The 112422-nt window shown below is 38.3% G+C and overlaps 4 protein-coding genes across 5 annotated transcripts; 2 read left to right on the plus strand and 2 right to left on the minus strand.

Moving 5' to 3' along the window:
* The first annotated feature begins 40565 nt into the window (after positions 1–40565).
* LOC134823829 (actin-related protein 10-like) lies at positions 40566–56125 on the plus strand. 2 transcript variants are annotated; one of them, XM_063835408.1, is made up of 11 exons: positions 40566–40656; positions 46524–46593; positions 47326–47408; positions 47799–47907; positions 48683–48800; positions 52702–52836; positions 53071–53251; positions 53739–53869; positions 54143–54292; positions 54495–54563; positions 54818–56125. In XM_063835408.1, the coding sequence occupies exons 1-11, from the start codon at positions 40583–40585 to the stop codon at positions 54982–54984; spliced, it is 1287 nt and encodes a 428-aa protein (XP_063691478.1). In that variant the 5' UTR covers positions 40566–40582; the 3' UTR covers positions 54985–56125. The 2 variants fall into 2 exon arrangements, with proteins under 2 accessions (XP_063691478.1, XP_063691479.1); XM_063835409.1 differs by having other exon boundaries at positions 52732–52836; positions 54818–55464.
* On the plus strand, positions 56122–79706 carry LOC134823872 (SCO-spondin-like). Its single transcript, XM_063835469.1, has 31 exons — positions 56122–56310; positions 57034–57150; positions 61227–61406; positions 61635–61798; positions 61989–62109; positions 62317–62496; positions 62712–62875; positions 63314–63434; positions 63645–63824; positions 64044–64207; positions 64392–64512; positions 64720–64899; positions 65117–65286; positions 67428–67548; positions 67752–67759; positions 68509–68629; positions 68854–69033; positions 69252–69415; positions 69598–69718; positions 69927–70106; positions 70321–70484; positions 70672–70792; positions 70918–71097; positions 71317–71480; positions 71663–71783; positions 71991–72170; positions 72388–72551; positions 72736–72856; positions 73013–73173; positions 73356–73476; positions 79465–79706. Exons 1-31 carry the CDS (start codon positions 56178–56180, stop codon positions 79467–79469), a joined length of 4392 nt encoding a protein of 1463 aa, XP_063691539.1. The 5' UTR covers positions 56122–56177; the 3' UTR covers positions 79470–79706.
* A 2045-nt stretch (positions 79707–81751) lies between these two features.
* LOC134823873 (uncharacterized) lies at positions 81752–84216 on the minus strand. Its single transcript, XM_063835470.1, has 2 exons — positions 84138–84216; positions 81752–83976 (listed from the first exon to the last, which is right to left on the minus strand). Exons 1-2 carry the CDS (start codon positions 84187–84189, stop codon positions 81752–81754), a joined length of 2277 nt encoding a protein of 758 aa, XP_063691540.1. The 5' UTR covers positions 84190–84216.
* A 165-nt stretch (positions 84217–84381) lies between these two features.
* On the minus strand, positions 84382–104118 carry LOC134824142 (neutral alpha-glucosidase AB-like). The gene is made up of 20 exons (XM_063835874.1): positions 103988–104118; positions 103508–103606; positions 93072–93249; positions 92779–92887; positions 92584–92648; positions 92356–92417; positions 91820–91897; positions 91359–91464; positions 89971–90076; positions 89492–89637; positions 88968–89142; positions 88409–88569; positions 88082–88154; positions 87724–87835; positions 87021–87159; positions 86776–86869; positions 86088–86179; positions 85707–85816; positions 85376–85467; positions 84382–85116 (listed from the first exon to the last, which is right to left on the minus strand). The coding sequence occupies exons 1-20, from the start codon at positions 104032–104034 to the stop codon at positions 85016–85018; spliced, it is 2145 nt and encodes a 714-aa protein (XP_063691944.1). The 5' UTR covers positions 104035–104118; the 3' UTR covers positions 84382–85015.
* Positions 104119–112422: the final 8304 nt, after the last annotated feature.

Consider the following 112422-nt stretch of genomic DNA (forward strand, 5'->3'; position numbering starts at 1 on the left):
CCCCCCGTGCCAGCCCCGAGAAACGGGTCCAAGGCCCGAGAGTTTGACAAGAGCCAGGATCGCAATGCTAACTGTCGATTCAAAGTTCCCATCCGTCCCGACTGCAAACAACTTTACTTGCTTAAGCTGGTCGGTATGAATAGTAACCGTCCCTCCAGCCAGCACCACTCACCCATCCCCGCCGCACCCCCGTGCCAACCCCCAGATCTCAGACCATACCATAAGGAGCACGAACCCACATCAATCCCGCCCAGGACCCACCCAGCCGCTCGAATTACCGGGAAGCTGCCTGGCTAATGCTCTGGACCAGAACAAAAGGGGGTGATGTGATCCATGGATTGAATATAATTGACCTACAAATGAGCTAGATCTGGGGTAGAGTTCATATGACAACTCTGTAAGTTCATTAAAGCTTTCTCAAAATCAATCAGAACAGTACCAGTGTCAGTTGGACAATTGTTGTGGACATTGTTGTGTTCTGCACGAGGGTCTGAAGGTTCCTGTTGGTGGCGAAGGCTATGATCCCACATCTCGGTCAGTCTTCCCATCAAAGAGGATAAATTGTTCGTCTCTTCTCGTAGATGTGCAGCTGGGAGGAAGAACGAATTCAAGAGAGGTCTTCGACTCGGTGTGTTGGGCATATCCGGAGGCAGAAGCTCTGGCTCGTCGGACGACTTTTCCAAGTGAATCCATATTTGGTAGCGTCTGATTTACTTCTGTTGAAGCATCAGCAAGGACTTCTTCTGGCAGCGCCAAGCAGAGGAAAGAACGGTGTCATCAGATTTCTTCCTGGTGTAGATATATCCGTCAGAATTAAGCACTTGTTGACATCCTCTGAAACCATTGAGGAACTTGGAGAAGGTAGACATGACTGTTGATAGAATGCGATACCTTCTATCTTCCAGTATATATACCTAGGAACACTCGATCGGCTAACTCCCCTTACATGCCTTTGGTAAGTACGTCTCACATTCCTTGATACGAGAACCCCCCTTTAGCAAGAGCTCCCGTCCCTTATGTGATATACGAGTCGAGCAGTCAGATCACGTTTACTTCTTAATGTACAGCTATGATTTACAGAATTGAGACGTAATGTGAACTCTACCCCAGATCTAGCCCATTTCTGTGTCAATTATATTCAATCCATGGATCACATCACTAATTATACACCACTAATTGGTGACGTGATCTGACCCCTCTTGGGGGCCGGATCAGTTTTTCTGACCCAAAGTCTCCCAGTGAAAACAAATAACTAATTATCAAAACGTCACTGTAATTTCTGCTTATATTTCTTATCATAAGCTAAATTACGGGGATAATTCAAATCAAAAATATTACTCATAAACCCACAATTACTCTTTGTTTAAAACAATACTCTCAGTCATTAAATATAGACAGTTAACTTTAGCGAAGACTTCAGCGTCTTCAATTTTGACCATTTAAAGACTTCACTGTTTTTAATATAATCAATAATAATTAATCAATTCAATATTATTAAAACAAGTATTCACTCGTTTTCCTTCCATTCGACTGCCAGCATTATAAACTTTCAGTTCACAGCTGCGCAATCACGCCACTGCAACAAGGTATTTGATAATAGCTTTGGCACGTATATTTGCTTGAGGGCGAGAATAAAATCAAATAAATTATTCCCTTTGAACAACACTTAGCAACATATACTCAGATATGACAGTGAAGTACGGAAGTTTGAACGATGAAGAACCAGAAAATATAAGCACGGAAAAAAGCCTTGATGAGCTAACCCAAGAACTGGGCCTAGGAAAGGCTCACTGTTTTGTTTGGAGCAGCCTCGCCTCCATTATGATGATACAAAATATGGTTTACTTGCTAACAACTGTTCTAATGCCTTATCTGAGCTGTGAATGGGAATTGAGCGGCCCTTTTGAAACTGCTATTGCTTCCTCACTTTCAATTACTTTTTGTCTAGGTGGCATTTTCCTTGGCAATCTCGCTGACAACTATGGACGCAAAAAAATGATCGTTATCACTTCGGCAACCCACCTTCTGTGTGGTGTCCTGGCAGCTTTCTCGCCCAACCCAATGGTCTTTCTACTTGTTCGTACACTGCAAGGGATCTGCAACGGGGTGGGTGGCCACGTTTGTTATGTGCTTGCTGTAGAGATTGTCGGTTTTGAGTACAAGGAACTTGCAGTTTTTTTCATGGTATTGAGTTCCCAACTTGGTGGCTTATATCTGTCGTTGATGGCATACTTTCTTCTCAACGAAATAGGCTGGCGTTATTGGTGTGCAGCTCTAATGGTTCCATTGCTACCAGGACTGCTTGGATTGTTAGTTGTCCCGGAATCCCCGCGATATCTGTTTGTAAAAGGAAAAACAGAAGAAGGTCTTCTTAGTTTAAAGACCCTGTACAGATGGAACTGCAAATCTTTTCCTGAGTCGTATTCTGGGAAGAATGCAGTGAAGCTCGAGAAAAGAGCGGAAATTTGTGCATTGTTCCGTCACGGCTATGCTAAAACTACAATTTTCGTTACTGCTATGTTTACTCTGAACTCCTTCATTTACTTATCATTTGCAGCTTATTTGCCATTAGATTCTTACAAAAGTCGTGAATCTACGACAAAAGTCGTCGTTGGATTGCCTAAATGTAGTAATAGTCTAAACCAAGAAGCCTTGGTTGGCACGTTAGTAGCATTGTCAGGTGATGTACTCGGAAGCATATTGGCAGGACTTGCTGGAAGAAAAATAGGGAGAATATTAATGTTGAAGAGTCTTGGATTTCTAACTATGTTGACTGCAATCTCCATTTACTTTGACCTGAACTCAATCTTGAAAAACATACTCAACATGATGGTTCGATTGGGTGTTACCGGATTCAGACAAACACTTTTCTACATCGCTGTGGAGGCTTACCCTACAGTTCTGAGAAGTACCTCTTCAGGATTCACCAGCTGTTTTGGAGAGGTTGGGTCGATTTTTGGTAGTTTTATGACGTACAGTATTTACCCTGTTAGTCCCTTGGCGGTTGTTTCTCTGATGGTTGGCTCTGCGGTGGTGCAGTTTGTTTTGGCGATGCTTTGGAATACGGAGACTAATGACAATGCTTTATCAGACATCAAGGAAGAAAAGTCTGAGTGTGGTTTGGAAAATTAAAGCATGGACTTTTAAGTGACAAAATAGTAGAACTATCTAAGTAAATATTTGTGAAAAACTATAGTAATGTTTTGAGTGATAGTTTGAGTGTTCTTTTCGGAAGCATGGATTATGAACATACATTTTAATGACAAAAGTTTTATTCAGAACTTATAGTTTTTGTTTTTTTGGTCGCAATAAAAAAAGAAACAAAATATCTATTACCCTGCGCATTTGCGACAAATATTTTGCTAATCTGTCATGCCCAGTACATCGAAGTTGCTTTCCAAAAACAAATAAAAGAAGTTTAAAAAAAAAGCAAAAAGATTAATTTTAAAATAAATTTAAAAATATAAAATATTTTCTGGTGGAATTCAACTTGGTGGCAGCAAGTCTGGAAGGTTTGTCAGAAGGAGTGTGTTATTACCACAGCACACTGCTCAACCAGTATAACATGGACATTTCAAGATATCATCACAAAGTCAATATCATACAAGGTGAGCTGCAAAGTTGGGATTCAGAACCAGGTTATGAAAATTAGAACGCATCATGAGATTAAAGTTTACATTATAATATCGTAGTTATCATTTATTCCCAGTTACAATGTCTTTTAGGGTACAGCGATGGGCTCCGTTTGGGATACGAGCTCTACAGAGAAAAGTACAGCTGCAGCGGAAACTGTGTGGTTGTCATGATCAATCAAACTGACGATACTGATCACCAATTCAACTACTTTGACCAGCAAGTAAATAACTATTAACTAAATATATGATACAGCAGAAGTAAGATTTAACTTTTTTAAATATCCTTACCTTTTACTTTAAAAAACCATGAATTCATTGATTAATATTTATATACCTATTAATTTATAGACCCAACAAGTATAACACTAACACTATTTCAGTTGATATTAAACGCATTAGAACGAGCAGCAGTACCCACAAAACGCTACTCCGCTCGGTACTTAGCAGCTCACGGTACTACTAAGAACGGTCAGTCTAACGATATTTCGGTCAAACAAAATTGCAATTTTATGCCATTTATTACAAAACGAATTAGGGCATGATAATTTAATTGGAATGACCTCAGCCCCTATATGTATTCGAAATATGTGATGCTAATGAAGATGGGATAATAATCCCGGGTTCTTCTAAGAATTAAGACTTATCAGCCTCGTCAGGTATTATTAAATCTAACCTTAAAAAGCACTTGCTATCCCTCCAAAATCGAGATGACCCCAATACATGGTAACTAATCTATATTATATCTCAAATTCTACATCCGGTACGGCTCTGCACACATGATATCTCTCTGCCATGAAACATGGCTAACCTTTTAAACTATAATTTAAAAACTAAACCTAAACTAAAACTCAACTGGGCTCTCCTGTGTCACCAAACTAAACCAATAAGTAATTTTAGATTATTATATTTTTTTATATTTGTATAATAAGTGTATTGACGTAGTGGATGGTCGAGGGCCGAGGGGGTTTCAAGCACAGGTCACTCTCAAATCCTAAAGATAAGCAGTGGACTTAAAGCCTTACTCGTAACTATGGTTGTCACTCTTTAATTAATTTAGATCGGTATATGGTGGAGGGGAAAGAAGTCGCAATGGTTTACTTCAGAACTTTGTACGATCCCAGACATTTTAAGTCTGATGACATATGGAGGCTGAGGCGTGATCTAGAGCTTAGTGCAGCTATAACAGTTAAGCCTGAACAAATGTTTGTGTACTTTTATTTGATATTCAAAATCTTTTCGTTTAGAGCATACGAGATTACATAAGTATTAATATTAATATAATCTTTTTTAGAACCAAACATCTTTTTTAGAACCAAACCAATAATGACTTTAATATATAATATATATGAGTATATGGTCACGCGCTTAGCAACACAAAACAACGTGACGTCACACGCTTAGCAACACATAACAACGCGCAACCTTTAGGTTCCGTGTGTGCGCCACCAACTGGTAAACACGAAGCTATTCCAAATGGTACTTACTCAGAGAAGTGTGTTAGACCGCTACACTCCATCCTCTGCTGTTACTGATAAGATACTGGAGCTGTTTTGCGAGACACTACACCTTAATATGAACGTGGAAGGGGACAAGAACGCTCAACTAGGTTTTTATTTATTCATTAACATGTCAGTTAGTTAGCAAGTCCCAGGGCTTATAAGGGGCTCCAAGTATGTTAATCAGTCTTCACTTCTATCAACGAGCAATAAACCTTTTAAACATGATAGGCATAATGTTGATAGGTGAAAATTATCAAATTATTTGTTATATAGTAATGTTAAAAGTATTTAAACATGATAGGCATAGATCACCCGGACGGGTATGTTATGAAGCCCCAGCGAGAAGGAGGAGGACACAACATCTGGGAGGAGGAGATGAGAGAGAAGTTGTTATCTTTATCAGGTGAGAGTAATGGTAAATACTTTACTTTTACTATAGTAGTGAGGAGTATCTATAGTATCCCAATGAAAAAAAAAAAACAGTTTTCCATAATCTCTGTGACTTCACCTGAAATATCCGAAGTCAGTAATAGATGGAGATAAGGCAAAGAGAATTAACTTTAACTTAAATTCACAGATATTCTGAAATAAAGATTAGTAGTTACATATTAAAACATATATTATAATAATCAGAATTATCAAATCAGGGGATCCTGCACGAGCTCAGTACATTCTTATGAAGAGGATAACAGCCCCGAGGAGGAAGAATAAAATAGTGAGAAGGGGGGTGATGTCAGAAAGGTTCAATACTGTGTCCGAGGTTTGTGTCATGGAATTCATGAATAAAATGGAAAAAATGAAACAAGTTATAATCAAAAAACATTTTTGCACGTGCAAATACGTTTCTTGTATTAAAAGAAGCTATATATGATTAGGTTAATTCAACGACCTTGTATATCAAAAGCGTTGCAGCTTTTTGACAGTTCCCGTTTCAGTTTGGATGTTTCTCGGTTTACTGTACTGATGGGGCAGGAATTGTGAAACAAAATAAAACTGTTGGACCCCTCATCAGGACGAAGGTAGCCGGAGAAAACGAGGGTGGTGTTGGTGTGGGGATTGCTGCCATAGATTCCCCTTATTTTGTCTAGATTTACCTTGAATCTTGATGTTGATTATGCATGGGGCATTGACCAATGACCATAATTATAAACTGATAAAAGCATTATCTTATTAAATTTATTTATCATTTATCGATTTTTCATCATTCCTGAAAACATAACTTTAAAAAAACATTTCAAGATTTCAGAATTTTAAGATTTTAAGATTTCAAGATGTTAAACTATGTTTGTTTGTTTGGGGACCGGTTTTTTGGTACACCGGCCAATGTTTACAAAATCATATGATACATAACAATATAATTGTATTTAATATACGTGAATATTAGAATAGAAATGAAATCTTAAATTTCTATTTATTCCCTGAAATTGCTACTAAGTTCAAAATAAATTTATATGATGAAGTCTACTATAAGAATATATATGAAAGTCAGACCTGCTTCGCGAAAACTAACAGTTCTGTGTGCTAACAGATCCTGACTGATACTAATTTACACTAACTAACTAAGTAACTAATACTCTTAACTACCTAAAAACCAGCTAGCTAGCGTGTGTGCTCGTAGAGCAGCTTAAATAATAAAATATGAGCCACAGTTCATGCTGCTTAAATCTCCTCACAAAATACTGCATCGTAAAAAAACTCGTTAAAAACGGTTTATAGAATACAACGGCCACCACTTACACCAAATTATAAATACATACTATGTAAAAACTACACTGAATCACCACGTAGATAACGAAAGTGAACATAACTTATTAAAGTTCATAAATTCTGATAACAAGTCAGTGTACTTGTAGATAAGGCTCTAGCTCTCACTAACACAATTAACTTTATTGTCTCTGATAAAATAACGCTTGCTATTGTCCTGCTTTATAAGTTCTTTCATCTGTTTGACAAGTCCACTGTGTAGCATTCTCTGCTCCCTTGTCCTATCCGGTGCAAGATAAACTGACTTAAAATCATCATTTGTTTTAAGTTTGTGTGCATTCCTTAGTATAATGTCCACATCGCTAGAGCTTTGTAACTGAACAACGAAAAAAACTTTGATCGGTCCGCGTTTTTTTTCTCAGGAACTTGCCCTTTTCTTCCCAAGCCCTGCATAAAAATCTCCAATCCGTGTTACCCGAGAATATGAACAGTTTGGGGCCTCCCACCATAAACTACTTGAAAATTGTTCCGGAGAGGGGTCCACCCTCTTTAATACGGCCTCACCCACACCCCCCCACTCCCCACACTCGTCCACCCACTTCTCTTTCCCGACTCCTACTAAAACCCCGGGGAAAATCATCAAGTTTTCTCCGATCCTTTCCTTCCTTCTTTAGTCACTGATTCCCGCTCGGCTTTCTTTCAAACAGTTTTTTTGTTGTCCCCAGCTGAGTGTGGTTTTTGGGCCCGCCTATTCGTTTGAACGAACATCCGTGCCCACCTTTTCAATTCCCCCATTCTGACAGTTTTCCTTTTCTGCACCGAGTCGAATCCTGATTATCCGGCCTGTCCCCCCTTGTTTATCCATCGTTGCGTTTATGCATGTCCTAATACTGGTGTCTTTTTCAATCTGATCGATCTTGCCTGGCTTGCAAAGAACTTGCCAATATGCCCTTTCATATTTGATGTCCTTGACTATTTACTTAATCTGGCTGAGGATCATTTACAAGCGGAACACCCTTTAAGCAATTTTTTTGTTGTGTGGTTGTAGAACTCCCTGGGGGTGAGATCCAATAGAATGACGGAGACATTCAACGGCTTTCATGAGCTTTCCGATCTCCCCCGATTGCATATCCCCTTTTTCTCTGTGGTGTAAATAAAGTCCACAGAGAAATTCAAATCAGGTTTAAGGCCGGTGGTGTGGGTTAAAACACTTTGCAAAAGATAAACGACTGCTGGAATTAAACAAGCTAAAAACGATACAAATGCCCTAAAGTGATTTTAACTGGCGAACTGAAGGGGTTTACTGCGTACGTTTAAAACCCTTTTGTCCTTTTAAACCCCCTAGTGTCATTAACAATTAACGGCCTAACGTACTTTTTGATATTTTATTTTGTGGTTTTAAATGAAATTTTAAAACTGGGGTAGTGGAACGGATTTTCTTTTCCCTTATTTAATTGGACCTTTTGGATTTTGATTTTAAGCACCCGGCTGGATGATCCCTGCTGAAAACTTCCAATCCATTAATTTAAATACATTTTTAATTTAGATTATTGTTGGATTATGTTGTAGAAAATCGCAAAAAGTTTAATCTCAAGAAAAGTTAATATACTGAATAAATTGTTTTAGGGTCCGTTCACATATTACGTAATTATTTGTTTGGAACATTTTTTTTTACTAACCCCCCACCCCCCCCCCCCCCTCCCGGTAATCCGTTTTTAAATTTTTACACATTAAGCAGATTGCTATGCTGTCCAAAAATTAAACACAATTTTGACACAATAGCAATCTGCGAACGACCCCCCTTATAGTAGTAGAATATCAAATGTTGGCGCTATTTTTCCTCCACGCTGCTAGTGTTGTGCAAAACAACGTGATTATGTTTAGGCCGCGCTCACGTGGAAAATCATTTTATACAGCGTGATCCAGGAAAATTATTCCCCAGTGTTGTGAACAAGCTTGAAATTATTTGGGACAGATAAATGAAATGTTTCAACCATAAAGGCACTTTGGAGAGAAAACTCTCAAAACTATGTGAACCCAGTATAAAAAGTCTTTCCCACACCCCCAATTTCCCATGTTCTGGGAAATTTAAAAATCGTTTAACCCTATTACAGTGGTGTTTTTTATTACATGGGACTTGATTCGACATATAACCTTTTCGGGGGAACCAATTCAAACACTGTGTTTATATAATGGTTTATACAGTTATGTTTCCTCTGTATAGTTTATTATACTTAAATGTTAATCGATAAACCCATTGCGGTCGGACCAATTCTATTGGGTACGAAAAACTTCTTGGTTTGAGCTTGTTTTAAACTGTGGTAAGTCAAGACCCCCTGGGCATGCCTATTTTGGGGTGTTAAATGGAAATTAGCTGGGAACGCTGAGTTATAGAGTTTTTTTCTGGAAAAAGCGACTAACGTAACTACTAAATATTCCCCCCAATATAATATAAAAGAAACGCCGCTCAATCCTGGGGATAACAGGACGTGGAATGCCAAATGGTGACGAAAAAAGATGATTCCGGCAAGTGTTCTACAACTAAAACGACCCCTTCTGCCTGTGGTTTTTGCGTCCCAACCTTAAACATTTACATTATAAATAATTATAACATTAATAAAATTTTATATGATCCGGTCCCGGCAATTTTTATTGACGCCAGGGGGGTTTGTGAAAAAATGTTGTAGTTTATATCCTAACCAGTGACCCAGGAACTCCGGCTGCCGTGTTTGGACGCCGTCCCGAACCGGTTAAATAATTTGGAACATATAACTTTGTCTTAACGCGACGAGTAACACCCGGGGTTTAATGAAAGATGGACACGTCATGAACAGTACAGTATTACCATTTCCGAATGGGTGGGCTGAGTCGTAATCCTGTCCCTGGGTGTCCCTAAATCCATGATCATCTGTTTTTCCTTGTTTCCACTTCAAGCCCACAGTAATATTTTAGCAATATTACCCGCTGGTTTTTTCCTTTGCAAGTCCCCGTCCCCAATGTACATGGGAAAAATAAAGAAATTACCTTTCGAATTTGAAAGTTCAAGCGCGCCGCCGCAATCAATATATAATTTTAATTCCCCGAATATCACGTAAAAATAACTTCGCAGGGTGCGTGAAGCAGCGTGGTTTCCTGATAATAAAGAGTAAAATGAAACCGTAGAATTTTAAAACGTCCCCCGTAAAGAAACAAATGCCGTAAAGTATAGGTATAAAGGCAACCTGCGTCGTGGGCACCCTAAAACGAACCTTAAAAAATACCTTAGAATCGAACGCGCCCGTGAAAACGTAAAAACCACGAAGCACAGGGGCCGCCTTAAAAATATGGTGAATTTATTCTACCCTTTTTTTTCCCTTCGAGGTTACAAACCTCCCGGAATGTACAGCCTTCGGGAATCTAGTTTTTTTTTTTCCAGAAATACAAATTGGGTGAGGCAAAGAAGGAAAAATAATCCGTAAAAGATTAAAGTAGTGAATGTTGGTTTCGAAAACAATTCCCTGGTAATTTTCCCTTTGCGATTCAACAAACAACAAAAATCCCCCATGCGGGTAAAACACCACTTCTTTAGAACAAAAACAATAAGCGAACAAAATCAGAAAAACTTGTTAAGGCCATTCATTATCCAGTCCCGGGGTTTTTCAATCCTTGGGAAAACTATAATCGCCCAAATCCCGTGGATTTTTGGGTAAGTTTCCATAGGAAAAAAACATAAAACAGGCCACTTTTTCAAAACCAAACTATTTCACAACCTTCCCTAGACTGAAATTCTAAGTGGATAAATTTCACGCTGTCCCTGCACCATAAATCTTCCACTCTGCGGTTCTATGCATTTTAAACCCTATAAAGTAAACCCCGCCATGTACCCAATTATTCCCAATTTTCCCCATTTAATCCCACGTTATCCCCAAAATGTATTTCCCAGGTTCTATTACCCACTCAATTCAGGAGGTAAGCAAGAAAGAATTAGAAAAGAATTTTGCAAATGGGATATCAATGAGAAATTAATTCCTATAAAATGTTTCTTAGAACTGTTCGCCCCCAAATTTATGACATTCAAAAATTAGTGTGTCCGGATGAGAAATTGTTTCCCAACAGAGGGAAAATGGAACACATCCTACCCGACGAGCGGGACTTTCACTATTCATATTGCCCAAAATAAGCCCTTGTTCTCGTAGAAAAAGCAAAGGTTTTTAACCCAGTTTTGTGATACAAACAAAGGAGTACCCGAAGAGGTTTAACCCCCAAAAAAGTAATACATACATTTCCGGTAGGCCAGAATAATAATCCAACGATCCCAAGAAACAAATTAGTTTGCGTTTAAACAGTAAGAAGTACTGAAAACACTCATGCGAAGTGCCCCCACAGGAGTTTCACAAGAATGCACGTTTTTTCGGCAAGAGTGCGATAACTGTTTTCGGCAGTGCATAGTGTTTCCACGATTGCAATATTTTGCGAGAGCAAGGTGGTCCCCCCCCGCCAAGGAGTGGGGAGGACTATTCCCCACCTGCCCGTGGAACCAGGGGGGTTTTCATCTGTCCACAGAAGTCGGTAAATTACTCGAGGAGATACCCAACCCACTCCTAGAAAACCAGAAACAGTGGTTAGTTTTAGTTAGATAAAAAGGGTAGGGAGAGCGGAAAGGAGGGGAAAGGAGAGGAGAATGAAGGTGAGGGCCGGGGAAGGGTTAAAAGAGAAGGAGAAGAGAAGACTCCAGCTACTCCTAACTTAAGACTGATAATCGTGTTATTCGTTATAAGTTTGAATATCAGTGGGGAGAGGTTATGAAAATAACATGCCCGGGGAAGGGGGAGGAGGTGGGGCCCCAATCTTGTGCCACTGCATCAATGTAAAAAAAACTAACCTGTACCTGGCCAGCTTACATGCCGGTTTCACTCACAGGTTGTCAGTATGTTGTTGGCCAGGGGAAACGGCCGGAGCCTGAAAGGTTGGACCATGTGTGATGTGTGGTTTACAAAAAGTTAAAATATACTAATTATGATTAAAGAATTGAAAGATTAAAAATTGTATAAAGTTTTTTGGATGAATCCCCCCGAAACAATCATTTGCTAGTTTTGTTTTAAATATTTCAGAGATAATGGTGTAAGGGTACAACAGAGGTTGAAACCTTCAGATGTAAGCTCAATTTATAGCTCAATGAAAGCTGCAAAGGTGTGAGCAAAAAACAATATAAATTATTACACTCCGGAATATCTCGAATAGGAATATTTTGTAAAAGTTTGCGACGACGCAACAGAAAAAACCGTAAAAAATCAAAAACTGGTCCCGTGCTTTATTTGAACATGTTTTATTTCTTTATGTATATTTTAAAGGTTTTAAAGACAAGTAAATTTGTTTTTTTAAAAAAAATTTAAAAATCTCATCCAGTTTGATTAATTTCACACCCAATCAAAACCGTCAGCTGATCCAGCGATGTTTCCAAGAGAGACGATAAAGAAAAATAGCGGGACACTGGAAAACCCGCGAACTCCGTCCCCCCCCCTCACATTTTTCCCGATAAGAAAATAATAAGCACTCCCAATTCCGCGGGTTGAACACATCCCTACATCCTTCATACGGCCCACACGTGGATCAACCCCCGTCCAGCGCCAAGCGATTAAAATAGCTTGCCAAAAACTGGAACCGTCAGAAACAGGGGGTGTTTGTTAAGGGGGAAGAGGCCCCGAGAAGTAAAACGGAACAACTTGACCGGGAATTATGGTGGGAGAAAGGGAGGTAATCCGGGGATAAAACTGTGTAAAAGTCCATTTACAGACATACGAGAGAGAAGAGCGGAAGTGTCCCCCACGGCATGACCGGGAACATACCGGTGAGTGCGTCAAATATAAACGGGGATTGGGTGGACCAGGTAATGGTATTCCCATTGGGCATAAGCAAAATCCGAGTAAGGTAGAGGGAAGAGCCAACAGAACTTACTTTTGTGGCCTCTAAGGGTTAAGAAATGACCACATTAGTGCGGGTGGAATGCAGAAATGGTGTTAGGGGTGGAGGAATCCCGTTTAGAGCCCTACCGCTCCATTTGAAAATAAGAACGCGGCTTATCTTTTGAGGGGATGTATATGTACGGGCCCCCCTGTTTGTTTTTTTTAAAATATTCGGAAACTCGTAGGTTTAATCCGTAAATTTCGTATTAAATGTCAATAAAATAAAAATAAAAAAAAACCCCCCGGAAAACAAAAATTTGGTTTAAGTACAAAGAAAACTTTTGAGGACAAATTTACATCATGTGCAGGGTTTTCAATAAAATAAATAAAATGGTGAAAACTTTTTTTCCACTTTAATTTTGTTTTCACTAACGTTTTTTGTTTTTTTTAAACAGATATTTTGTCCGTAAATAATCCGAATTTTTTTAAAATAGATTTTAAAAAGATATTTACATATATTGTTACGTAAAATCTGCACAAAAAAGCTCCGTCCAAGCTTTCTTTTTCACCTCAAAATTACATCCTGCTATTGACCCATTAGTTATGGCCAACAAAGGTCCCAAAAGATTTTCAAAATCCTATATAAACCAAAGAAATGCCCGGTCACCTTTTTTTTTCTTTATGTGGATGGGCCCGCTTCATTTTTTCCCCCCCATCCGGGGACGGCGGTAATTTTTGTCCCCTTTATTCATACTATACTTGTTTTTAAGCCATGTCAGATATTTGGGCGGAGTGATTTATAGGCCGAGCACCGCCCAGTTTTTTTAATTCCAAATGAAAATTTTGAAAATCGTGTTAGATTGTCCGTTATGTAACCAAAGTATGTTTTTAAGTGGGTAGCAACCTGATATGAAACATCGGACTGTGCAAAATATGTAGATATACCTATCCTCGAAAAAAATCGAATATTAAGAACTCTAGTCAATATGAAAAAGTCCACCCGGGCTACTGTGGTCCATGGTGCGGGAAAAAATTCTGGCTATACCCATTCGTCTTGTTAAAAGAGTCCTTAAGCATATTTTCCCCTGGAAAATTCAGGGGTATTGATATAAACTGTTTGGAGAAAGAGATTTTTTCGTTAACGTACGCGTAGAGAAAGAAACCGCGTAATTATTCAGATACGCCGAAGGGTAACAAAATCGCTTAGCAACAATATAGCAATAACTAGTTTTTTACCCATAAAGCCCCGCTAACCGGGTTGGTTCAGGACAACATTTCGTATGTAAACTAAGATAATAACTATGAGAAAACTTACTCAATCCGATCCAGAAAAAAAACGACAAATCCGGTTTTTTCCCGGAAGATTGAACTCTTTGTTAAAGTTCGTGAGGAAGCATCAGAACTAAAACTGGCAATGTCCGAGAAATCAAGAAGTTGATAATGACATAGGGAAACCTTGGGTGGGGCAACAAATTTCCCCCATTACATATTGGGAAACACATTCCCCCTACTGCCCCCCACTAAGGAAAATATACTTTTTACTAAAAGTGTTTACTATTTTTAACGCCTAAATTGGTACTTTAATTAAGCGAATTTTGTAGTAATAACCTTGTCCATGAAGTCCACCCCGAAGGTAACGAAGGCCGAAAGAAACGATCAGTTGGCCCGTTTGTCGAAGGGGTTTACATGACGACCATTGCACTGAAGGTAATTCAGGTATAAAAATTAACTGGAATTAAAGTTAATAACCGTTGAGCTGAGGTTAGGTAAAATAAGGTAGTTTTATTTTAGTTTGTTTAACGACAATAGTGAAGTAATTAGTTATGAAGTGTAGTTTTTATGTTGGATATTATTGTAAGATTTAAATGTAATTGAATATAAAATCAAGTAGTTTAGCGGGGTTTTGCTCTAAATTGGTCCCCGCAACTGAATGATTAAAAAAATACGAAACAATAGGTAAGCGGAGATGGTTCTGAACCTAAAAAAAAAATTATGTTAATTATTGTTATCGTGGAATGGTTTTTTAAGTTGGGTTTTAGTCCCCACGTGGGTTTTTTAGTCCAATGAATATTTAACCGGTACCAAAGTGGAGAGAAGGAAGCAACTCTGGCATCTGACCCTGTACCCAGTTTTCCAGAGCCCGGTCCGTGCGGGTCCTCAACACATTCCCCATAGCGCCTTTCTGGTCTTGCCCTGAGTTGATTTCAGTGACACGGACATTAGTTCCCCACACTTTAATTTTCATCTATTAAATATTTTTTTGTGACGTCCACAAAAACAATTTTATAATATTAATAATGAACCACGTGGACTTAGGAATGACCGGTCCCCCACTTACCCTGGTCCTAAGATAGCAAACCGGTGGTTTAAGGAGTGGTTGGGTGTTTGATGTTCCCCCACGCTGGTCCCCTCAATATTGTCAACCGAACCACGTAAAACAGCAGCTGAAAACAGTTGTGGAGGGTTTAGATGACCGGCCAAAATATTAACATTAACACCCCCCCCCTCCCCCTTGAGTGTTTTCCCGATTGTTTCTTTCCGAACACCCACAAATTGTAACAAAAGTTTAATTAGAATAATAATGATTTAAGAATATAAAGCATTAGAATATATAAAATTAATATAATATTATTTTTTGACTATAAAATAACCTGTTTAACTATAAGACAGACAATTTGGTGACTACTTCGCGTGAGATGACCTGAGGACCTCCCACCTTAGACTTGAAGCGCCACTTTTTCAACAACGAAGGCCTTGCAGCGTAACTGTAAAACGTCCCCCTCCCGTCCACCTCGGGGAACCAGTGGAGACGGGTAAATTGATTTAATTTAATTAGTAATTTTTTAATTGAGTGTAATTAAATTACTAATTTAACCTGTTAAAATTTTTCCCTCCCCCAGCGATAAGTTAGAAATTTTTAATCCTGTTTAATACCCCCACAGTTTCTGACGGGGCAGTAACACTGGGCTTAATTTTCCCCTAAATTTTACCTGGACCCCCACATCTGTTTTTGTACTGACGGGCATTAAACACTTGGGTGTATATTCTAGAATTAGTGACCCTTGACCCCCCCATACAGTTGCTGAACGGGCAATTAAACACTGGGTATATTCTATGAGTTTACCCTTGGACCCCTACAGTTTCTGAAAACGGGCAAGTAAAACGCACCCGGGGTAAATATTTCTATTTATTTTTACCTGACCCCCCCCAACAGTTCTTGACCGGGGGGGGGCCCAAAGTTAAAAACACTGGGATATATCTATGAGTTTTACCTTACCCCCTCCAGTGTCCGACGGCAAGTTATCTCTGGTAATAATTCTAATGATTTTACCTGGACATCCCCCACAAGTGTCCCTGACGGGCATTATCACTGGGTATATTCTATGATTTAACCTGTATCCCTGTCCCAAAGTGTTCCTGAACGGGCCCAGTAAACACCTGGGAATTAATTTCTAGGATTATTACCTGTAACCCCCACAGTTTTTATCTGACGGGACAGTAAAAAACACGGTAAAATATTTTCTTTCGATTTTCCTGTTACCACCCCCACAGTTTTCTTGACGGGCCAAGTATACACGGGTATATTTCCCCCTAGGATTTTACCAGTACCACCCACAGTGTTCTTTTCGACGGGCTATTAACACTGGGTTAAAAATTCAGGATGGTCCCCTTTAAAACGGATCAAGGGAATGTCCCCTCTTAGCGGTTCCCCCCGTCCAGCGGGCCTCTAAGCTTTTTAACATCTGAGAATTTTGAGCTTTGAGGAAAGAGAAAAAGGTGTTTTCCTGTTATTAAATGTGTTAATAAAAAACGAAGAAAAAAATTTGTCCATAATAATATTTTGTTAAATAAGGCCTAAAGTTTGCCTTGTTGTGAAATCTTGTCCCGTCCCCATAAAAAGAACTAAATTAATTATTTTTAAATGGAAGTTTTCATTAAAGGACCTATTCCTTCAATTGAAACAGAAAAAACAGAAAACAGAAAAAACAAAAACAGAAAAAAGAAATAAACAGAATATCAGAAAACAGTAAACCCAAACAAAACACAAAAACAGAAAAACAGAAAAGTAAACAGATAACAGAAACCAACCCACAACAACAGATAAACCCAGAAACAGAAAACAGAAAATCAGAAACCAACCCAAGTGGTTTTCGAAGGTCGATGATAGAGCACTATGCAGATTAAGGGTTTTGAGTCCTGTTTGTGTTAAAGCTCCCGTGATGATTCTCCAAATACCAAGGGTAAGTCCATCGGGCCAATATTGATCCTGGGGTAACAACCAAACCTGGACCTGAAAAGTTTTTTTTTAAATATAAGTTTTTAATAATTGTTTAATATAGTTTTTAAATATAGTTGTAAATATAGTAAATATAACAGGGTGGGCCCCAAAAAAGTCACATTAACCCAGACGTGTTGGCCTCCCCTTTTAATAGCACAGTCCACTGATTGCCCAATATTAAATCTTCTGTCTGGTAATAACACTTTACTATACCACCTCGGTTGTGTGCGGTTGCGCATATATGATAAAGGTTGGGACTGGTTTCGAGGGAATTGTCAACTCGAACAAATATTTCGCTGTTTATCATATTTTATTCAAATGGAGTTTTTCCATTTACACATTGATATGGATTAGTTGGATAGGTCAATCCCAGCTAAATGTTTTGTTTGGAAATGGGGTTTAGGCCATTCGAAATTACGTTTTTGTCCACCTGAAATGAAGTAGAACTGGAAGCCTTTCCGTCAATGAACCGAGATATTGAAAAGCTTAATGAAAAGTGTATGTTATATTCCATACGTGTGGGATTCAGGTTGGATTTTGGGTTTTTTTACCAAATCACGTGATTAGAGGTGACCCCGTTTAACCTACCCGTTTAAACCATGGGAATTTGTGAAGGGTCCCAATAAAGGTTCCCGGGGGGGCCACGGTGTCAACATAATCACCCAGTCCCAATTTTGTTAACGAGATACGAAAAATAAGCCTTGATAAAACTCCGCACATTTCTAAGGCTTGTGCCTCCATGTTTTTCAGATCATTATGCCCAACATTTTGGAAATATATTTTACCGTACTAGCGGAAATAAATTTAAGGACGTTTCATCCATGTCCAAAGAAACACTTAGAGGGGTTTTTAAATAATTGGTAAATGGCCGGGGTTCTAAAATATTCGAATTGCAAAATTTGACATCCCGGGGAATCCTCCCGGAATCCAGTAAGTTGTAAAGTTATGCCCCAATCTGCAACATCTCTTCAAAATATTTAAACACTGCGGAGCTATTTAAGGCCAACGTAAATGGGGTTACTTGACTTTTGGACCACCCTGTATTTATATAGTTTAAATATAGTATTTAATATAGTTTAAATAAAGTTATATAAGTATTAAATAGTGAATAAGAGGTACTATAGTTTTAATATAAAGTTTTTAATATAGATTATAATATAGTTAATATATTTTAAATATTAGTTAATATTGTTTAATATAGTTTAATAAAGTTTTAAAAATAATAGTTATAAGTTTTTTTGTTAAATATAGGTATCCGCCATCCAGCGCAAAATATAATATTATTTTTCTCGATAATTGTGGTCGCCTTTTCCAGCGGCGAAGTTCTCGCCATCCCTGCTCTAAGTTTGTTAGTCCCCTGCTATCCAGTTTGTATTGGTCCCGACAACTAGCGCAGGATAAACGCTGGGCCTTATGCGAACACTGTCCCCCGGCAACCCGAATAGTTTAGGTTTTTGTGTATGGCCCATCCGGGCAACTGCCATGTCGCAAAAACCCTAGTGTCCGACTAATTAAGCGCTGGTAATGGCGGGGACCTCTACCTAGCCGTGGATGGGGGCGACAACGAAGCCGGCTGGGATTGCGACTACTAGCGACCTGGAATGGCCGGACCAACAGCGCTGGATAGCGCGTATATGTCGCCCCAGCCCACGCCCAGCGCACTAAGTTTTTGTCGCGTTTTTTAGGTTTGACTAATCGCAAAAAGAACCCCGTTGTGTTAAATAGTTTTTTTGTTTTTTTAAGTTGGGCAAAAATTAATAGGCCAGTATGAAAGTATAGTTTGGGGTCTTGAATAGAATTTTGGGGTAAACTGAAATGATTGTTATGTTTTACGTTTCCAAAAATTACCAACAAATTCGGATTCCTTTCTATTGGTTTATTCAATGTTACCTATAATGAGTCGATTTAGAACAAGAAAAAATGTTTCGCACGCGGGGAAACCCCATCGCATACGATCAATTTTCCCTGACGATTTTTACGTGTTTAACCTTTAATGCCTTTTTTGATTTGAAAAAGGTTGTGACTGGTTAAAAAAGTGCAACTTAAATATACATACTATTTTTTATTATAAATGATGGGATTCGTGCCATGGGTAAAAAAAATTGGAACGATTTATTTGGAAACCCAAATGTATATGAAATGTAGCGGCCGCGGCATCACCAATAAATGATTCCAGAAGATTTGCGGAAATAACCTTTGCGAAGGAGGAATTTTCACTGTTAAATTTAATGTAAACACATGGCTTGCGTCCCGCGCGCTTAGGCATAACAAGACGCGTCCCCTATTAACAACATTAGACACATAAAGAAATAAGGGGAGTGTCCCGATTATTGCAAGGAGCCAGACTTTTGTTACTCGCATAGGGTCACAATCCGGCCTAACCTCAGATAGTCCACAACCCGAAATATACTTTAGTCCCTACGATATGTTTTGTGTGCCTTCGGCAAAGAGTAGGGTAAAAAAATTTCACTACAACACTTCTTTCTTTAAATACAACCTCCTAAACAACAACTATACAACACTTGTCCCTAATACTTTTAACTGGATAAAGTGGCCTGGTTATAATAGGCCATAGAGCTGGAAGGCCTCAATTCTCTCCCTAGTTCCCTAACCTCATCCTTATAACTAAGTTTCTCAGAGGCCTCTCAATATTATTCCCTGGAGAAAGATTCTTTAATTAAACAAAATTACAACTTAGCTGTATTTTTTCCAATATTTTTATCCCCCCAAATAGGATAGATATATTCCCTTTGAAATTTCAAGAGATTAATAAACAATAGCAACAATGTTACTAATTATTAAAGTAAAAATAAAATATTATTTTTATAAGTTCCTTATTAGGTCGAGATCTAATACCTTACCGCATTATTACCCCTGAAACTCCCCTAGCAAGAAGAAACTGTCAAGTGTTGATGAAGTTTTGAAATGGGGGTCCAGCCATGGGAAGAGGAATAGTGTAGAAACCGGACCCCTCCCTTTTAAGAGCAGGAGGGCTAAGGTTTGTTTCCTTGTGTCCTGAACAAAATGTTCTTTTTTGTCGTCTAAGATCGTTTTAGCAACTCCCGAACATTTATCTAGGTTTTTTTTTTATAATTATGAATTAGTTTTAAAAAAATCCAATAGGCAATCCAAGGTTATTGTGTTTTAGATTATTTATCCCATTGGAATCTTTAATCCGAGTGAAAATACCTATGCCATTTTTGCAAAACCCGGGAGCCATTTACTTTCAAGAATAAAATGAAACATCATTGGTTTTAAAGAAGCGAAATAAGGGGAAAATAACGTAAACAAATATAAATTAATAGAAAGATCAAAACTATTAACAAGATAAATAAATGTACAATACTTGATTCAGACCTGCATATAGTCATCCCTCCAATGGATCCTCCTCGTCTGCTCAAGTCTCCCACCACAATGTGTTCAAAACACTACACTCAGCTGAGCGGTTCCCCTTTTACATTCCCCTCCCCAGGTGAACAAACCCCCGTCCTTACCGTTTTATAGGAACCTAATATCGCGCAATTCAACACCTTAAAATAGGGAACAAAGGTTTTTGAGGATAACCGGTTACGCCGCAATAACCACCTGAATTTAGGGGATTTTAGGAACCCTGTACGCGGCCACTCAACACCCTGAAATAGGGGGGATTTAGGAACCCTGTACGCGCAATCCACACCCTGAAATAGGGGGGTTTGTTTTAGGAACCTGTACGCGCAATCAAACACCGGAAAAATAGGGGATTTTAGGAAACCGATAAACGCCGAGCAATCATCTAACCTGAAATAGGGGGAGATTTAGGAAAAACCTGTACGACGCAAATCAACCTACCCTAAAAAATGGGGGAAAATTTAGTAACCGTTAAACGCGCAATCAAACACCCCAACTAGGGAGATTTTAATAACCTGAAACCTGAAATCGTTAAAATAGTTTTATAAAAAGAGTCCTACGATAGCTTGTACCCCAGGATAACCCCTATCCTGTTAAACAATCTGTATCCCAACCCTAATCAATAAACTCTAATATCCAATTACTAAATTACTCACTCTAACGTCTACTGAGGCTCCTGGGAAGCATGGTCAAAAAGGAAATCGCGGCACGTGGTTCGGAAATCGGCGTGAGTTATAAAGAAATAAAACCCTCATGAGTTTATAATTTTTTCCTTTAACTCCAGAGGGGGTAAAGAAATAATTTTTTATCCCAATTTCTCTTCTCTAAAAACGGACAAAATTATGGGTATAAGTGAAATTTGGGAACTATGGGAACCATTGAATCAATTGTAAAGACAGTTTGTTTGACAATTAAATCTTATATTATAGACATTTAATAGCATTCCTTTGCCGAACACAATAAAATGAACCAAAAAAAAACTCATGAGGTCAAAAGAAAAGTAATGTCGATCAATACATAGTTTTGATATACATACATTTATTATTTATTGTTTTCAACACATTTTTTCCACATTTTCAATAAAATTTTATTACTAGGTGAGATGAAAAAATTGTTTTTTATAGAGACTTTGGGCCGGCCGAAAAAACTCCTGGTTTCGAAAGTTGTCCCCTCTTTGTACTTGGTTTTTTTTCCCACTGACCCACGCTTTGTTTAGCATATACATTTTCGAGCTTTCCGGGCGGCCCCCATTTTTAAATAATTTTGTTTTTTTTTCGAATTGGCTGTACAATTTTTGTTAATACTTGCCTTATTTTGTAACACAGGTTTTTCAAATCAAAATCAAAAATCCAAATAGTGGGAAAAAACCTTTATACCAAAGGATGCCAGAAATGCTGGACAACAGTAACGCCACCCCCTGCAAAATCAGAGTCGTAACATCACAAAACCCAAACTAGCAAGTCCCACTTTACATTTACCCTACAAACCAGTTCCAACACCTAAATCCCCATATTTCGAAGTTCCGGTCAAAAACCCTATTTATCTTTCGCTTCGATTTTCCGAGATTTGGCCTAAAGTATCGCGCAGTTTTTCTTTTGTCACTTGCTGGAACAATGTTCCCGGTGGCCAGGAAAAAGGGTACCAACTGCAAAGACTCACGTTTTTACAATCATGGACCGAGGGCACCCCTTTCAGCGCTATGAACCACGCAGAGGTGCTCTCCCATTCTTACGGCAATCAAGCCCCATTTTGTCCACCACCAATGTGTATAGCCTAGAACAAAAACGTCCCCCCCTCCCCAGCCACCTTGGTAATTGTTAGTGGTTCATTTGTATAATTAATTATAAGTAGTTTATTACTAATTTATATTAATAGTGTAGTGGAAAACCCTACGTGTTGTTATAACATAATATAAAACAGCTTGTTAATGTAATTTGTGGTGCCATTGTATGGTAATAAAGTATTGATATTGGTGCCTCGCCAAATATCTGATAACCTAAGAAAAAAACAGAACATCTTTTATGTTGTGGCAGTTATTTTTCATTCAATTCATTTTTGTTGACTAATATAATGCCTATAAATCCCTTCTGGATATTGAAAACCTTAAAAATATTTGAACTTGAAATCGGAACCCCTCAAAATAGAATTGAATTTTAAACTAAAAAATCTTTAAATTAAAAAAAGGAAATCATAGGTCAATTATTTTCAGCGGACATGGGTTTAATCAATAAACTGGACAAGATGGTAACATTAGTTGGGAAAGACTACGGCTAACTAACGAAAAATATATGGTCCTAACTCCTACAGTTAACAACCCCTGTTCCAAAATCATCAACAATCCCCGAGTTTTAATGCAAACCTAGAACTCTTAATTTTAACTAACAGCCGATTATTATTTAGCGGGTTAACAAGAACCCGTGGAAAAAATAATTTTCCAATGTTGGTGTCTTTAAACCGTCCACAAAAGGAACACAACCCCCGCAAACGTTTTTTAACGGGAAGGGGGATGCTATGTCGTCGTCCCGAAACCAATGGATGAAAAACGTGAATAGATGGTAAATAAACTTAACCTCCCGTTATGATTGAACCAATAACAAGAAGAAAATCAAGGTTAATGTGTCCTTGTTCAGGCCCCCCTTCACGATAGCGGTGGATTTTGGACCAGGAAAGTGTTTAACGAACGAGCTTATAGAACCACGTCGAGATGTACATGGAAAAGCCCCAATACTTAAGAAAAGAACACTAGAACCGGCGTCTCTAAGACAAGGTACATTAGTAAGGAAAATATTTCAAAGAAACAGGAAAACATTAAGAAACCCCCTTCCCGCAGGTTTCTCCTTAATTTTATTCCCCTCCCCTCCTTAAAATTAACGGTCACGGGTAATGGGTTTGGTTTTGGGGTTTTCCCTAATTTAAAAATGCTTACTAATATTATAAATGCATTATTAAATTTTTAATTTGATTTATTAATCCATTTGTAACCAAGGATACTTCACGGGGGAACCCCAAGCTAGGCACGCTCTCCACCACTACGAACTTTTGACTACTCGTCAAACTGACGACCGACATCGGTCGTCAACCTTGCCCCCGTTTTCCACCCCTGAATCAAACCCGAAAATAGCCTTCCACCACGTGGAACCGTTACTACAAATCCGGCAAACTGGGTAACATGGTAAGTTACGGAAGAGACTTCAATGGTTAACCCACCCAAAATGGAAAAATACTGCCCCTCCGGAAAGGAGAATACTTTGTTTTTTTCACGTTGATGTGGCCCATCAGTTTTCCCATAGTTTTGAACCCTAGCTTTCTGGTCCAACCCAGGTACTTTTTCAGAAACCTAGTAAACCTGCATTTACCGACTTTCCCGTACAGTGACAATTTTTAATACTAGAATTTGGTTATTGAAAGTTTTTCATGAACTGAAAGATTCCACCAGAATGGTGTTTTTTCCATGCGAAGTTTTCCAATAGGATAAAGCTAATTCTTAATGGGTGGCAGAATATCAAATCCTTGTTTTACCCAGCTGTGTTTGTCACCCACAGGTACCCTTCAACCGGAGGACCGCCGTACAACGGGGTGAAATCTGGTAAACAGACCTGAGAAGGGCCTTGCTGGGGGTAGCAAGTCCCCAAATTGTGGGTGCCCAAATCCCCAATACTTAAAGTTTTTTTAAGGTTACTAGTGTGGCCCCTGTTGTGGTGGTTTGGTATTTACCCAAGTCTATATCACGGCTCCTAAGAAACACGAAAGGTAACTTGGCATACGAGAAGAGAAGGACATTGTGTGGGGGGGCCCGGCCAGTGAGCCCAAGGGTTAATGATGGTCGCGAAGCCGTTTTTATCAAGTGGTAGATTCCCAATAATTATACATTTTATAGTTCCGGTCCCCCATCAGATTTTATTTGCCAGTATATTTTATGAAAGGTACAAATGACCCTAATTGTGGAATATGAAAATTGTGTAAAAACGATTGTTTTAAAACCGTTTTCTTGTAGAGGGAAGTAATGGAGGAGGAAGGAGTAGGAGGAGTAATAAGGAAGGACAGAAAATTAAGAGGAGTAGGGGATGAGAAAAAGTAGGAGGAGGCTAGGAAGGATAAAAGGTTAAGGAAGGAAGTAGGGAAGGGGAAAGTTCGGAAGTAGGGGGGGGGAATTTAAGGAAGGGAGGTAAGGATGAGAAAGTCGGAGAGAGTGAATAGGAGGAAGTAAGATGGAGAAAGTAGGAGGAGGAAGTAGGAGAAAGTAGGAGAGGAGTAACGAAAGGAAGAAGACGAAAGGAGGATACGTAAGGGAGAGGTAGGAGGAGAAGTTAAGGAAGGAAGGAGTAGGAAGAAGTAGGAGGAGGGAGTAGGAGGAGAAGTAGAAGGAGGAGTAAGGAAGAGGAGTAATGGAGGAAGATGGTCGGAGGAAAGTTAGGAGGAAGGGAGATTAAAAGGAGGAGAGTAAATGAGGAAGGAAGTAGGAGGAGGAGTTTGGAATGATGAAGTCAGGAGGAAGGAAGACCGTTAGCTGAGTAGGAGGAGAATTGTCCCCTAGGCGCGTAACAGCGGCAGCAAGTCTTCACTTGAGGATAACGTATGAGGCTTCGGAATGGCTTTCCCAAGTAATAATTGTTTTGTCCGTTTTTACTTTTGTCCCGTTTTTCTCAATTTTTATGTCCCCCGTTTTTTTTTTTTCCAGAAAAATAGGGGGTACCGACCGGACAAAAACGGACCGAAAAAATTGTAAACCTTTTGATTTTAAAATTTTTTCTCCGACAATTTGTAAACAAACAGCCTTTATTTGCCCTAGAATTGGGTAGCCCCGGTTAAATGACCAAGGTCCCCCCCATTTTCCTCAAAACTTTTTTTTATTAATTCCGTCAATTAGGGATACAAAAGAATAACATAAAAAAGGGAAGGAAAATGGAATTTTTTTATGAAAAAATATCATGTAACAACGTTTCCATATTAAATTTATTAACCTAGGAGAGTGGGGAAAACTCTGGTTTAAGCCAAAAGATTTCTTGGAGCACATTTTGTGAGTCCCCCAAGACTCCAAAGTACGTTTTAAAAAAAAAAGAAAAAACGAACATATTTTAGTATAACATAGAATTATATGTTGTAAACACTAACAACCAACAATAATATAAATTTTGAAACCAATTTATGAGGAAAAAGAGAACAGGAGGAAAGAGTAGGAAGGGGAGGGGTCTGAGGAGGGGGGGACTGAGGAGGGGAAACTGATGAGGAGAGAGGTGGAGGAGAAGGAGTGAGGAGGGGTGGAGAAGAAGAATCGGAACCAGGAGGAGGAAGGACTGAAGTACCGTGCCCTGAGGGCAGGTTGGAGGAAGGAGGCGGATATGGAAGACTGGAGGAGGGAATGAGGGACTGAGAAGGGAGGAACGGAGAGAAACCCGGAGGATGCGGAACTGAAAAGGAAAGGAATGAGGCAAGGGAAAAGAGGGAGGAGGAAAGTAGGAGGACTAAAAGGAGAAACTGAAGGAGGAAGGGGGAAGGATGAGAAGAGTAAAATACTGAGGAGGGAACTAAGGGAGAAGGGAGGGATGAAGGGGGACTGAGGAGAGTCTGAAGAGGGGGGACAGAGGAGGGGAGGAGTGGGAGGCGGAGTAAGAGGGCGAAAAACTGGATGGAGGAAAATGAATGGAGGAAGGGGCAAAAGGAGGTGGGAAAAAATTTGAGGGAGAGGCAGGAAGGACTAAGGAGAAGGGAGGAGGAAAGAAAGGAAGAAAAGGAGGATTGGTGAAGAGGGGGATTGCATGATTCTGAGTAGGACTGAATAGATGAGGGCGGAGGGAGAGGACCTTGTGGAAGTAGGGAAGGAAAGGGGAGTAAGGAGTAGAGGAGGGAACTTGAGGAAGGGGAAGAGGAAAGAAAAAAGGACTGAAGGAGATCAGGATGACCCAAGGAGAGGACCCCAGGAAAGAGTAGGAAGGAAAGGAGGACCCCAGGATGAAGACATGGGGAAGGAGGAGGGCACTGAGGATGACAGGGGACATGGAAAGGGAGGACTGAGAGAACTGAGGGAGGAGGCAGGAGGGGGGGAACCCTGTGGTGGAAGGACCCTGAGGAGGAAGACTTGAGAATGAACTGAAGGAGAAGAGGACTAAGGTGACGGAATAGGAAGGAAAGAGAAAGGAGGATGAAAAGGAAGGAGGAAACTTGATGGAGGGGGGAGGGAGAGTGGAAGGACTGAGGAGGAAGGACTGGAGGGAGAACTTGAGGAGGCGATGGCTGAGGAGGACCGGACTGAGGAGGACGACTGAGAGGGAGTAGGAGGAGGAGGAAGACCTGAGAGGAAAATGAGACTGAAGAGGAGAAGGAGTGCCGGAGGAACCCAGAGAGGAGGACCACAGGAAGAGGACTGAGGAGGGAATGAAGAATAGAGAGGCAGGAGGTAGGTAAAGGAAGGAAGGAGGAGGTGGGAGGAGGAAGAGGAGGGAAAGCATCAAATGTGTCTTTCCATTTTTTGGTGTGATTTCTGTCCGTTTTTTATGGCCCTTTATTGTACCGTTTTTTTTTTGGTTTGTCCGCCATTCTACTATTTTTTTTGTCCGTGTTTTGAAAATATTAGGGGTACCGCATCGGACAAAAAAACATGAAACCCCCCTCCCCACCCCCCCCCCCCCACTATTTTCTCCCCTAAAAACAACGAAACTAAAAAAATGTAACAATACGCGACAATAATCCTTCCTTGAGGCCTTGAAAAAAAAGAAGATACAGCCGTTGGTTTCGTATCGGTGTCCTCCTGCCCCCCTTCCTTAGACACAATTTTTTAGCACTTTTTTTTACCCGCATTTTTAAGCACATTTGACTATTTTAGCACGTTGCACCTAATGACCATTTTTTCATTCTTTTCCCTGTCCCACCCCTGTAATCAAAATCACTTGCTATTAGGTAACCCTTGGGTGCAATAAAAATTATTGAACCGCTGTAAAATCTGACAATTCATAACTTTCCCCCTTTATTGGCTGATCTTTCAAAATTGTGGTTTAACGGCAATTCTACTGCCCTGGAATGAAACAACTGTTCCCCCCCTCTCATGGACCAATTTCAAAGTATCTTTATTCGGGATATCAGAATTCGGGAATAGAGAACAATGCCAGAGAGATTCCCTTGGGCCTGGCCCCTATCTATCTAATTTGGGGTGGTTTTTGGGGTCAAGTACCCCCCCTAAATCGAAAATAACCCCTGGCTTCGGTTTTGCATCCGTCCAGAAGGAAACGCCCTTTCAAAAGTCTCAACAATATTCCCCCATACGGACCTCCTATTCCAACACCAGTTGCAAGCTTCCTGATCTCAAATTATCGAATATCCTGTACACCCTTCTCTGTGGGGGCAGGCCCCTCCTTGCTAAGCCTACTCCGTGGTCCTTGGGAAAAAAACACTTTTGCTTATGCTCGTTATATTTTACGGCCAACTTACTTTGGGGGTATTGTCCCCCCCTCATCGCATATGTGTTTCCCCCCTCCACGCAAAGTTTCTCACTACAAGCAAGTTTCTTTCCTACGCATAAATCCCTCGACCCCTAGCAGCTAGTTGGTCGGAACAAAAAGAGCTTCAGCAATTGGTTTTTGCTGCCTTTCATCTGGGCTTCAACCTAATCTTTTAATACCAATACTTTTTCTCCGCTGTAGACAAGGAGATGTTTGGACTTCGATTTTTTACATAAAATTCCTTTAACAACGTCCAATTGACGGGGTATAACTCCCCCCCTGATTTTTGGGAAACAAAATATGCCCTTAACCTGATTGTCATTCTGCTTTACGCCAAACTTCGGTGCCAGCCAGGTGCTCTAGTACTATGCTCAGTTCTCGAGATGCTACGAGGGGCAGTCTCTATGGCGAAGTACAGCGGCAGCGCGGGATCTGATGTATACCGTATAAGCGCAGCGGAGGCCAAGGGAGTGCCTGCGAACAGTGCGCAGGGCCAAGGAATAGAGGTTTCCCATGGCAAATGGAAGCACCCTCACTGTAGTCCTCACTGCCTGTTCCAGCCTAACCGCTGCAATTATCATCTTTTTCCCACCGACAAAGCGATTTTATACTAAACAATTGTGGAAAGGTCAGAACCTGAAAGATTCCACCAGGAATGGTATTTGATTCAAATGAGAAAGTGTCAAAAGAATAAGTCGATATCCTTTTTAATGGGCTGAAATAATCAATGTCAAACTTTTAGATCCGTACTCTATGGACGATTTTAAAGACTTTTCCGCAGATTTTCTTCCTCTTGAAACTCCCCTGCTTGTCCTGTTCCCAGCTCGGGTTTAGTTCCGTTTGCTGTAGCTTAGGTAAAAAATCCAATACAGTTTTGTTTCTATTTATTATAATGCAGTAATTTTTAGTGGTATTTTGTTGCTATGGATAAAATTTGTTGGAACATTTAATTATGGGATGGAAAAAAGCTGATGACATAAACTCGCGGAATCACAAAATATTTCCCTCAATGAACAGCGAATTTAGCCAGTTATATTTTAATAGTATGGTGTAAAGATAGAATTAAAGTCGTGAATTACTAATTCAAGAAATTATGTGGGTAAATGTTGAAATTTGAAAAACGATATTTAATGAAACCCGCTTTATTAGTAATACCCGCTTATTAATTTTTTTGTTTGATACCAGGTTGTCCCCCCCCCCACACAGGTAAAAAAGATATTTTATTACTTTGAAGGCCTTTGTATAAAAGCTGTGTGTTTGGGTTTGTGGGAAAGTTGAAAGTTTTGAATGATATTAATGATAAATTACAAATCGAAACGTTAAAATCTTGAGTGGGACCCCCCGAAACAATTGGATAGAAAGTCAACCGACTAAATGCTTTTTATGTCCTATACCACGTGCCAAGGATAGCAGATGCTAATAGCATATTTCCCCAAGGTGGAAACTTTGGGAAGGAAGAACCCAACCTCGGGATCAACGGGAAGAGAGTTTATGAATTTAGTCCTGAATAATTGCCCAAATGAGGCTATAAGCCCCCCCCCCGTCCCATTAGTCCCAATCATTCCCTTTTTCTTTCACAATCATATTGGGAACAATGTAACACGGTCCATTAAACCATAAAAAGAATCCTGGACATGAAAAATATATTTTGGAACATTTATTTGAACCGATTATCCCCCCTCATTAAAGATGTCCAGGGGTGGGTGGACGTTTAGTAAGAAACGTCAAGGAAAATATTTTTTTAACGGGTTTTTTGTTAAACCGCCTAAAGAATACGGCTTAGTAGTGAAATTGGTGTATTGGTTTACAATTTAACTCGAACTGTGGGGAATGGAAAAAAGGTGATGATCTTGTTAGAGTAGACATATCAGTTTTGTAAGTTAGCAGTAGCATTGCAACCATTATCCCCATTCTTGGCAGGCTTCGATACAGGCCCACAGGTGTCCCTGGTTTTTCCAAGATGGCTTCTCACAAGGGGGGAAGGGCCTCGACGCCCCAAGATCCATATTAAGGAGCCGAGTGGGTATGGGGGGAGATACACCGAAGGTGAACCATAAAAAAAAGGTTTCTATTGTTTTGCCAAATATTCAGAGCTATTTTTTTGCTTGACGGTCAGCATTGGCTCATCAGACCCCCCCCTCGCACGCCCCCCCCCCCCCAGTTCAGTATGTTCCACCCCCCCCCCACCCCTCCACTCGGCCTGCTGAACGGTAAAGTGGAAACGACATCCCTAAAGTGGCGACGGGTCGCAACGTGAATATGTTCAAGTGTTAAGCTATTAAGCTACTTAGTTTTTAGTAAGAGCCCTGAAATAATAACTAATGTTTCGTTGCCCCTGGGCCTGCAACGGGGCAAATGTTTCAAAACTTTACAAATAAAAGGAACGTGTTTTACATTTGTTAAATCAAAGGTAGGGTTAAAGGAGGGGTAAAAACCGGACCCAATATTGGTAGTTTTTTGAAACTTCCCCTGCCTCAACAGAAGGACTTGGTTTGAAAGAATGTTACATGCCAGTTACCAGTTTGGAACCATTGTCCCAAATTGGGTAAGGTGTATACAGTAAAAATTTGAGGGTGATCAACTTTTTAGTAGGTGTACCACCCATTCCAAAAAAATTGTCCCCCCCCACTGGTCCAGATAACCCCAAGCATGGGGTTATAAATAACGGACAACCTACAAAATAAACTCACACATTCGGTTGTTTATCTAATTTGTTAATACATTTTAAGGCTATTGGGTCTTAAGTCCCGCCTAAATCAATATTGCAATTCATATTTCTGTGGCTTTCAACTTTTTCCTAACCCAAGAAAAAACCAACGGTCCCCCGGGGTCCGTTGTTAAAAACAAACCCAAAATAAATTCAACAAATTTTTTTGGACGTGGGTAGATTGCCTTTTTACGAGCCATAATTGCCAAATATATGCCCCTAGTTACCCTCACATGCTATGACCTTTTTTTTTCATAGTAAGTGCATAAATAAAGTTTAATTCTTGAGTACTTGTTAAAAATGGTCCCCCGTTTTACCCCAGTTTGATAAGGGGTAAGATCGGTTTGGGCCAAGATAGCTTGTCTAACTCAATATAAGCACTTTCTCTAAGAGATGGAAAGTTTTAAATAGTACTGGTTAAATTAAAAATTAAATAAGACCCCCACTTTCATTCGGCCTTAAATACGAACACAACACATCTTCATCCTCACAATCACACCGAGGGCTTAAAGGTCCCATCAGAAATTCGACGACCGGCCAGTTATCCTTGCCTGCAGAGTCACCACACTAAACCTAAAATAGTTAGTACCTTCTTCTTTTTGAGCAACCCCTGGGCCTTTGTTCCATGGGGGTTAGGGGTCAACTAATTGTTCTGTCCCCCCCCATCGTTTTTTTGATCTTTCTTTTGCCAACAGATGTTCTTGGCCCCTTTTCCCTCCCTCCGTCTAGTTTCCAGTCCCCGTTTCTAATGAATTCCTCCCTCCTGGTCTGAACAATAGTCTCCCGATTTTCCCCCCTTTTTGGGAACCTTTTACGTCCCTGTCCCTGTGTTCTCCCTTGCTTCTAAAGCCTGCATGGTGCCTTCTTACTGGGATTTGGTTGTTTAATTGGTCGGCCCACAAATGCATTGCTTCGTTGAGCCCTTCGAAGGAAGTAAGTGGGGTGGTTAGATAGGATTGGGTAGAAGGGGGGACCTCCGGGGTCCCCAAGGGGGGAGGAAGAGGAACCGGTTTGGGGGGGGTTTACCTTGGGCCTGGTTTGCTGGAAGGAGGGGCCATGGTTCCGTATCAGGGACAGATGAAAGAAGACAATCGCAGTCCTGCTCTGCGTCGGGACCTCCCCATGGTCCCCCCCCCGTACACTCCATAGGGTTTTTTATCTTTATGAAAGATCTCGACCAGGTCCCTAAGTGGGAACATAATCCGCTCTTTTTTGAAAAACCATTAACAGCCATTTCCGGGTGTGCTTTCCATGGGATTTAAACAACTCATTGAGCAATAAGGGAAATGGGTTTTTCCCCTGTCCTTTACCTTTGCTTGTCGGGGGGGGACCTTCGAAGGAAAGAAATTTAGTGTAGAATTATTCTCCCTATTCTGCTGTTTAGCAAACTCTATAATAACACAGTAAAAATACACGAGTGCCATCCACTACAGGTATACCATAGTGGCCCTATTAAATTAGGGTTCACATTGGAAAATGTCCCGTTTTTACCCCCAGCGATATCCCGTTTTTACTACCCCAGGCCCCCCTGGTTCGGTTTTAATCCCCGTTCCCGGGTGTTTTTATCCACCTCCTACCCTATTGTTTAGTTTTTTTGGGGGCCGAATTTTGCTAAAAATTACCTATTTAACAAATATTTTAAATGCCGTAGGCGTTTTTACAGTGAACACACTTACAGTTTGTAGCCCGCATTCTAAACATTTCTTTTTAAATTTTTATTATTTCAAGATTGCTCTTTGACAAAAATTTATTATAGAGTGCGGTTTTTACTTTCGACAACATCCAGAAAATCCATTTTTGTTAGACCAAGTTAATGTCCAATGTCCATTTATAGTTTGATTTTGGTTAAAACATAGTGTTGTAAATTGCGGTTAATTAAAACCACAAATAAAACATTTGAAACCATCCAATCAATAGTTATCAGAAAACCCTACATTGCACATAATTAAGTGTTAGTATAAAACATTTGTTTGGTTATTATTAATTAAAGTTAGATAATTTTATTAAAACAAATTACAAGTTAAAAATATTAAATTATTGTATAAATAATATTAAAGCTTATAATTTGATTTAACTAACATTAAAGTATAAACTAAATTATTTTATTTAATCCACCACCCAACACGAACCCTAGTGGCTTTAGTGAGGATTGCAGCTCAGAAGTAAATCAAACCTAACACCCTGGCCCCCGCTCAGGAAGGTAGTCCAAGCTACCGGGGTTTTATTTACTTCCCTTGCACACTACCACCGTATAGTCCTCCAAAACATAACGCCGCTGTTAAAAGTATGGAAATGTTACATTGGGTTGATGTCCAATCGTTTTGATACGGTGGACGTCCCCCCCCACATCCATATTTACGGTGGGGAAACGTCCCAACCACTTTTCACTGGATCACGTTTACGCCCTAATGGATTTTGAGCCGTGGGTTAAAAATACGGGTCCAGGGGCCCTTTATAGAACACATATTTTGAGTTGCCCAAGTTTTTATAATTTCTTTTTATCAGCACTGCAGGAAACACAAGCCCAACTTCCTATACAAATAAAAATTGTTGGCCGTAACCCTTTACTTTAAATTGCATACCAATTAAATTTAATAATTACAATTAATTACTAAGAGTGTACCTTTACTAAAATCCAATATCAATACATAATAATTTAAATACTATAGCTAGTGGGTTACCCTTACTTAAAAATGCCCAATAATAACCGATTAACTAGATAATTAAACTATATTGTACCTTATAACTTTAAAAGAACGTATTCAACCCAAGTAATTGAGACCAGTTCGTCCCTTCAAAACAAGTGATGAAATTCTGCTAATAAAAATTTTTAGCTTTCGACTTGATACATTGATACTTATTAACACCTTAAATTGAGATTTTTTACTACGAGTTTGTGCTGTACCTTGCTCCCCCAAAGTGACAATAGTTATCAAATTTGATGGCGAATTCGCGTTGCGGTAAAAAAATTTTTTTGTAAAACGTTCGTTTGGAGTGTCGGCAACATTGTTTTCAGTTTTTTCTGTTTCGGAAAGAAAAATTCCGGGAAAATTCAGATTCATATATAAAATTTTCTTAAGTTAGCTAAATTTTAATTAAGTATAGAATGAGTAACACCGCACTTTACGATGAGTTTATAATTTATAAACAATGTGTGAAAATTTTTAATTTGTTTTAATTTCACAATAGTAGAATTAATAGTTTGTATGTTTTGGTAAGAGGGGACCAGGAAATGGGAATAGAAATCTAAAATTCCCCTAGATATTTCAACCCCCCGGATGAGCAGCAAAACAGGTTTACGAATTTCGGATCTGACCCTCCGAATTAAAGGTTCCAAAATCAAAATATCATGGGATTAATAAAAGTTGTTATTTTGAGCCCGTATATATTTGAGCTTATTCTAGTTCTCACCACTGTTTAGTAACTCACACGATATTATTACATCTGTATTTTGTCCGACAGATCCCCCGGTTACTGAGGACCCCGAAAACGGAAGATTTTAAAATGAAATTTTTTGGAAAGAATGGTTTGTCATTTGGATATGATTCCCCCCTAATTTTTCAATCTAATGACCGCTAGAAATCTAGAATATGTAAAAATATTAAGCAAATACCCTTTAAGCTTTATGTTGCCCGTTGAATCAAAATATTAAAAAGAATTGTTAAATGAATAGCCCGGCTTGTAAGTTTTAGATTAAAATACTCCTGGCGTTTTCCTTGTGTAGTTTGGGGCTTTAAACCATCCAACATTATAAATCCCTTTGCAAAAATTTCCCAAATGAAAAAAGTTATTGGTTATTCATGTAATTGAATAACAACTGGCCTAATCTAAAAAAAAATACCTTACAAAATATGCTTGCACCAAGTCATTAGTAAAAATAAAACCTTTTTTTGGCCCCCACTCCCTCTTTTGAAAGAGGTTTTGCATTATAGAAAGTCAACAATAATAGTCCCCACATTTATTCCTCAAATCAAATATCTTCGCTTGACCTGGGCGAATGGGCCATGTTTTATAAAATTGGTTGTGTCCCGACGCCAAAGTTTTGTGGAAGCCCCCCAAAATATTTTTTAAGTCCAGAATACTCAAATGGACAACTTTTTAATTTATAAAAATGAGTATTGTTCAGTTTTAGAAAAAAAACGTAAAGGGGACCGTTTCACAGATTTATTTTTATCACCCGAGGGGGGAATAGGGGTTTTTTTCCAAATTGATGAAAACCGGATGAACTAACGGGTGAGTACGAACCTTGCAATCATAGCAAAAATACCGTTAACATTTTGAGAATTTTTTCTCTTCCCACAGCTACTCCCAGTTAACAATTTTAAAGTTAGAATTCCATAAAATTGATTATTGTGAAAATGGGTATTATATATAGATAACGACACCTATAAAACCTTTTTACTAACTAGATCTTTTTTTTTAATCAACTGAATGCCGTACAACCGTTGCATCCATAGCCAGAAGATGGTAAATTCCTTTTCAACAGCTACCTCAAATTTTAACTATTTGGAAGTCAAAAATTTGCCAAACAAATTTATTAACGGCGATTTTGTATGGTGACAGTAACCACTAAACAGAGCCTTTTTAAATGAACCAGCAAAATTCTAGGCTGCCACTTTTTTGTTTTGCCAAACCAGGCAACCCAGAGTTCAGATTTCCCTAATTGAAACTAGAAATGTATTCCTGGGAGATGAATTGGCACAACGCGAGAGTTGTGTCAGATTGGTAGGTTTGGCAGTTGGTGGTAAAATCGTTTTTGTTTTGATCAAAATTTATTGCAACCACACTCCACAGTAAATCTTCAATAGTACTTTAGTAGATCATAGCAAGATGCACCACTGGGCCTCGCCGAACTGCGAAGAATTGGCATTATGAATTAAAATTGATCCCCACTGACCAGTGACCATAATAAAATTAAAAAGGACTTACTATATTATATATATTATATATAGCCTGGGGACCCCGGGCTATTATTTTTGTGTATTACAATTTATATAAATCATAGAGATTAGGCATAAATAAATCAAATGGAATGACAGGCTGAGCGCTGTTTAGTATAAAGTTGAATGTTGCATTGGGCTCTTACTAATTCGCTCGCCCAAAAATTTCACGTGACTTTGGTTTTTATGGTTTTGCAGCCGTACAAAACGGTTTTACATAAACCCTGATCCCAACCCTAACCCTAACCATAACCCCGAAGCTATCCATAACCCTTACCACAACCTTAACCCTAACCCGAGCCCTAAACACTCGCGCGTCGAATTCATGTTTTACTAGCCTGTTACGTGACCAAAACGGTTTTTTGCCCATAACTCTCCAGGGAAGCATTTTTACCCTTTGGAGGACTTCGCCGCTTCGTCGCTGAGCAACGATCTCGATGGGTTGACATCGTCAACCAATTTTACCCTACGTCATGGAGGGTGATTCGGAATCAGCGTCCAAAAAGACACCGATTCAGATCAATATCACACTCAAAGTAAAAGGCCTTTTCACAAGAATTTTCTTAAAATTTGGGCGAGCGATTTAGTAGGAGCGGTTGCATTGTCGCATTGACGGCATATTAAAAAAATTTAAACGCAGCTGCAAGTGCACGCTGCAAGAAATTAAAAATTACAACAAATTTAAATAAGTTGCTATTTAAGATTTATTTAAATAAAACCCCAAAAAAGTGGTTTAATGGTCGAAATTTTGCGCGCACTTCATTTTTGATTTTAATTTTGGTACTTTGGTGTTATATTTTGGACATTTTTTATTTATTTTCTAATAATGACTTATATAGTTATCAGCACATATTATTAAATTTAATATAATGTATATAATTCTTACCAAAAAATAATTTTTTTTAAATTTATGCGCGCCGCGCATATTTTCGACAATTTACACCGAAGTATCAAAATCAAGCGCTATTTCCACAAAAATACCTTACAAGTTATTAAGTGTTGTTGTTGCACTTCGGAACTCCTTTTTCCTCCATTTGATTATCATTTCGACGTGTAATTAAATTGTTAACTATATTGTTATGTTTTCTCATTGATGTGAAATTACTCATTTATACTGATTTCATTCCCATGGTTTTTATTACATACTTTATCCTGAAAGGTAGACTCTACCATAGTAATAAGATGTTGAATGAAATCCTTTTCATCATATTCAACCAGTAAAGATTGAACTGTTCATCCTCAAGATGGTCATGTTGATATTGCCCATTAAAGTATTTGGCTAAATCATTTTGTAACTGGAGCTGATGTAGTAGCTTCTTGTCAATTCCAAAGTATAAGCCATTATAGTAGTCTCAACATGCCACAATTAAACTGTAGACCTTAATCTGTTTGGGACTGAGTAGGAATCAAATTTATTTTCTGATATTAGCAACGTGTGGAAAGATTTATTGATGAGATTCATAATGCGAATACTAATGTGCATTCCGCTTCAATTTTCCTTTATATTACGCTAGGTAGCTTAACCCATTAGGGACGATAGGGGCGTTTTCATTATATGTAGCCCAATAAATGTTGAGCATATATGCTATAGATTCGTTATAGCGTTTAGTAATTTGGTTTTTCGTCTAGAAAAGGTGGGTCATAAAAACGACCCTATCGTCCCTAATGGGTTAAAGCATTAGGTAATATCAGCTTCAGTAATGCCTAATCATGTGATAGTGTGCTACAACACCATAATTGGGCTCTCTGTATGATTTCTATATTGTAGATCTGATTTCAACCCAATCACCTGATCACACTTAAGGAACAAACTCGTTATGCTTCATATCTCAGTCATCTGAGAAGCTAGAACTCTCATTTTTCAGGGCAAATGTAATTTGAATAGCCAAACATAATTCAATACAATTTAGCTAGATCCAATCATATTTTAATCAATAAAATAAATGCAAAAATTAACCTTCATTCGAAAAAAATGTTTACGAATACACTTTGATTTGATGTATTCCTCAAATGAGTGGTGATAGGAAGTCACACCAGACAAAATTATCTCAATCGGGCACTCAATGACTGACTTTTGCCAATTTTGCTAGTAGTTTAAGGACACGTTCATAAAAAAGATGAAATTCAGCCAAAATTTGTTAACTGTGATTTTTGTGTCTTCTTATCAAAATGAGAAACATGATAATCATCCCATGGTTAAGTTAAACGTTCAAATTTTGCAATGCTGAAATCGCCAAATAATTTTTTTCCTTAGTTACGGAGTGATAGTCGTTTAGTTTGGGGCTCTGAAAATAACACAAAAGTCACAAAATTTCTATTTTTGGTTTAACACAACCTCTATTATGGGGCCTATTTTTCATTTTGTATGGTCAATATTGATAGTACAAGTTCTTATCAGTCATATGATACGATTCTACACGTTTTTATTCGTTAAGAGGGCCAATTTAGCACGATAATCACATTTCAATGTAAAAAATGGCAGATTTTCAGAGGTGAATTTGAAGTGCTTAATTCACTAATTGGATATTAAAATGTTGCTAGATGTCATCGTGTGTGTATACATTCTTGAGTTTCGTGATTCTGCTTGCCAAAGTGGGGCTAAATTCCACACAATAATCACATTTCTGTGTAGTGTGTTACTAGGCAGTAAATTTGTCAGTACTTCGTGTGTTTGTTTTTGTTTACCGTGTTTTAGGTTTTGAACTGCTGCTATGTATCATGAATTTGACTAAACACTTTAAATAGTAATCTGAATTGAAAACTGTAACACCAGGCAAAAACTTAACACGAAAATCACATATTTAAAGTTACTGTGACTATCAACTTCCTGTTCAGGCCCATTTATCGTACATTTTTTCATTGCTCTTTGGTCTATATCTCTTATTGAGACCATTTTAGACTTGAAAAGTTGGTTTCAATCGATAATCGGTCAATTTTTAGCACAATAATCACACAAGATAAAGTCCTAACTTATTTTCTATTCTTGTAGTTTTCTTGTAGGCCTGGCCATCTCGAAGTGATAATAATAATTAAATGTTTCGCAGATTGGCAATTGATCGGTGTAGTTGGTGTTGTACACACTGCACTGATAACGATATCACGTTGTACGTGTAATGTAAATATAGTGTGGATAAAATGCGAATATATATTCTAAATAACTGATAAAATGATATTCCACACAAAGCATGAAATTGTGCTGTATATGAGTGGTGATTTCGCTCTGAGAATCAGGGTCAGTAGCTCAATTGGTAGAGCAAGAGACGCGAAATCTCGAGGTTCTGGGATCATTCCCCAGTTGTCCCTAGTTTTTCAGAGTTAATCATCACATATAGACAGCATGAGAGTAGGCCTGGCCATCTCGAAGTGATAATAATAATTAAATGTTTCGCAGATTGGCAATTGATCGGTGTAGTTGGTGTTGTACACACTGCACTGATAACGATATCACGTTGTACGTGTAATGTAAATATAGTGTGGATAAAATGCGAATATATATTCTAAATAACTGATCAAGTGTGATATTTGAAGCGGAAATCGGTTTTGAAGCTATCAAAATCGTTTATAATTGATTAATGAACAATAGTGTCAGGCATGATGACAAAAAAGGCCGACTTTGAACACAAAAATCACGTATAAAAGGCGATTGTGACTATCTAATTGCAGTTTCAGCCCATTAACGATTATGTATGCGTTTTCTATGCTATCAAATCTTTTTCTTGAGACAATTTTAGACCTGAAAAGTTCATTGAAATCGATATTCGGTCAATTATTGGCACAATAATCACACGAAAAAATCTCGACCTATTTGCTGAACCACAGAGTTAATTTTATTCTGCGTTCTATATCATCAACTTTTATTGTCTCTAGTTAATGAAGGAGTTTCGGCATGTGTGCTGTGTGATATTTGAGTCAACAGTGGCACCAACTTACCAGTTTTTAACGTTTTTTAACAGCAATTTCAGATCGATTTTATAGTTCTATGATACAACACAGTTGGTCTTTCTCTATCATACATATTGCAATTTATTGGATTTAATTTAACCAATTGATGTGATTTTATTGTCTGAAACAAGCCCTATATCACTTGAACATAAGATAGGAGAATCAAACAAGCTAAGATTCATCATTTATATTCTATTTCAGAAGATAATTAAGTGACGATGGCAAATTTGAGAAATAAACTCAATCTCTCGCATTTCAAACTTTCAAACGTGATAAATGTGTTTTATATGTAGCCTTACATGCTCAGAACAGTCTAAGATAATTTCAAATGTAGCAAAACAAAATAGTAACAGTCTAAATGTCTAATTATGAGTCTAGAAAATGATTAAAACTTTGTTTTAAAATTAGATGTGATTTTTGTGTCGATTGTGACCGTTTAACAGAAAATAATTGATTAATTTCTTGCTTGCGCCATATTTTGAGCTGTAAAAAATTGTTTCTGAACTTTGATATTGGCTATCTATCGTTAAAAACGTTAATTTCCACAAATTTGGCCATATTGTGATTTTTTTGCTCTATCTCAGCCATTTATATGTGACTCTCTGACCCTTTATCGCTTAACTTACCTAAAAGTGTGTATTAAACACCTTCAAGTACGTTGCACAACAATCTGGTTTTAAATGAATGGGTGAGTGGCTTCCAAAGTCACAAAAGTGAGTTTTGTGTCATAACTTGCCCAAATATCAATATTTGTTAATTATTCTGCCAACATAGCCTTCATTATGTAAAAACAAGCATATTCTGAAAGTTTGGTTGAAGTTGGTCAATATTAAGGTTCATTTTTGACAAAAAACAAATTTTGGCTAAAAAAATTGAGAGCTGAATTGCACCTTTTTTATGAACGTGTCCTTAAAAGTTTTTCTTAATTATCCAATATTCAAGTAACGATTTCCCACCCCTCTAAGGTGCCACTGGCTGCCGCGCACCCTGCATAGCGGGGGCTGCAGCCAGCATGGGCAGTCGTTTTGCCACTGGTTATAATATAAGTTATATTCCTTTATTTGCTACAACAGAAATCAGGATTATGATCCCAAAATGCCAGCTTAAAACATTAACCTAACTGTGCAGTGTACAATGTTATACAAATAAACTAATAACTAATTTTACAGTCACCATGCCACTCTATGAACTGGGACTGGGATCGGAGAAGATTCATGTAGTTATTGATATTGGTAGCTACCACACCAAGTAAGTTGCTATTTTGCTTTTATTTACTATTAATTATTATTTACATCATACTGAACTACATCATACTGAACTGTTCAAGGGACGAAATGTTTATAAGTGTGTGTGTTGAAATTGTAGAAAGCGAGGGGCTACATCTTAAGCGAAAGATTAATCTTTCGAAAAGATAAGGGTTTATTATAGCATCTAATTTTGCTAATTTTGCTACTACTATGATAAAGAATGAAATACCAAGTATATTGAAGTGTAGTAAAGTGTTATTGGACTTTGCTTATTTGAAAACAAACACCTTTAAATTAAATATTGTTTTACTAACAGGGGAATGAGTTTTTCTATTTGAGCTGTTTAGTTCAAAGAAAAGCAGATATATGGACTGCTTTAAAACTTTTATTTTGGAAAAAGTTTGTTTCAGTAACCATTGAGAACCAGTGGCCTTTTGTAACTGCATCTTTAACCTCAGTTTCACTTTGAAACGTCAAGTGACAGGTAAAGTCAAATATTCTGTTCTATGAACATTTATTCTAGTATTTAGGTAGGTATTTAAAATTATTAGTCTTTTGGAAATTGAAGTTTTGATCTTTACTATTTATTGTTAATAAAATGCTCATTGTAGCCAGTTATTTTAAGATTTTCATCATCATCATACTATTAAGTAAATAGATAATTAAAAGTTTTAAGTAATATAGTAATACTTTCAACACTACTATATAACAAATAATTTGAGGTATCGAATTATTACAAAACAGTTGTTTAGTTTTTTTAAGAACTGACAATTTGTCACTTGTCCCTTCGGTCCTTGATCTTTCTAGCAGGGTTTTTGACATGGAAAAGATGAAGTTGGACATGAAAAAGATGGAGGAACAATTGGAAAAGATAAACCGCAATACACTTTTGTTTAAAGGTAAGAAAGATGATAATGACAATAAGATTAAGGTAACTATTCAATCAGCGATATTTGATGACCTTACGTCTGCAAATAAAAAAATGGAGATGTTTGTTGTTATCCAGGATTTGTACACTTTCTCCAAAAATGCTCTCCAACTAACACAAAAAGTTTTAGGAACAAAACAAGCCACAACTCCTATTAAACAGGAATCACCAGATTTCAAGGAAATTATAAAGACACAGCTCAAAGAGGTACTAGCAGAAGTACTGCCCACAATACTACCAGATTTATTGAATACAGTGGTAGCAACACTACCCAAAGAAAAGAAAGAAAAAGAAGAAACTATGCTTGCAGAAAAACACACACTCACAGTTGAGAAAAAGACCACAGACTCTGAAGACGCAGAACCTATCACAATTGATGATGAAAAGGAAATGAAAGGTTCCCTTAAAATAAACCCAGTGAAGAATTTAAGAGTGTCCGGAAATACTGCGACTTTCAAGTTCAGTACCAAGGATCAACTTAACAAAGCTGAGACGGTATTTAAAAGTCAAGATAAATACAAGGTATCGACAAAGTCCGAACCAGGGAAGAAATTGGACCCCAAACTATCTATTCGAAATATTCCCTCTGACATCACAAACAAGGATACACTGCTAGAGAAACTGTTGGAAAAGAATGAAGTACTGAAGTCCTCTTCTGAAAAAGACGATGCGGTTAAAGTGGTTTTCTTCGATGATAAAGAGAAAACGGCTGTCATCCGTGTCACTGCAGCAGTACGTGAGTCAATCAGACAAAACAGAGACTATGTACACATTGACCTTAGGGAACACCCAATTCATGTCATCCAATGTTATCATTGCCAGGAATTTGGTCACATGGCTAACTCCCTGTACTGTAAAGCCAAAGATAAAGACCCAACATGTTTCTTCTGTGCAGGAAACCACAAGTCAAAAGACTGTAGAAGCAAGAGTGAAAATATTGTCACAAAGATAAAGTGCTCTAACTGCGCCAAAAGTAGTAAACACTCGGAGAAGAACTCAGCAAAGACCCATAAAGCCTCTGACAACCTATGTCCCTCGTATGTAAGAGAACGGATTGGAATCATGAATAGGACAGCAGGATGTGAGAGTTCAAAAAACTGGTACGTACAGAAGACAAAGGAGACCAAACTACGCCTAGGAAGAGTTTAAGGATTGGAACGTTCAATGTAAGATCCCTAGTGAACAAAACAGTCGGAGTCTTAGAGCATCTTCAAGAAGTTGACTGTGACATCTGTTTTGTACAAGAAACTTTCTTTCGTGATGGAAACACAGCTAAGATAATGGAGATCAAAGACCTTGGTTGGAATATACTCTCGGACCCACGAAAACATAGAGGAGGAGGAGGTATAGCTATGCTATTTCGTGATGTCCTCCAGTTAAAATGTAATAGTAAGGTCACGAAGTACAAATCCTTCCAAGTGATGGAATCACTGCTACAATCTCAACAAGATATTGTGAGACTTGTGAACTTGTATCGGCCTCCTTATACCAAGAAGGCTCGGTACACGGAGTGTGCCTTTCTAGAAGAATTTGAAGACTACCTTAAAGACCTCACAGTCAAACCTGGTTTTCCTATTATCGCTGGAGATTTCAACTTTCACATGGAAAAGACTGAAGAACACTACCCAAAGAAGCTCTACCAACTCCTGGAGGAGTATGACCTTTATCAACATGTTCCTCTTGAGCCAACCCATGACCAAGGTGGAACCCTAGATCTTGTAGTTACTAATAGATCCTTCAAGGAAAAACTGACTTCATTTGAAATCCGTCCCTCAAGAACCAAATCTGACCATTTCCTTGTCCTCTTCGATGCAGACATCAAGACAAAGACCAAAGAAGACGTTAAATTTATGAACTACAGAAACTTTAATTTAATTGATACAGAACAGTTTAAAGAAGATATTGTAATTTCAAAACTGACAAACTTCCCCAAAGATATGTCTCCGAATGATGCTGTCGTCCTTTACAACACCGTACTCACTCAGTTAATGGATAAACATTGTCCCTACATAAAAAAGAAGATTACCAAGAAGCCAATGCCCTGGTTAGATCTAGAACTTCGTATTCTCAGGCGAAAAAGAAGAACTGCGGAACGTGCCTGGAGAAAAGATAAAGTAGATTATATAGACAGTGAAAGATCTGAGTACTTGAGATCTGATTATGTTAAGCTAAGAGATGAGTTTTCCCGAGTAGAGTTTGTTAAAAGATGTGCTCACCACAAAACCTCTCTTAGGTCCTCTTCAGGGGATACTAAAGCATTGTACAAAAAAGTCAACAGACTTTTAGGAAATGACACCCAAAACCTTCCAAACTACAAGGATCCTGTTAAACTATCAGAAGATTTTAAAGATTTTTTCGCTGAAAAGGTTGCTACCATCAGACGAGCCATTGAGAAGGAAGGAAAAGATTCTGTTAAAGACAAAGACAAAGACAAAGACAAAGACATAGACAAAGACAAAGACAAAGACAAAGACAAAGACAAAGACAAAGACAAAGACAAAAACAAAGACAAAGACAAAGAAAAAGACAAAGACAAAGACAAAGATATAAACAAAGACAAAGACAAAGACAAAGATATAAACAAAGACAAAGACAAAGACAAAGACAAAGACAAAGACAACGACAACGACAACGACAAAGACAAAGACAAAGACAAAGACAAAGATCCTGTTCTTGATAAAGACTTCATCTTTGATAATTTCTCTGAGATAACAGCTGATGAACTCAAAGACCTGGTATCGAAGATGTCTAACAAGTTCTGCTGCTTGGATCCGATCCCAGCATTTCTCTTAAAAAACTGTGTCGCTGAACTGACACCTATTTTGCTCCACGTCTTGAACTCATCCTTAAAGACTGGAATCTTTCCCTCAGATATGAAGAAAGCAGTCATCAAGCCGACTTTGAAGAAGGAAAATGCTGATGTTGATATTCTCAGTAACTATCGACCAGTCTCTAACCTCTCTGCCTTCTCCAAGATCCTAGAGAGAACTGTACTTAACCAGCTCAACGTCCATCTCACGACACATAGCCTCTACTCGGACGTCCAATCTGGATACCGCCCTAACCACAGCTGTGAAACATTACTTGTAAGAATGTGTGATGATCTTAACAAAGAAATTGAAGCTGGGAATGTTGTTATTGTTGTACTTCTCGACTTAAGTGCAGCGTTTGATACCATTGACCACACAGTCTTATTGGAAAAGCTTATGAAAGACTATGGAATTACTGGAAGTGCACTGCAATGGATAAAGTCCTACCTTGAGAAGAGACACTTCTGTGTGAAGATTGAAGATACTCTTTCTACTTTCTTGGAGCTTTTGTTTGGAGTTCCCCAGGGATCACTCTTGGGGCCTATTCTTTTCATCCTCTATATCAAAGCTCTCCAAAAAATTGCTGCCAAATATGGTCTTGATATACAGCTATATGCAGATGATTCCCAACTGTACATCTCGTTTCAACCAAACCGTGTGGTACAGTTCACTGATGTCCAAGACAGGACAAACAAATGTCTTGCAGAGATCAAAACATGGATGGTGAACAATTACATGAAACTGAATGAAACAAAGACAGAACTACTGGTGTTAGGAAAGAGCCATGTTCTAAAAAAGTGTGAACTCAGTGTCAGACTACAATTCGGAAGCACTGAAATTCTACCTACGGAGTGCAAAGGAGACAGCTGGAAGAGTCTAGGTGTCAAATTTGATGAAACTTTAAACATGGAAAGACAAATAAATAATGTGAAAAGGAAATGTAGCTGGACAATGATGAACTTAAGAACTATTGGTCGTTACCTGGATGAAGGCATTAAATTGATGTTGGTGAAACAACTGGTTATATCTAAATTAGATTACTGTAATTCTCTGTACATGAATCTACCCAAGACCAGATTAAACAAACTTAGATCCACCCTTAATGGGGCAGTTCGTTTCATCTATAACATAGAAGACAGAACCACGGACTTGGTTCCCTTCTATAAGAAGGCCCACATACTCCCTATAGACCAACGAATCTTCTTTAAGGTTTGTCTTTTAACCCACAAATCAGTTCACGGTACTGCACCTGATTACCTAAAAGCATTACTAGATGTGGCTGTAGTGGATACAGAACTTTCAAACACCATGACCAGGTCGAAAAGATCTGGTGACCATCTCATGTTAAAGGTACCAAAGAATAAAAGGTCAAAAGTTGATGACAGACGTTTCTCAAGCCATGCACCGATTGCATGGAACTCTCTTCCAATGATGTTGAGATGTATTACTGATACCAACTGCTTCAAGCGAATGTTAAAGAACCATTTATATAATCAGTTTTGATGTTTTTTCTTCCCATTTGTCTTCACTTTGCAAGACACATTGGCTTTTATTTTTTACTGCACTCCATTTTTATGTCTTGATCTCTACCTTTCTAGGATCTGTCTCTCTTTTTTGTTGATCATGTCACTGTATTATCATTTACAATACCTACACGTACTGTATGGTTTCTGCTTCTTTTTAGTTTAGTGTGGTGTTTACAATAAAAGATATTTTAATTTTGTCTTAAGCCTTTTTGAGTTATACTTTGTTCATTTTACACATTTGCTCACATTACTCACAGTCAGCCGCTCTGACATGGTTAACCTCTTCCTTGTGTTGTTGGTTAATCATATGAGCGGGATATAAATACCTCATTTCATTTCATTTCATTTCATTTCAAATCATACTGTGACTGTATACAGCATGTTATAATAAGTTATATTATAATAAGGAACCATATATTGCTCTACTGTTTCATCTAATAATGGTTCTTCAAATTATAATTGTGTCTTTTATTTGAATTTATAATTTTTACCCTTTATTTTTTTAAGGAAAGATGGTTGACATTGAAAGCTTGAATTTCTTACGCCATTTAACCGTTGAATATTTCTAAAATTAAGTTCAGTGATTGTTATATTTATCTATCAGGATAGGGTTTGCGGGAGAAGCAAGTCCTCGACACATCATACCAAGTTACAATGTCAAGAGTAACAACGAGGTGACTATTTAGTAGAGCCCACTCCAAGTTGGATTGTCATCCCCCCCCCCCTACCACAAAGATTCCCATTTAATCCCCAATCGGATATAAGGCTCCTTACAGTCACCATAAATCAGGGGTCAGTCATTTACTGACCCCTGATTTAACAAGATCGTGTTAATTTGACAGGAATCAGTTTCTAAACTGGGTGTGTGTGTGTGTGTGTGTGTGTACATTGTAAATACATGCGATTGTATACTGTACACTGTAAAGTGTGTCAGTGTTCATGTTGTGAATTATTTATACAGCTACTACTTCTCCTAGGTTAAACAAGGCTAATTTAGTAAAATGAGTATTATCAAAACAGTTTTAATTGTTCATCATGAACAATGTTCATGTGATCCAATACCTTGCTATCTATAATGTATAATGTATACATTCTATACATTTTACACATTCTTACTCATATCACACCAATGCCAAAATAATACATTCCCACTAGTACCAGTTAACAGCTTACCACATTCTTGTACAAAATACAAATTCCAGAATCTTTATAGTCAGTGATTACCACTTAAAAGTTCGGAAACATTCTACCATTACCCTAATTACTAGTTAAAACTTTACTGGTAAATGTATCATCATGTGCTATTAACTCTTTTGAATTTCTTCTTCCAAGCATGGTTACATTCTAACATTCCATACAAAATATCTTGCGTTTTTCTCTTCAGTACTAACACATGATTAACCCAGGTGGTGAATATTTGTGACCCTAAGCTTACGAAAGAAGAGCTTTCTGACGAGTTGATCACTTTTGTACATGCTATATACTTCAGGTACATGCTATATACTTCAGGTACATGCTATATACTTCAGGTACATGCTATATACTTCAGGTACATGCTATATACTTCTGGTTGGATTATTAAGGACTATTAGTCCTCGTTTGAATATTTCGCGTCCTCCATAAAGTCAGAATACACACGGTCATACAACCGACAGATAACATTTTGTCTCAGATAGAAAGAAATCGCTAACTTTTGTATAACTGTTTACGGACAGCGTGACTGAAATACAGTTCTCTGATTGGTTGGTTTGTGTCACGTGACTGAAGTACAGTTCTCTGATTGGTTGGTTTGTGTCACGTGACTGAAATACAGTTCTCTGATTGGTTGGTTTGTGTCAGGTGACTAAAATACAGTTCCCTGATTGGTTGCATCTCTTAGATATCTGCTGACGAACCCTAAAGACAGAAAAATAGTAGTTTGTGAGAACTTCTTACAAAGAGAACTCTTCAGAGAAACTCTTGCTGACGTCTTGTTTAAACAGTTCTCGGTGAGTTTGCTTAGAACCTTAAACTTCCATTTATTCAAGTTATAAAATTCACATGAAAGTGATATTTAATTACTATTTACTAATTTACTTAGATAATTGTAAAATAAAAAATACAAGATGAATGTTTCTAGATGTCATCAGAACCTATAAAATGAACAACTTATATCAATAATATATGATAGTCAATAAATACACTACATTTATTGTAATATAGTAAAAGAATAAAGTATGCTAACGAGCAGGAACATAATAATACACTCCAGCACGGTAATGCAGGGACCCACACGGCTTGACAATGATAACCTGTAAACCAGTGGCTTAACGTTGCCTCTTGCCCCCCCCCCCCCCCCCCCTGCCGAAAATGCGACCCCCGTTGGTGTCCCCTCCCCTTTTGGCGCCCCTCCCTACAATTTGACAAATTAGGTGATTTTAGAGGATACACCGGTAAAATCTCTAAAAAAGTGTGTTTCCAGAGCAAAAGGCGCAGTTTTACTAGTACCTCAGTTAAGTTTTTCAAAATTATCCCACATTCAAACAACAATTTTGAGCCCCCCCCCCCCCCCCCCCCCTAAGATGGCGCCCCCTCCCCTAAGATGGCGCCCCCCCCCCCCCCTTCCACACAGCGGGGTCAGCGGGACCCCGTTACGTCACTGCTGTAAACCCTTTATTAACTGTGTGTAACCTTACATTAAATACCAGTGTATATATTCTGCTGTTATAAAATCAAATGGTAATGACACAAACATCACACGTCGTCAAAAGTATATCTATCCAGGTGGTTGGTATAATGATGACTCCCGCACTTCCTCTTGCCCTGATACCCATTGGTACCCCAACTGGACTGATTGTCAATGTTGGTTACCATGACACTTCTGTTATTTGTGTTTATGAAGGTTTGTTCAGTTTCGACTCTATTCTCTGAAATGCTATGTTTCACGATTCACAAATGTTAAAATATAACGTTCTATGATTATGTTATAACAAATGTTATGACACGTGATTATGTTATAACAAATGTTATGACACGTGATTATGTTATAACAAATGCTGATTTGCTTTCCAGTTTATGAATCGCGGCAGCATTATTGGAGATTCATATCGTATTTCAATACCGAAGTCTTGCAATTCTACTGATTACTCACGAAAGGCTGGTGATAGCAGCAGTAGCTTTACTCGTGTAAAATACCTTGCTCCCTTTTAGTTCTGTAAAAGCTCTCACCACATTTAGTTGTTTGGTGCATTAATTTCAGTTTCCAGGTAGCAGGAGGTAATTAATTTATACAGTTTCCGGTACATGTTATTATGGAGGGCGCCAAAATTTTGACATTTTTATTGAATCATTCGCGCCGCGCGCACAATTAAGCGCGCGCGTGAGTCTCTGATCTCGACTCGATCGGCCCTGCAATGCAGTTAATTTGTAATTAAATTGGTTTCTCAAATTTGTGAATACAAAACAGGCAGTAGGCTCTACGTTAAATTTCTTATGAAGATTGCATGTTTCCCAGGCTCAGTTGGCAAAGTGGTGGACTGTCCCCACTGTCACCCTGACCCCGTTACAATGTGAATGATTTTGATTTGAAACTTTTACAAATAGTACATTATACAATACAGCAAAGAGAATTAAAAATATACGACATTATTATCATGAGGCATTTGTAGGGTAAAAGTTGTAGTCCATATTGTATAAATACTAAAAGCATGGTTAAGTGGTACAAGTTCTGGGGGTATACGTATTACAAGTAATAGTTCTACTCCCAGACTCACTAACACCACCTCCATCTAAACACACAAAATGTATCTAAAACACGCAAATTTAGAATTATCAAAATAAATACATAATGTATCCATGACCTGACCCATAATGCGCCAAAAATTGCGCGCGTATCATCACACAGCGCTTAGAAGCAAGATTACAGTCGGATATAAAGTTCGCGTAATCCAGTTAAGTATATTAACTGAGGACTGCACCAGGGTCAAATCATGGTGACAGAACGTAAATGTTATTTAATATTATTTAATAGATTTATTTTTATATTATAGTTGTTATATTCAGTATCGTGACCGATCTATCAGTGGCGGGGGCCCACATATAAATATCATTTGCACTCATTAACTTAGTCAGGGTCTGTCAATTTGTCCCAAAAGTGTTTTGCCAGGTTTGCCTTAAAAGTTCCGGCATCACTTATCTCTTTAAGGTCAGTTGGTAGGTCATTCCAGACACTGTGTGTTCTGAAGAAGAAGCTTCTCTTAAAGGAGTGAGCTTTTGCTTCCACAGTACACTTCAGGGAAAGGTGGTCGTGTCTGTTCTGTCGCCTCTGGTTGATATCAGGCATTTGAGATGTATCAACTTCATTATATCTCGAGGGTTGCCTTATGTTTGAACGCAACCTACCCTGTTCACTGGTTGTTATCGGGGTTAAATAAGGTGGGAGCTTCAGAACAGATTGACCATTGTATATCTGATGGAATAATAGTAAGTCTGTGTATTCAAACTTCAGCTCCATTGGCAACATGTCTAGCTCTCTTAATCGAGCCAAGTATTCTAAGTCATTATAGTGATGATCCTGTTCGCCAAGGATCCACTTAACTGCTCTGCGCTGAATGTTTTCAACTTTGTTATTCAAGACAACACTTGTTGGTCTCCAGACAACACTGCAATTTTCGAAAAGGCTCCTAACCAGCGCTAGATAGAATGCCCGTTTTTGTTTACGGTCGTTGATAAACCGTAGAGTTCTTTTCATTAGACCTAGACGAGAACTAGCTTTCGTACAAAGGTTGACTATGTTCTCCTCCCACTTAAGGTCTGTTCTAACAAAGACCCCAAGGTCTTTTTCACTCTGGACGAAGTCTAGTGCCGTTCCATCTAGGGTGTAGACAAAGAGCTGAAAGGGGAAAAACTCAAAATTCCTTTTTCGCTCAATTTGCTTGATATAGAGAGTACCTTACATTTATTGGGGTGAAACTTCATTTTGTTTCTTACTGCCCAGCAATGCAGGGCATCTATATCTGCTTGTAGGATCTCATGGTCCCTCCAGCCCACAATTTTACGCCATATTTTGGTGTCATCAGCGTACAGGGCAATTTTTGTACCTTCACTTACGCATTCTGACATGTCATTAATAAAGAGTACAAAAAACAGAGGTCCTAAAATGGAGCCTTGGGGAACTCCTGATTGGACATTCTTTTGTTCTGATTGGGATCCCCCAATAATAACACACTGTTTGCGGTCTTTGAGATAGTTCATAATAAACTTCAACAGTGTACCATCAATTTCAAATTCCGATTTTAATTTCTTTAGGATGACATCATGGTTAACTGAGTCAAAGGCCTTGGCAAAGTCAAAGTATACCACATCAGTTCTGATATTATCGTTAATAGACAGTGAAAGACAGTCTATATACCCGACCATTTGTGTAGTACAAGACCTCTGAGGAAGAAAACCATGCTGGTTGTCATGTATTTTATGCTGGCATTTTGCCAACAGTTCATCTCTCACTATTTTTTCAAAAATTTTCATTGTAAGGCTTGTGAGAGAGATTGGCCGATAATTTTCAACTAAAGTTTTGGGGCCTTTCTTATGCACAGGTACTACGTTAGCAAATTTCCATTCAGATGGTATCTGACCTATATTATAAGAGATTTTAAAAAGGCTCGAGAGTGGGTATGCAATACTATCTCTACAGTTCTTTAAAATTTTGCCATGGATACCATCTGGACCAGCAGCTTTATTAACATTGACATCTTTTAGAATTTTTCGGATTCTGCTGGTACTGAACTCAATGTCGTTTACTGAGTCATTACTATAATCAATATCAACATCATAATTACTCGCTTCGGAAAACTGTGCAGCAAAATATTCATTGAACATTTCAGCTTGGTCTAAGTGATTGTTTCTAAATCTGCCGTTATAGTTTACTGTTCCTGGTATGCGAGTAGATTTTGATGTCGATTTGACATGTTTCCAGAATTTCTTTGATATAAGAGCTGGATCATCATCATCATTCAGATTTGATATCATTTTTTGGTCGACCAAATTTTGAAAATCTTTTCTACATTGTGAGAACTTTTCATAGTCCTCAGCTAGGCATGATCTTTTAGATTTGACTCGTAGTTTTTCTTTTTTGAGACACAGCTGATAAGTGTCAGAGTCAAACCAGGGTGGCTGATCCTTATCTGATATCGTAATAGTTGGGATTCGGTTCTGTATGTGATGGAACAGGATTTTCTTAAAACGGAACCATCCTGTTTCTGCATCACAGTTAAGGTGATCATCCCATCTAACTGATTTCAGATCATTGTTCAGGCCGATCCAGTCTGCTTTTTTGTAATTTAAGATTTTTCGTTTGGTGACCTTCTTTCTAAACTTCATTTTAGCACTAAAAGTTATTCCAAAGTGATCTGAGGAGCATATCTCATTTTTCCCCAGGACCGCCAAATTTTCAACAACACTTATCATATTACAGAAGAGAAGATCGAGGACCTTCCCTTTATCATGAGTGGGTTGGTTTATCATTTGTGTTAAGCCTAGGTCATTAAACAGATCTATAAAACGGCCACCAAGAAGTGTGTATTACCATGTTTACCAATACTATATACATGGTATATACTATACATGGTAATGTCAACAATTTCATACAAATGCCACTGAAAAGAATCTAGTAAACTGTTATCGTAGTATTAACTGAAATACAATCGCCATCAATTGTACCAGATGTAATACAGTTCTGAGTTCTCTGATCGGTTGGTTTGTGTCACGTGACTGAAATAAAGTCTGATAGCACGTCTCATCCTCAGGAATGATAATATTACAGAGCTACCTTACAGTTGAATTGGGAACACATGCCCATCTCATGGCAATACAAAGGATGATATCAGAGTCAGGGACTGTACAAGTAGGAAATGAGAGCAAAAAAGCGTCCGAACTTTACGGTTTGTGAAAATTACGATTTATTAACCTTTTTTTAAATCTTTCTTTTTTTTTCTTCTTTTTATTAATTTCTTGTAAGGTGTCTTCGATAGTTCCCCACTCATTCACGAACTCGTGACTTATGAAGTTACACTTCCAGTGTTTGAATGTTAACCAGATTTAACTTTTCATCTGGTCAAATATACAATCATAGCAGCGAAAACTCAATTAATTAGTTAATTAATAACCTCTTGAAGGAGAGTTCGAGTTGTCCGTGCTGGAAGATATACGAGCTAGAACATGTTTCTGCGGGGAACGACCAGTGGAACTAAAGGACCCCTCCTTTGTGCAGAGCGGTGTAATTACAGAACACAGAGCTTCTGATATGAGATATCCCATGTCTGACGGGCATCATCTTGTGGTTTCAGGCAAAATCAGGTCAGTGGTTTTATTTTCTGGGGGAGAGTGAGAGAGGGTTTCACTTGTACTTCCTTTGGGAAGAGTGAAGAGGGGGTTTTACTTGTACTTCCTTTGGGAAGAGTGAGGGGGGTTTTACTTGTACTTCCTTTGGGAAGAGTGAGGGGGGTTACTTGTACTTCCTTTGGGAAGAGTGAGAGGGGGTTTTACTTGTACTTCCTTTGGGAAGAGTGAGAGGGGGTTTACTTGTACTTCCTTTGGGAATAGTGAGGGGGGGGGTTTACTTGTACTTCCTTTGGGAAGAGTGAGGGGGGTTTACTTGTACTTCCTTTGGGAAGAGTGAGGGGGGGGGGGGGTTTTACTTGTAGTTTTCTAAATAGATATTAATTAATTACTCATTAAATATAATTCGTCGTGCATTAGATAGTACCGTATGGTATTAACTGTTAAGTTAAACGTTACCACGGTAACAATAGTAACCATTAAGTAACCATGGTAAATTGTTCAGGGAGAGGTCTATAGAAGTTCTGTACGATGGTGACGGAGAGGATAACTCCATAGCAACCTTAGTTTTAGACAGTTTACTAAAGTGTCCCATTGATTGTAGAGTAGATCTTGCCAGCAGAATACTCATTATTGGTGAGTCTTAGTCAGATGTCTAGGTATTCGGTGATGTGATCCATTGATATTCACCCTACAATATTTACACAATACCCGACACTATGTATGTATATTCGCCCTACTATATAATATATTATTATATACGCATTGAAATCCAATGTCTTTGACAGTAATCAAATTGGTAATGTGTTTGTAAATACATTTTATTAACAACTTATGATTAGTTTAATTAAGTTAATTTTATTAACAACTGATTACGTAATTAGTTTAATTAAGTACCTGCATTATCAGGTGGAGGGTCGATGTTAGCTGGGTTTGATCACAGACTAAAACAAGAGATGGCCGCACTTCTAGATCATTCCCGCTTTTCTAAACTCACTCCGGGCAAACTAAAGTTCTACAAACCAAACTACTTCCGAAATACCATGTCGTGGACTGGAGGTGAGCTTGTTTTGACGTCATATCTCGTGTTGTGACGTCATATCTCGTGTTGTGAAGTCATATTTCATGTTTTGACGTCATATATCTCGTGTTGTGACGTCATATAGCTCTACATACTACTAGTTTAGAATTACACGGCACATGTATTATTACAATTATTGTTTTAAAACCCAGATGACTGACACACTTCACAACTTTTCAGGTGCCATAATGGGATCAGTGGAACATTTGCACGAAAGATATATTTCCAGAGATTTCTACAACGCAAAAGGTTAGTCGTTTAAATCATTACAGCAGTAAAGTATAATAGACATACTCGATTAATTTAGTTTTCATATAAACCTACCAAGACGCGCGCAGAGTTTGACTCGTCGACGGTCAATATTTTACGAGTATCACCCGTTAAACTCAGACCAAAGAGGACGCTAGAATTCACATAACAAAATAAAAGCGTCCTGGTCAGTAGTCATCACATAGTATCACACAGTATCTCCTGGTCAGTAGTCATCACACAGTATCTCCCAGGATCCGCCACTTTACCAAACTGGTCAAGCTTGGCTCCTCAGCTCAAAGACTCTTACCAAAGCTCCGGGACCCCCACTAGACGATCTTCTACTCCCCTCAGAGATTTCATGTCTAGTCCTTTATCTAGCTCTACTCTCCCACCTATCTCCAACTTGGCACTGTCTTGATAAAGTTGGTGTGATCTATATTCTATCTGGACTCAAACCATTGACAATAATGTGATTTGATTTATAAGATTCTGGAGATTTTTGAAGAGTTTGAAGATTCTGACCTGTTTTTAGTGGACGTTTTTGGGAATTTTGTTTTAAATTTACAATTCTGAATTCGCACGTTTAGGTTTTAGGAAAAGTCACCCCATTTTTTCTGCATTCTCGTTGACTACTTTACCAAAAGGTGGAAGTTTGACGTGTATCCAAAAATATTTGAGTTTAGAATATTATTTTGTTAATTTTGACTGTTAATTATGTAATGTTTATAACTCTATTATGATAACAATTGATTTTAGTTTAACCTATTCGAGAGACTATCAAAACAAGATATTGGTTAAATATAGAAAGTATAAATAAAAGTTGAATGACACCACTATTAGTTAAGAGTTGACTTATGGTCTGCACTATAATAATACTGATATAAAATGTATTACATTATTAATATGTAATCTGTGATGAAAACAATTGTCAACATTCGGTGGTTTATTTTAAGTAGTTTCCTCTATCACCTATATAAACTATAGCACTCTTTCCTCATAAATGACACTATTTAATCATTGAATTCTCCATGAAATAGACGAACACTGAACAGCGAACACCCACCACTTATAATAGTAGTCAATCTCTTAAATTAAGTCTCTACCAAATTAGCCTCCACTAAATTCCTCTTTAATTGTACTCCAGTTGTATCGGTGCAGACTTGGAAAACTTCCAAACTTAACTACTTCGGTGCTCCAATTGTTTAGATCTGTATAACACTACTACTTGGCTATTTGCCAGCTCAGTAACAAAGCTCAGTAACAACTATCTCTAAGTTTGTAAAGATGTGGAATATTTGATGATGATGAGGCGTCAAAACATGAGCTCATGAGGCCCTACCAGTAGATTAAGTTAAACTCCCTGATATATAAATATACAGTCAACCAGTGATAGTTAAGAACAAATTGAAATATTTACCAACCTTTTTGTTAATTTAAGTAAGCTCCGGAGACAATAGCAGAAGAGATAAAAGGATAATTAGTTATGTTATTGCCGCCCTCATGCGGAGTATGATCCACCCAGTAAGACAACGTCTTCAGCTCACTTATCATTAATCTCTCTATCGGTGTTTTGATAGTTTCGTACCACCTAGCAACTAGTGAAAAATCACAATGGCTACGGTTTTCGTCAAGTTGACTTTTTTGTTGATTGTTTTTGAGCTGACTGCTGCAAATGACTGCAATCTTTCCAAAAACAAAATGAAAAAGATGGTAAAGAAGTACAAAAAGAAATGTCTCAATCTTGGTAAGACTCCCCCAGCTATAACTACGTTTTTATAAGTAAAACTAGAGCACACTGCATGTACACATTTCAGTTGCGAGCCAGAGTAGTATAACAGGAGGGGGCATTTTGGCACGTGATTATACATATAATTATAAACATTACAAAAATCCGAAATTTTCGCAGAAAAAATGCGAACGGGGCCGGCGGGGAAGCCGTAGAAAGTGATCCCATTATGACAAATGTTGTTACTTATTTAACATTTTTAAACTACTTCTTTAATTTAGTCGTATATAGAAATTGAAATTTACTGAAATTAAAAAGTAGACATATCCAGGATAATATGTTTGTAGTGGAATGCGTTTGGGAAAATATTTGATTGAACTTTGAGTTGAACAAACTGTTCACGGACGAACTTAATATTTGGACGGTCATAAGTATGATTGTTAACTAGTAGTAGTACTAATATAATAGGGTTCGTTCACATATTACATAACCAGCCGAGGGGAAGGGGGGTTTCCAAATGCTTACGGTTGATTACGGGGCCGGGGGTTTGATAATTGATTACATAATCAAAATTTTCTTTTTACCCTCTAGAAGTAATAGTAAGTAGTTTAGAAGGTGCTTGGCTGGATATCATAACAATTATATATTAGATTATTAGGTTGTAGGTAGTTCCCTCCAAGTCCACCAGCCTATCGAACAATTTTATTTTAAATAATACACTCAATTCAACACTGTACTCAGGATTTACCTCAAACCTTGGGTGTGCTTCCTCGTCTGCATTGAAATTGAAAAAGAAAGGAAAAAAGAAATGTTCTGCTATGGAAAGAAAACTGAAAAGCTGTAACTACGAATGCAAAGGTGAGTACTAAACACTAAACTTTGCAATATCCCTTAGTGCTTAGAGTTAGATTAATGGTGATCGATCACCATTAATCTAACTCTAAGCATCATGAAAATTCATGAGAACGATGTACCTCGATTTTAAATGTCGATTTGACCCGATAATTGCGACTTAACTGCATAACTGTAGTTTCGGCTGATCCACAAAGTTCACCTAATTGTATACTGTGTAGTTGCTCTAACCAGAGCCCTCTCGCTTGCAGTAGCGCGCGACCGCCGAAGCAAATCATGCAGTACGCGCAGACACGTCTGACGTCACACATGGCTATACTAATTAACGGATATTACTCGTCTAAATTTATTCGGTGTAGTATAGCGCGCGCCGTTTCTTCTCGAAATGTGGCCCGATGGCAAGTGCTACGAAGTAGCACGCGCCGGGCCAGATCATTGACAATGGTCAAGCAGTAATTAGTATTTTAAACTAATAAAAAATCCATTACAAATTTACAATTTAATTATTTTGACGGATGTTACTTACAGTTACTCGTCTAAAGCTAAATTTCTTCGAAGTACTATTGATTGACGATGTCATGAACCCACCGAGATCGTTGCTCTGCGAAGCATTACCTGGGGACCAAGGACCTCAGGCTATCATGTTCGGTGGAATGACAGTAGGTAGTGCGCCATCGACAGTGAGCCGCGCGTGCCGACTGTAGGATGGTTTTTTAGCGCTAATTTCGGCCAGCACAATTTTCTTCAAACAAATAAATATTGAGTATCCTTCCCGACCTCCAATTGCAACAAAAATTGGTAAGCTTACTCATAGACTTACAAGGAAAGTGTCCGAAAAATTTAAAGCATATCCAACCAACAGACATTATGTTACAGCTAAAAGCAGCGTATTTTGCCCCATTTTGATCACTATATCAACTTTGATATCCACCAAATTTTTCGGACAGTTGTAAAAGCCCTATTGGAAGGTCGTCGCCAATTTTCAGAATGATCTCATTTAAGGAACTGAAGATAAATCCCAATAATACGACAAAAATGGTCAAATTTGGACGAATTTGGTCAAATTACGTGACTTTTACAGCTACTTTTGCTCCAAAAGCCGCGCACCATCAAATATGGCACTTAGGCGAAATTCACTGATCTTTCCAAAAAGGTATGACAAATTTGGTATTGTGAAAATTCTCACAGTCTCTAGAAAACACTGGTACAAAAATTTTTTAAATCCGAGCAAGTTTATTTTTATCGTGCACCTCCTAATGACAGGCTGAGCGCGGCCCAGTAATGCTTGAAGCAGAGCAACAATCGACGATCGTTATAAGAATGATCGTTTCAAGAATGAGGGAAGCAAGAATGCTAGTTCGCACGGTAAAGTCCTCGATCCACGAAGTACTAGACTACTACTAGTTACTACTAACCTTGTAGCGCGATGCGTTACTGGCTAGATCGGCGAGATGCGCTACTGTGCCGCGCCGAGCTGCCATGAATTGACATCGTCAATTAACCCCTAACCGTAGGACACTTTAATTAAAATTACAGGGATTCTTCGGCGGCGCGCGAAAAGTGGCATGCAACGTATGTCAAGGATTTGTAGCGCGATGCGTTACTGTGCCGCGCCGCGCACTCAATAAGGCTTCTCACAGCGAGATCGGCGAGATGCGCTACTGTGCCGCGCCGAGCTGCCATGAATTGACATCGTCAATTAAGTCAAGGATTAGTTAGACTTAGGGATATTAATTATTATTATTGTATGGAGCTATTTAGACGCAATTAATAACCCTAGGCCTAAAAGTAAAATGTAAAAATAAAATAATCCAGCGGTATAAATTCTTTTAGAATCTTACGATCACGAGAACTTGAAATTATAAAGTTTAACACGACCATTGTAAAATGTAATTGTTATACTTATATAATGGACTAGCCCGGCGTGCCGCCAACGTGCGCTACTTTAAGCACTACATCGTAGCACTGTACTTGCCTCATGTCTCGGGCCATAAAATTTCGAGAACTAGAAAGCAGCGCGTGCTACTTAGTAAAGGCTCTTACGGGCAAAAAGGCGTGTTTTCTGCTACGAGTTTAGAGACCTAACCGCTAATTGGACACAATAGTATGATGTCTAAGGATCGATAATCGCTCCTACTAAATCGCTCGCCCAAATTTTAAGAAAATTCTTGTGAAAAGGCCCTTTGGGCATGAAAGTGATCGGAATCGGTGTATTTTTGTAGGTTCACAACCTACCAGGACGCGCGCCGAGTTGGACTCGTCGACGGTCCAATATATGGAACAGATATTTTACGAGTATCACCCGTTAAGTGTATTTTTGGACGCTGATTCCGAATCACCCCCCATGACGTAGGGTTAAAATGCTTCCCTGGAGAGTTATGGGCAAAAAACCGATTTGGTCACGTGACAGGCTAGTAAAATACTAATTCGATTGTTTAGGGCTCGGGTTAGGGTTAGGGTTGTGGTAAGGGTTATGGTTAGCTTCGGGGTTATGGTTAGGGTTAGGGTTGGGATATCCGGATAAGGGTTTATGTAAAACCGTTTTGTACGGCTGCAAAACCATAAAAACCAAAGTCACGTGAAATTTTTGGGCGAGCGAATTAGTAAAAGCCATCGATAATATGTTAAGAAGTATAGATTTGGCCTTATTAGTCACGTGCTATACCAATGCGCGTTTTAAACTTTGACAGTCTATTACTCTAAGGCAAATAGAGTAATTATATTCATATTTTGTCAGCAATAAGATCCCATCATTTTCTATTTAGTAGAGGCTCTTACGGGCATTGTCTGCTCGATACGCTAGGGACCCCAGATACACCTTACTAGACGCATTTTTGACCGTCGAATCGATTAAAAGTAGTTTCAAGATGATTGGACTGATTTTTCTCGGTTAAAATCGCAAAAAAAACCGATTTTTGGGCCAAAAATAGGCCAAAAAACCATGTTTTTTGATATTTTGAGCAAGTTAATTTTGTTGGCATGTCGGCAAAACTTGCATGGAGATAGCTAAAAGACAGCCGCACAAGATGGTATAAAAATAAAACAAATTCCTCTATTTTTTCTGGGGTAAAAATCCAAAAAAGTGGTAAAAATTTTGACTTTTTTGCTTGACGTTTGAATAATTTTTTGCAGTTGTATTAAATCAACTCAAAAATAGTCACATCGTGTTTGCCTAAATTTTTCCTTTCTGGGAAGTACCCACTTCATATACTTTATCGAAGTTTGAATATTGTCACTCCGCAAGCGTTTTTGCCAAATTTTCGACGCGCACTACGCACAAAAGCATTTAGTTGTTATCAATTGGCACCCGCGCGTTCATCATAAATTTCTAACAGCTATAACTCAGCGAGATTATGTCCGTTCTAGCTCATATTTTCACACCAAATTATAGGGGTCGTTCACATATTTATATTAACGATTACGCGACGCGACGTAATCAGCCGAGGGAGGGGGGTTTCCAAATGATGACGCTTATAGTGTAATTTTGACACAATAGCTTTGTGTAAAAATTATAACGGAGGGGGGGGGGGGGGGGGGGTAAAACTAAAAATGTTCCAAAAAATGATTACGTAATATTATGTGAACGACCCTTTATGGGAAATTGTAAATTTTGTACAGCATGAATATTTATATGATGCATAAGATTAAACAGGAAATAAATTAAACAGGAATTAAACATGAAAGTAAGTAAACCCCGATTTGCTGCACTTCTATTTGGGCTTTAAACCGCAACTCAAACCCCAAATTACTATACCGCACGGTCATACTCATTTACTTTCTCCAAATACGCGGCTCAAGTCAGTCAACATACATATACTCAACAGTCAACATACATGTACAAATACAATTACGTGAAGACATTATGATTATGTGAACTGTGAAAAACAGATCGCCAATTTACCGCAAACCCCGAATCCAGAATCACAAATAGTCCTGTTCTTTGCCCCATACTCCACGGTTAATTGGAGTTTTACAATTACTATATAATAAGTATAACAATGTTCATCTGATCAGTTTTTAAGTTACGTGAAATATAACAGAAATTCATATAACATTAACAACTCTTCCTTTCTAAAATCAAGGATTGAAAGTAGACGGAGGCTGGGGAGATTATGGAGATTGGTCGACATGTTCAGTGGAATGTGGAGGAGGAACACAAACAAGAACTAGGAACTGCGACAGTCCCCTTCCAGCCAATGGGGGAGTGGAATGTGAGGGAGATACTGAAGAAACACAAAGTTGTAACGAGCAAGCTTGTGCAGGTTAAACCTTTTACAGTTTAAATTAATTTGTAATTGTAGTTTTTACAGTTAATTATGTTAACTATTTAGCACTAAAGAAACAGGCCATGTGAGCTCCTGCTCGAATTATCAGACACTGCCAACATAAGAACAGTTTTGCTCTTACATAAAATCGTTGAAAAAGTCCACGATTCATATTATGATATAATTTTTATCGATAATCCCTTAGATTAAAACTATTTCATCTAGGGTCCGGTACAGCTGAAGCATGCGAACATAGCGGAATACCTATATCAATCAACTGTGGCGAGGAGATGATAAATATCAAGCATGCGGCCTATGGTGTATACTCCAATGACAACACTTGTGGACTCTCTTATGGTGGAGACTGTATCTCAGAAACTTCACTTCAGGTCTGAGCTAGTTTACAATAGATATATTGTTCCATCTTACTTATTGTGTACTATTATACGTTTATGTTCATTGTAATGGTGTTGGAAAAACTGTGTCAATAATAATCTTTAACCACAAAATTGCTATTCATCAAGTTGAGTCAACATTGTTGACACTGACAGTAGATCTCAAACAATTTCCCCTCTTCAGGCGATGAAGGAACGATGTGATGGAAAGAATTCCTGTGCAGTAGAAGCACTAAACAGTATATTTGGAGATCCTTGTGGTGGAATTTACAAATACTTAACTGCTACCTGGGAGTGCCATTCAGGTTAAATTTTATGTTATTTATTTAATGTTAAGTGATGATTAATTTAACTGCCATATTAAACTATTTGCAATATCATCCTGGTAGCCATGAAAATAAAGAATATACAGCCATTTCGTCGAAATGTTTTCACATATTATTATGAGCTTAATGAGACACGGTCAGAAAACTAAGTCTGATTTTAATTCACTAATCCTTTCTTAAATCCAGGATTGAAAGTAGACGGTGGTTGGGGAGATTATGGAGATTGGTCGACATGTTCAGTGGAATGTGGAGGAGGAACACAAACAAGAACTAGGAACTGCGATAGTCCCCTTCCAGCAAATGGGGGAGCGGAATGTGAGGGAGACATTGAAGAAATACAGAGTTGTAACGAGCAAGCTTGTGCAGGTTAAACCTTTTACAGTTAATTGTAGTTTTTACAGTTAATTACGTTAACTTTTTAGCACTAAAGAAACAGGCCATGAGAGTTCTGGCTCAAATTATCAGACACTGTCAACATAAAAACAGTTTTGCTCTTATATAAAATCGTTGAAAAAGTCCACGATTCATTTTATGATATAATTTTTATCGATAATCCCTTAGATTAAAACTATTTCATTTAGGGTCCGGTACAGCTGAAGCATGCGAACATAGCGGAATACCTATATCAATCGACTGTGGCGAGGAGATGATAAATATCAAGCATGCGGCCTATGGTGTTTACTCCAATGAGAATACTTGTGGACGTTCTTATGGTGGAGACTGTATCTCAGAAACTTCACTTCAGGTCTCAACTTGTTAACAATAGATATATTATGTTCAAACTTATTTAATAGTACTATGTTTACAGTATGCACTGAAGGGATATCCTAGGAAGTTTCTTGAACTTTTAACAGGTACCCCTCCTCATTTAATCCTCAATTAAGTTTCCTATCATTCGGCTGAGTCGACCGAGGAGATTGCATAGATCCAATGGATCCTTAGCTACTCCCTAGACTAAGTGACACTGGGATTCGAACCCTGAACCTTCTGCGCAGAAGGCGGATGCTCTAACCACTAGGCCACCTAGCGATTTATTGTATTTATTGTATTACGTTTATGTTCATTGTAATGGTGTTGGAAAAACTATGTAAATTATAATCCTTGACCACAAAATTGCTATTCATCAAGTTTAGTCAACATTGTTGACATTGACAGTAGATCTCAAACAATTTCCCCTCTTCAGGCGATGAAGGAGCGATGTGATGGAAAGAATTCCTGTGCAGTAGAAGCACTAAACAGTATATTTGGAGATCCTTGTGGTGGAATTTACAAATACTTAACTGCTACCTGGGAGTGCCATTCAGGTTAAATTTTATATTATTTATAAAATGTTAAGTGACGATTAATTTAACTGCCATATTACACTATTCGCAATATCATCTTGGTAACTGAAAATAAAGAATACAGCCATGTCGTCGAAATATTTTCACAAATTATTATAAATTAGGAGCTTAATGAGACACGGTCAGAAAACTAAGTCTGATTTTAATTCACTAATCCTTTCTTAAATCCAGGATTGAAAGTAGACGGTGGTTGGGGAGATTATGGAGATTGGTCGACATGTTCAGTGGAATGTGGAGGAGGAACACAAACAAGAACTAGGAACTGCGATAGTCCCCTTCCAGCAAATGGGGGAGCGGAATGTGAGGGAGACATTGAAGAAATACAGAGTTGTAACGAGCAAGCTTGTGCAGGTTAAACCTTTTACAGTTTAATTAATTGTAGTTTCTACAGTTAATTATGTTAACTATTTAGCACTGAAGAAACAGGCCATGTGAGCTCCTGATAGAATTATCAGACACTGCCATCATAAGAACAGTTTTGCTCTTATGAATCGTTCAAAATGTCCACGATTTATTTTATATGATATAATTTTTATCAATAATCCCTTAGATTGAAACTATTTCATCTAGGGTCCGGTACAGCTGAAGCATGCGAACATAGCGGAATACCTATATCAATCAACTGTGGCGAGGAGATGATAAATATCAAGCATGCGGCCTATGGTGTTTACTCCAATGAGAACACTTGTGGACGTTCTTATGGTGGAGACTGCATCTCAGAAACTTCACTTCAGGTCTGAACTTGTTAACAGTATAGATATATGTTCGAAATTATTTATTGTATTACGTGTATGTTCATTGTAATGGTGTTGGAAAAACTGAGTCAATAATAATCTTTAACCGCAAAATTGCATTTCATCATGTTGAGTCAACATTGTTGACACTGACAGTAGATCTTAAACAATTTCCCCTCTTCAGGCGATGAAGGAACGATGTGATGGAAAGAATTCCTGTGCAGTAGAAGCACTAAACAGTATATTTGGAGATCCTTGTGGTGGAATTTACAAATACTTAACTGCTACCTGGGAGTGCCATTCAGGTTAAATTTTATTAAATTTATTTATAAAATGTTAAGTGACGATTAATTTAACTGCCATATTAAACTATTTGCAATATCATCCTGGTACCTGAAAATAAAGAATACAGCCATGTCGTCGAAATGTTTTCACATATTATTATGAGCTTAATGAGACACGGTCAGAAAACTAGGTTTGATTTTAATTCACTAATCCTTTCTAAAATCCAGGATTGAAAGTAGACGGTGGCTGGGGAGATTATGGAGATTGGTCGACATGCTCAGTGGAATGTGGAGGAGGAACACAAACAAGAACTAGGAACTGCGATAGTCCCCTTCCAGCAAATGGGGGAGCGGAATGTGAGGGAGACATTGAAGAAATACAGAGTTGTAACGAGCAAGCTTGTGCAGGTTAAACCTTTTACAGTTTAATTAATTGTAGTTTCTACAGTTAATTATGTTAACTATTTAGCACTAAAGAAACAGGCCATGTGAGCTCCTGCTCGAATTATCAGACACTGCCACCATAAAAACAGTTTTGCTCTAATAAATCGTTCAAAATGTCCACGATTCATTTTATGATATAATTTTTATCGACAGTCCCTTAGATTAAAACTATTTCATCTAGGGTCCGGTACCCGTACAGCTGAAGCATGCGAACATAGCGGAATACCTATATCAATCAACTGTGGCGATGAGATGATAAATATCAAGCATGCAGCCTATGGTGTTTACTCCAATGAGAACACTTGTGGACTTTCTTATGGTGGAGACTGCATCTCAGAAACTTCACTTCAGGTCTGAACTAGTTTACAATACCTTAGTGCAAGAAATATAGGCGGCAAGAATATAAGGCGCTAGAAATTAAGGCGGCAAGAAATTAAGGCGATATTTTTTTCGGAAAAAATACGATTTTTGATCGCAAATTTGGTTATAGTTTTGGTCGAAATAGTGTCAATTTTATTCTTTTATCAGTCTATAAAGCATAGAAATCTGTTTAAAAATACGATATATTGGACATTGGTCACATAAAAACTAAATGGTGCATGCACATTATATTTATAGTGATTGCTGTTCTGTCGTCTAAGTTTATAATTTTAAATTAGGTAGACATCCACTACATCAGCAAACTGCAAGTCAATTGGTATATTCATTGCATTTGACAAAATGATAGTGCACATTCTGTACGCGGCAAGGAATTTTTATGTATGTATACTACATATCATCATTAAAATTAAAAATTATTTCTTTTTAAAATTAAAACTCGATTTAAAGCTTAAAAATGAAATGTAAAATTGTACGAACATTCGAATTTGAACTGACATTAATAACACATGTACTGCAGTTTAAATCTCAATAGAATATAGTCCGAGAAGCCGAGATAAAAAACATGAAGTTAGATCCTGAGCGCTGCAAATGGATCAATCAGCATTCTTGAGTCAATACCGTCCTCCTTGCACCTCCTCACCGCTTCAGTGAGACCAGACGCACGCCATCCAGAAGCGATCAACTTCTTTCCTTCCACAGTTTTGAAGAACTCGTAGGAAGCTGTCAAAGTTTTGGCATGGAGAGGTTTCAGCACTGACAAGCGGATATCCAACTTGAAATCTCCTACTTCAGGATTATGCTGGATGTGATCTGCTAGACTACGACTTACGTAGGATGCACATGCCTCCCGCTCAAAATCTTTTAGCTTTTTATTCACTGTGAGATCTAGTGGTGACAAGAGATGAGTCAAATTTTTCGGTATGTCGACGGTACAGATTCCAAGCATTGAAAGCAGACTCAAAACTCGTGGTGCATTATGAGCACTAAAATCGTCCCAAATAACTACCACTTTCTGACTGTCAGGTTTTCCGAGGGATTTCTTCTTCTGATCAACGTAAGGCTTGATAACATTATTTAGGATATTCAAAGTTTCTTCAGTGTTCGACCAGTGCGTTTTGTTGTAAGAGAGAAGGAAACCTGCGGGAAGTAGATCTGCAGAAGGTAAGCACCTTTTAGTTGTTCCTTTGTAAATTAGTTGGTAGGGTAAGATGTCTCCTGACAGTGTGACCGCGAGAGTAGCTGTGATTGTTCTCTTGTCGCCACAGTGAGCCACAGCAGTACGGCTTTCTCCCCTCTTACTCATGGTGGAGTTGCTCAGGTTAAAAAACTTTGTTGGAGTTTGGTCCAGGGTGATAATCAGCTCCTCGGGAATGTCGTACTCGTCAACAACCTTCTGAAGAGCGAAATGATACCGTAACTTGGTTTCTTCATATGCTCCGCTGCTAACAGGTGGCCTAGACGTCGTAGCTTTTCTCTGAGAGAACTTCATCCGGGTGTACAATGATGTCAGCCAGGAGTGTGTTACCTCGAACTTCAAGAAAGTGCCGTACTTTGTTAGGTTAGCGTTCACCAATCCCATGAGACATCCACGTATTGTTGTCGAATTGACCACACCTCCAGCCTCTCTCATGGTTACCAAGAGTCTTCTCAAATCAGCATCCAATTCAGCCGGCAACGATGTAGGCCTCCCGCGTTTCCCCACAAGCAATGCTTCAGGAGCTAATTTATTTTAAATATGTATTTCATTGAATTCTAGCAAATAACGAAATCGACATGTAAATTTAAAATAATAAAATCACACGAAAATTTCTTATGAAAAAATCGCAAGAAAAAAAATTAAGGCGGTTAGAAATTACGGTGGTCAGATATTAAGGCGGCAAGAAATTAAGGCGATTTTGTCAGAATCGCCTTAATTTCTTGCCGCCTATATTTCTTGCACTAAGGTAGATATATGTTCAAACTTATTTATTGTGTTACGTGTATGTTCATTGTAATGGTGTTGGAAAAACTGAGTTAATAATAATCCTTGACCACAAAATTGCTATTCATCATGCTGAGTCAACATTGTTGACACTGACAGCTGTAGATCGCAAACAATTTCCTCTCTTCAGGCGATGAAGGAACGATGTGATGGAAAGAATTCCTGTGCAGTAGAAGCACTAAACAGTATATTTGGAGATCCTTGTGGTGGAATTTACAAATACTTAACTGCTACCTGGGAGTGCCATTCAGGTTTAATTTTATATTATTTATAAAATGTTAAGTGACGATTGATTTAACTGCCATATTAAACTATTCGCAATATCATCTTGGTAACTGAAAATAAAGAATACGGCCATGTCGTCGAAATGTTTTGACGTATTTTATTAGATTTAATGAGACACGGTCAGAAAACTAAATCTGATTTTAATTCACTAATCCTTTCTAAAATCCAGGATTGAAAGTAGACGGTGGCTGGGGAGATTATGGAGATTGGTCGACATGTTCAGTGGAATGTGGAGGAGGAACACAAACAAGAACTAGGAACTGCGACACTCCCCTTCCAGCCAATGGGGGAGTGGAATGTGAGGGAGATACTGAAGAAACACAGAGTTGTAACGAGCAAGCTTGTGCAGGTTAAACCTTTTACAGTTTAAATTAATTGTAGTTTTTACAGTTAATTATGTTAACTATTTAGCACTAACGAAACAGGCAATGTGAGCTCCTGCTCGAATTATCAGACACTGCCAACATAAGAACAGTTTTGCTCTTACATAAAATCGTTCAAAATGTCCACAATTTATTTTATATGATATAATTTTTATCAATAATCCCTTAGATTGAAACTATTTCATCTAGGGTCCGGTACAGCTGAAGCATGCGAACATAGCGGAATACCTATATCAATCAACTGTGGCGAGGAGATGATAAATATCAAGCATGCGGCCTATGGTGTATACTCCAATGACAACACTTGTGGACTTTCTTATGGTGGAGACTGTATCTCAGAAACTTCACTTCAAGTCTGATCTAGTTTACAATAGATATATTGTTCCATCTTACTTATTGTGTACTATTATACGTTTATGTTCATTGTAATGGTGTTGGAAAAACTGTGTCAATAATAATCTTTGACCACAAAATTGGTATTCATCATGTTGAGTCAACATTGTTGACACTGACAGTAGATCTCAAACAATTTCCTCTCTTCAGGCGATGAAGGAACGATGTGACGGAAAGAATTCCTGTGCAGTAGAAGCACTAAACAGTATATTTGGAGATCCTTGTGGTGGAATTTACAAATACTTAACTGCTACCTGGGAGTGCCATTCAGGTTTAATTTTAAATAATTTATAAAATGTTAAGTGACGATTAATTTAACTGCCATATTAAACTATTCGCAATATCATCCGGGTAACTGAAAATAAAGAATACAGCCATGTCGTCGAAATATTTTCACAAATTATTATAAATTATGAGCTTAATGAGACACGGTCAGAAAACTAAGTCTGATTTTAATTCACTAATTAGAAAGGATTAATCCTTTCTAAAATCCAGGATTGAAAGTAGACGGAGGCTGGGGAGATTATGGAGATTGGTCGACATGCTCAGTGGAATGTGGAGGAGGAACACAAACAAGAACTAGGAACTGCGACAGTCCCCTTCCAGCCAATGGGGGAGCGGAATGTGAGGGAGATACTGAAGAAACACAGAGTTGTAACGAGCAAGCTTGTGCAGGTTAAACTTTTTACAGTTTAAATTAATTGTAGTTTTTACAGTTAATTATGTTAACTATTTAGCACTAAAGAAACAGGCCATGTGAGCTCCTGCTCGAAATATCAGACACTGCCACCATAAAAACAGTTTTGCTCTTATAAATCGTTCAAAATGTCCACGATTCATTTTATGATATAATTTTTATCGACAATCCCTTAGATTAAAACTATTTCATCTAGGGTCCGGTACAGCTGAAGCATGCGAACATAGCGGAATACCTATATCAATCAACTGTGGCGAGGAGATGATAAATATCAAGCATGCGGCCTATGGTGTTTACTCCAATGAGAACACTTGTGGACTTTCTTATGGTGGAAACTGCATCTCAGAAACTTCACTTCAGGTCTGAACTTGTTTACAATAGATATATGTTCAAACTTATTTATTGTGTTACGTGTATGTTCATTGTAATGGTGTTGGAAAAACTATGTAAATTATAATCCTTGACCACAAAATTGCTATTCATCATGTTGAGTCAACATTGTTGGCACTGACAGTAGATCTCAAACAATTTCCTCTCTTCAGGCGATGAAAGAACGATGTGACGGAAAGAATTCCTGTGCAGTAGAAGCACTAAACAGTATATTTGGAGATCCTTGTGGTGGAATTTACAAATACTTAACTGCTACCTGGGAGTGCCATTCAGGTTAAATTGTAAATTATTTATGAAATGTTAAATGACGATTAATTTAACTGCCATATTAAACTATTTGCAATATCATCCTGGTAACTGAAAATAAAGAATACAGCCATATTTCGTCGAAATGTTTTCACATATTATTATGAGCTTATTAATGAGACACGGTCAGAAAACTAAGTCTGATTTTAATTCACTAATCCTTTCTAAAATCCAGGATTGAAAGTAGACGGTGGCTGGGGAGATTATGGAGATTGGTCGACATGTTCAGTGGAATGTGGAGGAGGAACACAAACAAGAACTAGGAACTGCAACAGTCCCCTCCCAGCCAATGGGGGAGCGGAATGTGAGGGAGATACTGAAGAAAGACAGAGTTGTAACGAGCAAGCTTGTGCAGGTTAAACCTTTTACAGTTAAATGTAGTTTTTACAGTTAATTATGTTAACGTTTTAGCACTAAAGAAACAAACCATGAGAGTTCCTGCTCAAATTATCAGACACTGTCAACATAAGAACAGCTTTGCTCTTATAAATCGTTGAAAATGTCCAAGATTTATTTTATATGATATAATTTTTATCGATAATCCCTCAGATTAAAACTATTTCATTTAGGGTCCGGTACAGCTGAAGCATGCGAACATAGCGGAATACCTATATCAATCAACTGTGGCGAGGAGATGATAAATATCAAGCATGCGGCCTATGGTGTTTACTCCAATGAGAACACTTGTGGACTTTCTTATGGTGGAGACTGTATCTCAGAAACTTCACTTCAGGTCTGAACTTGTAACAATAGATATATGTTCAAAATTATTTATTGTATTACGTGTATGTTCATTGTATTTGTAATGGTGTTGGAAAAACTGAGTTAATAATAATCTTTAACCACAAAATTGCTATTCATCAAGTTGAGTCAACATTGTTGACACTGACAGTAAGTCTCAAACAATTTCCTCTCTCCAGGCGATGAAGGAACGATGTGATGGAAAGAATTCCTGTGCAGTAGAAGCACTAAACAGTATATTTGGAGATCCTTGTGGTGGAATTTACAAATACTTAACTGCTACCTGGGAGTGCCATTCAGGTTAAATTTTATATTTTATAAAATGTTAACTGCAGATGATTAATTTAACTGCCATATTAAGCTTAATGAGACACGGTCAGAAAACTAAGTCTGATTTTAATTCACTAATCCTTTCTAAAATCCAGGATTGAAAGTAGACGGTGGTTGGGGAGATCATGGAGATTGGTCGACATGTTCAGTGGAATGTGGAGGAGGAACACAAACAAGAACTAGGAACTGCGACAGTCCCCTTCCAGCTAATGGGGGAGCGGAATGTGAGGGAGATACTGAAGAAATACAGAGTTGTAACGAGCAAGCTTGTGCAGGTTAAACCTTTTACAGTTTAATTAATTGTAGTTTTTACAGTTAATTATGTTAACTATTTAGCACTAAAGAAACAGGCCATGTGAGCTCCTGCTCAAATTATCAGACACTGCCACCATAAAAACAGTTTTGCTCTAATAAATCGTTCAAAATGTCCACGATTTATTTTATATGATATAATTTTTATCAATAATCCCTTAGATTGAAACTATTTCATCTAGGGTCCGGTACAGCTGAAGCATGCGAACATAGCGGAATACCTATATCAATCAACTGTGGCGAGGAGATGATAAATATCAAGCATGCGGCCTATGGTGTTTACTCCAATGAGAACACTTGTGGACTTTCTTATGGTGGAGACTGTATCTCAGAAACTTCACTTCAGGTCTGAACTTGTAAACAATAGATATATGTTTAAACTTATTTACTGTGTTTCGTGTATGTTCATTTTAATGGTGTTGGAAAAACTATGTAAATTATAATCCTTGACCACAAAATTGCTATTCATCATGTTGAGTCAAGATTGTTAACATTGACAGTAGATCTCAAACAATTTCCTCTCTTCAGGCGATGAAGGAACGATGTGATGGAAAGAATTCCTGTGCAGTAGAAGCACTAAACAGTATATTTGGAGATCCTTGTGGTGGAATTTACAAATACTTAACTGCTACCTGGGAGTGCCATTCAGGTTAAATTTTAATAAAATTATTTATAAAATGTTAAATGACGATTAATTTAACTGCCATATTAAACTATTTGCAATATCATCCTGGTAACTGAAAATAAAGAATTCGGCCATGTCGTCGAAATGTTTTGACGTATTTTATTAGATTTAATGAGACACGGTCAGAAAACTAAGTCTGATTTTAATTCACTAATCCTTTCTAAAATCCAGGATTGAAAGTAGACGGTGGTTGGGGAGATCATGGAGATTGGTCGACATGTTCAGTCGAATGTGGAGGAGGAACACAAACAAGAACTAGGAACTGCGACAGTCCCCTTCCAGCAAATGGGGGAGCGGAATGTGAGGGAGACACTGAAGAAATACAGAGTTGTAACGAGCAAGCTTGTGCAGGTTAAACCTTTTACAGTTAATTGTAGTTTTTACAGTTAATTATGTTAACTATTGAGCACTAAAGAAACAGGCCATGTGAGCTCCTGATCGAATTATCAGACACTGCCAACATAAGAACAGTTTTGCTCTTATATAAAATCGTTCAAAATGTCCACAATTTATTTTATATGATATAATTTTTATCAATAATCCCTTAGATTGAAACTATTTCATCTAGGGTCCGGTACAGCTGAAGCATGCGAACATAGCGGAATACCTATATCAATCAACTGTGGCGAGGAGATGATAAATATCAAGCATGCGGCCTATGGTGTATACTCCAATGAGAACACTTGTGGACTTTCTTATGGTGGAGACTGTATCTCAGAAACTTCACTTCAGGTCTGAACTTGTTAACAGTATAGATATATGTTCAAACTTATTTATTGTGTTACGTGTATGTTCATTGTAATGGTGTAGGAAAAACTATGTAAATTATAATCCTTGACCACAAAATTGCTATTCATCATGTTGAGTCAACATTGTTAACACTGATAGTAGATCTCAAACAATTTCCTCTCTTCAGGCGATGAAGGAACGATGTGACGGAAAGAATTCCTGTGCAGTAGAAGCACTAAACAGTATATTTGGAGATCCTTGTGGTGGAATTTACAAATACTTAACTGCTACCTGGGAGTGCCATTCAGGTTAAATTTTATGTTATTTATTTAATGTTAAGTGACGATTAATTTAACTGCCATATTAAACTATTTGCAATTTTATCCTGGTAACTGAAAATAAAAAATACAGCCATGTCGTCGGAAAGTTTTCAAATAATATTCATCTTAATAAAACACGATCAGAAAACTCAGCTGAAGCATGTGAACATAGCGGAATACCTATATCAATCAACTGTGGCGAGGAGATGATAAATATCAAGCATGCAGCCTATGGTGTTTACTCCAATGAGAACACTTGTGGACTTTCTTATGGTGGAGACTGTATCTCAGAAACTTCACTTCAGGTCTGAACTTGTTTACAATAGATATATGTTCAAACTTATTTATTGTGTTACGTGTATGTTCATTGTAATGGTGTTGGAAAAACTGAGTTAATAATAATCATTAACCACGAAATTGCTATTCATCAAGTTGAGTCAACATTGTTGGCACTGACAGTAGATCTCAAACAATTTCCCCTCTTCAGGCGATGAAGGAACGATGTGATGGAAAGAATTCCTGTGCAGTAGAAGCACTAAACAGTATATTTGGAGATCCTTGTGGTGGAATTTACAAATACTTAACTGCTACCTGGGAGTGCCATTCAGGTTAAACTTTACTAAAATTATTTATAAATGTTAACTAATGATTAATTTAGCTGCCATAACACAATATTTGCAATATTTATGTGGGAAAGCGAGCGATTTCATTCTTGGTTTCATATGGGGGGGGGGGGGGGGGGGGGGGGGTTGTCATGTCCGTCTATGTCCGCCTATGTCCTGTCCTTTTTGGATTCTATGAGACAACGGACGTGTTTTTTGGGACATTGGCGGACACGGACGGACATTGGCGGACTCGGACGGACATTGGCGGACTCGGACGGACATTGGCGGACTCGGACGGACATTGGCGGACCCGGACGGACATTGGCGGACTTGGATGGACATTGGTGGACATTAGCGGACATTGGTGGACATTAGCGGACAAACATTTTGAGGACTGAAGAGTACTGAAGAGTACTGAGGAGGATGGCTGAGAAGGATGGCTGAGGAGGATGACTGAGGAGGATGACTGAGGAGGATGACTGAGAGGGAGGAGAAGGATCAGGAAGACCCAGGAGGAGGAGGAGGAGGAGGACCCAGAAGGATGACCTAGGAGGAGGAGGAGGAGAACTGAGGAGGATGACTCAGGAGGAGGAGGACTCAGGAGGAGGACTGAGAAGGAGGAGGACTGAGGAGGATGGCTGAGGAGGATGGCTGAGGAGGATGACTGAGAGGGAGGAGGAGGAGAAAGAGGAGGGAGAGGACTGAGGAGGAGAAGGACTGAGGAGGAGAAGGAGGACCCAGGAGGAGGAGGATCCAGGAGGAGGAGGACCCAGGAGGAGGAGGACCCAGGAGGAGGAGGACCCAGGAGGAGGACCCAGGAAAAGGCCCCAGGAGGAGGAGGAGGACTGGGGAGGAGGAGAACTGTTGAGGACTGATGAGGATGAGGAGGGGAGGAGGAAGAGGACTGGGGAGGATCAGGAAGACCCAGGAGGACCCAGGAGGAGGAGGAGGACCCAGGAGGAGGAGGAGGACTGAGGAGGACTGAGCCCAGTGGAATAAATTTTAAATATGACTAGGAATCCAGTTTGGGAAGAAAAAAAGGCTATATATTTTTCGGCCGCTTTGCGGCCGACTTGTCACTGGTCAGCTCTTCTCCCAGGTCAAGATTAGTTTGAAATGCTTAGCGTATCCATTAGAATAATTACCGGATGAATATGCAATTGCAAATTTTGAAATTAAATAAAAAATTTCTGAGAATTCTTTAATTTATTTGAAACGCAAGGAAATATTTTTTAAAAGAAGTATACAGCCTAGCTCACAGACATTTGTACTTCATTCATCATACCAACTCGGTAGATCGAATTCTAAGATTTGACTCTCATCAGCATGATGAACGATTCGCTATTCTGAAAGTGGCTTCGACCTTGTGTCGATATTTATTGCCTGACATTGGATCTGAAGCTTGCTTCTGCCAGGTTAGATGCAATATTGGACAATAAACAATGATAAACTTCGGACTTAAAGCGGGATAGGGATGTATAATGGAGGGGGTTGTCTGCACTATACTCTAGATGATCTAGGATGTGAAGCTTGCTTAAGCCTAGAACACACGAGTTCCCCTGATATAGTAGCAATGGCTAGATTCACTTCCTTCCCACTTGCACTGTTGTTGACTTGTAGCTACAATATTAAATTGATTCGTGGAAATCGGTCTCGGATGTGAAGCTTCCTTAAGCGCCAAACCCTGAGAATACTGTATTACTCGAACTTCGAGAATTTTCTAAATGAATCTAGACTAAAGGAGCCAACTTGAATCCATAAAATTTTGAATGCTACATTTTAAAATACCGCTCTATATTTACACCGTTCACCAGTTAATATGGCTGGGAGGATTGGGAGGATTCATATTAGATTGTCGATTGTTTAAGATTAACTTGATATTTTAGCGTATCAGAGCTGAAATTTTGCATGACTATTTTAAATGACTATTTTACATGACTATTTTTTCATATTCCGGGATGTTGAGGAAGGAGGAATGGATAGCGCGCGTTTTCTGCGCGTTTTTTGGTGTCTGAATGCGCAAAAAATAGTCAAGCAATCTTATAGGTAAGAAATAGTCATGGAATCTAGGAATGCGCTCGATTCGAACTTCGAGTCGATAAAATGATGTAACATCGCGTTAGCCCTGAGAGCGACCAATTTTGATTTAATTTTAAATTAATGTGAATATTTTTTCCACAAGAATCTTTTTTTACCGGTTATCAACAAATTTTGACTAGGTGTTAAATTCCTGGACGCCTGACTATTTGAGGAGGAGGAGGACTCAGGAAGAGGACTGAGGAGGACTGAGAAGGAGGAGGACTGAGGAGTACTGAGGAGGATGGCTGAGGAGGATTGCTAGGGAGGATGGCTGAGGAGGATGACTGAGGAAGATGACTGAGAGGGAGGAGGAGGAGGACTCAGGAGGAGGACTCAGAAGGAAGAGGAGGAGGACTCAGGAGGAGGACTCAGGAGGACTTAGGAGAAATGAGAAGGAGGACTGAGGAGAACTGAGGAGGAGGAGGAGGACTGAATAGGAGGAGGAGAAGGAGGGGGACTGGGAGAGGACTGGGGAGGAGGAGGACTGATGAGAAGGATGAGGAGGAGGACCCAGGAGGAGGAGGAGGACCCAGGAGGAGGAGGAGGACTGAGGAGGACTGAGGAGGAGGACTGACGATGACTGAGAAGGAGGAGGACTGAGGAGTACTGAGGAGGATGGCTGGGGAGGATGGCTGAGGAGGATGACTGAGGAGGATGACTGAGAGGGAGGAGGAGGAGGACTCAGGAGGAGGAGGACTCAGGAGGAGGACTCAGGAGGAGGACTTAGGAGAAATGAGAAGGAGGACTGAGGAGAACTGAGGAGGAGGAGGAGGAGGACTGAATAGGAGGAGGAGAAGGAGGGGGACTGGGAGAGGACTGAGAAGGAGGAGGACTGAGGAGTACTGAGGAGGATGGCTGAGGAGGATGGCTGGGGAGGATGGCTGAGGAGGATGACTGAGGAGGATGACTGAGAGGGAGGAGGAGGACTCAGGGGGAGGACTCAAAAGGAAGAGGAGGAGGACTCAGGACTTTAGGAGGAGGACTCAGGAGGAGGACTTAGGAGAAATGAGAAGGAGGACTGAGGAGAACTGAGGAGGAGGAGGAGGAGGACTGAATAGGAGGAGGAGAAGGAGGGGGACTGGGAGAGGACTGGGGAGGAGGAGGACTGATGAGAAGGATGAGGAGGACCCAGGAGGAGGAGGACTGAGGACCGAGGAGGACGAGGAGGAGGATGAAGAGGAGGAGGAGGACCCAGGAGGAGGAGGACTGAGAAGGAGGACTGAGGAGGATGACTGAGAGGGAAGAGGAGGAGGACTGAGAAGGATGGCTGAGGAGAATGACTGAGAGGGAAGAGGAGGAGGAGGAGGAGGACTGAGGAGGACTGAGAAGGAGGAGGAGGAGGAGGAGGACTGAATAGGAGGAGGAGGAGGGGGACTGGGGAGGACTGAGGAGGAGGATGGAGGACTGAGGAGAAGGATGAGGAGGAGGACTGAGGAGGACTAAGGACTGAGGAGGAAGAGGAGGAGGATGAAGAGGAGGAGGACCCAGGAGGAGGACCCAGGAGGAGGAGGAGGACTGGGGAGGAGGAGGACTGTTGAGGAGGACTGAGGACGAGGAGGAGGAGTAGGAGGAGGACTGAGGAGGGGAGGAGGAAGAGGACTGAGGAAGATCAGGAAGACCCAAGGGGAGGAGGAGGAAGAGTAGGAGGAGGAAGCATCTAAATGTTGTTTCCATTTTTGTCCGTTTTTGTCCGAGAAATGAGAAGGAGGACTGAGGAGAACTGAGGAGGAGGAGGAGGAGGACTGAATAGGAGGAGGAGAAGGAGGGGGACTGGGAGAGGACTGAGAAGGAGGAGGACTGAGGAGTACTGAGGAGGATGGCTGAGGAGGATGGCTGGGGAGGATGGCTGAGGAGGATGACTGAGGAGGATGACTGAGAGGGAGGAGGAGGACTCAGGAGGAGGACTCAGAAGGAAGAGGAGGAGGACTCAGGAGGAGGACTCAGGAGGAGGACTTAGGAGAAATGAGAAGGAGGACTGAGGAGAACTGAGGAGGAGGAGGAGGAGGACTGAATAGGAGGAGGAGAAGGAGGGGGACTGGGAGAGGACTGGGGAGGAGGAGGACTGATGAGAAGGATGAGGAGGACCCAGGGGGAGGAGGACTGAGGACCGAGGAGGAAGAGGAGGAGGATGAAGAGGAGGAGGAGGACCCAGGAGGAGGAGGACTGAGGAGGAGGACTGAGGAGGATGACTGAGAGGGAAGAGGAGGAGGAGGACTGAGAAGGACTGAGAAGGATGGCTGAGGAGAATGACTGAGAGGGAAGAGGAGGAGGAGGAGGAGGAGGAGGACTGAGAAGGAGGAGGAGGAGGAGGAGGACTGAATAGGAGGAGGAGGAGGGGGACTGGGGGAGGACTGAGGAGGATGGAGGACTGAGGAGAAGGATGAGGAGGAGGACTGAGGACTGAGGAGGAAGAGGAGGAGGATGAAGAGGAGGAGGAGGACCCAGGAGGAGGACCCAGGAGGAAGAGGAGGACTGGGGAGGAGGAGGACTGTTGAGGACTGATGAGGAGGACTGAGGACGAGGAGGAGGAGTAGGAGGAGGACTGAGGAGGGGAGGAGGAAGAGGACTGAGGAAGATCAGGAAGACCCAAGGGGAGGAGGAGGAAGAGTAGGAGGAGGAAGCATCTATTTATGTTGTTTCCATTTTTGTCCGTTTTTGTCCATTTTTGTCCGCTCTATTTTTTGTCCGTTTTGAAAATATAGGGTACCGAACGGACAAAAAACATGATCCCCCTATAACAGCAAAAATTGAACATTTTATTTAGCAATTTAGGTGTCCATTAATGTCCGCCTATGTCCGCCTATGTCCGTCTATGTCCGCCTATGTCCGCCTATGTCCGTCTATGTCCGCCTATGTCCGCCTATGTCCTGTCCTTTTTGGATTCTATGAGACAAGCGGACATAGACGGACGTGACACCCCCCCCCATATGGGAACGGCAATTTAAGCACATACCATTTATTGAGGGGGGGGGGGCTGCCCATATTTAAGTACATTAAAATGTAGGTTTTTACCGATTTAGGGCCGGGATATACTTAATTATACTTAAGGGGGCCGGGGGGGGGGGGGGGGGGTCTTCATCAAAATTCTCTCGAAATTGACTTTATAGTTGTTTCTGGTAGAGGGGAGTGATATATACCAGCTGCTTTTGGTCCCATGGAAAAATATTGTTCCTAGCCGAAATTATCGCTGGTCTAAGGTCAGCGCTTATGTGTAATTGTATTGCGCGAGCGATTTTCAATCGCAAATTCTGAAAATCGAGTCTAAAAATCTATCTTCTCCTACATTTTTTGAGCAATCACCCTGAAACTTTCAGGATATGTTCTAGGGACCATTTAGAAGATTTGATCGAGCCAAAATTTTGAGATAGGCCTTTAAAATTTTTTTATTCAATTTTGAAAATCTTGGACCTCGTTTTTTTACGATTTTTTCAGGTCCAAGATTTTCAAAATTGAATAAAAAATTTTTAAAGGCCTATCTCAAAATTTTGGCTCGATCAAATCTTCTAAATGGTCCCTAGAACATATCCTGAAAGTTTCAGGGTGATTGCTCAAAAAATGTAGGAGAAGATAGATTTTTAGACTCGATTTTCAGAATTTGCGATTGAAAATCGCTCGCACAATACAAATACACATAAGCGCTGACCTTAGACCGGCAATAATTTCGGCTAGGAACAATATTTTTCCATGGGACCAAAAGCAGCTGGTAGATATCACTCCCTTCTACCAGAAACAACTATAAAGTCAATTTCGAGATAATTTTGATGAAGACCCCCCCGCGCCGGCCCCCTTAAATGGTCAGCCCCCCCCCAACTCCATTTTTGTATGGAGGAAGGAGACATTAAATATTAACAAGGTCTATCCTACTCAATTTTTGGGTTTTGACAGTTTGTTTACAGCTTTATTTTTTAACAGAGTGATAGTGACAAAAAGGAGCTGAAAACATACAGATAGAAGAACATGTAGAATTAGAGACAATTATCTCCAAACATTTTACATAATTGGATTAAAGATGCATGTTATTTCGGAAAACTTATAAATCGCATGATCTATAATACATGATCAATATTTGTTTATTTAAGACAATATACTAGTATTTACAGCACTTCAAAATATTTATTGAGTAAATGATGGACATGTTTTAATTTGGTTCAGTCAGTTCGGAACCTGACTGCACAGCATTTAAGTTTGCGTCTGATTTCTCAACGAATAAGGGGTCGTTCACATATTATGTAATAAGTGAACGACCCCTAGGCATGTTAAGCAAACTGCTTACAAATATTTCGTACTTCTACATTTGCTTTGCCCTGTCTTGTAGAACTAGAAACAGTATGTAATTCTACTAAATTGTAGATACTTTCGACTCATGAACATTGTATAATTTATATGAGAAAGTTATTATGTGATGATCATTTAAACAATACAATATCAGTCAATATAATACGTAAAACCCAGTAACATTAGTAAGTAACTTCAAAGATATCTACTACAAAACTTAAGTTAATAATTAAGTTAATATTCTCGAAAATTTATGAGAAACTTATGCATGCTCGTGTTTTAGAATTTTTAGATAAGAACGATTCTCTTTTCGAAAATCAATACGGATTTCGGCCAGGAAGATCGTGCGAACATGCACTGCTCAATGCCCAAAATTCTATACTACACTCTCTGAATAAGAAACAAATTTCCCTACTGCTCCTGCTCGATTACAGTAAAGCCTTTGACGTGCTTGATCATGAGACCTTACTTAAGAAGCTTGACCATTGTGGGATCAGGGGAGTCGCGCACGAATGGTTTAGATCTTACCTTTGTAATCGATCTCAATACGTAACTTTAAACGGAACTTGCTCTTCTAGCATGCCCATAGTTTACGGCGTACCTCAGGGTAGCATTTTAGGACCTCTCTTATTTGTAATTTATATAAACGACCTACCTGGAATTAGTGATTTTGCAAAGTTCATCCTTTATGGCGACGACGCAAACATATTAATTAGTGGAACCACCCTAGAAGAAATACAATTAAAAGCTAATCAGCTAATTTCACGTCTTGTAGATTGGGTAGGTGCTAATGGGCTATCTTTAAATGTAAAAAAGACGTGTTACATGATTTTCACTAGAAAAAGAATCGACTTCAGCGGCTTTAATTTGAAGCAAGATTTTTAGGAGTGATCCTAGACGAAAAGCTCACTTGGCAAAAACACATTACGGCAGTTAGAATAAAGATGGGTCGCTACCTCGGAGTTATGTATAAGCTAAAGCACCTTCTACCTATCAAAGCCCGCCTAAACATTTTCTAAAGCCTTATCCAATCCCATCTAAATTTCTGTTCTTTAGTGTGGGGATTTGCCTCAAAATGTCACATTGAATCTCTGTTCACCAAGCAAAAGCAGGGAATTAGAGCTGTTATGTCAGGATATGTAAATTATAGATATAAAGACGGCAATCCCCCGGAGCACACAAAAAGTGCGTTTAGATTGCATAATATCCTAACAGTCCATAGCGTCATTGTAAAAAACGCTCTTATTCTACTACACAAAGTAAGGAACATGCCAAGCCTTCTCCCTAAATCCATCAAAGAACTTTTCCCTCACGATATTCCCACCTATAATTCCACATACGAACATAACCTTTCTTGGTTCACAACTTACAACGGCCCAACATTTAGAAATACTTTTTTCTTCAAAGGACCCATGCTCTCTATTACAAAACAAAGTAAGGATATAACTATTCCAAGTTCTACCTTTTCAATTGAAATCTTTAAAAATTCAGCTAAGCGCGAACTCCTCAAGCTGCAAAGCTCAGGAGACGATGAAAATTGGCCAAATTTCTTACTTTATAGTATACCTGGGCTAAGAAAGTCTCAAAGAGAAGGGCGCTCGCAGATAGACTACAACACCGAGTTAGTAAGCGACAACGCGTGAAGAAAGATCACTCGCGACAAATGACCATGATCTTTTATCAACAACATATCATTTTAATTTCACTGCCATTATGCAATGCCGAGTTTACATCTGCCGCGCAAAACTTTTTATCTATTATTATTAAATAGTAATTAGCATGTTTACAAATTGCGACTTCAACCAGTTTTGCAGACCGTTAGTTATATAGTACTTTTAGTAGGGCATTTATTTTAATATATTTTATTTTACATTATTATATTTTAGTGTGACTTCTATAATTTCATTTATGTAATAACCATTGATTAATAAATTGCGGCACACGCCAACCTCCACCGTGGGGTTTCAAAACAAACATAATGTTTTATCACGCGAGCTACAGGCTCCAATTTCTCTAATAAACGATAAATGTTATCATCTGCATTAACTTCATTATAATATTCACTATCTGTACTATCTAAACTATCTTCATCTGATGATAACGGGTGGTGTAGTATCAGAACAGAGCACTTAACCCGTGCTCGTGATATTGCAGTATAAAGAAGACTCAGATCATGATGCGTATATCCATCCAATCTAAGCATCGCAATAACAGCAGGCCACTCACTTGAAAAGCAATCGCAACACTTACACAGTATTATTTTATCAGTGTCGTAACCTTCAGTTCTCAGAGTCTCTACAGCAGTCTGTACAACCATAAAACCATAATCGTCGTTGTATATTATTCCTATATCAGTATAATCTAAATCATTTGTCTTCAATAACATCTTAAATTCATTTATCAAAAGGTCTTTCATCATTATATTACTGGAATCGTAACCGAATCCCTCCATAAAATGTATCGCAATTAATGGTCCATGTATGAAATGTCCATACTCCTGTTTTGAGCAAAAGTTCGCTCCCGCTGCGCTATTTGCAGTATGTAAATCCCTTAACACATCTAAAACAGTTGATATGTCGAAGGTGTTCCTCAAGTTTTTAGACAAAGAAACTCGCTGCTCATCCGACAACAACGCCAGTTCACCTAAATATTCGTCATTAAAGGAGTGATAATACTCACACCATAGAGACTGTATCATGTCACATGCTACCCACACGTGGTGTTCATCAGATAACTTCATTAGAGTACCAATTAACTCTAGCGTCGTATAGTCATGGTAATCAAGATAGCTGAAGACAACCTGCATATCGTCCATAAATACACTACTGTCCGTCTGAGATGCTACCAGATTCGTTATCTTTTTTTTTAGGTGATCAAAATTGAAATCACTTAGTGGTTCCAATTCCATGTTGACGATAACAACTTGATAGAGTTCCTTACTTCTACTTTCTGCATTTATTGTCTCGTCAACTCCTGTGAACCAGTCGTCTTGAAATTCACCCGTGATCGTCTGATATCTTACCCCTGCTTTACCCAGTGCAGTTTCATACAAGTTAGCATTATTACCTTCACCAGCAAATGTGATGACCACGATCTTGTTCTTCTTATCAGATAACGCTAACTCTAGAATCTTCCCGCACATTATAACTGTTTTACCAGTCCCAGCCGGTCCATGTATGAACAACAACTTTTCTTTTAATTTTAATGTATTGTATTGTTCAGCAGTCAAATATTTGATACCGACAAAATCTTTTACGTTAGGAGGAGCTTCTACTACACCAGGATTTGAATTAAAATTTCTCTCTCCCTTTTTCTCAAACGTGACAATTGCGTTCCTCAACTGCTCATCAATATGTCGGATATTCCATCCCAAAGAACATCTCTTTTTCTCCCATGTATTATCCTTGTTAGCTCGCAAAGCGAGAAGGACGTTCTTAGTCTCCTCAAATGTTTCAGGACACTGCATTCTTTCAGAAGCTTTGTCTGTGATGTTCTTCTTCCACCAACGGCGGAATTTCTCGTCATTATATGGGTCCTTGTATTCAGTTGGTGCAACAACAACCTTGAATACTGAAGGGATAACACTTCCTAACATTTCAGCAATCCCCAGAATAAGTTTTTCTGTTCGACTCGCTTGAAGTTTTCCATACCCCAGATCAGCTTTGTTTTTCTTGACTTCAATGATAACGAAATAGTTTTTTCCCATTATAACAAAGTCACACTCCCCTTCTTTAACATCGTCGTCTCGATCACATGGCGTCCCTTTCTTATTGCCAGTTATGTATAAATGGTCTCCAACGAAAATCTGGTAATCACTGTGAAGGTATCCCAAACTGTGAAGTACTATGATTTCCTCACCTTGCTTCATTCTCTCAAGAACCCTAAAAACCTTAACCTCAGCCTCAAACCCATCTTTGTTATCTTTAAGTGATTCACAGTATTCCTTAACTTCTGGCTTTGTTTTCTTGACCTTGTTGACAGATTTCCAATCAATTTTATCGACGAATTTAGATATCGGCATTGGTGGCACCATAACCGGGTAATAGACAGATGGTTGTTCTGGACTCTGTTTGGGTAGTGGTTGGAATGTTGGGATGTAGTTTTCACGTATATCTTTACCGTCTGTTTTCAGTTCTGCGACCCGAGCACCTGATAAATTGTTTGGCATATAACAAACGGTTGATAATTCAGCGCTTTATAGATATTATTATTAACAACACATAAAAGGATAGTGGGTATCTATCTAATTCTGTGGATTTTGACCCTCAGGGAGATAAAATTGCAACAGTAAAAGAGGACATTAATCTTACCAATTAGGTCTGATTGGAGTTTTGTTGAACTTGAAGGTTCGTTTTCAGTCATTTTGATCTTTCTAGCACATTCTAGAAATTGTTTTGTAAGTCAGATTTTATAGACAGTGTGACGTATGATAAATAATTAAAGAATTCGTCTTAAATTTTATTGATTTTCAACGAGTAAAATTAGTACTTGTGTTTTCAGCTAATTAAAATGTGGTGAATTTAAGATTAGCCACAAAAAGTAATGACACAGCAATTATTCAATAAAATACCAATATATTGTAAATCATCATAAATAACTTAAATTCTACTTTAACAATCTCGAGCTATATAAACTGTTTTCCTAGACCGCAAATAAGTTCAACAATAATTCTTACTCTGTTGGCTAAGCTAACAAATTCAACAGGGTCAACACAGTTCAACATGTTGACACGTGCAACACTTTTAACATGAGTCAAACACATTTAAAACAGTCCACGAAGAGGTTATTGAAAACATGACATAGTCATAATCAAGACTTCAGTAAGTCAATACATTGATAAAATTGAAAAAAAAAGAGAATATATATTCTCAAAACTATAACGTTTGTAGTACTCCCATTCGATGAATAACTCATTAAAAATACAAAAATATGTTTATTAAACTAAACGCCGATAACCACAATAGTTCGATGATTTAAATCATACTAAGAAAACTAACTATTGTCAACAATCATTGCTCCATTAGATGCCAAAATAGCTTATTTACTTAATAAAGCAATATCTTCTTGACCTTTCTGAAGATTAAATATATGATAAACATCCCCCTGGCCCCCACAATATTAATCACAATCACAAACATCATATTAGTATATAATCATTACCTTTAAGTTTCGGCTAACAATAAGATTTTCAAGAAAATTCAATGTCCCACTCGTCGGACAGAACAAGGTTAGGTTTCTTTAAAGTAATCGAGTGTGAGGATTTGCTGAAAGTTGAGATTATCGGACTTCCTGTGGGGATTGGAATCATCAATTGGATAATTAGATAATTGATTAGTAAGTATATCATAATTATATGTATTATAATTAACAAGCATATCATCACGTTCTTATGAACTTATCGAAGATTCAATCGGCTAAATCAGCCAAATTAAACAATGCTCCAAATTAATTTCCATTAAAACTAAATCAAATTTCCATGAAAATATGTATAGAAAATTATATAAAGATTTGAACAAATGAAGAAAAAAAATGTAAAAAGTTTTGTTACCGTTGTGAGAAGCAGATAGCGAGTTATCAACTCCCAGAATAACTACTCTCTCCACACCGGCTGACTTGTAATGAGCCTCTTTTACACCAGACCTGGAGAAAGTACACGTGATGTAACATGTGATATAACGCGTGATATAACACGTGGTGTAACACGTGGTGTAACACGTGATATAACACGTGTTATATCACGTGGTGTCATTGTGACCTGGATATACTGATATACACCAAGTTATTGACTATTGGGATAAAAGTCGAATTTAGTAATCACCGCGAGTTAAAATATATTTAAAAATATTTAAAAACTAAAAATAATGGATATTATTTCTGACCGGCACGATAGTTTATTGCCCGTGAAGCTGAGGTTCTGAAAACTAAACTTGTTGTTTTTGTAGTCGAACGATTTGCCATCGTCAACATACGCTTCACCCTTCGCTTCACCCTGTGGTTATTACATAATTAATTAATTATTACAGAAATAATTAATTAATTATAACTTTTTTAATCAACGATTCATGTAGTACACAAAAATGGCAGTATTACATTAAAACAACGCGCTTGCGAAGATAAACGTATTTAATGCCAAATCAGTGATTTTTACAGAAGACAATTCAGAAAAATATCACGTGACGCCACAAATCACGTGACGTCATAAACCACGTGACATCACACGTGCAGTGACTATTTACACGTGCTATGACGTCACAACCCACCTTGTTATCAAGAGCCACGATAATAGTATATGGATCAGACTCCATTAATTGGGAGGACCGTCTGACTCTCATTTTAGTTACTAATATACTTCCTGAGATAAATAGTAGTAGTGAAATATAGTAGTAGTGAAATACAGTTTAGAAAATCACTTTAAACACAAAGTAGTAGTGAAATATAGTAGTAGTGAAATATAGTTCAGAAAATCACTTTAAACACAAAGTAGTAGTGAAATATAGTAGTAGTGAAATATAGTTCAGAAAATCACTTTAAACACAAAGTAGTAGTGAAATATAGTAGTAGTGAAATATAGTTTAGAAAATCACTTTAAACACAAATAAAAGTTGAATATTGTCTTTGGACTTTTGAAATATGATTTGGAACATTAAAATAACGTTGTTCGAATCTCATACAGAAAAAATGTATTTCAGAGTAAATGTGAACAGTAACGCTTCCCAATGTAATTTGAGCTACTCTCGGAGGACAGAATTATTTAACTCAATAGTGTATACACTATAGTGTATACAAGAATTACTATTAGTATTATATGGAGATGTAAAATGTTTACATACATTTTACATAATCTTCATATAATACTAATTCTTGAATGACTTGATGCACATGTTTTTAATATATTTTTAATGTATAAGCGTGCAATAAACGTAATCATTTATTCAATTATTACATTACCTCCTTTAATAAAGAGTGGAGTAGAGGAGAGTTTAACAGAAATGTGCATAGTTCCAGGAGAGTATTTAGTATAACTGTGATAATCGTACCAGACCTGCCACAATATTTACTTGAGTTTCACAGCTGTTATCTGACGAAAATGCTCAAGAAAAATAGACTTTGAAGTCAAACATATCAGAACTTCACCACATGTGATTAAAAACATTATTACTTGAGTTAAGAACTATATTTTGTGTTAAGGAAACCTGTGGACCAGGGAGAGTAACCAAATGACTCTTCTCGTTGGACTCCAGGACAGGTGAAGATAACAGACTGTCTCCCAGTAGGAACTCTTCTTGGTTTGAGTAAAGGGAGGTGTCGGAGGGATGGTCGTACCATAGCGGTCTGCAATATAACTTACTCTTATCATTACTTATCATTACTTAGTACCATAGCGGTCTGCAATATAACTTACTCTTATCATTACTTATCATTACTTAGTACCATAGCGGTCTGGAGCATAACTTACTCTTTACTTACTGGTTATATTACATTATAACTTACTCTTATCATTACCTACTGGTTATATTACATAACTTACTGATTATCATTACTTACTGGTTATATTACATAACTTACTCTTATCATTACTTACTGGTTATATTACATAACTTACTCTTATCATTACTTACTGGTTATATTACATAACTTACTCTTATCATTACTTACTGGTTATATTACATAACTTACTCTTATCATTATTTACTGGTTATATTACATAACTTACTCTTATAATTATTTACTGGTTATATTACCTCTTAAAACATGAAATTGCTGATCATCACTTCTGATAACTTGAAAAAGCTCAACAATTGAGATTCAAAACATATATTAGCATAATATGACGTCATTACCCATTAAGAGGCAAATAAAATGACGTCATCACACTGTCACGTGACATTAACTAACCTCATAATAGGGGAATTATCAACAGAGGCTTTATAAAATTGGGTATAAATGTAAGGTAGAAGCTGATAACGCAGGATAAGTGCATCTCTTATCAAAGCTGTGTTTTCTTCACCTGAAACACAAGAACTTATTTTTTAAAGGAAAATTATTGGATATTACTTTAACGAAACTGTTCCTTAAATATGAATCCTGTATCAATCCTTCGCGGGTACTTGAGTACCAAATAAATTAATTAGCTTTTAAAATACATGCGGAAGAAAATGCCTTATTCAATAAATAAAAATTCAAAAATGTCATAATAAGATGAATAAAAACAATTAAAAAATATAATATAAGTTAAAAGATAAAAGCAACTCACCAAACAACCAGGGTTCCCGGCGTCTGGTATCAATGTGTGCGTGAGCACGAAGGAAGGGTTGTAATACACCAACCTGGTGGAGAATACTTTAGATATCATATATACACCCTTATATAATATACCCTTTATAGAGCTAGACAACAATTTGTTGATTTTATTAATGATAAATGTAAAAAAGTGGTACATGATCTGGACATGCTTAAGATAATGGACATTGTTTAAAGATACTATTTAAGTAAAAAGAAAAGCACAGATATTCCCAACTTAAGCACTCCTTCTAGAATAACAGCAGTAAGAAACCCACTGGATACTGAAAATGTAGCTCACCTGGTACCACCTAACTAGCAGCTCCGTGGCTGGGTTCCCGAAGAAACCCCCAACATCCGCCCCCACGAAGGGGTATCCCGCTACGTTTAAAGAGAGTAACATTGGGATGGACATCTTGAGATGCTCCCAGGAGGCGTAGTTATCCCCCGTCCAGATGGGTCCTGAAGTAGGAATATGTATAAGATAAATCACGTGGCGTTATCACACCGTCACGTGACGTCATCACACATTCATACCGTCACGTGATGTCAACACTCTGTCACGTGACGTCATCACACATTCACACCGTCACGTGACGTCAACACTTTGTCACGTGACGTCAACACTCTGTCACGTGACGTCAACACTCTGTCACGTGACGTCAACACTCTGTCACGTGACGTCAACACTCTGTCACGTGACGTCAACACTCTGTCACGTGACGTCAACACTCTGTCACGTGACGTCAACACTCTGTCACGTGACGTCAACACTCTGTCACGTGACGTCATAACACTGTCACATTATGTCACGTTCGGAAACTCAACATCATGGTAAATAAAATAAATGCCCAGCTCACCTATCCTATGGGATCCTACAAAGAACGCTCGGGACAGCACGAAGGGGCGAGCAGTATTCTGAGATCGGAGAACTTGTCCATCACTAGATGCTTTGTGCATGTAGTGTCCGTATATATTGTGGACATCACGGTGCTCCCACTGCTCTGCGTGTAGGTTGTCTTTAGGCATGCTCACCTGAGGAGAGTGAGAGTTAAAGGTTCCTACTCAAATTCTAGGAAGTTTTTCTGGTTTCCTGGTCCATCTCAGAGTTAAAAACCACTTTAGAACGATCGCATTTGATTTAGGGATTTTCAATTACTAATGGCGAGGATGGCGAACAAAACCTCACAATTTTCACCAGGGTAAATGTATGGAGACATTTTTCGGATAAATGGTGAAGGATAATGATCCCCGGCGCCCCTAAGCAATCTCAATAACATTATCAATAGACTTCAGAACACATAACACTAAAATTAGTCTAATAAGTCTAAATAAGTCTAAAATTTAGCTCAATGTTAGACTAATTTAGCTAAAATAGTCCCACCTCAGGTCCATTAAACACACTAGGCTCGTTCATATCATTCCAAGTGAAGAGCGAAGGAGAAGAGCCCTGGTAATTGTCGTATGAGAATTGTTCTGCCCACCACTGTCGGGCACAGGGCGAGGTGTAGTCTACCCACGAGCTGGTACCTGGGAAAGTGTGACGTCATACAACACGTTGTGTGGCGTCATGTCACGTGGTGTGACGTCATAGCTGCACGTTGTAGGACTTCATATCAATTGTTTACATTGTGACGTAATGACAAGTTACGTTGTGGATTGTTTTCAGTGGTTTAACATGAGGATATAACATCACGATAGAAGATGCAGAACAACAAGCTACAGACAGGGTTCACTGGAGAGGTCTAATACACCGGAGAAAGGAGTTACTATGTGGTGCAGGCCACTCCAACGACTAGGAGGAGACCTTTTCAAGTACAAGTAAGTAGTAACATGAGGACAACAGCTGATGTTATTCCTTACCAGGCCAGCAGTGTCCCTCAAAGTTCCCGCCGTCCTTGTTTTGAACGTAAATCCCACAAGTGGAGTGATCCTTCCCCGCTTTATACAAACCCCAGTTCTTGTCAACCTGGCATATGGGGCGTCAATCGATGATAGTGAGAATTTGATGATGAGAGAAGTCGCCATTTGATTGGATCGTAAATACACAAAACTGTTATTTATTAACTGGGGGGGGGGGGGGGGGGGGGGGGGGGTGGCCAATGGGTATTTTTTTGTGAAACTTGATTTCGAGATAGCAGTTGACCAACAAACTAGGACCAGTGACCAAACTTTTGAGGGGGTCCCGGACCCCAACCGCCAAACGGTGCGCGCAGGGCAGCCACGCCCATATTTGGTCCAAATTAGGCCCAATTTAGCCAAATACCCTGAACATGCCCAAAACCCAGGTTTATGGTGCTCTACTTGTAGCTAGTGGTCTACTGAACTTGTATATGAAATTTCATCAAGATTGGACAAAAAATGACTGAGTTATGAGCCAAAAACCATATGCCCATATTTGGGCATACGCACCAAATTTAGTAGATTCCGTCCCATAAATTGGTCAAATATCAATATTTTTGAATCAAACTTACTTTTTATGAAAGGTAAGCCTAAACTACATATTATCTGTAAGTTATAGCTTTATATCTGTTTAAATGTGGATACTAAGGCGAAAAAACCACAAATAATGGACTAAATTGCCCATATCTTGGTTCGCGATATTCGCAGAATTGATCTCATAGGCGGCCATTCAAAAATATTGATATTTGACCAATTTACGGGACGAAATCTACCAAATTTGGTGCGTATGCCCAAATATGGGCATATGGTTTTTGGCTCATAACTCAGTCATTTTTTGTCCAATCTTGATGAAATTTCATATACAAGTTCAGGAGACCACTAGCTACAAGTAGAGCACCATAAACCTGGGTTTTGGGCATGTTCAGGGTATGAACATGCGCGCACCGTTTGGCGGTTGGGGTCCGGGACCCCCTCAAAAGTTCGGTCACTGGTCCTAGTTTGTTGGTCAACTGCTATCTCGAAATCAAGTTTCACAAAAAAATACCCATTGCCCCCCCCCCCCCCCCCCCCCCACCCCTTAACTTAAAGTTGAAAACGTTTCAGTTTACTAAAGTTATGATCGTTTCTTCCAATTTAGACAAATCATACACTTATCCACGGGGATGAATTTCTTATTACCATTGATATTATATATATTTTTTGAGTAAACATTGGCTGGTACCACGGGCCAGTCCCCAACAAAAAAAAAATCTTGTTCATAAGATGATTTTAATTTACACACTATTTTAATTTACACACTAGATAAAATGTGTCAAAAGACAAGTTTAATAATGAGAAGTAAGACATACCTTTATATGAGGATCTATAATAGTAACCATGTTTCTACCTTTACCAGCTAAAGTACTCAACATTTCCTTACTTTCAGGAAACTTCCTAGCATCCCATGAGAAATACCTGAAACAAATATACTTAATACACACTTTCAAACACAAGGAAATATTTTTCATTGTTAGATGTCAAACACAAGGAAAAGTTTTGTTTTGACATATCTATACTTACTGAATTAAATGAGGCGGTATCAGTAGAGTAATCCTTACCTGTGGCCTCCGGGCCATAGTAATGGATAACAAAGTGATGAGCAGGTTATATGATCACTTGATTAAATAACCAGGACCTCCGGCGTGACACCCGAGTAGGCCAGCTCTGATTTTTCTACTGACAATAAATTAAAAGGAAGAAAACCAGTTCAGATGATAGGCATCTAATCATGTGATCATACGTCACGATGTCAGATATTTAGAGTGATTACCTTTTACCATCAGTATGTTCGATATCTAGCCAGATTACGTCCATTGGTATATCGTACTTATCAAAATTAGCGTCAACTCTGAAAATTATTGATTGTCAGTAACCGAAAAAACATCCTTCGCATCAAATCTAGGGAGAATTGCTGTACAATAGCGTGTAGCAGCGAGAACAAGGACAATTAAATAAACTGGAAATATGAGTTTTCTATTCAAGATCACTTGATGTAAAATATAACATTTCCAATGGATGGTTACAAGACCTCGTTTTAATTCTAACACCAACAAAGAGCTTTATTACTCAGATGTTAATCAAATAATGTTGATCAAGGTTCAAACTTCAATACGTGTTAGCATCCCAGAAAACAGAAACGCTATTAATTAATTGGAACACGTTTTTGACGTAGAGGTAGGTCGCGCGGCGCTGAGTGCGCGCCAATTAACCGATAAAACAGTTTTGTTTACATACAAGCAATCCAACAAAACTAGCAATACCCCGCTAAAACTTGTCATGCCGCGCTTGTACAGTAGAAGTGCTTACCCTAGAACATCCTTTTGGTCGTTATAATTCCATCTACACTGGTGATAAGATATCGCAAAAAGCTGAAATGATTCGTTTAGTTTTTACTACTTTGTCACAAATGATGAACGAAATGAGAAGGATATAATTGAAAAGCGGACTTAGGTTGTAAACAAACCCACTTTAGTTATTATATGAACAAACCAGCCTTAGTTATAAACAAATTAACTTTATCATAATCAAACCAACCGGTGGCAGATAGCTAGGCCCGAACACATTACTGTATTGTCTTGTTACATCTTTAGGAGTAGGTCCTGGATATTTAGGGTGATTAATAAATTAGGAAAACTATTTCAAACGGATCAAGTCTACCAAAATTTCATTAACCACATTATAGAGAACTTTCAGAAAGTTGATAAAATCAGGAAATTTAAGAAAACTAACCGAGGAACAAGAAAAGGTCAAGCAGCCCACTCTCGGACATAAAATGGGTATCTATTCTGCTGACTTCATCCGATGACATAATTGAGGATAGCACCCGCCCCACTATTGACTGAGACAAGGATGGGTTGTTACATTTATTGAGTGGGTCTTAGAATTAAGATAATTTTGGTTGCCCGTTTGTTTAAATTCAGTAATAAGATATTTTCTGTGTACAAATTCAGTTCCACTACATTAACTGATAAGAATATTGGTATCAATAACCAACTATCAAATATCACATGAAACTAACTAACCTTTTCATTACTATAGTTAATATCAACCCACGTTTCCGCAGCATTGAGCCACATCATACCAACACTGTGTTTTGGGCTGAGAGCATGGACGTAGGGGATTGCACCGTAAAGGGCCATTGGGTTGTCGAGTTCGTACTCGAACACGTCCAAATTGTATAGCCGGTATGGGTCTGTGCTACTGAAGGTTGGGTATAGTATTTAGTAACTGGTACTTGGGACCGTATGACGTCATAGCACGTGGTGTGACGTCAGGGCACGTAGTATAGTGTGACGTCATATCACGTGATGTGACGTCATAGCACGTGGTGTAGCGTCAACGCACGTAGTGTGACGTCATATCACGTGGTGTGACGTCATGGAACGTAGTGTGACGTCATATCGCGTGGTGTGACGTCATGACACGTAGTCAGTAGTGTGACGTCATATCACGTGGTATGACTTCATATCCCGTGGTGTGACGTTATATCACGTGGTGTGACGTTATATCACGTGGTATGACGTCATGGCACGTGTTGTGACGTCATAGCACGTGGTGTGACGTCATAGATAGCACGCGGTGTGACGTAATATCACGTGTGACTAAATTAGGTGTATTTCATTTAGCAACCACGATTTGATATAATATAGGAGGCATTTCAAAAAATGATCTTTTAGGAATAAATCATTTAGGTTCCGAAAATTGAACCCCGAGGTGGTGTAAAAATCACAAAATAAATAAACTATATTGTTGTCGCTTGACAACACTTTACACAAGTTTAGAGTTTATTGGTAATAAGTTTCAATTAGTGACCACAGGGCATGATGTAAGTATCTGAACATGCCTTGCAGATAAGTTGGAGCCAATCGTAGCAAGGACTTGTGAGAAAGTAGTAAGATTTTTAATGCAATCCTTTTCTTTATATCCAGCCAGTGAAGATTGATCAGGTCATCCTCAAGATGGTTGTGTTTATTGGGGGAACAAAACATTAACGGTCCTAGAGTTGAAGAGTATTAGGCAATTCGGTAGTGTGGCATAACACGGTTAACGCACGGTTAAGGCACGGTTAAAGCACAGTTAAGGCACGGTTAAGGCACGGTTAAGGCACGGTTAAGGCACGGTTAAGGCACAAGGGTTACATAAGGCACGGTTCTTAAGGCACGGTTAACGCACGGTTAACGCACGGTTAACGCACCGTTGGGGAAATATAACATATAAACATACAAGTGGTTAACTAAGGCACATGATCTGAATGTGACGATCTCTAAATTTTACTCTAATTCTAAAGCAACAGCCCTGCTTCGTTTGACCGTTCTATATTTGAAATCCTTATCTCGAATAACGATCTCTTCAAGTAACCAGGCTCTTCAAATTAAGTTAACATCTCCTAGATCTCACACCTGTTTATTTGAGCGAGGTGATCTACACATCCTACTTCGCAGTCGTGTATCAGATCACATCACCCAACCTTGGTGGCTTGCTGCGTGCTGACACCACCCGCACACTTATCAATACATGCAAACTTTTGATCTCGATGATCAGCTGACATGGATCATATCACCAATTCTGTGAAGATCGTCAGAACTACATGGAGTTGAAGCCCTGTTCCCCTGCCATGTTTCGAGATGGATTCTATTGGTCTATTACGGTTAAGGCACGGTTAACCGTGCCTTAAGGGGGCATACCCCAAAACAGTGGTTTGTGCCGTCCAGACCAAATGACCTCATAGGCAGTTCAGTGACCTTCTAGCGCACCGTTTCCACACCAAAAAAAAATTATTTTGAGAATACCCATTTTTGTAATCGAGCATTTCCTGGTTGAGAGTGCAATTTTCGGGAAAAATTATTTTGTGGTTGAGACGCTATAAGTTAATCATTTCTTGCGGTATCGGGTTGAAATTTTGCTCGCCGTTTATTCACATCTATGTCAAGGTGTGTGTAAAATCTTGATATCGTATCTAAAAAGGCTGGTGTGTTATGAATTTTTAAAGTCAAAAAGCTAAAATTGTCCTTTTCAGGCTTATTTTAACAAAAAGTCAGTCAGGGAAGATCGGATTATTTGATGCTTGACATCAAATTGTTCTCTGAATTCTGGCGCAGTTTTTGATGCCCTCAAAAATGTTTTTACTCATTCACCTTCTGATCTATTGGACCTCAAAGCCAAACAACAAATTTAGGCACATTTTTCGTTTTTAATATTTACTGATTTTTCTAAAATTTTGATAGGAATGTGCTAGTGACTTTTTGAAGGGTGAAAAATAACCGCAACTAGCACATTTATATATGAGTTATGAACAACAAAACACCCTAAAATGCTTCCCTTTGAAGTTATGGGAGAAAATGTGATTTTTTGGCTTTGCAGATAAAAAATCACATTTTCTCCCATAACTTCAAAGGGAAGCATTTTAGGGTGTTTTGTTGTTCATAACTCATATATAAATGTGCTAGTTGCGGTTATTTTTCACCCTTCAAAAAGTCACTAGCACATTCCTATCAAAATTTTAGAAAAATCAGTAAATATTAAAAACGAAAAATGTGCCTAAATTTGTTGTTTGGCTTTGAGGTCCAATAGATCAGAGGGAAACGTTCAAAAAAAGGTGGCACTAGAGATTGATTTTTTTAAATGCGTTTTAAAAATAGTAATTGCTCTTTGTTGGTTGATATATCTATCTATACCTTTAGAAATTCGATTAAATTTCATGATCCTGAAATCACGGAGTCTCTAGTGCTTATATCACAGGAGTTATCGTTATTAGTGTGCCAATGAGTCAAAAGTCACACAATTAGAAATGCAAGATGAATCAACACTAGATAATCTGAAAAGTAATATTCACAAAGAAGCCAAAATTGATATGGTGACTATAATGCATGTAAGGAATGGAATGTCTTATCTGAAATTGTTATTGGTGCCAAAATGAGTCAAAAATCACAACTTAAACGTTGGAAATGAGCCTATTTTGAGCAGTGATTATTGAATCATCTAACTTTTTTATTGGCTTTCTATCATTTTTTAGGGTACAAAATAGTATTAAATAGTGTTAAAACCAGTTAATATGATTCAAAAGTCACATTTTCGTTAAAGGTGCGCTATTAAGTCACACTATAGTAAGCCTTAAATTAAGTGCACGATATGACAATTTATATTCATTCTATGAATCTTATTATGTGATTTTTGAATCCATGTCTAAGCTTATACCATATTGAAGGTCTTTGAGCGATAATTTTTGATCTGGGTGCTTAAATGATTCAAAAATCACATAAATCGAGCTACCAAATATGTAATTTTCTTTAAAGTGTGACAATTGAATCATATGTGGGCAATTCCACGATAACAGTAACCAGTAACAAAATAATAAAGTTTAGAGGTGGTTTGGGAGAGATAGAAAATCTTTAAGATATTTGACCATATTTTCAGGGGCAAAAAACCGTTTGTTGATATCTAGCCTAGTTTAAAAACTGTAGCGCGTCAAAGTTGGCTTAAATTTAGTGTATCTTTAGTGTGAATATCCAGTTATTTTCCGAAAGATTTTAGGGAGCTTTATTAATCGTAGAATTCAATATTTTATCCTGTATATCAACCTAGTGGGCTTCAGATAGAAGGCCAGCCTAATTTTGAGGGCCAAATTTCTTTACTTTTTGAGTGTCTTATGATCAAATTTTTCCTCTTCGCGTGTGAATAACGCTACCAAATAGTGAAAAATGTTTTACTGTGGCTACACTATAAGTCTGTTTGATTCGTAACTCTCTCTCTAACGGCAACTTTAGTCATCTATAAAGGTCAGAAAATTTCATTCGTTTTGTCACACTGGAAGTGCAAAAAGTAGGGGTAGTGTGATTCACAGGTAGCGTAATTCACAGCTTGGTAGTGTAATTTACACAGCGGAAAATTAATAAAACAAGTGGTTTAAATGCTTTGTTGTGAAATAAATTGTACTTTCAATACTTCCAGGGCAATTCCAGGGACTTATTTTCAACAACTGCCTGAAAGTTTTGGTAATTTAATCGAAATTAGGGTTCCGCCAGGGCAAAATGTGCCACTTTTAGACCTTAAATCGCAAAAATAATGATTTTTAAATGGATTAGGACATCAAAATTGATTTGAAAGTGTTTTATAGTCATTGTTAGGTCTGGGAACACTTATTTGAGTAATTTAAAGGCTTATTTTCAGAAAATATCAGCAATTTGGGGCTAAAATTACCTTATTTTCTTGTCACGTAACTAAATTTTGCTCAAAAGAGCAGTGTTTTTGCCCCAAAAAATTCTAATTTTTATCAAAAACCATGTATAGAGGTATCAAATTAAAGCTCTTGATGACCTCTTCACATTAAAAACACAAAGAAGTAGTTTAGAATTGATATAAGTGATAAAATGGTCTAAAAATGGGTTCAAAAAGTTATAAATTTCACCCAATTTCTGTCTAATCATGAACCTTTGAAAGCTCATAAAAAAATCATGCCACAATATTACACTGTACATTTTTCTAGGATTACTCTAAATGTCCTATACTTACAGATAGATCAACTTATATATGCTTACCAAAGTTAATTTGCAACTTATTTTTGAAGTTTGTCCTAAAAAATGGCAAAAAATTGCCAAAAAACGCAATTTTTGACAAAAAATGAGGTAAAATTAATATTTGAGGTCAAATATCCATTTAATCACTCTAAAAACCTTTTTAAACGTTATTTCGGGGCAAGATACCCCTGGAATACATGTTTTGTGGTATATCATACCCCTTAGTCATGCCTATGTCTTATGTCTACTTCGCATGGGCACCCGGACCACTGTGGTATGGCAGTAGGGTGTAATCTACACCATTACCAGTATCTAATTGGACCAATTAGTAGTCAATTTAATTTAAAATCAGTAATAGTCAGTCTACTTCACCATTTTACAATAGCAGCAACCAAATCAAGAACAAGCAAACATCAATACAACGCACAAACAGAGCAACTGGGCAGAGTGTGAGTTACACTACGTCCAAATGTGAATAACGTTTACTTCCTATATTGTCCCTGTACTACACACATTCCACAAATTTATGTTAGGAAGGACATAGGAAGTTGAAAAAATGTGTACTTTATTGTGATCAAGCCTTATTGTAACTTCTGCTATTACACTGGGGCACGAATTGCAATTTTAAGGCAAGATTTCTAAAACACCAAATTATGCCTGTGAATAACGCCTACTTTTTAAAATGCTGCTCACATAAAAAGTATAAGAGATAGACATTAAACTTTTGTTGCCACATCATCACAAACGTTTAAACTTCATTCTGACTTTATATTATCATGCTGCTAATGTTAGCCTACAATTAGCATGCAATTAAAAGCTAAATTTTGTGCAAAGTGTGAATTACACTACGTGGAATTGCCCATGTAATGTTCAAGTTGTAATGACATTTTGAAAGGAAAGGTAATGAATCGATAATCACATTTCAAAAATCCAATTAAGTATTATACGTTACTGATTGATTCATTTGTCACATTATGGAGACAAAATTATCATGGCTTGAGTAGTAAAAGTACTTGCCTAGTTTACTCAGTTTAAAATCAGTGTTTTGTGATTATTGATTCTACTATTACTCTAATAACGAACTTCTCTATGACCATAAACAAGTGTCACAACAAATCACTGCAGATTTACTATGAATACCAACCTGATATAGAGCTAAAAAGTGATACATTCCCCTGATACAGCATCATTTCAATACATGCTCATTTATGTGATTTTTGACTCATTATGGCACTTTTAACCATCTAAATTCTCTAAATATTAGTTAGCATACTATAATTGTGATCGACAGAGTTCATTATTACAATCATTCCGTTGATATTCATATCACATTCATCATTCTAAAATAATTAGTCAGAATTAACCCTGTGTGTGATAATTGCATCATAACTCCACATTTAACCGGTGACTCTTTGCACTTTTAACACTCAACTATCTCAAAAAGGTTCAATAATCACATTGAGAAGCAGGACACACTCACAGAATGTAAATTCATCATTAGAGGTGCAAGAAATGAATATTTTGTGATTTCTGGCTCATATCTGCACCATTAACAGATATAAAGAGATGAATGATTTAATTATGTGACATTTGACTCTTTTTGGACCACATATTAAAATTTGGTTAACTTTCATAGCATACTCCTTGAGATACAAGTATTTTAAAATGCTTCACACAATTTTGGCAGTGAAAAATCAATCTCTAGTGCCACCTTTTTATGAACGTGTCCAGAAGGTGAATGAGTAAAAACATTTTTGAGGGCATCAAAAACTGCGCCAGAATTCAGAGAACAATTTGATGTCAAGCATCAAATAATCCGATCTTCCCTGACTGACTTTTTGTTAAAATAAGCCTGAAAAGGACAATTTTAGCTTTTTGACTTTAAAAATTCATAACACACCAGCCTTTTTAGATACGATATCAAGATTTTACACACACCTTGACCACAGTGGTCCGGGCGCCCATGCGAGGTAGACATAGGCATGACTAAGGGGTATGATATACCACAAATCATGTTTTCTAGGGGTATCTTGCCCCAAAATAACGTTTAAAAGGGTTTCCAGAGTAATTAAATGGATATTTGACCTCAAATATTAATTTTACCTGATTTTTTGTCAAAAATTGCATTTTTTGACCATTTTTGGCCATTTTTTAGGACAAATTACAAAAATAAGTTGCAAATTAACTTTGGTAAGCATCTATAAGTTAATCTATCTGTAAGTATAGGACATTTAGAGTAATCCTAGAAAAATTTGCAGTGTAATATTGTGGCATGATTTTTTTATGAGCTCTCAAAGGTTCATGATTAGACAGAAATTGGGTGAAATTTAGAATTTTTTGAATCCATTTTTAGACCATTTTATCACTTATATCAATTCTAAACTACTTCTTTGTGATTTTAATGTGAAGAGGTCATCAAGAGCTTTAATTTGATGCCTCTATACATGGTTTTTGATAAAAATTAGAATTTTTTGGGACAAAAACACTGCTCTTTTGAGCAAAATTTAGTTACGCGACAAGTAAATAAGGTAATTTTAGCCCCAAATTGCTGATATTTTCTGAGAATAAGCCTTTAAATTACTCAAATAAGTGTTGCCAGACCTTACAATGACTGTAAAACACTTTGAAATCAATCTTGATGTCCTCATTCATTTAAAAATCATTATTTTTGTGATTTAAGGTCTAAATATGACACATTTTGCCCTGGCGGAACCCAAATTTCGATAAAATTACCAACACTTTCGGGCAGCTGTTGAAAATAGGTCCAAAAAAGTCCTTTTTAGGCATAACCATACCCAAAGATAACTTTAAAACACATTTTGAGACTCTAAAACGATGCCTTCCCTCCAAAAAAGGCAAAACTGAGAAAAAATATTTTTCATTTTTCACACATTTTTACTGACGTCAAGGTTTTTTATAAAATCGTAACTTCTGTCGGCACCATTTGGCACCTTATTCCTTTTGGAATCTGTTAGAGATTTGTCTCCTCTTTCAGATAAGCTATAGGAATATTGTGGCATATGATGGCATCCAAACTATTTTTTCTCGAATTTCCTAAAAATTTTCCTAAAAATTCGATAAAAAATTTAAGCTTGGTCAAAAATCAACCTTATAAGATCTAGAACAATAATTTTTTTTTGCAGTGTATTAGGATTGCTGCATAGAATTGAGTCTAATATAGCCTATAGAGAACTGTAATAACACAATTAAACAGTTTAGAATTCACTTTTACCTATTTTGGGCAATTTATTAGAGTTTTGACCAGGTTTCTAAAACGCGCGATTTTGACGCGCTGTCAAAAAAAGAGCTTTTTGTGAAATTAATTATGGTTTTTTGCATTGCATCGGCATCTATTTTTTCTAACAGGTTAACCTGGACTAAAAGGAATCTAAGATGGTGACCTAAAATCCTATGACTAGGTCCCGGACCACTGTGTTGACATAGATGTGAATAAACGGCGAGCAAAATTTCAACCCGATACCGCAAGAAATGATTAACTTATAGCGTCTCAACCACAAAATAATTTTTTCCGAAAATTGCACTCTCAACCAGGAAATGCTCGATTACAAAAATGGGTATTCTCAAAATAATTTTTTTTGGTGTGGAAACGGTGCGCTAGAAGGTCACTGAACTGCCTATGAGGTCATTAGGTCTGGACAGATTTGGGGTATGCCCCCTTAACCGTGCCTTAACCGTGCCTTGACTGTGCTTTAACCGTGCCTTAACCGTGCGTTAACCGTGTTATGCCACACTACCGAATTGCCGAGTATTACTTGAATGGAAATTTCCTCCAGCAGGCTAAAATGAACTCTATTGAAATGGATGGTAAACTGCAGTCAGATGGCTGATAAAGAAACTCGTGAACTTTAACCACCTGCACTGTTGGTTATTGTTTGGAGTTAATATTAAATTTCCTTTAAAGAGGTAGTCAGTCAATGGTAGACAAATTTAAGGATTTATTAGTTGACGAGCCTGTGATTGTTCCTGGACCTCATAGTCAAAGCACCAACTGGTAAGAGAATTAGTGTAGCAGGCACGTGCAGCCCTGGAAAACACTCCTGCCCTTTCCTAGAAGTTGAACAAAAAGTTTTTTCACTTTTTTAGTGAACAGGCGCTCTAAGAATTTGCACGTGTTGGAGAATTATTCTAGAAACAAAACAAACAAAGAGCTTTTATTAATAAACGCACCGGTGGTTTGAACGAGATTGTTAAGTTGATATGGTGTGGGGAGGCCCTGTGAAACAAGCTGCGCCGGTAAGACTGCAGTAGTCAGAGAGCCCTGTGGAGGCGGGATTGAGGGGACTTGAGAATATTATATAAGTAGCGTCTAGCGGTCCAGATATCATAAGGTAGCCTTAGTTTTAGCTTACATTTGCAAAGTCTCTAACAACTTTCCGAAGAGATTTTCAATACTTCCGGTTAACCGTTTTTAAATGTTTACAATGAACCTATATCCGTTGTTTTTTATCGTCTCGCTGATATGCCCATCCCAACAAGTGTACCAACCTCTGGACAATAAATCCCTCAACTCTACCTCCCTGGTCGTGCTGTCTATGCTTCAGGACTTGGTGCAAGAGGTAAGAGGCTACAAGGACCTCGTCTCAGAACAGGCTGACCAGTTGGAGGGACTGAAAAACAGGATGGATGTAATAAGATCTGAAGTGAGACTGATATCCCAGCACAAGCTTACCTGGCAAAACAGCACGAGTTACAATTATGTATCGGACTTCCTGGTTGACGGTGTTTATCGGCTATCAGATGATAGGCGTATAAATCCTGCCCAAGAAACAAGACTCAACCCCAGGAATGAACCGAACCAGATGGTGATGATTGATCTCGGAGCTCGGTTCAAAATTCATACATTGAAGTTGTGGAGGGGACAAAGGTCACAGAGCAATCGTGATCAGTATCTGAAAGTCCAGATTTATGTGGATGATACTAAAATTGGACCAGAAATAAGTTGTGAAGATAGAGAGCTCACAAACTATCGCGTACAAGGCGAAGTTTATGGCACCAAAATTTATGTCAAGCAAACGGACCTTAAACCTCTAAATTTTCTGGAGATACAAGTATTCGGAACCGGACCTTTTGGTGAAGATGAGATCTAGTTGATACCTCGTTTAAACTCCAATTTAGTAGAATTTCGATGGACATTGAATTTAGAAAGTACATTATATCGTTAATTGAGTAGTAATATAATGTAGTATTTTGAGGTTTCCGATACAATCAAAAAAAAGTTTCTTTATTCTGTATTATTTCAGTTTGTCACTAGTCGTGGTTAAATAAGCTGGACTTAGTAGCTTAATTAGCTTAATTAGTAGCTTAATTCCACAAGTTGAGACCTGTTTATCAAGGTTCGCAGTTCCTCTTTAGAGTTTGTCCCAACTTCCCTCAGTAACATATGAATGTAGATAGCTTTGTCTTGGTCGGCCTTGCTGTGCTCTACCATGCAAAGGTTCCCATAAGACTAAATCACTGGCCAGTAGCTCAGGATGTCTGATGCAGTGTCCCGCCATTTTTAATCTCCTGCAATTGCATCGTAACTTGTTTGACAGCCTAGGTAGGCTACTATACAAAGTAACATTGCTGTCCTTCCATGAGATATCCAGCTCACCATACGCAACATCTTTGTGAATGTCCCGTCCAGTCTTTGTCAGTGTCCAGGTTTCTGATCCTTAGAGCAGTACTAATTCACAAGCCGCAATGCTATTATCTTGAACATTTTCCCACTTCCTTTGAGAGCAAGTGGTGTGACGTCATAATATAACGTGGTGTGACGTCATATCACGTGGTGCAGTGTGACGTCCTATCGCGTGGCACAGTGTGACTTCATATCATGTCACGTGGTGTGACGTCATATCACATGATATGTTGTGACGTCATAGAACGTGGTGTGACGTCATATCACGTGTTAATAAATATAAATAAACAATCCAACCACTAACCCAGTCCCTTTTAGAGCCAGTGTGTCCGCATGTTCAGGTAACCCGTACAGTTTATCAAATCCGGTAAAAGTAACGTCCAGTGATATCGCTCTGGGTCCTCTGAAATAAATATAAAATGACTTATAATTATAAATAATAAATAAAACGGTTAGCTAGGTCACGTGATGTGACGACACGTGTACGACACGAGAATTTAAGTACTGTTTAGTATCAAAGAAAATATTTTAACGACAAACTGACTGAGTAATGTGGTACTGTGATATGTTTCACTATATTTCACTAACCTAGGATTCTAGTCATGAGAAGAAGACGTGGTACTGTGATATATTTCACTATATTTCACTAACCTAGGATTCTACTCATGAGAATAAGACGTGGTACTGTGATATGTTTCACTATATTTCACTAACGGCTAACCTAGGATTCTACTCATGAGAATAAGACGTGGTACTGTGATATGTTTCACTATGTTTCACTAACCTAGGATTTGAGTCGTGATGAGAGTTGAAATTCTCCTCCCAGTCCATTTTAGCTATCTCCTCAGCTGATATTCCCAAATCATCCTCCTCATTCTCGCCCTCCTCTCCTTCCTGATGCTCTTCCTCATTCACTTCACTGGGGGAGTATGGTGGTACAGTGAAAGTGAAGTCTGATTAGCTTCAACCTTCATTTCACTATATAGTTTGAGCTACTATTATAATGTTCTATATCATAAGCCTTCGAGTTCTGAGATCAAGAGCTATCATGTTCTGAATATTATATTATTATGAGAGATGCTAATTATAAGACATTTTATATCATAATTTAGTAAATTAATTGCTGCAACCTCATTCAGTTCTCCATTACTAAAGCAAAAAGCGAAAGTTTCGCGACAGGGATTATATAATATGGTTTACTACAATTAAATACTTATCAACATTCAAATATAATGCAGCTAAAATGCAGTCTTGATGTATTAAGAGAGATACGAATTTTGCAGATAATAATTATATATTTCAATGTCAACAAAGTAAGTTTTAAATCAGGAGGTAAGATGCGAGCTGTGCTTAGCTCATAACTATTAGAATATTATGAAGGAGTAACAGCACAGCAAATACACACAAATTTGTGATCGGTTGAACAGCAATTCAGCCCCTTTAAAACTTGCTTCTAGAAGATTCGAAGTTTTGCAACGAAATCATTAACATTAAGCAAAGAAGAAAAACATAATCTATTTAAAAACGAACGTTTCACACAAAGTAAACAGAAATTTTTCAGGGAATATCCTTACTCAAAAAAAAACAGCAGATGTTGATAATCTGGAATAGATGTGACTTTTTGTGGTTAAGAAAATGCAAAAATAATGTTGAGATTTATCAATAAAAAAGATTATGAAGGAGCATAGCAGATTAGCTAAGTACAGGATCTATAGCTCCTTTGATCTAAGTACTGCCTACCATCAAATCCCGATTCTCGAAGGAGAAAGCCACTCACAGCCTTTGAACAGCTGGGGAACCAATTTGAATTAATGCATTCCCTTTGGAGTCACTAATGCGGGCCTGTTTTTCACCGTAAAAATGGACATACTTGTGGGAGAAAATAAGTTAGATAGTGTTTTTCCTTATCTGACATATAACTGTGGGGCTATGATCATGAAGATCACGCACAAAAACTCAAGGGGTTATTAACGACTAATAAGAAGTTGGGACTACACGGTTGAATCAAGATAAGAGACTCTATTTCAGTTGAAACTATCAACATTTTGGGCTTAACACATTTACTCACGCACTATTCTGTCCTGATCCTGAGCGCATGCAGCCGTTGAGGGACATGCCTGTACCCACATGATGCAGACGCCCCCGCCCCCCCCCCCCCATCCCCGCAACTAAAAAGGCCATGGGCTTATTCTCTTATTATGCTAAATGGGTGGCCAAAATTCTCGGACATGGTACGACCCTTTGATAGACCCGAGAATTCCCCCCTACAGAAGAAGCAATCACGGCATTTAATAAGCTGAAAACGTGTAAAGAGGGTTCCTGTGTAGTCCTGCCCTTAACACAAAATGAGCAGATTGTGCTAAGTCAGACGCTTTAATAATATCTACTAGCCAACGCCAGTTCAATTCCCATTCCTATATAACGGCATTATATCTTCAACTGACCATTTCCGATCTGCCACAATTGGATTCTCAAATAGCAGCCGGTAATAATCCCAGTGGAAATGGTCAAGATGAAAGATTAATGCCGTTATATGGAAAGGAATAGAACTGGCGTGGCTAGTAAGAAATTAGAAGCACCATGTCACTGGGAACAGGTCCTCCACAATTCGCACTCTGTCCGCACCTTAATAGTACCTCTACTAATCAATCACCCTCATGAGCGATTATTAGTTAGTATAGGAGATCTGCCACAGGAAATTCTCTACCTTCTTGGCTTATTGGGCAAATCCAATGTTCTTCTTAAGAAACACGTGAAGGTCTACTACAGTACGATGATTTGTGCGAAGAGGGTGGATATTGCCTCACTAAACTACAGCCTGAATCTGCTAATGTAAGGTGTTGCTTCCGGAAGGGAGGCCGTCGGTATCGATTCGGATAATGCTCCACTCTGGCAGGTCAAGTGAGATTGACCCTGGACAAAATTTGTTGTTGGATTGCGGTGAAGTACAGACAATGATAGGGATAACCGCAGGACCTGTTGTAATCGGACAAGATCGTGGTCTCTTTCCTACTAAGAATAACGTGTAACCCTGCATGTACCGCCGTCGGATGTTGTGGTACCGTACATTACCCAGCATACACGTAAGTCACAGAGGACTAATAAGGAGTACCTCCTCCGCGGTTTGAAGGCGGTGAAACTTTATTGACTTGCAGTTTTAATGAATATATATTTTCCTGGAATTGTGATTTTATGGTATTAATGCGGATTTATTAACTTGGTAGAATTTGAGGTTTTACAAATTCAAGATGAATCGTATTTTTACAAAATCATGTTTTATGAGTGACTATTAGAACACACGTGTTATGAAAGATTTATTATTTATAGAACCGATTAATTAGTTTTTTTCGCGAAGTATGTGACTTTTGAGAAGTTTTAACAATGTGTTATCAATGTTTTATCAAAGTATCGTTATCCTGCGCAAGAAAATGGCGCTAATTTTCGTATAAAAAGCCTAATTTTTTTTCAGCAGACACCGCAGCATGTTGCGCATTTTTCCATTTGTTAAAATTATTAAAATTTTATTTGATTTTTAACGGGGGGTGTATGTTGTGATTTAAATTATTAACACATTTATCATTGTTAGGCATGTAGACAAATTTCCAGTTATCGCAAGAGTTTGTCTCCACTTGTTCAGAACACCGATATAATAAATTAACTTTTTATATTGGGTCATACCACAGACCTTACCATCTCTTTGACTTTTGAATCGTTAATCTGTATTTATCCGTTTAGTACCTAATAAGCAAACGACCTCCCAACACCCCGCAACAAATTGCTAATTACATTTTTGCATTATCAAAATGCACCCATAGCACTCCAGGGGAACAGTAAGTAAGTTTGCTCAAACCAGAGCCCTCTCCGCTTGTTGTGGAAACAAGCGCGTCACGCAGTACGCGTATGCACAAAAGTAAGTAAGTAAGTAAGTAAGTAAGTAAAGATTATGACATAAACATCATCACAAGTGTCTACAAAAGTAATGCCATTGCACTAAAATGAAAAAATTATTTAAATAAATATATTTTTCCATCAACTGTCAACATTAATAATTTATCAAATTCAATTTTATTAATTAATAAAATCTAATACATAATACATTATCTATAAATAATTCATTAATACTTCCCAGTGGAATAAAGATTTATGAAACGCTTCTTTGCCACAAAAGGAAAGAAACCAAAATATTCATTATGTGTCTCCTTATTGCTTAAATAACTGGGTCCTTCAATTTTCCCTAAAACTTCATTCGAAACCTTCCAAAAATAAAAATCATTTACACTGTTTTTAGAAATCACCTGGCTAGGGAAAGTAAGTAATAAGTAATAAGTAAGTAAGAAAAAAGTATGACCAATGACATAAATCATCATAAGTGTCTACAAATATCATGCACTAAATAGAAAAATAATTTACAATAATATATATTTCCCATCAACATTATAATTTATCAAATTCAATTTAATTAATTAATAAAACCTAATAGATTATAAAGCAAAGAAAGGCTAAGTTTGGTACCAATCAAACAAACATATGCTATCAGACTTTAAACGAACTAAGGTAGGGTAAAACAGTTTCGACGCTAGCAACGATCCCCTTTTACATAGTTCCACTAAAAATAATAAATTAAGGTAAATAGGTATATGATAGGTAAATAAAGTATAATGCAATCAAAAATGTAATGAAAAAACGGTAGACGATAAAGTATACTGAAACTAAGAAAACGTATACGCAACGTCATGAATCGAAATGGTACCCAAATTACTCTGAAAAGACCCCCGCCAAACTTCCCGCGCAATTTAAATATAAATAATTCATCAAAACTCCCAGTGAATAAAGATCTACAAAACGCTTCTTTGCCACAAAAGATGACACCAAAGATATTTTAATATGTCCTCTCCTTATTGCCTTAAATACCATCCGAAGGAGACAAAAAGCCCAGCACCACCACGGGGAAAAAAAAAAAAAAAAAAAAAAACAAAAAAAACCCCCCCCCCCCCCCCCTGAATGATGTATCCTTCAATCTATTACCTCAGAAGTGTAAATTTTTAACGGATAATTGGATCCCAGGGGGGACTCCCAAAGCACCGCTTCGGGGTAATGAAATACACCTTTTCACAAGCAATGAGCCACTTTGGTCCTTACTTTGCTGTTAGCAGTGTCGAAACTTTGCTTGTATGGGCCGCCCTCCCGCTCAGTGACGAAAAGCGCCCACCCCTAACATTTTTTGTCCCTAAAAATAAAATAAAAAAAATAAAAGGTCGGTACTTTTTTTCCTCGCACCCCCTACAGCTTTATGCGCCCCCTGAAGCAAAAAAGGTGTACCCCAAATAATTTTTTTCGCGTTGGCCGAACGTCTAAATGGACAGGGAAATACACAAACATAAGGCGTTTTTTTCAGTGAGACTAAAATTCAGGAAAATGGCGCCCGCCCTTATAAAACGGCGCCCCCCCGCACAGCCGGTCCTGCGGGGCCCTAAGTTTACGCCACTGGCTGTGAGGTGTCTCAGCTACATGGGTTGGGGGTCCCCTGTTTTTTTAATATTTTTTATGGCATTATCAAAATGCTGTTGTTATCAAGCGCTCAGCAACAAAATGCATTACTTCACTGTAGCGAATTATTGGGGACCTCAGGCTTTTCTGTTCAGAAACAGATTGTGGATGCGCGGTAATGACAGGCTGACTGCTGCCCAGTAATATAGCGAATAAAGGACTACGTATATAATGTAACATAAACAAATTCACACATAATAAAGTCATTATAAAACTGTACATGAGTTATTAATAGTTTATCAAGGCACACGCAATTATATAGGTCATTAAATTGTTATAATTTTCTCCAAGTTAGCTAAAATCGTACACTTACCTAACTGAATTAAAGCAGCAGAGGGGATGGCGGCTTCTCTGGGATCTAATACATCCTGAATGGCGAAGCAAGCCCAACACCATGTCTCAAACGCCTGGTTTTGGGATGTTTGCCCCTGTTTGCCTGTCCGGTCAATAACGCATCGAGGCATCATTGTGTTAAGTAAGCAGAAGCCGCTTATTGAGGCGTCCAGGCGTCCCGTGACGCCCTAAAATTATTTTCTGGTGGGCTGTGCTTTGAAAATCGAAATATTGATTAGTAATGGGTATTCGGAAATATCTAACCGCAATATAAAGCACTCTATTCATTCAAACGTTTCGAATGTAGGCCGCACGCATGAATCTTTGTGAAATTTTGTTGTGTAGGGTGTCCAATTCCCTCGTTTGACAACTTATAACCGCGCAGTTTATAACACATAGATTAATTGTAAAACGGACAAAGCACATCATCGCATCCACTACAGGTATCTATATGATTTGGTGTCCCAGGACAGTTGCAATCTGAACATTTATGGTACATGCGTCGGCGAGATCGACACGTGAGTGTCTGTTTCCCTCAATGTTATAAGTTTTATTTTTTGTTTATTTGCTGTCCGCCTGTGACACATTACATACATGAGGCACTGTGGACCTGTGGTGTAACTGTAAATGTACGTTTGAATAATTAAATTAATTAATTAACTCTCTGCTATGGTAATAGGTATTGTATCCTCATCCGGTGAATAGACATCGGCAGTTTAGGGGGGGTGGGAGCTTGGGGCGGGTCGGGGGGCGTGGGGGGCGGGGGCGGGGCGGGCGGGGGGGCGGGGCGGTCGGCCCCCAAGCCCCCTCCCCCCAGTCGGTTGGACCCCCAACAAAACTGACAGCCATCTCCCACGAGCCGCCTCTGATGTTAAGCATACCAACAACAAATGTGGGAACTAAAAAGTAAACTAAAAGTAGAGTAAACTGTATGAACATAGACATCATCCACACATGTCTACAAATATCATCGCATTATGTGAACAAATATAAAATAAATATTCCCCACCAACATTAATTATATAAAAATTTTAAATTTAATCTAAAAACAATATCCTATTTAAAAACCTAGCAAACTTCCCAGTGGAATACAGATTTATAAAACTATCTTGCCACATAGGGATGAAACCAAAGATAATCCTTATGTTTTTTTCTTTTTACATGACATCACTGCCACCTTCATCTTAATTTAAGGGGCCGGGGGGGTCTTCAATCAAAAATTCTCTCGAAAATTGACTTTATAGTTTGTTTTCTGGTAGAAGGGAGTGATATCCACCACTGCTTTTGGTCCCATGGAAAAATATTGTTCTAGCCAAAATTATCGCCGTCTAAGGTCATCGCTTATTGTAAGTGTAAAGCGTGAGCGATTTTCAATCGCAAATTCAGAAAATCGAGTCTAAAAATTATCTCTTCTCCTACAATTTTGAGCAATCTCCCTGAAACTTTCAGGATATGTTCTAGGAAACCATTTCATAATATTTGATCGAGCCAAAATTTATTCAATTTTGAAAATCTTGGACCTCGTTTTTTTTATTTAAACGATTTTTTCAGGTCCTAGATTTTCAGAATTAAATAAAAAAATTTTAAAGGCCTATCCAAAATTGGCTCGCTCAAATCTTCAAAATGGACCCAAGAACATAATCCTGAAAGTTTCAGGGTGAAAGACTCAAAAAATTAGGAGAAGATAGATTTTTAGACTCATTTTTCAGAATTTGCGATTGAAATCGCTCACGCAATACAAATTACAACATAAGCGCTGACCCTTAGAACCACGATATTTTTGGTTAGAGGAACAAAATTTTTTTCCATGGAAACCCCCAAAAGCAGCTGGTAGATTATCACTCCCATCTACAGAAACACAACTATAAAGTCAATTTCCGAGAGAATTTTGATGAAGACCCCCCCCCCCCCCCGGCCCCCTTAAAACTTCAATAGATACATTCCAAAAATCACCCAAAAACAACTAAAGATCGAAAAAGATCTAAATCTAAGACAATTAGCAAAATCGTACAAACTACAGACTTGAATATGTAGAACATATAAAATTTATAAAGCCACATGTTATTGCCCACTGAAGTTAAAGGCCCTTTAATAATGGAGGCGCAGGAATGTTGATGCCAAGGTCTTTGAGCAAAAACCTTTGATTTTTAACCTTTTTATCACATTTATATTACACTCCATTGCTTTCGCGACCCTATCTAGACGTTTAAAGGTCAAAAACGGCAATTTTAAGAATTTTACCTGTATAAGCACCTCAAAAAATTAGGGCGTGGCATGTGCAGTCCCATCCCGGACGAGTTGGACCAAAAAAATTTTTTTGGGGGTGTTTTAGCCATGGGATCAATGTTTGAGCTTATACTCAGCAAAATTTGAGAAATTTTGGTTTTTTTGAACCAACCTACTGCACAGGCTTGATTTGGTTTGTTAGGTTTTATTTTTAAATGCCCCTACGTAATTTGATATTTTGTATGTTATCAAAGTATCAAACTTACGATGATTCATGATGAGATGATAATATGAGCTGCTCCGTAAATTCATAATTCCTCACATTCCCTACACAAACCATTTCAGTGTGTTCACATTTTGTGCATGTCATGTTTCGTGTTTTTAGTACCTATTTTGATTATAAATTCAATTCCACGAATTTTCCCCTGTCTTACGCGGTAAACAGTTTGAGTTATGCTTATTATAAAGTGAGGATATAGTATTAGTAGTTTTTAGTTAAATCATGGTTAAAATGCATAATAATATGTGGCATAGTCTGTGACAATAATTTTTCAAATTTGTACGTCAAATTTATACATTCTGTCTACATTTGACTGTACATTTCACATCCTATCCTGAAGCTCAATTGTTCATTGCCTACGTTCCATAAAAACTTATATTGCTTGACACACCTAGCTGCGGCCATATAAATTTTATAAAATAATATACATATTAATTATTACATGATCACTAATATTTGTATAGTCACGTTGCGATCTCAGTCCTCACGTTACGATTTTAGCGTCACTTCATGAACTCAACTTTTAATGGTTGGTAGCTTTTCACACAGCACTGGATATACCGATATACGATTATAAGCGGAAAGTAGCCTTTCTTTTGTAGTACATATTGCAATACTCAGCCTATTACTCTTTAACTGTTTAAGGTATAATAGTGGGGGGGGGGGGGGGGGGGGGGGGGGGGGGGCAATACTAATTTTGTAATTGTAAAATTTTGAGTTTCATTGATTGGAACATAAATTGAAACTCAAAAGCTAATGCCAATGGTGATCTAATAGATGTGGAGTCTGGTAGGTAATATGTTTGACATGTGACAAGCTTCCTCCACAATGCC

This window comes from Bolinopsis microptera, chromosome 12, assembly GCF_026151205.1.
Source record: "Bolinopsis microptera isolate Bmic1 chromosome 12, MBARI_Bmic_1.0, whole genome shotgun sequence".
Classification (NCBI taxonomy): Eukaryota; Metazoa; Ctenophora; class Tentaculata; order Lobata; family Bolinopsidae; genus Bolinopsis; species Bolinopsis microptera.

Excerpts from the sequence above, each read along its gene's own strand:
- LOC134823829 (XM_063835408.1), top strand. The coding sequence starts at position 40,583 with ATGCCACTCTATGAACTGGGACTGGGATCGGAGAAGATTCATGTAGTT. Across the intron at positions 48,801-52,701 it reads TGTTATTTGTGTTTATGAAG|GAATGATAATATTACAGAGC; the intron begins GTTTGTTCAGTT and ends TCTCATCCTCAG. Across the intron at positions 53,252-53,738 it reads GTGGTTTCAGGCAAAATCAG|GGAGAGGTCTATAGAAGTTC; the intron begins GTCAGTGGTTTT and ends TAAATTGTTCAG.
- LOC134823872 (XM_063835469.1), top strand. The coding sequence starts at position 56,178 with ATGGCTACGGTTTTCGTCAAGTTGACTTTTTTGTTGATTGTTTTTGAG. Across the intron at positions 61,407-61,634 it reads TAACGAGCAAGCTTGTGCAG|GGTCCGGTACAGCTGAAGCA; the intron begins GTTAAACCTTTT and ends TATTTCATCTAG. Across the intron at positions 71,481-71,662 it reads TCTCAGAAACTTCACTTCAG|GCGATGAAGGAACGATGTGA; the intron begins GTCTGAACTTGT and ends TCCTCTCTTCAG.
- LOC134823873 (XM_063835470.1), bottom strand. The coding sequence starts at position 84,189 with ATGACTGAAAACGAACCTTCAAGTTCAACAAAACTCCAATCAGACCTA. Across the intron at positions 83,977-84,137 it reads ACTCCAATCAGACCTAATTG|GTGCTCGGGTCGCAGAACTG; the intron begins GTAAGATTAATG and ends ACAATTTATCAG.
- LOC134824142 (XM_063835874.1), bottom strand. The coding sequence starts at position 104,034 with ATGGACTGGGAGGAGAATTTCAACTCTCATCACGACTCAAATCCTAG. Across the intron at positions 91,898-92,355 it reads GACCAAAAGGATGTTCTAGG|AGTTGACGCTAATTTTGATA; the intron begins GTAAGCACTTCT and ends AATAATTTTCAG. Across the intron at positions 86,180-86,775 it reads TCCACTCTTTATTAAAGGAG|GAAGTATATTAGTAACTAAA; the intron begins GTAATGTAATAA and ends TATTTATCTCAG.